Below are 144,179 nucleotides of genomic sequence, written 5' to 3'. Positions count from 1 at the left end.
ATAGCCTGTCATCCCCTGTCCCATTCACCCATATCCTCAGAGCCTTGTAACCACCCTTGATCAGCTCATGGTGTCCACTGGCAGTGTTGTTCATGCCTATGTGTGTGGGCAGCAAGCAGCAGTAATCTGAGAGCCAGGTAATCTGAGAGCTGGCAATCTCTGCAAAGTTCAGGATCCAGGCCCTGGACAAGCATCAAACCTCCTGAAACAGCAAGTCTGGCTGGAAGATGGGCCACTGTGTGAGGCTGTACAGGTATACCTCATTTTATTGCACTTCACTTTGTTGTTCTTCACAGATATTGCGTTTTTTACAAATTGAAGGTTTGTGGCAACCCTGCATCGAGCAAGCCCTGTCGGCGCCATTCTTCCAACAGCATGTGCTCACTTCGTGTCTCTGTTCCACATTTTGGTAATTCTTGCAAAATTTCAAACTTTTTCATTATTTTTATATCTGTTATGGTGATCTTTGATGTTACTATTGTAATAGTTTTGGGGTGCCGTGAACCGCACCCATATAAGACAGCGCACTTAATAAATGTCGCGTGTGTTCTGACTGCTCCACTGACCAACCGTTCCCCTGTCTCTCTCCCTCTCCTCAGGCCTCCCTGTTCCCTGAGACACAACAATACTGAAATTAGGGCAATTAGTAACCCTACAATGGCCTCTAAGTGTTCAAGTGAAAGGAAGAGTCACACGTCTCTCACTTTAAATCAAAAGCTAGAAATGATTAAGCTTAGTGAGGAAGGCATGTTGAAAGCTGAGATAGGCCTCTTGCGCCAAACAGTTAGCCAAGTTGCGGATGCAAAGGAAAAGTTCTCGAAGGAAATTGAAAGTGCTACTTCAAGTGAACACACAAATGATAAGAAAGCGAAACAGCCTTATTGCTGATATGGAGAAAGTTTTAGTGGTCTGGATAGAAGATCAAACCAGCCACAACGTTCCCTTAAGCCAAAGCCTAGTCCAGAGCAAGGCCCTAACTCTCCTCAATTCCATGAAGGCTGAGAGAGGTGAGGAAGCTGCAGAAGAAAAGTTTGAAGCTAGCAGAGGTTGGTTCATGAGGTTTAAGCAAAGAAGCTGTCTCCATAACATAAAAGTGCAAGGCAAAGCAGCAAGTGCTGATGTAGAGCTACAGCAAGTTATCGAGAAGATCTAGCTGAGATAGATAATTGATGAAGGTGGATACACTAAACAACAGATTTTCAATGTAGCTGAAACAGCCTTCTATTGGAAGAAGATGCCATCTAGGACTTTCATAGCTAGAGAGGAGAAGTCAATGCCTGGCTTCAAGGCTTCAAAGGGCAGGCTGACAGCAAGAGAACTAGAACTGACAGCAAGAGAACTAGAATTAGAAGTGGAGCTTGAAGATGTGACTGAATTGCTGCAATCTCATGATAAAACTTGAACGGATGAGGAGTTGCTTCTTATGGATGAGCAAAGAAAGTGGAGAGATGGAATCTACTTCTTGAGATGGAAGATGCTGTGAACTGGTGAAGATGCTGTGAACATTGTTGAAATGACAACAAAGGATTTAGAATATTACATAAACTTAGTTGATGCAGCGGTGGTGTTTAAGAGGATTGACTCCAATTTTGAAAGTTCCATTGGATAAAAATGCTCTCAAACAGCATCACATGCTACAGAGAAACCCTTTGTGAAAGGGTCAACCAAGGCGGCAAAATTCATTGCTGTCTTATTTTAAGAAATTGCCACAGCCACCCCAGCTTTCAGCAACCACCACCCTGATCAGTCATCAGCCATCAACATCAAGGCAAGACTCTCCATCAGCAAAAAGATTATGACACGCTGAAGGCTCAGATGATGGTTAGCATTTTTTAACAATAAAGTATTTTTTAATTAAGGTATGTATATATTTTTTTTAGACATAATGCTATTGCACACTTAATAGACTACAGTATAGTGTAAACATAACTTTTATATGCACTGGGAAACAAAAAAATTTGTGACTCGCTTTATTGCGATATTCACTTTATTGTGGTGGTCTGGAATCGAACCCGCAATATCTCTGAGGTATGCTTGTACCTACTCCTGCATGCCAAACACTTCTTACAGCCATTTTCTTACCTGTGCCCATTCTAAGCAAGCTAAACCAATAATTACCTTGATCTTAGTGAAAGTAAATCCATTTCCAACATCTAACCTCCTAACTCATTTTTTTCTTTGACTCTCCCCTAAAAGCAAGCCCATGTCACTCCAGTCTTCAAAAAGGGCAAGAAGCAGGACCCAGGAAACTACAGGCCAGTCATCCTCACCTCCATCCCTGGAAAGGTGATGCAGCAGCTCATCCTGGAGGCCATCTCCAAGCATGTGGAGGACAAGAAAGTGATCAGGAGTAGTCAGCATGGCTTCACCAAGGGGAAATCATGCTGAACCAATCTGATAGCCTTCTCTGATGGAATGACTGGCTGGGTAGATGAGGAGAGAGCAGTGGATGTTGTCTACCTTGACTTCAGCAAGGCTTTCGGCACTGTCTCCCATAACATCCTCATAGGCAAGTGCAGGAAGTGTGGGTTAGATGAGTGGACAGGGAGGTGGATTGAGAAGTGGCTGAATGGCAGAGCTCAGAGGGTTGTGATCAGCGGCAGACTCTAGTTGGAGGCTTGTAGCTAGCGGTGTCCCCCAGGGGTCAGTCCTGGGTCCAGTCTTGTTCAACTTCTTCATCAATGACCTGGATGAAGGGACGGTGCACCCTCAGCAAGTTTGCTGATGAGACAAAACTGGGAGGAGTGGCCAATACAGCAGAGGGCTGTGCTGCCATTCAGAGAGACCTGGACAGGCTGGAGAGGTGGACGGAGAGGAACCTCATGAAGTTCAACAAAGGCAAGTGCAAGGTCCTGCACCTAGGGAGGAATAACCCCATGCACCAGTACAGGTTGGGGGTTGACCTGCTGGAAAGCAGCTCTGCAGAGAAGGACCTGGGAGTGCTGGTGGACACCAAGTTCAGCATGAGGCAGCAAGGTGCCCTTGTGGCCAAGAAGGCCAATGGTATCCTGGGGTGCATCAGGAAGAGTGTTGCCAGCAGGTGGAGGGAGGTGATCCTGCCCCTCTGCTCAGCCCTGGTGAGGCCACATCTGGAGTCCTGTGTCCAGTTCTGGGCTCCCCAGTACAAGAGGGATGTGGCACTACTGGACCAAGTCCAGTGAAGGGCTACGAAGATGATTAGGGGACTGGAACATCTCTCTTATGAGGAAAGACTGAGAGAGCTTGGCCTGTTTAGCTTGGAGAAGAGAAGGCTGAGAGGAGATCTTATCAATGTGTACAAATATCTGAAGGGAGGGTGTCAAGAGGATGGAACCAGACTCTTCTCAGTGGTGCCCAGCAACAGGACGCGAGGCAAATGGGCACAACCTGAAACACAGACAGTTCCATCTGAATATGAGGAAAAACTTCTTCACTGTGAGGGTGACAGAGGACTGGAAGAGGTTGCCCAGAGAGGTTGTGGAGTCTCCATCCTTGGAGATATTCAAAAGCCATCTGAACACAGTCCTGTGCAACATGCTCTAGGTGACCCTGCTTGAGCAGGGGGGTTGAACTAGCTGATTTCTAAAGGACCCTTCCACCCTCAATCATTCTGTGATTCTGTGAAACATTAGTTATATGGCTGCTACTGGCCTATGAGGTACTGAGAAATAAGTGATCTCACAGTCAGCACTGAAGCCATGGGCCTGCTGCTGTTCTATCAGGTACTGAGACACAAACGACCTCACAATCTACATCGAAGTAATATGCCTGCTGCTGGCCTATCAGGTACTGCCTGAGAAGTGACCTCACAGGCACAACAGCTGCAATGTACCTGCAGCTGGCCTATGAGGTACTGAGGCAGAAGATACCACACAGGGCCTTTGCTGGGCCACCGTGCATCACTGATGTAGGGGGGGTCTAGTCTCAGAAACACTCTTATTGTGTGTTTCCAAAATCATCTAATTGTTTCCTTTATAAAAAACAAACTTTTCATCAGACTGATACATGTTTACATATCATACACACAGGTAGTGTTTTGATATCCCCATAACTGAGGAACTTTTGTTTTTTTACCCATCTGAAGGCCATCATTTTGTACATAGGTGTTCTAAAATATATTCAAAATGACGTTATGTGAAGGTGTCTCTTCCCAGTCGCAGTTTTGTAAAGCCACATTAAAGGCATATAATTTAAAAATATAATTTATCAAGGTACAAATTTTTATACTTAATTGAGTCATTCTTGCTTTTCATAGTACTCAAAATATTATATTGTTGAAGATAAACACTCACATTTACATGTTTTCTATGTTATATATACAGATGTTGCATCATATGCTGGTGATCTATTAATAATGATCACTATTCATAATAGGTAGTACGTTCACCCTCACCAAGGAGAACAGTTTCTCTTCTTTGGAGATGAAGACCCCTCTAAATTGGACTCCATCCATGCTTGTTATTTGTTGTTTTTAGCTCCTCGCTGTAACAGATGAACTTTATATATTAATTTAAATGAGCACTCATTACATTAATGCATAAGTTTTACCATGATCTCTCTTTCTCTTTATTTTATCTTTTCTTCACTCTAAAAAATGTTGTTGTTAGCACACCATTTAGAATCATGCACTTCTATATAACTGTTGGCTTTCAAAGTCAACTTTATCCCAAGTCAATTAGAATATTTTATCATTAATTATCCTCTCCTCAAACCTTCATATACACATGCTTAACCCATCATTTTTTCAACTTTTCAAGTATTAACAGCACTTGGTTAACATTCCTCCATTTCAATCCTTTCTTCTATTTTTTTGATACCCTTTCTAAATTTCTTTCAGGCATATACTCCCATACACTTACTTGAGAACACAGCACTGACTTTAACAATACTAGCATTAAGCACAAACTGCTTCTTTTATGTTGATATCTTTTGAATTTGCTCTGCTTGAACTTCTTGATCTAGCTGCTTTACCTCTGATAATGGACAAGTTTTCTTTTGCATAAGGCTCTTTTCTTTACTTCCAAACTTGTCTGGAAAGCATGTTAAGGGAGCCACAGAGAAGATGCCACTCTTCTCCTTGCTTCTCCACATGCAGTGTTCATACCATGCCTGGGATTCCTATTATCTTTCTTACACAGTGCTTCATGTCTGTAGCTCTTTCTCAGTCCCAATGCTGCACATCGTTGCTAGCAAATATAGCCCAGGGTGCTTATAGACTGCTGTAGTTAGGAAGTATCACAGCCTGGACTAGCTCCAGTATTTTAGCATTCCTTAAAGCCTTCTGCTCATTTCCCAAAACTGCCTCTGCTAGCTCTGCCCAAGGAGTGGTTGGTATCCCTGCCCAGTTTCCCTGCAGCTACCCAGGCACTCAGGGCAGCTTTAGCTGTGCAGCAGCAGCAGCGCATGCTAATGCAGTCTTTGTCCTCACAGCAGCATTGGCTTCTTCTGCTGGAAAATTCAACCTTCTCTTTTTTGTTTCTCTTGTAAAAGGTCATTCAGTACTTTATTCTTCTCCAGATTTTGCTCTGTCAGAATAGCACTCAATTTGCATCAGCCACAGCCTGCACCTGGAACCCAGACTTTACATGTTACATTGGTGATGTGGCACCTCCAGTATTATAAGGAGAGGGCAAGGGAAGTCTAAAATGTCTTCCCTAGTCTCTTCCTTCACCTGCAGCAATTTGGGGGGAGCAAAGGGTATAAGGGAGCACTAGGGTTAGTAGTATTCAGTGTTTTTCTAACTACCCCTTAAGATGCTTTACTTGATCTTTCAGTTTTCCCTGAGAGTCTCTCAAACTTCTAATTTGGAGTTCTGTTTTTCTTTTGGGAGCCTCCTTGTACCAATCAAAAAATGCATCCCACTGACATCGGAGTACCCTAGGTCCTCCAGACTCCAAGGTGCCCCTTAAGTGCACTATTTTGTCCAAGTTAAAGGTTCCTTCCTCAGGAAACTGCTCAAAGGGATCGTCCCTGGTCCAGAAATTCCATTTATGTAAATACCTGCAGGAGAGTAACACATATACATATATTGTCCGGTTCCCATTTTCACTCATTCAGGGAGATGAAGGAAAGACAGAAGAAACCTGTGCTGCCTGAGTATCAGCCCATGGTCTCCACCACTGAGGTGATTATCCAGCCTGGCAATAAAAGGACTCAGGATCACAATGTCTAACCCGAGCCCACTGTATCGGTCGAGTTCAGGGTCATTAACAATGGAATCCAAGGAGGCTCATGCTGAAACCAGAGACAGGGGAGGGAAGGGGATAACTGTCAGTCAAAGACTAAACCTCCATCACATGCCCTTGCATTCAACTTCCGCCAGTCAGAACTGCAACTCAGACTTTCCAGACCTACCTCTCCTAAATCAAACCAGAATCACCAGGATTACCAGAATTACAATTACCTTTCCCTCTTTTAGCTGGCAGTTAGGTTCTGGTCTGATCTGTATTCAAGGTTCAGATTCAGCAGTCCAAGCACACCACAGGAGCCCACAGATGACCCTCAGCTGAAGCTCCAGTAGGGATTTCAAAGGCCCCTCCCTCTCTGAGTGGCATTAAGGGGTTTTGGCCGGGAGCAGCCTATGGTCCTCCCAAGCGAAGCAGGATGTATGAATCTGAGTCACACCAACAAATTCTGTCATAGAATAACTGGAATACAGTTTAGTTTCAGGTCAGAGCAGAAGCAGTTTATTACTATAGCTATAGGGGATAACCCAGAGCAGCAGAGTGACAGCCTCTGCAGATAAGAACTCTGCCCTAATTAGACTGTTACAGAGTTAATATACCTTTGGACTGTATGACATGTCCTTCACAGGACTACAGGTGTGTGGATAAAAAGAAAAAGGGAGCAAATCACTTCAGGAGAGTAGGCTCCAACAATACAGATAGTTTCACAGACGATACATTCCTTCAAATAGTTGGAAACACAGACTTCAGCAAGGTCACTACAAAACCTTTTGCTAGATAGGCCTGCAAAGGCCTATGAGGTGTTAACTATTTTACTTCCACCCAGCACATGTCTTCAGGACAGTGTTATAAAAGCACAGCAGATTCAGAGGAAACTGTCCTGCCATCTTGGATATACTGGGAAGAAATAACCTTACAAAAAACTGAAAATGTCTTGTAAATTCACAAACACAAACACAGAGAGAATACAAAGGCTCAAGAAGAAAGCTAGGAATTTGTTCCACAGCGCCCTAGTCACAAATTTCACAAGATAACTACAGGCCAGCTTCTGTGCCCAATGCTCCTGCCTGCCCTTTCCTGGAAGGCAGATACTGAGATGCCCAGCACAGATGCTCACTGTGAGCTTGCTGGGAAATGTAAGCACTTTCCTTCAAATTATTGCCAGAGGAGGAAACCAGATTTTCACTGTCAACATGGTAGAGAGAGCACTACCATGCATGCAACTTTGGAGACCTTAGTTAAATTTAAAAACAGAAGCTGCTTCCAAAATCCTGCCCTGTCTGTTGAACCCTGCCTGTTTCCTTTGTAGTTGCCTTCAAGGTTCAAACAAAATGGCAGCCAGGCAAGTAAAAACAAAACAGGCAATCTAGGAGATGGGCACCACATTATCCATGTATCTTATGATTACTTCACTGAGCTTTAATGCTTGAAGAGGAGGTATTTTAAATTGCTGTGCTAATTCATGAAAATCTTGCCTTTTAAGACCAAGAAGCTAGCTTATCCTAGTTTCTCTCATACTCACATTATTAGTTAGCTTTTTTTTAAAAGGATACTTATTTTGGGGAGTAGAATATGGACTTTTGGGGCCCTTTTTTTCCTCTCTCTCTCTCCTCACACCTTAGGGTGAGATTTGTTCATTGATGACTGAAAATTACAGAGAAGTTTTCAATGCCCAGTTGCCACAGAGAGAAAAGGTTTTTGAGGACTTGCATTTAAATCTAGCTGCTAACCTTCTGGCATCAAAAACAAAAGCAGGTGAAGATATTCTCCAAAAACAAGTTTCCTAACTGCATTTGTAAACAAAAAAGTGATGCCTGGGAAGCCCAAACCTACGAGAAACCTGTAACAGCCCACCCATTCCTACACTGGGAACAGGTCAGGGCAGTGTCTCCCAGCGCAGCCACGGGCACCCCAGCACTGCCTGGCTCTAGCATGTCTTGCCCCATGGCGTAGGCTATGACAGGGGTTGAGCAGGGCCACAGCAACTCCCACCACAGGATCCCCCGGCCTCCCTCCACAGAGCCATCCCACAGGGACAGTGGTGTCAGGGCTGAAGCCAAGTGCCGTCAGGAAGGGGTCTTTGCCTATTTTTTGAGGCTGGTCACTGCTGGAAGCCCCTGTCTTGTCCTCAAGAAGATGTGCTGGGTCCCCCTCAGCGCCATGGCTCAGCCCAGCCCCGAGTGCATCACCATGGAGCAGATGCGCTGAGCTCCAGGCTCAGTCCCCAGTGCCGCACAGGGCAGCAGGAGGGCTGCCTGGCTCTCCCACAGGAGCAGGCACAGGCTGCCCTCTCAGCATCAAACATGAGGAGGTGAATCTGGGTGCAGAGGAGGGTGCTGCAGCCCCAGCCAGTAGGAGGCATCCCCTCCCAGTCCACAGCCCCATCCCCATCCCAGGAGAGGTCTCAGGGATTTTTTTTACACTCCTGATGGTCAGGGTCTCCGTGGTACATGCATGGCTGATGCTCTCCTTTCAAATCCAAACAGCCACCTTGGCACCAGGCACGTGGCAAGAGCACACTTAGGGTAGGGGCTCGCTGGATCAAAAAAGAAAGAGCTTTTCTTTCAGCAGGGCATCATGAGATGCTTTCTGACCTTCCTGGGGAACATCCTCTGGGATGCGTGACAGCTGTGTCTTGGCCAGCTGAAGGGGGACAGGCAAGTGGCATCCCAGCAGCGGCAGAGCAAAGCTCTGGTGCATCCAGGTGGATAAGAGCCTCATGCCAGAAGCACCCTTTGGCTCCTGACACTGGAGGCAATGGGGAAGGTGCCCCTGGGTCCCTGGCATAGGATCTGGGATCAGACTGTGGCACGGCCCTTGGGGACATGGGGCCTGTTTCAACCTCTCCAGCATACCCCTGCCCCTCCCACAAGGGCAAACCTTGCCAGGGAACACCAGCTGCAGTCATGGCAGCTCCACCATGCACATCCTGGTGTGTCTTGCAGGAACCACATTTGACCACCATGCAAAGCACCCCCATCCTTGGAACAAGCCCTGCTCTCTGCTAGAGGAAAACAACCAGATCTCTCCTGGCTCAAATCACCTTCATCTTGGTGAGTCCCAGCCTGTTGTGGGCTGTGGTACCCCACAGTGCCCCCTCCCTTATGCCAGCTCACTTGGTTTCCCACAGACTTTGGCTCATGCCTTTGCCTACAGGCAGCTTTGGGCATCCTGTGGCAACAACCCCCAGATATGCGTGTTCCTGTGAGCTAGGAGAAAAGGCTATTCTGTGCCCTTGTTCCTCCATCTTTGTGTTCCCACCATCACCTCTCTGCCTCAGTTTCCCCATCTTGGATACAGCACTGGCCACCAGCAGCTTGCAGACTATGTCGGAGGAGAGCCAAGCTCAAAGCTCTCCAACAAGCAAGCTTTGAGACAAAGGTGCTGGTCAAGGCCCAGGCCAGAGAGGGGCTCTATGGTTTGTCTCCAGGGAGGACACACCAGCAGGGTGGTGGTATCAGACAGGAGGCAGATGATGCAGTGGAATAGTATAAAGACAGGCTGGGAAAAGAGGCTCGTTCTGGAACTGTCACAGGCAGAAAAGATCATGCTCTGCCTAAGCACATGTGAGATGAGGGATGTGCTGCTAAATCCCAGTTGGAGCAGGATGTGAACTGGGAGTGGGGTGGGGAATGGGATTGGGGTGGGGACTTGGATGGAGACTGGGATGGGGTGGTTAGGGCAGCCTGAGAGCAGCAGTTGGGGGCAATTCCCAGCTGTTGCAGCTAGGGAGGCTGAGGTAGGGGCAGCCCCTGAGGGCAGGACAGGCTGCTTGCCTGGGGAGTCAGGGGAGGAGAGCCCAGGTGCACACAGTGCCATGTGGGGTGTTACTGCAAAACTGGGACCTCTGGAAACATGAAGCTATTCATAAAAGCCCTGAATCCCCACAGAGGAACCTGTGGGTATCATCTCAACACCACTGCATTTAAAGTGTAAATAACCTGGGTGCTATGATTGGAACAGAAAAAGGGGTGCAGTGAGTGCATTAATTATAATGCTTTAATTAGATGGTCACTCATGCAGTGATGGTAACAGCAAGGCCTTGGCTTGGCCTCTAAAGGGACTTGTCCCTTGGGGTACAAGCATGTTTCCTTCTGCCCATCACTTTGAGCATAATAAATCAGTGCAGGACATGCGCAGCCCTTGTTAGGGATCCTGGGGTGCTTTGGGGTCCTGCAAGCATCTGCCCCACAGAGCTGTTGTGAAGGTGCTAGAGATGGTTAAAGCCAACCCCAAAACCCCACCCCTAGGGCAGGGACACAGAGGAAGGCCCAGCCATACAAAGAGCCTCAGGGGGGCCTCCTAGGGAATTCAGATAAGCCCCATGCACTAATTAACTTAATTAAGAGCAACTGGAGGGTCACTACTACCACTTCTGATGGGACAAGAGTCAGGATAAATTAGCTACAGGAAATGAGGGGTGAATCTTTGCCTCCTACAACCCTTAAAAGGGAGATCAGAGCTTGTCATCTAAGGTTATGTGGGAGAGGGGGTGTAGACTGGAAAAGGTCATTTGCTCCCTGACAAAGGGGCCCTCAAATACAGCCCCTGGCTTTCACCCCATCTCTAAGGTGGGGAGTGACTGTGGTTGCTTGTTCAGCTGGAGGGTCTGTGCATGGGGATGTCAGAGGGTGGAAAATATAGGGTAGAAGAGCTTAGGAGGATGCAGAGACTATAGAAAGGGACTCAGAGGCTGTGTATTGGGTGTTTTTTCTTCCAGGACCCTTTCCTGGGGAAAAGTGCCATGAAAAGCTGGGTGGGAGGGTAAAAAGGGGTTAGAAGTAACTCAGCTCCAGCCAGGCTGGGAGATGGTGCCCTTGCCAGCCCTGGGCAGCACTGGCCATGCTCCCAGCAGGGGGCTTGCTGGCATAGTGGGAAACTGCTAGCTGTGGCCCCTGTCGCCCTGGGCTGTGTGGTGCTGCCCAGGGCCATCCCCACCTCTGCCCCATCCCTGAGAGGCTCCCAGCCCTGCTCTGCAGCCATCTGCCACCCATGACCCCTTCACACTTCCACAGTCCCCTCTCCTCATGGTCACCCCCTCGGATGTTCTGACTGCATCTTTCAAATGGGAGTCATCAGCACATTTGATTCATGTGCTTCTCCTTTCTTCTTCCATATAAACTACAGAAACATGAGATAATTTTCAAGGAAGGTGTTTTCATCTTTCTTCCCCTCTGAGAAGTCCCAGGGCACAGCTGGGTCCCCTGAAGAGCTTCTGCTCATGGTCATCCTGCCGTGGGTCACCCAGTGGGTCCTCACTGCCCCACTCCCACATACATCCTGACTCCACCTCCACTGCCAGGGAGCAGATCTCTTCATCAAGTTGAGCTGGTGGCTGGCAGAGCTGGCACAAGCTCCCTTTCATGCCTCACTTTCCCACGGTCTCTGTGCCACTCATCACTCCTGTCCTTGGGATCCTCTCTGGGGTCTGGGCTTGCTCTGTCAGAGCTGCACTAGGGTTTGTCCTGTCTCCCTGCTTGGAGTGGAGAGACCTGCCCTGCCTAGAGCTGGCTCAGCCCAGTCCTCCCCACAGCAATGACATTCCTGTGCACTTTTGACCATGAGCCCCTCTCATTTCAACCTCATAGACAGCGTGCGGGGCAGAGGCAGTGCTTGTTTTTCACTGGGGCTCAGATCTAGACTCTCCTCAGACTGCCTGGTGATGCTGACCCATTTCTTCCCCTTCTCTGCAAGTCTCCTCCACCCACTGAAGGCCTCTCTGCTGGCCACAGGCAGACAACCCCGTGCTCCCAGGCCCCTTCCATCTCTGTATGACACAGCTTTTCCTGTCTGACAAAACCACATCCCATCCCATGCTGAAAGCTCCAAAATGCCCCTAAATAATGCAGTGCCCTTGGTATGTCCAGGCTGGTTGGGGAAGCATGTTCAGAGGGGATTCATTAATCACTGTTTTGTTAAAGAGTCTCCCTCTGACTTCTCAAACCAACCCATTAAACCAGTCAATGAACCATCCCCACCCAGAGATTTTTGGTTGTCCCTCCTATCTGAACATAACTCAAACATGAAATCACAGGACTTGAGGTCTTGCTTTCCTCAGCAGTGTCACAGAAAGTTGTTTTTGTCTAATTTATCTAATTTCCTGGGCAAATTTCAGTTCCCCTAAAGCTCCCTAGAATCTTCTTTCAGGCTTGCACCTCTTCCCTGGAAAGCAGAAGTGGTTGGCCTGCTCTCTTACCTCTTCCACACATTGCTGCTGGATGTGACCCTGAAATATAACCACATCTTATGGAAATCCCCTTTCTCCTGAGAAATGGCTTCTTTGAAAATGTCTGAAATTTTTGGAAAAGCAGTTAAAGTGGGTGGCACGCACAGGATAAATTGCAGCATGGCCAGAGCCCAGACCACAGACACCAGGCAAGGCAGAACAACGCAGCACTGCAGAAGACCCCCTACACAGCCACCATGCTCAACATGAAGACAACCCTGGTGCTTGCACTGCTCTTTGTGCTCTCCCCACACCATGCAGCAGGTGAGGCATCTTGCTTGCTACCAGCAGGCTGCTCTCACTGGCCCCACTGCGGGTTGGGGGATCAGGGACCCTGGGGCTGCCACTGGGGATGTCCTATCGGGGAGGTCAGACAGAGAAACCTGAGCAGGGATGGTGCTGCTGCCAGGAAAAGCTCCTGGTTGGGGCAGGGATGAACATCCCTGGGGTGCAAGGAAGGAGGGAGATGACACCCTGGACTGGGTGGTCTTGGCAAAGCCAGCTCCAGGGCCAGTGGCCATGGGGGTAACTCACTGCTTCGGGCAGCATGGGGTGAGCTGTGCCCTCGCTGGACAGTGAGGTTCCTCTCTGGGGGAGACCTCACAGTTGCTACTGGGAAATGCTGCAGGAATAGGGGGAAGGAGACTTTGGCAGCTGTTTCCCAGAGCTCAGCTGGATGAGCAAGTGGTTTGCGGGGGCCTGCACTGGGGAGAGCATGTGGCTGACTGGCTACTGGGAGCCTACTAAAACATGTTGCAAGTTGTTCCCCAGCTTGGAAACCGCCATCCTCAGCCCTGGATGTGGCATCCCCACCACCACTGTGCAATTTGGCGGCTGCAGCACCCCTCACAAGAAGGACTATTGGGTGCTGGGCCAGGTCTGTTCACCTCCCCAGCTTTGCCAGTGTTTCCAAGTTTCTGCACTTGTCGCCAAGAAGGAAAATGATCCCCCACCATGGGTGTGCTGAGCTCTGAGTCTCTGGCCTGAGAGTCCCAATCCCTGTGGGTTTGTGTTGCCCCAAAGTAGTGCAAGGGAGCAGCTGAGAAACTCCACAGTGTCTGTGTTGAGTTATATATTCTATAGTGCAGTTGTCTGACAATGCAATCTGCCCAATGCTGCTAACAGTATTCACAGTTTCTCTCCTTTCCCTCTGCAGCGCTCTCCACACCCACTGAATGTTGCTTTGGTCATGCGCACAAACCTGTTCGTCTCACTAACCTGCAGAGTTTCTATGAGACTCCTAAAGACTGCTCCTTACCAGCAATTGTGTAAGTACACAGCACTCTTGCTGCTGGGATTTATCTCCTTCCTCAGTCAGAGCATTATGGTTGGGAACCAGAGCAGCTCTCACCCATCCCATCCTGCTCCAGAGACACCTCGGTGTGCTGAAAGATGGGGTCCAGCTGGGATCACATCCCTGGCTGTGGTAGGAGAGTAGCCCTGTGGAGTTAACAGTATGGAAAATATTAGACTTTCTCCCTTCTGCACAGCAGTGCTAATGCCAGCAGCCTGAAAAAACTCAGAAATGCAGTTTGCCCTGCACACGGAGGGCACTGCCTGCCAGAGGAGTTGTTGCTAAGCCGCTGTCCATGCTGGGGCTGCATACAGGTCTCCAAGGGAGGGGCAAAATGGTACACAAAGAGGGAAGGGCTCACAGTTCTTGTTACCACTGACTTTTCTCACCAAGCTCTTGCAATTCTTGCTGCAGGTTTGTGACTGTTAGTGGTGTCCAGGTCTGTGTTGACCCAGGGAAGCCCTGGGTGAAGAAAGCAATAAATAAACTTCGCAGAAAAAAATGAAACCCTCATTTTGCCTTTCACAGTCAGATTTACACATCCAGCCCTCCTGTCTCCAGATGGAGCGGACAGTTATTTAGTGCGCTTCAAAGGGTTGCATGGTGGAGGGCACAGTCGCTGCACACCAAGCCAGCCTGCCAATGCAATGGCACGGACTAGTCAGACACCGAATACCTCATGCTGTCACTGCCCTGCCAGGATGTGCCTGCTGGAGCAAATATGTGTAATAAAGATTAATTTCCATGCTGCCTGTGACCTGTTTCTTGTACCCCAGGGAGTTATTAACTGTGCAGGGCCTGACATCTGTGGAGGAGCAGTCGGATGCTGGTGCAGGAAATGCTGATCAGGGCAGGCTCCTCTCTACCAGCCTCCTGTTTCTCTGAGCTTTCCCCAGGCTGCCCATGTGTGTGGTCACAGCAAGTCGGTCAGCTTTTCAGACAGCTCCCTTGTGCATGGTCATACATCCATCCAGGGTCTATGAGAACAGACCTTCTTCCCTGCAGCCCTACCCAAGCTGCAGTTAGTTTTTGTCCCAGTTCTTCAGCCCAAGGAGCAGATCCTAAAAATCCGGAGAATGGTGTGACCAAAATGCCCATTTGGCACACACGTTTCCCCTGAGCTTGGAGCTAACCATGCCTCTTCACAGCATGCTTCATTGGAAAGGGGATAGTGGGGACCAGGCCTTAGCCCATGTGTTAGGCTACATCCCTCACAGCATACTCCCATCCCCATGGGCTTTGCAGGCACTCCAAAATAGGTGGTTGGGGAGTTCAGGGAGAATATACTGATCCGCGGAAGTCAGTAGTTCCCCCACTGCCTTGTTGGCCTCAAAATGCTGGTGGCCAGTGCAAAACAGATGGGGAAGATTGAAAGCACAATATCCATGATGCCAGGATGGTGAGGACACAACTCCCTTTTTGGCTGTGTTTTGCAGACATTGCGCAGACTGTGCAGATAATATGGGCACAAGAATAAGGTACCCTGGCTGCAGACCCTGTGCAGGACTGGGGAAGGGTTACAGCAACACAATTTCCCACCTATAAAACCAGACTGAGTATCCACAACATTATGTGAGAGCTGCAAAGCCTACATGGAAAAACCTCACAAATGTAAAGGCAAGAAACACAGTATGTGCTATGGACAGAGCAAATGTAAAACAGCATCAGTGTGTCAGGCCCACAATCTGAAAACCAGAAACAGGGAAAGGCTACGTTTTCAATGATATTGCATGTATGCAGGGAATGGGACATATCTAAAATTATGTCTTCACCCAAGAATTAGTAGCAGAAGCACCGTGAGATGAAGCAGTGGTGGGAAGGAAAGCTGAAGGGAAATGGGATTTTAGGGGACAAACACCTTATGGACTGTACTCAGCTGTTTATGGACATGAAGTTTCAGGGCTACACCTTCATAGCGTATAACATTAGAGACTATGATGGCTATTTTGTCACTAGCCAGCTTCTGAAAGAAAAAATGGACTTGCAATTAATTTTTCAAGGTGGTAAACTCATGGATAGACATCCCCAGTCTATGTCGCATAGACTCTTTACATGTTTTACTCAGGAAACTAAGCAACCTTCCCCAAGCACTGGGATTCAAGGGTTGCAAAAGTAGTTTTTCCCATTTTTTTAAACACCACTGAAAATCAAAAATATGTAGGCTCACTTCCACAACTGTAATATTACAGGTGGGCAACATGATTTCTGAGGAGAAAAATTTCTGCCATAGCACACAGCTAATTAGAAAATTTTTGACCTGCAAAAAGAGCTGTCACTATTGGCATCAAGATGGTAAAATGTTGGGGAAGGCTGGCAAACCACACAAGAAAAAGGTTTCTGAAATTAGACATCGCACCTTCTTTGACAAAGAGGGTGATGAAAATGTGAAGGAGGATTGCTCTGTAGATCCCTTTCAGTACACTGTGCTGGTGCCTGCCTTGCGATGTACCAATTTATGTTCCTTAAACCCAGTGCTGTAGCACTCCTCTCCCAGCATGGCTATCACAGGAGGAAAGAGATATTCAGCCCCCTCTACTTTTTCCACAGCTGTATTAAACACTACCATGAAAAACACTGGAATCATCTGGCTGGGACAACCAGGTACTTGTTTTACTGGACACAGAACAAGATGGCCAACCTAAAGGGAGTGGCCTTTAACATCAGATCAGTATGGGAGCATGATTGCATCACTATGATGAAATCGGACGGGGAGCACAGAGAGTTCTTAGCCAGGACCAAACCACCCATGCCACTGAACCCCAGAGGTGCTCTTCTCTGTGGCAGGACAAATGTCATCTGTCTGCATTACAAAGCAGCCCCTAATGAAAAGAAAATCATTACTATAATTTTACTAGACTCTGTCCCTTCATCAACAAAATGACATCCCCTTGGGCACCCCAATGTTATGCTTGAGAGTTTCAACACCCTGATGGCCTGTTTTGGGCTGAACAATGTAAAAGCGCAGCCACCTTGAGGGCTCTTTTTCCCTGGTACGCCCAGCGTTGGAAATGGCAAGCTACTGTTTCCCTTTACCATATATGTGCAGAAACCTACCAGGCGCAAGCACAGATGCTGACAAGAGTCAGGCATGTTGAACGATAGAAGCAGAAAGACAACATTGCTTTATGGCCTGATCATTTTAAGAAAAAAACAAAAACAAAAACAAATTACCAGACTTTCCAAATTCTCTGTGGGGTAAGCTGGCCAGAAACCCAGTCTTCCCAACACCACCATCATGAGCGACCCAGATGAACTGTACTACTCCCTCTTTTCTCCAGCATAGGGTGTGTGTTGTTGTTGATGCAGACACGGCCATTGTCTTGCAGCTTTACAAGCAGCTTTACAAGCAGCTTTACAATCTCTCAGATGCACTACAAGAGTGTTGCTTTTATCACAACACAGACCCCATGATGTTCATGAGTCACCAGGGCTGCAGGAATCCCCTTCCCCCTGCTTGGTGACTACTTTCAGGAGCTGACAGGCAAGGTGCTGCCAGACAGGAACATCACCAAGTTTGTGGCATCAGGACCCAAATCCTACAGATACCTGCAGTCTGGGGGGAAGTGTTGTTTAAAAGTTAAAGGCATCACTCTAAATGTAACCAACAGAGAAGAGATTGGTTTTGAAGTATTGAAGGACATTGTGGTAGGCTATGGTGTAAATTCTGATGGAGACACTCTTAGATTGTGATAGAGCAGCAGTCAATCATCAGGAATAAGAAGTGGCTGATAGAAACCAGGCCCTTCCAGAAGATGCAGATGGTGGGTCTATGACAAAAGGATACTGACTAAAAACATTAACAGTCTTCCCTATGGTTGTTGATCACAGGCACGCATAGGAAGCATCCCTTTTCTGCTATTGTGGCAGGGCCTAGCAACTGTGGGAAATGGTCTTTTATAAAAAGTGTTTTGGAGAACCCCACTGCCTGCTTTCTGCTATGCCTGGGAATATCCTGACATGTTACAGTTGTTTGCAACTGTGCATTGTCAGCTGCACCCTAAATATCTTATCAAATCTGTGCAGGAACTTACCTGAAAGTCTTAGTGATAACCACTTTCTTCTCTCTAATAATCGTATACGAGAGCCAGCCATGCCTGAGCTAAGAGCCTTCCCTGATTGTGAGGGACCTGGATAATGACATGCAAGCACTTTTGCTGGTGTCTGCTCACATTTGGACGGGGAAAACTGATGTTGGAGCTAACGAGACCTAAAAATTCCCGTGGACATCGTGTTTCCTGGCATCTCTCTTAGTACCACTGTTAGCCAGGCTCTTTTCCACGTGCCAGGATGGTTCTGCTGTTGTTACCCTGGGCAGCTGGCTGCAAACTGGCTATGGTCCAGTGTTGCTCTGCCTGCCCAACACCTAAATGGTCACACTGGAAAGAAACCAACCAGCCCAGCACCAGGCCAGCACACACAAAGAGGCAGTTGTAGCCAACTGGCCATAAGAGCAAAGAAATCATGAAAAGAGATGAAGAAAAGGCAACAAGGCAGCAGACTCCACAGGGAACAGTGTCTGAGGCCCTGGGCCTGCTGGACAGACACTGGGTTTCTTGATGCTCCTGGACAAAACAATGAGCAGGGCTCAGTGTAGTACTGCGAGCAGCTCCATGCACTCCTGCTCTACCATCCATGCTAATAATCTTCCTTTTGCCCCCCTGCTTGCTTGACATGCTGCCTGGAAAGCAGGACAGCCACACTCCAGCAGGGCTGGATGCAAGCCCATATCGTGGCACAGGCAAGCTGCCGCCTGCACATCTGAGCTGGCTCTCCCACGCATCTTCCCCAGCACAACTCCAGCTGCTTAAAGCAAGCAGAGATTCACAAAGCACACAGCTTCACACTAGCTCTTGCACATGGATGTGTATTTTAATAAAAATAATTCTGTCAATATACAGCAGAACGTTGATTTCTTTACCATATTTCCAGTAAATTTTAATATACTCAGTTCTCAGTCAAAATCCACCCTCCCCCCCCCTTTTGAAGTTTTCATGCGAAGCATTGGATAACTTAATTCACAAATACTAAGCTTAGACTGAACTAATGTGCACAATCTGTGTAATGTCCATTTAGCCAATGTTGTACCAAAGAGGAGAAACCCTCCTTGAAAGGCGATGAAAAGTCTGGAGCGGCAGAGGGAGAACTGCTCTGTCACAGCAGAACTGTGGCCATTTGTTCAGAGCTGACTGGAAACCTGAAAAGACCTCACACCCCATGCTCCAGCTGAGCGTTTCATACCTGAGTTTTGAGCAACCAGCAGAAGAGAGTTAACTGCACTGCAGGCAGGTCCTTGGGTTTGCGTGCAAGAGCTTCAAGTGCCAGCGGTCACCTCCCCTGTCTGGAGAGCCATGAAGAGCATGCACAGATAGGACTCAGAGAGAAATCCCAATCAAATGCCTGAGCAGAGTCCTTAGTCTGAAAGAGATGCGATGTTCCTATTTTTAAAAAACTCTGAAAAATCATCATTATCCCCAGAGCTGCTGCTGCTGCTTCTCCTTCTCAGAAGCAGTCTTTGAGAAGCCCAGCCCACAAAAGCCCCTTTGCCTCTTCCTGGTTGCAGCTAAAGCCCTCCCAGGGCAAGGGATCTGTATTTTAGAGCATGTGCCCAGACACATGTGAAGTGACCAGAGAAAAGGTGTCTCCCAGCCAGGGAGGTTTGCATGGCCACACCAGGAATGCTTCTGCAGTGATGGAAGTGTAAATCCCATAACGGACTCTGCTTGAGGTTAGCAGGAGGCAGTTACATCCACCTCTTGGAAATAAAACAGTTGGCAGGAAACTAAGGTGCATGTGTGTGTTCTTCAAGCCTGGATGTACTCCTGGCTTGCTGGGCTCTGCTGCAGCTAAAGGCGGCAGGCTCTAAGCTCTGTTCACGGGATGGAGGGAGAGGGACAGACACACCATGTTCACTCATCCATCATCCTCCATCTCTTGTTGCAGGGCAGGATGGTGGAGCACAGCTAGTGCTTCTTCTGGAAGAGGACTGAAGGCTCTCAACTGCTCCCTTTTCCTCCCCAAGACTGTTTTTAAAAAGCCCCAACACTTCCTCCAGCTCTTTGTCCTACCACAGCAGATGGGACATTGCTTACTCACAGCTTTTGGCTCAAAGTAAAAGCTGCTGGAATGCATTTTCTCTCTGCCACTCATTCTTCTGGGGCTGCAGTAGGGTCCCAGCAGCACACAGCACATGTCCTCCCACTATCCCTCAGCAGAAACATCTAGGGATAGAAGCGTACAGCTGGAGTCCCACCACCACCTTCCTACCTGCTCCCATCAGGATCCACTACTTCGGTTGCTCTAAGACAGGCTGCACGGTTTTAAGGAAGATGCCATTTCTGTGAAGGGGACACCAGGGCAGACCAGAGCCACCTTTTCTGGAATGTATTCTTTACCTTTCCCCATGCAAGGGCCCAACAATGCTGGGCAGTCTGTCCAGGCATCCTGCATACATGTGACTACACTGGAAAATAAAGGTGTGATCAGCTCCACATGTACTTGCTGCACCGCAGGACTGAAGCGTGATGGACCTCTCTGCCTGCTGACCTGCAGGCAGTTGAAGACTGCATGTTGCTGCTTCAGTTGAAAGAACTTCTTGATGCTGTTCTGTGCAATGTGTAACTTCATGGCATTTATGCACTGCTATATACCCTGGGTATCATGGTTAGCTTTCTCAATCAACTGCATGATGGCAGAGGGAACTCTGAAACTCCCATTTAGGCAACGTGCCGCATGAGTATTAAGAAAAACAGCTAACAAAGCACAGTAGCACCACAGCAATCCAACAAGGTTTGCTCTGCTGGGCAAAGACACAGTTCATTATGCCTGAAGCCTAAGGAGGAAAATGATAAATTTACTACCCAGAGCTAGTTAAACCAGTCTAGCTGTTCTAGTTATTCAAGAGAGTCTCAAGAACAAAGCTATTTAAAGAAAGGTAATGATGCCTTAATAAGACTAAGTGATAAATAAGGACATAGCTTGAGGACAAGTGGAGATGTGGCTGTAAAGAACCAGAAGGAACTGGAATAAGCAGGCAAATGGGGAAAACCTAGGTGTACACAACCACAATAAGGGAGATACTCCCAAAGGGGCCAATTCTTCATGCCAGGCACAACTGCATCGCCTGGTGTCCAAATCAGGTCAGCAGCAGCACAGAGATCACTAAGACAAGATCAGCACTTCTGGGCAACAGGAAGATAGAAATGGAAATAGGCTACAGCCCCAAATAACCACACATCATCCGTGTATCTGCAAGGAACCAGCTAGTGTTCTGGTAGACATGGGGGGATGGAGGGGAGCAAGAGGAGCCACTGGATGGCCATCTCCCACTAGCTGGATGCTACTTACCCAGTGCTGTTCATTCCCGAAGTCCCTCTCCATTTTGCTGGCCACATGCAAAGGCTCAGTTTCTAACCAGATTCCCAAAGAATGGCAGAAGTGCTGCAGCCAGCCCAGCTCCAGGCTGATGGGCTCCTGCACAATGATGAAAAGGAGAGGTGCTCTTGTGGGATCATCGCACATAGGTCTGTCCCTTTAAGCTGGTGCCACAGAACAAGCCCAGAAAAGCAGCTGGAACAAACGGAAGCATTTGCTCTATCCTCTAAGAACGTGCTGGTGGCACGAGCCACAGAGATGACCCTGGTGTCAGAGCAGCTCTAGAACAGTACCAAACACTGCAGATAACCACTTCTGGTGTTTACAATGGTGGGAGAACACTGGTGTTGTGGGAGGCAAAGGAGCAAGAAGGGAGACCTAGTAGTAATAATAATTTTTCCCAAAACATGCTGGCTCTGAGAACATATTGAAGGTTGCATGGGAAATAAGACTGCTGCCCTTCAAGCATACAGGAGAGCCTGATTCAGAGTACACTGAACCCTGTAAGTCTTGAAACACCTTTTGCTACACACTTGCTAGGAAAGGACCACAGCATAGCAAAGAGGAACTATCTGCAATGCTGAGTCCAGTACAAGAGTCAACAGTCCACAAACTGGAATGAATCCAGCAGAGGCCACTAAGGTGGTCAGGGGCTGGAGTGCAAGATGTATGAGGAGAGGCAGAGAGAACAGGGCTTGTTCAACCCAGAGAAGAGAAGGGGGGATCTAACTGCATATTCCACTTACCTAAAAGCAGAGGGAGGGTTAAAGCAGATGAAGCCAGACTGTTCTCAGAGGTGCCAATGAAAGAACAGGAGGCCATGGGCATAGTTTGCAACCAGGAAAATTCTGATTGGATAAGAGGAAAAAATTGTTCCCTATGACAGTGGTAGCACTGGGACAGGGCTCAGAGAGGTGGTGGCATCTCCATCTTTGAGATTTTCCAGACTCAACTGGACAAGCCCTGCACAACCCAGTCTAGCTTTGAAGCTAGGACCCTGCTCTGAGCAGATGGTTGGACTGGAGACCTCCAGAGGTCCCTTCCAACTAAATCTTTTAAGATTTAGTGAAGTATCATCCTTGGGGGACTTTCACAGAAGCTAGCAGGTCCCTATGGAGAAGGACAACAGTTGCTTCTGTTGCAGGATAAACACAGTTGCTGACCAGCAGCAATGAAAGGGATAGCTAGCTCTTGGGGCTCCAAGATGGAGGTCATGTGCTTCAACACCCTTGTATAACAACATTTATCAATACCAGCAGCTTAAGGAAGAGTGCAGATCCTGGAGAGAAGTTTTCAGACTTCATCCAATGGAGAAAGAGAGGCCCTTCAAGCAAAACTGATGCTTTTTCTCACCTGTACTCACTGCTCCTGAAGGATAAAATTCGCTCCTGGTAACCTCGAAGGAACAACAACAGACCAGGTCCTCCTTCCTTTTGGACACTGCCAAAACAGTCACCTCCCACACACTAAACCTGACAAGAGCTGCCCCATGCAGTCTTCTGCCTCACTTCTGCCACTTCCCATGGCACAAGGCACCACACAGAGCACCAGCTCCTCTAGCCCCACACCCAACTGATCTACACAGGCCCCTTTGCATCTAAAACACATTCAGTGTGGTGGTCAGCAATGCTGAAATGTCACCAAGAGTACTCACTCCATTTTAAGGGGTTTCAAGTGAAGCTCCTCAGCAGACCAAGTCAGTCAGCTGTGGGTGACAGTCGCTTGCACCATTATGCGTGCCTGGACATTCAGGACTTCTTGCCTGCAGATTAGCCAGCAGGCAGCCAGAGTGCAACAGCTGCCAAGGGCCATTCCTTACGCAGTGAAGGCAACAGCGGAAGAAGCAGCACCATTTTTGCTGTTCAGGCATATACTGCTGAAACACAGCCAGGAAGCTGAAGAGCATTCTGGCATGGCATTGCAAGTTCTACATTCTCCCAAGCTGCTTTCACCACATCCCTTCCTATTACTTTCCCGGTCTCTAGTGCAACAGGTACAATCCTCTCACTCTGCTCCTCAGTCCACATCTGCAGCTTCCTTGCTATTCCAGTTCTGGACAACCTCTGCCAATATTGCTCAATGCTTTCCTTTTCTGGGTCCCAGAAACACTTATCCCAGCTATTCCAATGCCTCCAATTCCTGAACCAATCCCTCATCCCACTCGAAAGTTCTCCAAAATGTTACTGTTCGTGTGGCTGCTCTCATTCACTGCTTGAAGGAACAATGCAAAGCCTTGTCCATATGGAGAAAAACCTGGTGATGTAATTCAGCTCCACAAAGCTGCCTCTGCAGAACCACTGAAGGACACTAACTAAGGCTTTAGGTCTGGAGTTCCCAATATACCATTCTCAAAGGGCCACTTAACAGTTAGGGTATGGGGCTGCAGAACAGAGCTCATGATATGCCAGGCTACAGATGACCACCCTTGAAAGCAGGTTTCCACCAGGTCCCTGTGACATCTTACCCTTCTGAAAGGCTGTCACTGCTACACAAAGCTCGAGGAAAGCAGGTGTAGTGGCAGGTGTCCAGAGTATACATCTGGGGGTTCTTGGCATTCTGTAGATTATAGCTCTGTAGTGATGACTCTGGACTCATCAGATGACAGCTGAGATCCTCTGAATGTGCAGACGATTACTCAGTCATGGCAGAGCTAGAAGATGTTTAGCTGTTACAGCTGTAGCAACTGGTTTGTTCTGGTAAGGACAGCCACAATTAGAAAGCCTCTTTTGGGACTGCATGACTAAAAAGGTTTCCTGGACTGTGAGTAGTCTGTGGCTGTTTTTTGGAAAACCCTCTTCTAGGATCTGAAACCAGCACAGCAGAACAACTTATGTGTCAGCCTCATGTGATGAAAGTCCCATATCCAAGACCACCAGCATTATATGCAGGGTCATAGCTGAGACCCTGTATCCCTCCACCACAAAAAGGGAAGCCAGCAGTTTCTACCAAAGACTATACAAACATGTACGTGGCTTTACCAAAGGGCTGTTAGAAGAAGTGATACTGTGAGGGGCTGCTCAGATAAAGCAGAGTCTCAGCCAGGCTGTTCTTAAGGCCTCTCTCATTTATTCATCTGCTTCTGAGCAAATCATGAGGCACTTGAAATAACAAACCCAAAATCAATTTTATAAAAGGAATTCTTTAACTGCATGAAGCCTCTGGTTAGGTCATGCTCATATTCAAAATTAAAGACCTTAATTCAGTTTAGTTTTGTTCATTTTTAAAGTGACTGCAACAAATCAAATTAAGTCTCAGCTGACATTGTAGTCAAACATAAAACACAAAAACCATCAAGCAGCAGCCAGGGACACTCAAGGACCACCAGGCTTTGAAAAATAATCTGGGAAGAACCAAGTGCAAAATCTCATCCAGGAATCAATGACAGGTTCAAGTCTATGCCTGCACATCCATGCCCACTGCAAACACATTTATCTTCCCCACACTGACTTACAAACACAGTAAAAAGCAGGAATATTTGTCAGGATCTAAGCACAACAACCAGAAACGACTAGTGAAGCTGCAAGAACACTTGAAATCAAAGAACAAACAAGGGGTACAGAACAGTGATGTCACAGTAGAAAAGCCTTGGCACTTCCCAAAAACCAGAATCAGGACTCCAGGTACAAGAGCCTGCGAGAAGCCCACAGTATTAATGTGTGTTGACTGCAGTACTCAGGCCAGTTAGGAAGCCAGTCAAGTAAGAAAGGAAAAACAAACCAACCTAGAGCTCTTGCTTTGAGTACAAGAAGTGAAGAGCATCACTGCTGTTTAGTTCAGAGGGATCTGCTGCCACTAAGTGGTGCATACTGTTAGTGGAAGAAAGTGATGCAGCCCTGCTAAGTGCAATCATTAAGATTGTGGCCTCTCAGCACTAACCTCAACACAACATCAAGATAGTGTTCCACCACAGCAACAGTCTCCACGAAAAGCCAGAGAGATCATCCCTTCACACGTTTCTTGGCACAAGAATAACCAGGTATCTAGGAGCATCTCCTGGTTCTTTGTAGCAAAGGGGAAACCAAAATGAAAACAATTGCTCTAAGACAGTCAGCACTGCTTTTCTGAGAGACCAAGGGGGCATAAGTATATGACACAGAACAGACTTGGCTTCAAGGAAGCACAAATTATCACAGAGTAGGAGCAAAAAAACCCCAAGGAAAACTCAAAAGAGATAAAGATGGTGTTGCTACAAAGATGAAAGAGAGATTTGACTGCAGGCAGACAGGAGCAAGTTAATGATGACCAACAGCACAGGAAGTAGCAAAATGTGAAAGGCAAAAGTCAGATACTAGAGCATTTCCAACCTAAGTACCCATAATCAGCCCATTAGTGTGCTCTAAGTCTTGTGCTGCGAAACACAGAGCTTACAGCAAGAATTCCCACCAGGGAAAGTTTACACACTGCCTCAGTTTCAGCAACAGCACTGGGAACACTATGGGAACTGGTTATACATTAGGCAGCAGTGACAGGCCCAGCAATAGAGGCTCCAGAAAGGATGCCTCTCCATCAAGTTAAAGTGCCTGTGCAGTTGTACCAAGATAAGGACTCCAGGTTTGGGTAACATCCGTCACTGGGCCAACTAGCAGAGTTGAAAATAAATAGAGGATCTTTCAGGCACATAAGCTCATCCCCAAAACTGAAACAAAAGCAGCAGATTGCAAGGTTAAATTCTGCTTAGTGTCATCCTCTACTTCTATCTGTGCCTAGAAGAAGGGTTTTGGTACTCAGAGTTGCATTCGTTTTTTTCAACTATACTAGCTGGTCTAATTAAAACATATCCTCCATTTACAAACCTCATGATCCCTGCTTCCTTAGACCATTCTGGCTCCAGCACTGCCTCTACACATTGTATACCTTCACCAAAAGGTAGCAACAGGCATTTCCCACCACCTCCAACACCATCCGCACATTCACAGCCATTTGCCTCCAGCACTGTCACAAACAGTCCACTTCTGCAGTGCAGGAGACAACTGCCCCCCTACTTTGCCTTTATTTCAAAACTTACGTTCCAGCTGCAAATGAAGTCTGCAAATGCAGAATATCTTTAAAGTTCTGGGCTACTGCAGAGAGGTATCCTGAAGCCTCCCCACACAGCTACAGCTCTTTGTTCCCACTGCTCATCGCACTTATCACAGAGAGGTATGGGACAAGCCACACATCACCAAGCTCATTTGCTGCTTGGAGCCTTAGCAGAGGCTAATCTTCATTTTGAGGGCAAACCTCAATACAATCTTTTTGCTTTATTTCCAAAAAATAAAGTCAAGAACAGCAGTAAAAAGACATGTTAGGTCTGAGCTCCCCTGGATCCTCCTCATAGCTACAGATGTAAAATTCCTTTGGTGCAGGAGTATGATTCCTCCTGTGCAGCCACACCCATTCTTAAGTCTCATAATGGTACATGCTGCAGGATGAGAAGTGTACAGTCCTGATACACAGCCTTACCAGTTTCAAGTACACTTATAAGCAGATGGTTTGAGTACAAAAAGCTTAGCAGCACTTTAATGAGTCCCTGGGCCTGATACATTCAACAGCAATGATGCATTAGTCTGTTGTACTTTGAGGTTACCCACCCACCCACACTTGCCGGTCACTTTTGGACTTGAAACTGAAACCATTACCTTAAGAATCCTTACAAAAACATTGCTGCTCCCTCCTGAATGGATCAGACCGTATGAAGCTAGTACTTACCCTCACCCACAGCCTGACCTTGGCATTTGCGACCTGCAAGGAAGAGCACAGTTCAGACTAGCCTTTTCAAGAGACTTCTATAATTTAGAGGTGCTCATTTAGGTCAGTGTTACATGGGGAACCAGCAAATACTATTATTGAGTCCTAGTGAGAGAGCCCTCCTACATAGAGGAGAAGGGTATTTGTGGCTTAACACAAAAACTGACAGCCCAGTCTGGCAGCACCCATGAATATTTCTTACAGGGTAACATGACCTGCTCCTACTAATACAGTGGCAGATGATCTTCAGTTAGTCAGTCCTGTCTTCCAGCTGCTGCGAGAGCTTGATCTATCTCCTTTTCAGGGCATGAGATGCTTTTAGTGTAGCCATTAACAAGGACTACATAGGCAATGTGAAGACTTCTCCTCTTCCCACTCACAAACACAAGGTTTGAGAGCCCAGTGCTCTTAGCGAGGCATGTACCATGAAAGACCAAGCTCCTCCAATTCCCATCATTAGCACATGACAGGACACAACTCACCAGGTCTCCCAGGGTGACGTATGATGTGTATGGCTGGAACCGGGGCTGTGGGCAATAAATACATCAATGACCTTGTGGAGGTGGAAGAGACCTTTTTAATAAACAGGAATCAAATAAAAAAAAAATCCCTCTGATCTGCCACTGTGAGAAGAGTTCAGGCAACTAATACAGAAGATGATGCTGTATGTGCACAGATGGAGGGAGGAGGGAAGAAAAGAACAAGCTGTCACCAGCTTGACGAGCTTCCTCAGTAAATCAGCAGAAACCAGCTCAGCAAAACTCTTTAGATAAAATACTGGTAGATCCATCATAAACAACTCAAATCAAAATAAAGAGAAATCCCTACGTCGGAAGGCGCTATATTAGAATAACCAGCGAAATACTGAATGCTGCTGGAGCCGCAGCAATAGCACGGAGACAGATAAAATCTGCCAGTCACTCCTGGGGTCAGGAATGGCCATGTAGTGAGGAAATAACTCAATCCTTTCACAGGCAGTGTGTGTGTGTGTGTGCACATGTGTGCGTGCTGGAGGGGGTGTTGGTGGCAGGGAGGTCAGGCTATAGACGAGATGGTGTTGTAGTGGCAGCAACGGAGGGTGAAGGGCAGCACTCAGGGATGTCAATTCCATCTTGCTCTGGTGGCTAGTGCAAATAGTCGTCTACTCTGGCAAAGGAGCAGGAGCCCAGGCCCACACGAGCCATGAGCCGCAAGCACTCCGAGGCCTGGCCCAGGGCAAGCATCAGCGGGGGCTGCTTTGGCAGGTTCTGAGATTCTGTGGGGGCAAAAAAAGAGATCTGTTTAGAAGAGGCACCTTGGCTGCATGGTTGCTCATTAGCACACAGGTTCCTCTATGTCCCACATGGGCACTAAGCAGAGCATCCCTCACAGGATGCACTGCTTCTGGAAGAAAGTCATTCCTGAGTAAGATTGGCTCACACTGCTGCTCCTCCACAAACCCCACACAGGGTTGCCCACCCAGGACATGTCCCACCTGGGGCCACAGCTCAACAGGGCCTTTGGAAAGAGTTGCTGTGGAGGCCAGAACAAGAAAAAAGGCAAGGCAGCTCCTCTGCCTCAGTGACTGAGAGAAAATCCTCCAAGTCTGAGAGTAGAGCATGGAGGAGGAAGTAAAGACAGGAGAAATTGGCCCCAAGTACTGAGGAAAAGGGTGCCTCTCCCTCTCGCACTTGCGCAGGTCTAGGCCATAGTCCAAGACCCAGAAAACTCACTGGTCACAGCTTCTTTTCAACTTCATGTTTTCTTCATATAGAGGGGGAATCCTCAGTTGAGCTAGTCAAGGCACCTTTCCTGTGACCTGTGTGACGAAGCACGTCCAGACACCACGTCCAGCCACCAGCCACCCTGCAGGACACCTGGCCATGCTGACCGTCAGGGAAAGGGACACTCCTCCCCAGATCGTATCATTTCTGCTCCTTTACTCATACAGAGCATGAGTCTTCACAGGTTTGCTCATCAAACTGTTCCTTCCCCCAGAGGACAATCTCTAATTCTCCTTCTTACACACTCAATATGAGGCACACAAACCCACGAAGAAAGATGTCATTCAAACATGGGTTTCTGAGACAGAGAAGCTGTCAAGTGGAGAGTGTATGGCCAGCCATGGATGGATTGAGCTAAACAGAGCTGGGGAATGTCCTGTGAAGTCACATGAGCAATGACATGATACGGGCAGGGTCTGAGGACAGGATCTAGGGGCCCGGCTAGAAAGAAACAATCCCTTTCTTGTAGCCTGGTGGCAGGTCATAATCTTATGATTAATACACTCATATTTCCACCAGCGGATTTTCTATAGCTGAAGATGGCAGGAGGGTCAGCAATGACATAGCAGCTCACTGATCGCAAGAATAAGACTTCTATTGGGGAAAGCTGCTGCTTTTAGTACACCAGGCTCAAAGTAGGAGAGTAATGACAAGAGTTGTTTGGTCAAGCAGCATGTTTGTCTAAGGAAAATGGAAGAGCAGGTATAAACAGCCAACTCTGACAATACAGAGGAGGGCAAAAGATTGCTCAAACCTGGATCCAACCATGGTCCATCTAGCTACACAAAGAACAAAGCTCATCAGAAAAAGAGGAGCTATCTCATTAGCTGAAGAAAACCACACTAAACACAGATTTCCACACAGAGCAGGGTCCTCTCAACACAGTTAAGACCAAAAGGGAAAGAGCAACATGGCTGGACCATCAACACAGCGCTGGTTCCAACATGGTACACCAGTAGCAAGGCTCTCTGGGCTCCAACAGGCATACCACATGATGGGAATATGCAGAGACTATGCTCGAAGGGAAGACAGACCCTACACAACACTTAATTCTGCATGTTCAGAAAGAGCTCAAAGTAACTGGAATTCACGGCCTTCTCTGCTTTAGGGCCAACACTACAGAAACCTGCTTCACTTACAAGCTGCTGCAGTGGAGCAACTGCATTCCTTACCAGAGAGCAGGAAGATGCCAGGACAGATCTCTCCCAACCCAAGCAACCTGGAAAGGGGCCTTGTTGATGCCAGCAAACTGATTCAGCTGGATTCAAAGCAAAAAGGAAGAGGAACAGAAAATGCATTGGGGAGATCTAGGCTTCTTCAGCAAACAGAGGATGAAACTGCTGAGGACAATCCTTGGAAGCAGCACTGAGGAAGACCCAAGGAAGGGAGCCAAAAGTAGATCAGATCAGGAGCATCCATTCTCTACAGGCTTCCCTCCAGCCTCTCTTCTCCTACATCACTGCCCTCCTGGCTGTTTCAGTCCCCAACAATTGAAAGAGAGGCAAAAGCTAAAGACAAATATTTCCAAAGTTTTTATAATACTCAAAGGCATGCCTGCCACAGGACAGCTTCTGAGAGCAGGTATGTCCAGTGGGTAGCACTCACATAGAAGCCAGATCTTACCCAATATAGCACTATTAAGAGCAGCACACACGGGTTCCCTCTGGATTGGGTCCAGCTGTTGACCAACAGGGCAGTTCCAAGGGTCAGAATAAGCTAACAAGCTAAATGCATCCTGTGAGAGAGAACAGAAAGGCACAGTAAGGTCACACATGATGGCAAACATGCAGAAAAAACACCAGGTCTGTCAGCTGGGGCACCTCCTGCAATCACCAAGGTGACAGGTGCCTACCTCCTGAAAAGAAATGGCCCTTTTCTTCTTGGCAGCAAGGGACCACACTGGGCCATCAAGAGAGTGGATTAAAGAGGGTGCCCTCTCCACCTGGCAGGGGAGCCAGAACGGGAAAGCAGGTAGAGTTTCACCTGGAGAGAAGAAGAGCATGCAGTTGCCCCAGGAAGGCAGGCAGGTACTGCACTTTCTCTCTCCTGCACTGAGAACTGGGTCTAGATGCTTCATGTTGACTCAGTTTTGACCTCTGATTCCCACACAGGCTCCTTCTTCCTCTCCAGGTGCAGAAGTGGAGGCCACCTAGAGCTCTGCAAGGGAAGCCACAACTCCAGTCCTGGCCCAGAGAACTGCTGTCATGCAGCATACAGCTCAGACTTACCTGAAGCATCTTTTTGTGCATTGTATTCTTCCCATATTCTCTGCAAAGCTGCTCGCTCAGCGTCTGCAGCTCCCGTCCAAACTGGATCATTCGTTCCGTGGCAGCATGGTTCCCTCCACAGAGCTGCCTCTGAGGGCAGTTGTCTTCTAGAGGAAAGACAGTAGAGAATTGTCTCTCGTTCCCCACCATTGCTCACACTGTGTCATGCTGCCCTGTTCTTAGGCATGAATTCCTCCCCCTTCAGGAGCAGATAGATGCTCCTTGGTCTAAATTTATGCAAGTGGAAGCTTTTTTTGAGTCATGCACCACAAGAGCCAGTAGGGTTTTTTTTATGGCATCTCTTTGGTACAGGGTAAAACTTGAACTCAGTTTGTTTAATGCTCAAGGACTGTCTACAAATCAAGTTGTCTGATAAAATTATGGAAGCTTGCTATTGTGGCTCTGTTACCCTTACATGTCTGTAATACAGCACACACAACACCGAAATCCCTGGTCTAACAAACCCTGGACTCAGAAAACTTTCAATCCTAGATACCAAGAACACCAGCTTCCCAGTATCGGGTGACCGCAGGACCCACTGGAAGTGGAGGAATTCCCAGTTTCAGAGGGAGTGCAGCTGAGGCATCCTCTCCCTCCCAGCTAAAGCACTCACAAGCAGGACAGTTGTAGCTGACTGTGAATGGACCATACTGTGTTGTGGACATTTTGCAACTGGGAATCAGACAGCCTTTCATAGCCTAATTCTTCTCCTCAGCTGGCAGAACTGCCAAGACTGCTTTGGGCTGGAATTCATGACCAGCACTAAACAAACCTTTGACTCCTGTCGCTTTCCCTGTTCCACAATATCACCAGAACTTCTCTGAGACTACAAAAAGACAAATCTAGTTTTAATTCCAAGACAGATTCATGTTCCCTGTGAATTAGAGATCTTGAGAACTTCATTCACCAGGGCTGGGAAAGAGACTGAAAGGGCATGTCTCTTTCCCACAATCCAATCACATCTTTAATTCTTGATACCAGCTCTTTCTATTACCCTCTATCCCTTCAACTTTCTGTGCAACTGGGCAATAGAGATCCTGCCTGTCAGGCCCTACCCATGCTGGATTCATCCGTCTGCAGGATCTCTTCATGTTTGTAGGTGCCATTCATTATCCTAGTGGATGAGTTTTCCAGGACTCCATTGGGGTAATGCTCAGCCTCCATTTCCATCTCACTGTCACTGAGGTAAAAGAAGGAAAGAAAGGCCAGATGACTAAATTAGAAAGGGAAGAAATGAAGAGCTCAGATGACAAATGATGCCCAGCAACAGCCAGTAAACCAGATTAGGTGCCAGTTAGATTACAGAGAACAAGATAGTCTAACTCAGTGTAGCAAAAATTGTTGCAGACTTCAGGAGGCAACTTATGAAACAAGTTTCTATTCTGAAAGTGCCTGTCATAATGACAGATGCAGAGTGCTTATAAACTTTCATTTCAGGAAGCAGTCATCTCTGGAGCAGTGAACAGCAGCCAGACAACAGATAACATACTAAACAAACAGGGGGAAAATCTTGGCTGAAGATACCATGATAAGCCATCAACCCTTACAAAAACTGCAACACAGAACACACAAGGACTCTAGGTTTAAATGTTCAAGACAGTAATCTGCATGAGATTGCTGATTAACTCAGAAAACTGAAATGATGAGATAACCTTGACGTGACTTGGGTACAACATTTCAAAAACACTCAGCATAAATCCAGCATTACCAAATGATTCTGGAAGGTGGTTGGTTGAGCCCAAACAAGTGTTTCTCACTCAGTTACATGCAGTATGCCTCTTGGGAGGTCAGGATAGAGACTAGAAACTCTCCTGCAAACTGTTCAGCACAGTACACAAAGGATAAATGCCAGCTGCAATTAGCAAGAGATCCTACTAATTACAAAGATTTCCTCTGCTCCAGTTGGCCCCCAGACAGCTCTGCAACAGCAACCTGGAAAGGGAGCCCAAAGGGAGCTCAGTTTTCACCACTGCTCCATATACTCCACACTCAGTAGATGCAGCAGTAATTATCCTCTGCTCTCCTTGGACTGCCTATGGCTTGTTGGAGAAGAGAGGCTTTCTAAGTCTGATCTGCTGTCACAAGTATGAAACAAATTACCATTGGTCCAGAAGCTCACCTCAAAGGAATTGAGCAACAAGTAGAGGTAGTCCAGGAAAAACACTCAGGAGGACAACTTTCAAACCCAATAATCATTTGGGCAGCTCCTTCACCTTCTAAAGGGCATGTGAGCTACACATCAGCAGTAATCCACCAGCTGTTGCAGCAGCAACAGAAACAGGCTCAACAGGAGACCTCCTGGGCAAACTATCATGTGGGGCACTGATGGCATCAGTTCAATATGACAGCTTGGTGTTTGAACCAAGACCATCCTATTATTCCTCATGAGATGAGCCTCCACAGCCCAAGCCAGAACAGGGAACAGAGACAGACTTGTCTCTGCTTGGAGTAGTGACCTTGTAGCTATGACGAGTTACTCTGTTGTTCAGAAAAGCAGGACATGCCCTGCTGGCTCTTCAAAAAGCAGACTGAGTTGTCTCCCACCATCTCACCCACCTCAGGCATCGACAAGGAAAATAAAAAAAATACCTGGTTTCTTGGTTAGTCGTACTACTGTGCTGCTGAGATTTGGTAGAATCTGTAGAATTGGATTCAGAGTAGTTCACAGATGAGGGGGAAGAGGAAGAGGAAGATGAAGACGACGAACTCAGTGCTGGGTATTTACTACGGCTCTGTTTGCTTTTTGTGGACATGACTCCATTGCTACAGGTTGGACTATCTGCTCCTAAAAGCCAAGAAGGAAGGGAAAAATGAGACCAGACTGACTATATCACTCTACTGTGAAGTCAGCAATTTAGCAAGAGAAGACAGCCCCAAAGGAAGGAAGCAAAGTAAGACTGCAAATCTTAAATTATGATTCACCCTTACTAAATTTAATGGGACTTACAGAAAACACATATTAATATGGAAAGAAACCCATAGTGCACCAGCAACATCTGAGCTTAAGTAAACATCAGAAATTGTCTGTAGATAAGAGATCAGCAGAACCAGCTCAGACAAACAGAGAAATCATTGCCGAAATATGAAGTGTGAATCTCATGTTTACAAACTCTTTTCTTCTCTCATAAACCCACGTTTTCCTCCATACAATGAAACTACAAAAGGAGAATACTGGGCCCCAAGAAGGACACTAAAGCAGAAGAACTTCCCAGGCCTTCCACAACTTACCTTACATTAGGGATACACTTGATTTACACAACACTCAGCAGTTAACAACAATTCTTTTAAAATCACAAGCTGACCCTCTTCGTTCAGGAGTAACAGATATCACTGAAAGGAGAGTCAGTCTTGAAATCTGATTTGATCCCATGTGCAAAATGTATCTATCAAGCTGTGGAACTCCCTGCCACAGGACACAAAATTAACTTTTGGTAGTTACTGCAAGTTTTGTATGGATTCAAAAATGACTAGCTAAATTTACATGGGCTATTAAATACCAAGACAACTGCAAATCACTAGGAGCTCAAAGAATATTTTGGAAAAAACATCACTAATGGCTTGCCCTGTTCCTTAGACAACCAATACTGAGTACAGGATACCGGACTAAATGATCCAACCTGGCACAGCTGTTCCTCCAGGACTGATAGTTTTAGATTCAAATTCATCAGCTGATCCCACAGTTATATTTATAGCTCAGGAATTTATTAATATTTTTAGCACTGTAAAACACACAACACATTCATACAACACAGGCCATTTTGTATATTTTAATGACAGAAGAAAACATGTAGCAGATTGTGCACAACAGCCCTGTTTAATCTTTGAAGCATTGACTGAAGAAAATATCACTATTTTGAAAGCACAAAGTTCTGACAGAGAGAGCTGTGGAAGTCTGTGTCCAGTTTATGAAGACAAACATACATGAATGCTGCCTTGCCTTTGCAGCTATTTTTAGGTAGGCATTTCTCAGTTGAAAACATATATTATCAAGAGGTTCTACAGACAGTTGCAGCTAGCACCATCTACGGACATTCTGACTACCTAGTCAAAGAAACGTAGCCATGGTTTCTGCAACATGATATAGGAAAATAAAGATACTGGCTTGGGAAGGTGACAGCTTGGAGGTACTCCAGTAATCATCTTCCTTTCCCTTAAATGTTTGTGTAGTTTGCATATCCAGAGCTTTTCACACACAGCAGCAGAAGTACAAGAAGAAAACATGCTCAGAAGACTGCAAGTAGCTAAAGGCTCAGTGAAGCCACTCAAAGTGTTTTCAGGGGCTCCCCAGGTCAGACTCCTTGGCCCACTCTGTCTTCAAAGCTTTAATCAGCAATTACCTAGGGAACATACTTTGCGTCTCCTTGTTCACCTTGCTCTTTCCACTTCAAATCCTAAAGTTTTATTCCCCAAATTGCAAAGAGTTGGTGTTTCAGAGATGGGTTTTGCAGGTACAGAACTGTTCCCTTTTCACATGTTCAGAGCTTATAAGATATGGCCCATGGGAGAAGGAGCTCTCATGCAAAACATCCCCCTCACATTTTTGCTAAGTGGGCCAGAACAGTGCATCTTTTGTTCAGACTGAGGAGGTGGTGGCAGTTCTGCAGACTGAGGGCCCCTACAGAAAAGTAATTCTCTCTTGCAGACCTCAAGGTACAGGAGATAGGCTTCTTTTTCCAGGCCTCTGATTACAGTTTGGTCTGTGAAACACTGAGTCACATGATGGCTGAACTAGAAGACGGCCTTTAGAAGCTTCTTTATTCTGAAAAAAAATCTGCTCTGCAGACAATTGGCTGTGGAAAGTAACTAATGCAAGACCAATTCCGTAACAGTGTAGACACACCTATGATAACAGTACATCTAAGCTGGTAATCAGAAAGGTAAGGAGCATTTCACAGCATAATGCACAAAAAGTAGCAGGTGATGTATACAGCAGCCTACCTTTAACATTTGCTCCTCTCACCAGGAGATAGAGGAAAAACACTTACCAGTACTATGAACATGTGAGTTGTTTGATCCATGTCTAGGACTTAAACTGGGGGACCCGGGGTAACTGTCCTGGGATCTGGGGCTGCGGGCACTGAAACAACGTACTTCACTGTCTGTCCCATTCACCATCTCCACAAACTGCCGACACCTGATTTCATAGGAAGGAAGAAAGGAAAAAGGGAGCGTGACAGCCAGGATGTTCTGCATTGATGTTTCCTTAGTTATTGCTTGCAGAAGTCGTATACACTGGATAGGAGTTAAATTTCTCGGCCTTGGAAAATGCCTTTGTATTGTGAGTGCTCTGACAACGCTGCAGTAGGAAGGAGTTCAGATATTCCCACTTAGATGCTAATGAATGCTGACACCCATACAGGGAACGACATGCAGCAACATCTTTTCAACCCCATGCTTACAGTAAATAGGTGAGTACTACGTGAGTAACTGAGTGTTCAATATCAGCAAAGACAGAGATCAGGACAGCGAATACATTTTGGGATCAACAGGGTGAGTGATGCAAGAACCATCTGTCATAATATTAGGGGTGAAACACTTCACAGATTCAGAACACAACACATTTTTTGCATGGTAAGACTGTCCCAAGGCTTCAATAATATTTCTGCAGTTAACCAAATGCTCCCAAGTCTCTACTGCTCCAAACCCAAGAGAATTCATGTGATGGTGAGCTGGGAGATGGGACTCATGATGGAGTGTGGAGTTTTCCTTGTCCCCAAAAGAAAGTTTATTTCCACTGTGCTAATAAGAAACTGCTCCTTCACAGTGTGCTTTCATCCCCACTGCCTTTGTAGGTACTCCAAAATTACACTGTGTTTTTTTTTTTCTGGGAGAAGATACTAAATCTGCCAACACAATAGTTCCCCCACTATCCCATCAACCTAGAAATGCTGATGGCCAATGGAAAATAGGGAGGAGTAAAAAACATAATATCCACAGTGACAGGACAGTGAAGGCAGGTTCCATTTAGCTTTATTGGGAACTGAGGTATACTCTGCCCTTACCCTGGCTCAGGAGGCTGGGAAGAGCCATTCTGTGGCTGGGAGAACTGGGACACACAAGCTGTTTTTCCCTTTAGTCTCTATTGCATATAGCCCTTTTCCATAAATTTGTCTTTCTAGGAACCTCCCCAGTGACCATCACATGCTCCAGTGTTGCAAGGTCTCCACAGGACAAACAAAGGCCATCTGTGAAGGTGCTTCTAAGCAGTCAGCAGGGCTAAAATTTCACCCACCTCTGCCTGACTCATGAGGCAAAGCTATACTGCGTCTAAGCAGTGCCAAAAGCACTATGCCTACATTGCTACAAGCTCTGTGCCAGGGAGTGAACCTGTGTCCTCTCCCACCTGCTTCCAAAGGGATCTCAAACAGCTTAAATTCAGACCATGGTTTGCAACCTGACTGGATGGCTGGGCAGCCTCTTACTCGTCTCCTCCAACTCCACATTTCAGCATAGGGAGTATAAGGCTATTCATACTTACTTTAACATGAAGAGCAGGTTGGGATTATGTTCTAGCAGGCCAGGATAGAGTTGTTGGGTGGTTTCTATAGCCTCTCCCACTCTGCCGGCTAATACTAGCTTCTGTATTCCTGAAAGCAAAAGGAAAGCTATTGACACACAAGACAGACCAACAAGAACAGCCAGAGCAGTTACAGAAAGAAGTTCCCACACAGCTCCCTGCTTACACCTTGCCAAGGGCTACGGAGAACTGAGTGACCTCCACATTTTGTTGACTATGGATTAAGAGGAGGAAAAACCTGTGAAAATGAGGGAGAATCTGTTAGTACTCTTATTGGATCTGGGGGCTTAAACCACAGCATGGGACTGCTTCCCCACTCTCCCTATCTCCAAGTAAAATTTAATTTTACCATCAAAACTGGGCTTCTGTAATTCCCATTGTGTTCCAACAGAAATAACTTGACCTGGCCAACAATGAAGATGTGGCACCTGTAAGCAAACTCCAGGAATCAGGTATTGGCTCAGTGAGAAACAGCTCAACAAGCTGTACATTTCTGGGAGATGCAGGGAGATAAGGCAGAAGCCATATAGCATCCTGTGCATTCATGTCCCAAGTGCATTCCTTTGATGGGACAGAAGACACACAAGTGCAAGACATGCAGTCACTGATCCCACCCCAGGGAAGCTGCTAATCTGCAAAGATTCACAGTTTATTGTTTTCTAAATGTAGTTAAATTAAAAATGTATTGCATTTCCCTTTCTGTTTATTTCAGGACTTCTTAAAAAAGCAGAGAGAAAGTTACAAATCCCCTGTGAACTGTTTTGCAAGCAGAGGCACAAGTAACAACAGGCTGCAACTTTCAAAGGTAGCGCAAACCATGATAAGTTGAAAACAGAGACCAGTAGACCTCATTACCAATCCCCAGTAACAATCTGAAATGACATGTCTTGGCTCCCATTTCTCAAGTTCTATTTGTTTGTTATCACCTCTTAAAGCTAAAATCAAAGATATGGCTCTTACACCAATGTGTATCGCATAGTATCCTTCATTCCATTCTCTGTTTCTTCTATTTAGTTAGGCATCAGTTTTCATGTCTTACTACTTTCGACAGCTCTCTTCTTTGCCTTGGTTGGCAACTTTCACAGATGTCTCTGCCTTTTATATTTTCCCTTCTGTTTTGCCATCTGTTTTCCTTTGCCCATTCCTCTCCATTTCCCTGTACTTTTATAACACCTTTTATTTAAAAGTCAAAAACTCAGAGATCTATCTTCACAGAATCACAGAATGGTTGAGGTTGGAAGGGACCTCTGGAGATCATCTAAGTTCAACTCCCCTGCTCAAGCAGGGTCACCTAGAGCACATTGCACAGGATCATGTCTAGGCAGGTTTTGAATATCTCCAGAGAAGGAGACTTCACAACCTCTCTGGGCAACCTCTTCCAGTCCTCTGTCACCCTCACAGTGAAGAAGTTTTTCCTCATATTCAGATGGAACTGTCTGTGTTTCAGGTCGTGCCCGTTGCCTCATGTCCTGTCGCTGGGCACCACTGAAAATAGCCTGGTTCCATCCTCTTGACACCCTCCCTTCAGATATTTGTACACATTGATAAGATCCCCTCTCAGTCTTCTCTTCTCTAGGCTAAACAGGCCCAGCTCTCTCAACCTTTCCTCATAGGAGAGATGCTCCAGTCCCCTAATCATCTTTGTAGCCCTCCGCTGGACTCTCTCCAGTAGTACCACATCCCTCTTGTACTGGGGAGCCCAGAACTGGACACAGGACTCCAGATGTGGCCTCACCAGGGCTGAGCAGAGGGGCAGGATCACCTCCCTCCACCTGCTGGCAACACTCTTCCTGATGCACCCCAGGATACCATTGGCCTTCTTGGCCACAAGGGCACCTTGCTGCCTCATGCTGAACTTGGTGTCCACCAGCACTCCCAGGTCCTTCTCTGCAGAGCTGCTTTCCAGCAGGTCAACCCCCAACCTGTACTGGTGCATGGGGTTATTCCTCCCTAGGTGCAGGACCTTGCACTCGCCTTTGTTGAACTTCATGAGGTTCCTCTCCGCCCACCTCTCCAGCCTGTGCAGGTCTCTCTGAATGGCAGCACAGCCTCTGGTGTATCGGCCACTCCTCCCAGTTTTGTCTCATCAGCAAACTTGCTGCGGGTGCATCGTCCCTTCATCCAGGTCATTGATGAAGAAGTTGAAAAAGGCTGGACCCAGTACTGACCCCTGGGGGACACCGCTAGCTACAGGCCTCCAACTAGACTCTGCGCCACTCATTGCAACCCTTTGAGCTCTGCCATTCAGCCACTTCTCAATCCACCTCACTGGCCACTCATCTAGCCCGCGATCATCTTACTTCCCTCCTGCCTGCCTTGTCTCCTGTCCTCAGACAAACAAGATTGCATTGTCTCACATGCTTCCTATAGGGCCTTGCCAATAAAGCCCACTTCAGTAAGAACACTGGTTGGGGTCAGGGCTGCATAATGCATGACCTGGAAAGCATAAAGCCCATCAACACCAACCATGCAATGGCACTAATAGGCAGCAGCTACAAGTTATTTTGGGTACTAAGCACAGGATTCTTTAAACCTGAATGCTGGCTGAGCCCATGTAATGTATGTAGCGACAGCTACAAAGGGACATGATACACCCAATACAAAACAACCACATGAGAAACTTTTCACAAAGGGAAGAGAAATGCATGGAGCAGGACACAGCCTGCATTCAACGGCCAGGAGAATGCAGAAAACAAACCAATATTCTGTGACTCTGCAGTTTAAGCCCATGAATAGAACGGGTTAAAAAAAAAAAAAAAGCACAGCACAAGAAAGCTGCAAGTCTTATTCTGGGGGAACCAAGAGCATTTACAGCCCTATAAACTGAGAGAAAAATCGCTTTTGAGGAAATAGCAGTACTCTGAAACACACTGAATGTGTTTCATCAGTTGATTCCATCAACTAGTGTGAGCTAAGCACTTTTGGTTATGAATTTGCACAACTCTCAATATGCAAAAAATTTACCTGAAGACAAAATGCGCAAAGCAAGTGGAAGACTCATTAACTCTGAGGGTTGTAGTGAAAATAGGCTGATATATTTGGATCTCTACAGTCATGCTAATGAAACTGTCCCTACTGCCAAAGATTGAACCAAAGAATCCAAATCCATAAGAATCTCTGGTGCACAGTAACATCAGTTCAGTTAAAGCCAAAGGTAACCAGTTCTATTCATCAGTTTGGCACTCCCTCCAAGAAAACACCTGTCCTGGTACCAGGTGTTTACCCTGAAGTGTGAAACTCCTGGACTCAAAGCTGAGAGGCACCATACCTCTTCCAGTTAGGGCAGGGGATATTCAGGTATTCATTTTCAACAGAACTGAGAAAAAATAACCAAGCTGATCAGACAGCTTAGTCTCCTCACATTGCCAGGCATGCAGGTCATTTCTCAGAGCAGATAAGGAAAAGAAACAAAGAGCAGCTCTTCAGGCAAAGGCAGAGAGGGCAGAGAAGACACAGTGATGATGATAAAAATGCTCAGAGGAGCGGTCCTCAAGCTCTATTGACCCACAGGCAACAACACTAAGTCAGAAGTGTGCCGTGGGCAGCTTCATACTTTACTCCTCTCCCAGTCACAGCTTTAACTTCTAGATCTCCTGTGGTTACAGCACTGCAGAGTCCTGAAGATAATGTGCAGCCAGCATGCCACACTTTGGGAACAGCTGCCCAAGAGACTTACTTTGTCTATTCTTTATTGAGGTCTGCTCTTCCTGGATTGTGGTGTCTGTTACTCTGGCAAAGGCAGCTGCCGTTGAACAGTACCCATGATGAACCAAATAGGAAGAAACCATACTAGAAAATAAGAAAATATGAACAGAAGAACAGACATTGGTAAAACACGGTAACCAGACTGGAGAAAAAAACACCAATATGATAAAAGTTGCAATTTCAGTGACCAAACTCTGCTTGGTTAGGACATAATCAGGGTTCTACTTCAGGGTCCAGACAGTGCTAATTTACAAGATGGGAAACTGAGGAGGATAAGCAAAAAAAAAAAAAATCCCCATAACATACAATACATAGACAACACAGACAGTATTTATTTAATTACTGCTGCCGAAGAGTTATTTGGAAGAGATCTGCACTGTGTTACTGCCAGCAACCTGTTAGCAACACAGATACAGCCACCTCCTCCTATACAAACAGGAAATCCAAAACTCAGAGAGGTTCACAGTTTTCAGATAGGTCTGAAAAAAGTTTTCTGGTCCTGAATTTCTGTTATCACTTGTTTTGTCAGCAATTATTTAATTGGTAATTGAATCTCCTTATGAATTCTACACATTCAGAGACACTTTCATCTGCTCATTTACAAGGAGAGGACTGTTAGCATTGCTTTTACAAACATGAACACATTTTTAAGTTGTGTTTCCATAAAATGTTAAGTGGGGGAAAAAAGGAAAAAGTACTATCAATGTCAGAAAACTAACACAATAAAATGTCTTTCTGAACAGCCAATTTCTGAAGTATTTAGTTCTGTGCCTTCTGAGGATATGTCAGGTAAATATTAATGCTAACTGGGTTTCAATGAAACCTGAAATCCCAGCATTTCAAAGCTTCTAGTGATGAATCCCAAAATAGGCTTCTAACAATGAAGCTGGTATTCATTTAATCCAGTCAGGATTCCAAAGGACTCCAAAAACATGTTAAGCTTGGTCATTTCCATACAGAAAAGAAGTATTTTAGGAGTTTGCAATAACTTCCAGGTGTCTAACACTAAGCAGGTTTCTAATTTTTAAAACTTGCCCAGGAATCACTGCAGAATTGCTTCTGATCACCGTCTGTACAAGACATGCCCTTTGCATGTCTTCTTGTTCCAAGATGCATGCACAAACAGATGTAGCACAGTTTAAACAGGCTTAATAGAACACATCTCACTGTCAAGCACAGCAACCAGGTGGCCCTGGTTCAGCTAGGCTGAAACGCTGAGCATACTGATCCAGGTTGGCAGGAACTGGCAGGAAAGGCCAACATGCATTTCAGTTTAACTCAGTAGCCAGAGTCAGAGACTCACTGCTGCATGGATTTAAACGCTCTACAAAGCCATGTGAAAACCGAGTTCCTCCCTGTGCTCCTTCTGTCCCTGGTATCACAGAAAAAGCCTCTGCGTTGGTACAGAGCAGTGTAATAAGCTGGTCACTAATAGTCAAGACTTTCAGCAATGACTTATCAGTTGGATTAGTCAACTACTTACTATAACAGAATGCTGTATACTCTCTATTCAATAGCATTTTTGCATCTGAGGATACCTCTCCTGAAGTTCTGGGGGAACATTATTGCTCTCCAATGTGGGCTACATGACATGTTCATGCAGACAACAAAACCTTCCAGAATCCCACATTCTCCTGTGATTTGTCTTTGGTCCCAGACAGTTAAACCTATCAATGACCAAAGAAATAGCTTTTATCATATGGGAGCCATGCTTGGAATATCCTGAGAGCAGAAGTGCCCAAATCACAGCAGCACCTATCTGTGCGCTGCATCTAGTGGTGCTTCTTTCAGCTGGAGTGGTCATGGTGGTGATAGAGGCCCATACTGTCTGTGGCTTTTCTTTTACAAAGCAAAATTGACTGCATACTTCTCTGTATAAATTAGGTACAGCTCTCCTCCTTCTGGCACACAATCATTTAGACTCTCAAATGAACAATGCTGAATCCTCCTGCATTACCAGAAATAGGGCTCCACGCAGTTCCTTCTCCCACAATCAACCCTACTAGCTGATCTCAAGTTTCAGACGACTCCTATTTGGATTCTTCATGGCAAGACCTAAAAAGATTAGAGATCCTACAAGATTATAACAACACACAAAGAAAACTAGTTGCCCATTTGTCTCCTTTTCAAGGTTTCAAGCACTTATTCAGCCTCTCTTGTGATGGCATATCTAGGAGCACAATACAGATCAAAAATTCTGCTACACTAATTCTTCTTCCTCTGTCCTCCAGAGAGGCACTCCCTATAGCAAGTTTTTCCTACAGACAGCTTCTCTAAGATTAAGCTTTTCAGGATTTGTCAGGGAGGAAAATCTTTGAAGGGAAGGTGAGTCTGGTCATGATGCTTAATTTCAGGGTTACAGAACAAGATGCAACCAATCCTACCAAAGCCGCAAGAAAGACAATATTGGCCCAAGAGCTCTTAAGATGAAACAGCTGGACTGCTAACATGGGGTATAAGCCCCATGTTAAAACTGCTTAAAACTGCCTAGGAAGAGGAGGAAGATGTAAAATGTGATGCTGATTTTTAAAAAGAATCCCAAAGGAGATACGAAGAGCTCTAGATCAGTGACCACAGCAACTCCACTAGGCACATCAGGAGAAACAATTCTGAAGAAAACAACGAGCAAACACAGGGATAAACTGGTCCTATTGCAGCCGAGGGTGAATTCTTGAAGGGAATCAGGAAACAGGTAGAACACAGATCTGGCTGGTGCAGACTACTTGGCTGTCCAAAGGTATTTCACAGAATCTTTCAGCAAAGGCTCTCAAAGAAACTATGCTACCATGTGATAAGAGAGAAGGTCCTAACACAGCTAAATATTCAGTTAAATAATAGAATGACAAAAAATGGTCAGTTTTACCAGGGGAAGGAAAACACTGGAGGAACACAGGAACCTGTGCTATTGACATATTCATAAAACAAAGCTAGACGGACTAGTGCTCTGACCCAGTACAGGTGGTTTTGTTCCAAAATGAAGGATGCGTACTTTTTTCTGAATTAGATGTCTTTTGTGCCCTAAGAACTTAGCGTTTAAGTGTTTCCTTTCAAATGAAGCTCTTCACTGTTTGTTTGTTTTGTTTTTTTTTTTTTTTTGGGGGGGGGAGGACTGGGAGAGAGGGGGAACTGCTAAGCAAGATTTCCAAAAGCGGATCCTTAAGTCTTTCCACAGCCTGTCAAGATGTTTTACAGAGAGTGAAAGGACCTCATACAGACAACAATTCAGTATGTCAGAACACTAAGACTCTAAGCACATCCATGCTGAGTCAGACCAAACATCCAGTTAGCCCAGTATCTTGTAACCATCCAACTGGCAAAAGCAAATGCCTAGAATAAAATAAAGGAACAAAGGCATGTATGAAATGATACTTCTCCACAAAAACCTTCCAGCTTCCCTGATTTGCCAGGGACTTTTTGTCCTAGAGGTGGTGTCTCTAGACATGGCAGCCCCTGATAGATTTTTCTTTTACTAATCTGTCCAGTCACTTTTTGAATTTGTGTAGCTTTCACAGTATTCTGTGGCAGAGAATCTTGCAGCTTTAAGTAATTGCTATATGAAAAAAAAAAATCCTTTCACTTATTCCGAACTTGCCACCTTGTTAACTTCATTTGATGCCCTTTAGTCCTTGCACTAGGAAAAACAGTATGGTTCCTTTGTCACCTTCTCCAGGTTATTCAAGATTTTTGACAGACTTCTGAATTACCCCTCAAAACCATCTCCTTCCAATGTTGAGGGACAGTATACTTGTCCTTTGCCTAATAGCCATTCCATACCTTTGCAAATCCTGTTTTTTTCCATGCTTTTTTCATTTCTACTAGATACTTTTGGAGATTAAAGAACCAAAACATCACACAGTATTCAAGTTAAGGGTATCCCACAGATTCACACAGTTACAAGATGGTTTTTGTCCTTTATTTTTCCCCTAATAAATCCTAGCATTCCATTTTTTCTGCTTGCTACCAAAAAACGAGCTGATATTTGAGTGCAATGATTCTTCATAACCCAAAGATCTCACTCCTGAAGGGTCATAAGTCAGTTCAAAACCCATCATCAGTCTATCTATAAAGTTACAACATATTCCACCCACATGCACTGATCTCCTTTCATCTGTGCTGAATCTCATCTACCATCTCACTGCCTGCTCACTCACCTTTGTAAGGTCATTCCCATAGTTTCTCTCCAACACCTTTCATTTTCCTACCCTCAGTATCTCGGTATCCTCAACAAACTGTGTCATTTCACTGTTCAACCCCTTCTCCAAGTCATCTCTGAATATGCTCAACAGCACAGACACTAGCACACATCTGAGCAGAACTCGGCCACCTCTTCCACTCTGAGAATCTCTCTTTCTCTCTCTCTCCTCTCTTTTAAACAACTCTTTATCCACATCAGGATAGTTCCCCCCAACCTCCACAGCAAGGGAACATCCTAAAAGCTTTTTGGACTTCCAAGACAAAGATGGCAGCCCAAGAACCATATCTACAGGCCTGCTGGCTCCCCTTCATAAAAGTCATGTCCTATTTCTTCATGTTCTCAGAACATCCACCCTCAGTAGTGTCCCTACAGATTTATCAAAGACAGACATTGAGGTTCTCTCAGCCCATTGCTCCCTGCTTCTCTCCTGAAACCCTTCATGAAACATGCCATCATGCATCACCTTCTCCTCCTCTTGGACAAAGGCACTCCGGAGAGAAATTTCATTCCACAGCCAGAAGCTCACCTGTTTTCTCCTTGAGTCCCACTAGGACTCTGGGTAAATACCAGCTGGTCCCAGAGCCCTTCCTCCTCTTCCTCTCACCTATTTCTTCCAGCACTTACTTGACAGACATTTCAATCCCAGACATATCCTCTGCCAAGTCCCTCACAAAGGGTGCCAGCATGACAACCTACCCTTTTTCTGCCACACCAAACACACAGGCAAAGAATTCATTTAGCTTCTCTGTTGTGGACTTACCTTCCCCAAGGGCCTCTTTTTATACTTCAGTTCTCTACTGGCCCTACATACTCTCTGGCAGGCCCCAAGCTCCTGATTTGCTTGAAAACAGGTATTAGTATTCGGTGTTCCTCAAAGTCTTTGTTGGCCAGCCTAATTATCTGCAAATGACTAATACAAGGCTGGCAGAAAACAAGAACGGTCACATGGATCCAATCTTCACTGCATCTAAGTCTCCTGGATGAGACAGTGACCAGTATCAGGTGTTTAGGGAAAGAATACAGTAAAAAGGGCAGAAAGTTATCTGTGGTAATTAAATAGCAGTAATCAGCAGTTCAGTGATTTGAGACAGAGTAATAGCTATAAATTTGGGTGTTTAAAATATAACTATGGAATAGCCTCCATGAATTAGTGTGAATGTTTCAATGTGTATCTTTTAAAATCCACTAGACCACTATAACTTCCTGCAGCAGAGAGTCCCACACTTTAATCATGTGCTTTGTGAAGAAGTATTTAATGCTGGAGTTTTTTTTAAGCCTGGAGGTGCTTGTTCTCTAATTCTTGTGTTTTGAGAAACAGTGAATAATCACTCTCTAGTCCCACTCTTCAGGGCATAATGACTGAAAGGCAACTACTGTCCATATCTCCCTCAATTACCTATTCCAAGCTGTGGAGCCTTATTCAACATTTTCTTTTTTCAGACAGAAGATACTCCTGACCTCTGATAACTCTCGTCTTGTCTGAACCTGCTATAGTTCCTCTCAATCCTTTTTGTAATGGGATGACCAGAGATGCATTCAGGATTCAGAAATATATAAAGTGCCACAATTGTGTTTTCAGTTTGGCTTGGTCTGGGAGCCTTTGATTTAGGCTATTCTTTGCTTTTTCATTTTTGTATCCAGCTAACTTACATCATAACTTTTTTCATACAATACAGAGTTTTTATGGTTTCCTCTCCACTCCCCCTTTCCCAGTGCATCATCTCAGACTGTGTGGTCTTCCATTCCTGCAAGCTTTTGTACAGTCATTGGCTGAAAACTTCTCCCATATCCTTTAAAATTTTAAATGGCAGTCATCTACACAGGAAAGAATTAAATAGCAAAACAGGGTAAAGCAATGCAATTTTTTGCTGTAAGAAACCCTAAATACACATGAAAAAAAGTATTTAAAGCCTAACAGAGCAAAAGAAGCTGAACAGCAATGCAATGACTTACTTCTGCAGCATGGCTTGCCACTCGCCTAGTCTGTCTCCTATGGGAAACCGCTTAATGGTGCTCTGAATCTTCGCTCGCCACTCCCTCATGTAGTCCTCAATGTCGAACACAAACGGCTGCTGCCCAAAGTTGGCATCGACTATCTCTCCTGGAGTCTGGAGACCCACTGTGGGGTAGAGATTTGACTGTGAAGAAACAAAAAGAAAGGAATTTATATTAAACCTCAGCTTTCTCTTTTTCTGGTTCCAGTTATGTGGTTTGGTAAGACAAAAGAGCTATTCTTTAAACTGAAATGTGATAGAAAAGAAGAGGCAACAGGCCCTTTACAGGTAAATCTCAGGGTAGGTACCCCATGACTGATCACGCAGTTATTAAAACTTACTGCATAAAATCAGAATACTGGGTTAAATCTCCCAGCATATTGTGATCTATGTCACAGCTGCTGCCTGTGGCATGTCCACTTTCTGGATTAGTTTCCTGCTATTTCTATAACAGTTCAAAAGCCAGTAAATAATAAAAATAACAAAAAAATTATGGGGTCATGATTTCAATCAGCAGGTCTAAGCCTTCTCCACTGCTTCAGCTGAGTTCTCCTACTCCTTGACAGGAAGCCGCTATCAGAATATTTTACATCTCTGATGAAAAAGGAATGGAGACTAGTGGAGCTGAAAGGTTAGGCCTTTGGTGATCCCAAGACAGCAAGTCATCCACATGAGAAACTCCACCACTGACAACTGAATTTCCTTTTCATTTAAGAACAAGCTTATGGATACAATTTGAAGGTCTGAGTCCCCTGAAACATGAGGAAAAGAGAAAGGTTATCAGTGTGAAAATACCTCCATAATTTTGCCAATAATTCAGCTTCCAAAGAAGATGATCTAACTGAAAACAGGCGGTCAAAATCTGCAGAGGTTCACTGAATTCAGACTATTTTAAGAACAAGCACATGGATACAAATTGAAGATTTGAGGCTTCCCTGCCCCCAGATGTGGGGGAAAGGGTACTAGAAAAGGTATAGCGTTGCCAGGTTCTCACTCTGGAAACGTCTTTTAACAGCATCTTCCAAAGTCACCTTACTTTTCTATAGCACACATGTTACTTTTCTGTTTGCAACACAAGTATACTTCACTAATCCTCTGATTCATAGCATCTGCTGATTGCCTGTGGGGCTCGAGAAGAAACCTCTCCCCTGCCACTCATGAATTATTTGGTGTTAGGTTTTTATATTTTGTTCTAAAGTAAGTACTGGAGACTGCTGCAGCTAGAAACAAGACACTGGGCAAGGCTCACCGATGAATCTAGTGAAATTAAAACTAGAAGATGCCTGTTGAGGTGTCCTGCTCATGGCTGAACCCATGTCAGATTTTGGATCAGTGGAAAAGTAGACCTCTCTCTCCAGGTCAGAACAGCAAGGACTTCTTGGGGTTAGACTGTCCTCCTAAAGAAAATCAGGATTCTCTTCTCCTCTATAGCAAGGGATATGGGCTTTCCTAAGATTATCTGGAAAGTTTTTTAACCACATTCTTCACCACTGCAGAGACCTGAGGCAATGTAATTGATCTCTGCTTGGGACATACCTTAGTTGTGGGTTTTACTTTTTACTAATGGTGTTAAGACTGTTATGAGGTGAAAATCAGCAGAATATTAATCACATTAGCAAGAATGGAGACAGAATGTCGAGGGAAATGATTATTCCTCTCTGCTTGGCACTTGTGTGACTTCATCTGAAATACTGTGTCCAGTTTTGCCCCTCCTGCTCCCTCTCCACAGCACAAGAAAGACATTCATAAACTGGGTGTGGTCCAGCAGAGGCCTACTAAGATGGTCAGAGGGTTGGAGCACATGGCATACAAGAAGAGACTGAGGGAATTGGATTTTAGCTTGGAGAAGAGAAGGCAAAATGAGAAATCTAACTGAAGTCTTCCACTACCAAGAGGGAGGTTATAAAAAGACAGAGACAGATTCTTCTCAGAGATGTTCAGTGAAAGGACAAGAGGCAAAGGGGACATGTTGCAATCAGAGAAATTCTGATGGGATGTTAGGAAGAAATTCATTGTGGGGACGGTTAAGGACTGGAACAGGTTCTCAGAGAGACTGTGGCATCTCTATCCTTGAAGATTTTCAAAACTCAGCTCAGTAAGGTCCTGAGCAAACTGCTCTAGCTTTGAAATTAGCCCCTCTCAGAGCAGTTGGTTAGACTACATGATCTCCAGAGATACCTTCCAGCCTAAATTCTTTGAGGATCCTACTATTTTGTGGGTTGTGGTCTGCAGTCCGACCAACTACCTGTTTGCAAATCTCTAGCAAGAATGTGACTGATGATCTGAGAATCAAGGGTTTGGAAAAAACAGTAATTATCTATAGGGTAATAAGATGGTAAAGAAATAGCCATGCATATTAGCCCAGATGAGATCTCTCTTTATTGTCACATCAGGGAGGAGCAAAGGAGTAACAGAAGCTCCAACAATAATGAGGATCTACTGCAGCAGTACAACTCTCTGACAATAAACAGGCTACCAAGACTTAGCGGAAACATTCTTCTCATTTTGGAAAAGGACAACTGCTAAGCAGTCCCTTCCAGCCCACTCTACTGGGATTGTATACAGATAGTCAGATACCACTTCACACTGGTTCACCTCTTCTTTCTTCTTCATCTTTAGAGGTGTGTGGCTGGTACTGTATACTTCTGGAATCTCAAGCATCAAAGTAAAAAATGAATCTAAAAATACAGGCTGGGAAATGACATCGTAGAACAGGATGACTACATTGCTACTGACTCAGCATACCTCTTGCTTTCACATTCTCAAACCCAGAAAGCCTGTGGGTTAGAGAGGTGTGTAAAGAAAACACGCATGATAAATGAGAGGTCACCAGAGGGTAATGTCATATCTAAAGTCAGGCTCTCTTTTCTTTCAAATCTAGGTGACATCAAGGAAATATCTCTAATGAGGGATCAGATCTTTTCCACAGTCCATACTTTAGATCTCTTAACTGTTTGGTATTATGAACACAGGAACTTCCAAAGCCATGAATCAGACCCCCAAAATGAGATGAGATGAGATGCTGGAAGACAAAACCCCAAGCCCCAAAGTATTGCCTGTTTTTCAGACACTTCTCGATCTGTTCATCTTTGAGAGGAAGATGCCTACCCCCAACTAGTCTCAACTCATCTCAGGGTTAGAATTCCATTTTACACACATGGCATGTGTCTTCTGCTTAGCAATGTCAGCAACTACACAAACCACCACCACCTTGCCAGATGCAGGGAGACACCATCCTAGAGCCTGCTAGCTGATGCTTCTCCTGTCAAGTTCCTCAGACACACTTTCCCAGTGACTTTTGAACCTCTTCCCTGTGATGTTGATGACCCATTCCTCACATCCCCCTAGTTCCTTTTGACTTTTTTTTAACTGCCTCCTCCTTTTTTGTCCCTGCAGTCCCAGTCTGGGCTCTTCCACATTCCCCTTTTTTAGATTTCCTACTCTCCTCACATACTTGTTTCAGCAGACTGCCAGGCAGGATAAACCTGAAATGGGCTTGCAGAAATGAGTGAGGTAGATAGGCTTAAGTGTTGATTTAAATTGATAAAAGAGGGGAAAACTCTCTTTGTGGGATATTCACTTCTATCTGCAAGTAGTTATTTTCATATTAACTTCAGGCTGCGCTAAGCCAAAATGCAATCTTTTTCATCAACGTAAATAAATTCATATAAATGTAAACATTCTTCAGAGGGAACTGAAACAGAGAACAAGCTGAAGCAAGTATGCTTCACTGAGTGTCAAAATTATCATACGGAAATGTCAGAAATGTAGTTTTCAATCTACAGTATCCATTTCAACTTCCTATTATTTCAAATATTGCAAAATACTGTTTTCATCACTTGCCTCTGGAAGCAAAAGTTTGCAACATGCACTTCAAGGAGACAATTTCTAGGCTGGCAACATGTTGAAGGGTCAAATTAATTCCTTCTGTAATCTCACTGATGTCAACAGAATCACTCTAGAAGTTAATTAAGCTTGAAAGCTGGAAAAGCAATGGCGTTTATTGCCCAGTTTTCTCAATGATGTGTGCTAGCAGTCAGCTCCAACATTGCATAGGTTGTAACTTAAGAAAAAGCTTTCAATCTACAGCTCCTCTCACAAAGATTTCAGTAATTAGGTATGTAATAGAGAGAATACCAATAAAATGCATGTTGGGCAGCTCAAATCAGAGAACCTCAAGGTCAGTCAGGTAAGACCACCGTTTCCATTCCCATTTGCAGTTAAATTTTAGACTGCATTTATATCTTCTGTATGGCATTTGTTTTCTCTTCTTTACCTTGAAATGAATTGATATTGTGTTTCAGTCCAAATCACAATGCTATAACAAATCAGAAGTATTACTTACAAGTTATATCAACTTCAAATTCCCTACTACACCAAGACTTCTACGATCTATGACTACAGTCTTTATAATTAAACCAAAAGTCTAACTTGAGTTTGAGGTCCCCTCTCTCAAAAAAGAGTAGTGTCCTTAACTGTCTGGAAGAAAAACCAAGAAGCCACAAATGGAGGAAGTGAGTGACACAGGAGTCTACAAGATTGAGGGAAGAAGGAAATAATTCAAAGGAAGGATATCTGAAAAGGAAGATGAGAATGACAGAAGTTAGGGGCAGGCATCCTTAGGATGAAGCTGATAGCAGAGCAATTGAGCCACTTGGAGAGGACTATCTCAAATTCGCAATGAGGCAGTAGTCTCCTGCAATTGCTGGCATCCACAGTTAGGGGGTGAAATGACTCAGCTAAGTCTCTCTTGCCCTCTTCCTCGAGACCAATTATCTCATGGTGGATAATTCTCCATAGTAGGAAGACCTATTCTCCTTTCTGGCTCAGAAAAAAAGCATTATGGATTAGTTGCTGCTCTAAAAGCCAGAAGCAGAATTCCACAGAAAAAAATAAGCCAACACTAGCTGGAAAAAGACAAATAGATACCATTTAACCACTGGAAACTGTGCCTCTATGTATTTGAATAGTTGATCCAACACCTGACAAGATCTTCCTCCTGCTTAACATTAAAACAAAATCTCATCTCCGCAGGACACATGCATGAACAGGCGTCATACCCTGGCAAGGATTATCTGGTGAGATCTAGAAACAGAAGGATATGGGGAGCCCTGGGCTCAGAAGGGCTTAGAATTCAATCTCAGCAGCACTGCCGGACCTTGCTACTATAACAGCCCTTCCGCATGTTCTGTTCCCGTGCATCTTCCTCAAACGTTTATCACCTATTTATAACAGAGACTTAACATTGCGGTGAACAGCCTACTTCTGGACAGCACTAACTTCTGGATCAAAAAGATGCAAGTCAGGCTAGGGCAGATATTTCAGTGTGCCAAATCTGTACTGCCAAGCACTACAGCAATACTTCAGCTGTAAGTGACAAGACTGTAACTTACACTTTAGCTGTAAGTGACAGTATCTCTGTTTTAGTTTATCTGACAGCTACTTTTGATTGACAAGAGACTAAATAGTAATGACCTATCTATTGCAACATGAAGACTGCTCTCATCTCAGAAAGAGGAGCAGTCTAGCTAAATGAGAAGACAAAATGGTGAAAAAATTAGAAGGAAGATGGTAAAATAGATTATCTGAGCTGAAAGCCTTGTAACTCTTACTTTAATCGGTATCCAGAGTGAAAACAAAGAGCAACTAAAAGAAGGGGTATAGCACAGAAATCTCATCTTGCTACCAGATGCAAGGCTGCCACAAGACTTTCCACCAAAAGGTTCACACTGATGAATAGATAAAATATTCTTCTACTTTAATAACCTTCATTTGGACCAAGTGAATAAAATGTGAAATAACCCACACAAAGAGAACATTGGATGCAATATTAAAAACTGACAAGGATGTTTTCCATTGGATTTATAAGAACCATAATGGTCTGAGAGTCATAGCTTCCGGAGACACTGAGAGGACTTGCCTTGGAGCCAGAGACCAAGACTGTTTGCCAGGAAGTACCTGTTTCATCAGCTTTAACACTTTAAATACATTCTGTCCTTTCCGCAATATCAGAGCAGCAGTTGTTTCAGGTACAGCCTATGATCTGTGAAATGAACAGTTCCACATTGCTTGAACTCTAAAGCAACACTCAAAAGTAGGAGAGATCTCACTGCACACATGTATTTGTAAGTATCAGTGTACATCTCCCGAGAGAAGGCAAATTAAATACTTTAATTCCACTGTTGCTGGAGCTGGGAAAGCCTCTCTGGCCTTCTGAGCAGCATAAGATATGTTTCATCTGCTCTTAATGAAACCACTCTGTCGACATGTCACTGAGAAAAGTTCCTTTCCTTCTGTGAACCTGGTGTGCAAGCATAGCCCTGCAAGACAAGTAGCATGTCTGAACTACACAGGGATGGCTACACTGCTAAATAAAATGTGTCAGAAAATGACTGCTAGCCCTATAGGCAAATAATGCATATTGTTTTATGTCCACACTACACAGAACTCGGTTGGGGTCTTCTCTGGATCCCATATTGTGCCTCTGGCACCTGCAGATGTAATTATTATTGTGCATGTGTTTTGCTCAGTTCAAGTGCCGAAAACAATGTGAAGACTATGTTGCAGCCCACCAAAATACTGCTTTCCTTGAATGAAAGAGCGTATCTCAGAATCAGGCAGGAAGGGACTTATGCGGGTCATCTAGTCCAACATTCCACTCAAACCATGGCTAAATACATCAGATTGCTCAAGGCCAATTAGATCAGCTTCCTCGGGTATGTGTTGCATGCCGAGGGAATGGCACAGAGAATGGGACTTTGAGAATAAAAAGCCTGCCGGATACTGTTGGAGGACAGCATAGGATGGAGCAAAGCAAACCTGGTGTAGTCTCGTACAGTCTTTTGGTAATGGCTCCTTGAATGAACAACTCCAGAACTTCCACTTTCAAAGAGCCACTTGGAGCTAGAGAGTGAGAGCAGTGTGGATGTTCAGGGTTCAGCGCTCATGTGTGCTCCCTGGCTCTCTTTCATTTAACAGTGTAGATATATCAGTAAAAATGAGCAATATCCACTCAGTTCTGAAAAATATCTTAACTGTGACACTGCCAAACAATTAGTGCAGGATGTGTAACGCATTGATTACTTCAGCCACAGCACCAGAGGAGCTGAGGATGACAAATGTGACACAAGTCCTTTAAAAGATTCCTGATAGAGCCAAGGAACTACAGAGAAGGCAATCTCCTTTCACAGTGGATATACTGGTAGAATCTGTATTAAAACACTGAAATAGCAAGTGCATGGGAAAACGTACTGCTGAAAGGTCAGTATGGATCTTAAAGATTTAAGTAATTTCTAAAAAATTTCAGTTCTTCGAAAAGGACCCAATAACATGCACCCAAGGGCAACCCACTTGATAAGAGTGTACCTGAATTTTCAAAATGCTTTTGCTAAGGGTGCTTACCAATAGCTTTTTAAAGAAACTAATTGGGCAGGGGATAAGAAGAAAGAATTTCCCCAATAATTTCCTATAAGTAGGAAATAATAGGAATAAAGGGTAGCAATTAATGGACAATTTTCCCAAAGGAGGAAAACTACCAGGAAAACTACCACTATTTGTTACTGCTCAGGAAACAGCGTGAAAGTTACTATGGACAAACTCTGTAAAAGCTTCAGCTCATTGTCCAATGAGAATAAAAGGGGCTCGTTAGTCACCATTGGGAAAGGAACAGAACACAAAATGTAAATAATCAGCATGCCTATGCATAAAAAACAGCAAGCCCAAATATCCAGCCATGAGCACAACTCTGGTCACCCCTAATTCAGAGAGGCTACATTCAAACTAGTAGGGGTCAAGAGAAGGGTATCAGAGACGATCAGAAGTTACAGGAAAGGCTTCTCTCTACAAAGGCAAACTAAATAACTGGAACTCCTTCAGGACAGACACCAAGTGAGGTATGGCAGAGATCTGTAAAGCCATAAATCACATTGGGAAAGTGAACAGGGAGTGCTATTCATTATTTCTCACAACACACAAACTACAGGCAACAAATAAAATTTTTCACAGAGGTGTAAAACAAAGAAAAGCAAGTATTTTTCCACACAACACAGAAGTCAGCCATGAAACTTGATCCCTGTGGAGGACAAAAGCATAAATCAGTTATGAAGACTAAGAAGCTCTGCAGAGGAAATTAATTTAGTGTTCTTAAATACAAAGACAGGAATGCAGCCTGGGGGCCAAGAAGTTCTATGTGTCACTGCAAGAGAAATGGACTCAGTGGATTGCTAAATGCTTAAACTGTTTTTATCTTCTTTTTCTGAACACCTGCTCCTGTTATAGACAGGATCCTTGGTCTAGGCAGACCTTTGGTCTGAAAAAGAACAACCTTTTTTTTTTTCCACAACCCACTGGCTACCACTGAGAAAGCTGTGCTTTTGTAAGAACCAACTGCATGTTATTGCTTGGTATAATCTCAGCTGGTTTAACTGCATTCAAGAGCAATTCAGTATAGTGGCTGGTGAATCAGAGGAAAAACCATCAACCCTGAATGGATGCTGAATACATTCCTGTAGCAATTCCATGAGCTGGTTACTGATCATGGCTGGAGGCTTGTCAAAAACCATTGCAATGAGCATGCAGGCCATGGCCTGCTGACCCCAAACTTCTTTCACAGAAATACCCTTCCCTAACCACCATGTTGGAAAAGGAAGGACTCCATTGCTGTAAGATTTGGACGAGAAAGGAAGAAGTAGACAATAATATCTTAGGCATTTTTGTGCTTTCTGCTGACAGGACATGAGCAGCTACTCAAGTGTTTTTGCATATGCTGAATCTCAAGTGAACGGCGTACTGTGTTCCCCACAGTCAAAGTTGCATTTGGAAGACAGTGACCTGTAATGAAGTGTGAATCCGTGCTTTAATTCCAGGAGAAGGTGCTATATATTCCTACTGGTGGTGAGCGAGGACAGGAGGCCTGTGAGCAGCCTGCACACCTAGCTGTAGAATTACGAAGTTTCAGAAAAGGGAGCACTTTCATCCATATCATTCATTAATGTGTGTTACCATTTTAACAGGGCATCAGACAAAATATATCGCACCCCCAAACTCTTCCCCCTCCCTTCTATTTGCATCCTTAGTTAAAATACTGAAAATAGGTGTACTTACAGGGAGGTCTGTAAAGGCTATACCTGTGGGGGGAAAAATATTAGAATTAAAAAGACAAAGGATTTTTTCCCTACTTGGCTACATCCTTAACATGCTACAAAAAGTTAGTACATTTCACTAAATCAGCTCTGACCCTGCATTTCACCACCTCTCATATTTAGAAGCAACTTCCCTCCCCAACCTTCTCCTCTGCAATCTGGAAAAAAGATTCATGGAAAAGCCTGAATTTCTCAGACATCTCTCCCAATAGCTTGAGCTTCCAAAAAGCAGCTCCTCTTTTCTTTGCTTCTCCGTCTCTTACTATGAAGTCAATTTTCAAGACTCACTTTGGTTTTAGAAAGAGAGATACTATAATGTTGCTTTGGTTTGGTCTACAGCTACTTCTTCTTACCAGCCAGAGATAGGTATGAACATTAAATGTTTTGCATTACTGCTGGGGAATGGCCTTGCAACAGGCCCAAGCTGCATCCTGGAACACCTTCTGAGAAATAATGTGCAAAGAACAGCTTCATCCTCAATTATGCTCTTACAAATATAAAAGATGGGAAAAAGTGTATGGTTTCCCTTTTTACTTCCATTTGACACAGCAGAAAAGAGATATCAGTTAAGTAGAGGCAGATGCCTAAAGCTGCTAAAAGATTTGCAGCCAGAGGTACTGGAAAACACTCACAGCTACAAACATAACGAGGCTACCACTGGGAGTTTGCAGAGCTCCTACACGAGCCTGAGGGTACAGATTTGCAATACTTTCCATCTGATTTAGATGTGAGCTACCACTTAAAAGGATGGTGCCTTTCCTCCCTCTCCCATGGTGTGTGCCCTGCCATCCACCTTATGTTAAATTCAGCAGTTGGGCAGCAGTATGGCGAGACAAATCAGCCACCTTGCACCAAGGCAACCCCAAGCAAATATACCAGAAATAACAGCTGCTTTCAGCAAGATCTATTGCCACTGGACTAAATGCTACTGCTGAGAGGACAGAGAGACCCAACAGTTAATATTAAGAAAGAATGGGTCACTGGCTGAGGTTGGGGTGTGTCAGATGGCTACACAGTAATGTAATCTACCTTGCTGTAAAGGCATAAAATGGCAGGGATCCCCAAAGGTCAGTAACACACACCTGCAGCCACTGAGTAACACCACCATCTTTGAGTCACTCTCATGGACAGCACAGGGGAAACTGTTGCAATGCACTCTTCACCTTACCAGGTTGAGCTTAATTAATGTTTTAAACTAATGTTTTAGAAACCACAGTCCCCCACACATGCTCCTATCAATTCCTCCTGCCCCAGTCAGGGGAAGGCTGGTATCCACACCAGTATAACCAGTTCTGACATACATCCCATCTCGCAGTCACACAGGAATTCATTTTGTGTCACAGTGAGATGCACTGTAGCCTGCACAGAAGCAAGAGCATACCACCCCCTGTTTTTAATTTTAAGACTATTTATGTTGAGCACTGTTCAGCCAGAAACCAAGAGTTGCAACATAACATTACCACAGCAGCCTGAAATGGTAGTTTAAATTAATTTTTAGGAGTCAAAGTAGGAAACAAATAATCAATATTTGAAACAGAACAGAATTAAGATCAAATGCTCAGAAAAAATCCTGGACTGTGACTCAATAGTCAATAAGGGTTAGTTAACATAATGACAGTTCAGAGCTTGTCTGTTGAATACCCTCTCTACAACCCAAACAAAAAATTTAGGATCAACATACAAGTGATGTTGAATATATGATTGAGAAAAATATTTGGTAACCATTTCTCTCATCCAATCACATTGTTTTGTCTGCTCACTTATCCTTCTGTACACTGTGTGTGTCCTCCCCCAAACTTGATTTTCACAGCTATCCCCCCACCACAGGCATAAGCTTCACAGTTGTTTCATTCAGCTGGATGAAAGTGTGTTTCTATCCTTAAAACAGGCTAATCTCCTTGATTCTGCAGTCTACCGGTGTCCTCTGCCCCCAGCAACCCTCAGAGTTAAAGGTGGCCCAGCTTTCCCAAGAAAACTTCTGTAGCTGTACATCTGGAGCTGCATCAAGTGTATGGGCAAACATACAGTTTTCAAGTGGACTGTAAGATGGGTGGAAAATTGGCTGGACTGCCAGGATCAAAAGGTTGTAATCAGCAGCACAAAGTCCAACTGGTGTCCCTCAGGGATCAATACTAAGGCCACTACTGTTTTACATGTTTATTAACAACCTGGACAATGGCACACAGTGCACTCTCAGGAAGTTCACAGATGATACCAACTGGGAGAGTGGTCACTATGCTGGAAGGCAGGGCTGCTATTCAGAAAGGCCTTGATGGGCTGGAGAAATGACCCAGCACAAACCTCATGAAGCTCAACAAAAGCAATTAAAAAGTCCTTCCTCCGGATTGGAATATTCCCACAAAAACAGGACAAAAACAAGACAGGCTGGGGCTGAATGGACAGAAAGCAGATCTGCAGAAAAAGACATGGGTCCCACTGCACAAGTTGAACAGGAGTCAGCAACACGCCCTGGCAGTGAAACAGGCCAATGACATCCTGGGCTGTATTAGCAAGAGTGTAGCAAGCAGGCTGAGGGAAGGGATTAGTTCCCCTGTTTAGCACTTATGAGTCTATACCTGGAGTACCATGCTCAGTTTTGGGCTCCCCAATACAAGAAAGACAGTGACAGGCAAGTCCAGCAGAGGCCACCAAGACAGTCAGGAGGCTCAAGTCACATGATACATGAGGAAAGGCTGAAGGAAATGGGTCTGTTCAGTCTTAAGAACAGAAGGTAAAGGGGGGATCTTATTGCTGCCTAGAACTACCTAATGGGAGGGTACAGGAAATACAGAGTCAGACTTTTCTCAGAGGTGCCTGGTGACAGGAGACAGGAGGAAATAGTTGCAACAAGGGAAATTCTTATTAGATATCAGGAAAAAAAATTCAACATGAGGGTAGTCAGACATTGAAATGGGACCAGAGAGACTGTGGGATCTCCATTCCTGAAGACAGTAAAAACCTGAGAAGCTTCTGAATAACCTAATCTAGTTGGCACTGCTTTCAGTAAGGGGTTAGATGGATGACCTCCAGAAATCCTTTCCAAACTAAATTATTACATGATTCTTTAAATAAACTTTCCACACTACCTTTAAATTAAGGGATTTATATGTTTTGTTCCCTCTATTCCATAACTAAGACCAATAAATGCTTTATTCAGTGTACAGATCTAGAAATCTGCTGCACAAATATGTCTGCTTAGAGAGAGTTCATCCAGAATCTGCACCTCTACATACCTGCATCCAACAAAGTCAACAGCAGAAAGCAAAAGAATCACAGCTTTAACTAGTTAGCTGAATTTGAATGGAATTGAATTTAAACTGCACTCTGTTTCTGCAACACTTCCAAAGCTCAGATTCAATTTAAAGTAACAAACTTCAGGAATTTAAAGACTAAAGAACTGGACAGCTCAAGAGCTCAGGAAGCAAGAGCGAGGGTGTACAAAGTGCATCTCCTGCAAGTCCATGACGTTAATCTGATCAGCGTAATAGTGATAAAAAAGCATTAACTTTACATGAAGGTTCAGTGCTAGGAGACAGTGTGACCAGGCACTGAGTTCCCAGGAGGACAAACTTAACAAAGACTGCCCATTCCCTTCTCCACACACCCCAAGGCAGGTTGTTCCAGGACAGATATGGACCTAATCTGGGGGAGGGGAATGAGCAAAGCTATATATATCCCTCGTCCCACCACTTCCACCTACCATCTAATCAAAGGACCTTCACCAATCCATGACTACCAAACACCTGCATGCATCCCTGTGCATAAAAGCTTGGGGATCTTCCAGCCAATTCTAGCCTCCACCCAGCAACAATCATCCTGTCTGCCTCACAGTTGGCCATTTTCTCCACAGTATGTTTCAGAATTAAATTTGCACCAGACAACATGCACCTGGGTGATCGGCCACAACATAACATTCCACTTGGTATATAACAGGGTACTCCTCTGGCTTCTGTTTAGGTAACCATTGTACAGGGAACCCAAAAGCAGTGCTGATGGTTTGCAATAAGCAACAATACATTCATCAAGATGGGCATCTTAAAGAGTAGACTGGGATATGTCAACCCATGAAATACTTGAATACTTCTACAATTTGCTGCTGAGGAGAAGCACTATTAAACATACACATCCCTACACACTCCTGGAAACATTACCATCCAATCAAGCCACTTGGTAAAACTGTTCTTACAGAGGAATTAGGCTGCAGCCAAGTTTGATATTTTCCATTCATTTTAAATTTAGTTCATCCATAAAGTCTTGTTTTAAACCTCCCAATGCTCTTGCTTTCTGTAAGCCATGTTGGAGGACACTCAACTTGTTAAACCTGAGCAAAGCTGGAAAGCACATTTGTGAGCCTCTATGACAAACAGATTTCTTCATTTTCCCCAACATTCCTGTTAGTCTCTAAACTGGTTGCAGAATGAATATTTTACTTTACAGGTTAACTTGGTCTTTCCAAGTACCTGCACTAGAAATCACACAGACTACATGAAGTTGTCTATGCCAGGACTTCAGAGCCTTGCATGCTGTTTTTACAGACCTGCTGGTCCATAGTTCAGCAGGATCTACTCTCAAAGTTTGAGAACTGAAACACTCACACAGCAGTCCTTCAGCAAACTCATCCACTTAACCAGAAACCGGTAGCAGTCACATTCTCTTATCATCTCCTACTTCCCAGACTCTGCTTAATAGCTGGAGCACCAACATTTCTTACATTTCTCCCCGTCTCTCTTAATTCACACTCTAGCAACATCTCATCATTTTTTTTCTGGCCATGACTCTGCTTAGAACTCGTCAAAAGTGTTTCATCAGCAGCCAAAAGAAGATATTCAAGACATTTCACAGAACAGAGAGTTAAGACTATGTAAGATGTTAAAACAAACAGTTTCCCTGTGACATCTACAAACAAAGTTCAAGACCTAGCTCCAACCAGAACATCCAAAGTTTGCAATGGCCAGGCCAACAGTTCTTATATGGTGCTCCTGATAGATCTGATTAAATGGAAAAATATGGAGACAATGGAAGGTCATAGTTAAGAAACAGGAGAAAACTGCAAAGGAAACAAAGGAGGGGAGAGTCTAAACAACAGATGAAGAGGAGAGAAAGAAAAAGCTGAAGAGAGAATACCATCCTGCCCTATTCTTTAGGGAAAGAGTAAAGCTACAGCATCTCCCTTAAAAGTAAGACACATTCAAATGCCCAGAGGCAGGGCACCAAAACCCTGCTTTCAAACTAACTGGCATCACAAAGGGGCTTATTAACCTCATAAATATTTTTGATACGTATAGCAAAATTACACAATGACCTCTTTTCCTGAGAGGAGATATATACAGCTTCAGTGGCTAAAGATTTTGTGTCAGGGAACACCAAGGAAAAGCACATTCATCCCCTTTCTGACAAATCTTGGGTTTACACAACACAGAAATGAGATACTCAGTTTAGTGTTAAGCATCATGAAATGTTCAAGATCTTCATGAAGATATTTCTACCAGTGCACAAAGGGTCTTGACTTCCAAGTAAATCACTGCTCCTACCTCCTTCTGGTTTTGGATCCTCTGCTGACACGTGTCTCACCTCCCCCCTCACATTTACTCTGTTCGGTGACAATGAGAAGCTGTGCCACAGCCACGCGACTGGTATCTGTGGTTATGCAGTGCTCAGATAGGCTCTCCTCAGCATTGAACGAGAAGCACTTCTTCTCTTGAACCCTGTGTTTCTCTATTAGTGGCAAAAATAGACACTCCTGGCCCTTAACAACAGTCTTTCTGGCTGAAGTTTTAATTTTGATTTTGTAAGAAGACAGTAAAATGTTCCAGCAGCTGTTGCGGGGATCAGCACAGCAATGATTGACAGCCTGCTACTCCCCAGTACTTCGATTACACTCTCTTCTACACACATCATCCCTCCTGAGCATAATCATGGTCCCACTACAGCTGAAGGAAGAGCTGGTAAATGAATGAGCGAGTTGTGAAAGTTCAGGAGCCTCTCCCACCTATAATTTTCTCATACATATCATGTCTCATACCACTACATCTGAAAAGTCCAAGAGGAGGATACCCAGGAGACAATGACTCCAATAATCCACTGTTGTTCTGTAGGCAGAATGTAATTTAATTCCCTTTCTTTCCTACTCCTTCCCACAGCTGGGGTAAGCTGCCCTCCATGGGATCATTCAGTGTCAGATTAGAAAACACAAGCTTTCCACCAAAGAAAACTATCTTTGAAAGAAAAGGAGCACTAAAAATCAAGAAAGGAAGACTAAGCAATTTCACTGTGGCAAACACCTCCAAATGTCCTGAACAAAACAAAATGCTGAGCAGAACCTGAGGCAAAGAATCAGGAGGCTGTAGTAATGAAAAATGATACAAAAGTCACTAAACTGTTCTCTTTGTTTGGCTACATCTGCCCAGACAACATGGCTTTAATACGGCTTACATGGCTGTAACAACAGCATGGATTAAAGTAAACCAAGTGTCAGCATTCCCAGAGAATTTCAGCTGACATCCTCTCTACTCTGCAAACTTCTGGCAACTAAAAAGGTGTTAAATTTCAAATGAACAAATTGTATGCATTAAATAGAAGACCTGGTTTCTTCCTGGCTAGTGTGCTTTCATTGTGGAGGAAAGGAACAGCACTGTCAGGCTAAAAACCCGTGAAGCTGGAAAACCACCCACTCAAACAAAGGAAAACAGCCAAAGTAAGTGGCACAACACAAACCACTATACACACTCAAAATCAAGGACAGTAACTAAAAGGAGAGATTTTGTGAAATCTCTTCAACTATTTCAGCATCTTAAACACTGCTGCATGGTGAACTTGTCTCACTCCTAAGCAACAGCTCCTGTTCTACTTCACCAGTTGTTGCTTTCACACCTCTGCTGGTCTTCCCAGCACAGGACTGATGAGGTCAATGCCCACAGATTATGAGTTAAACGTAAAATAATCCAGCTATTAGAATCTGGGCAATTCACTAATACATGGACTACAAATGATTTCTCACCCTTTGTGATTGGTCTTGCCAGCTGATAAGCCAGAAGTTCGCATCAAGAGTCCCCTAGCATCACACCTGGTCTGGCTGACAAATAATTATAACTTCAGAAAAGAAGCCAGACCAGATTCCTAAAGAAACATTCTCAATTCTGAGTAACTCCCCAGGCAGCTTCTAATGAGGGTTCCATTTATAATATCAGAATGTTAAAAACAAATCTCAAAGGATGCTTGAATTTTTTTTTTTTCCATTTGGGGCTTGAGACCTCTTGACCTGTCGCAAAGCATTAGAACTATTTGCTGAATTCACTATTACCAAATCAACACTGAAAGTTTCTGGGAACTCATGTGCCTCATTTCTAGCCAACAATCTCCTCACCTATTAACAAATGGTGACTATGAAATCAGAGGAAAACTGAAAACCAATCTCCAAAGAAATTCTGTCTGCATGAGCTTGAGGCCTTTTTGCATCTGCCTCAAAAGGAGGAGTCTTCTTGAGATATGAGGGGAAAAAAGCTCTCCATCTTAGATCCATGTCTCCGATATACCTGCAACATAGCTTGCTCCTTCTCCCGCCAAGAGCTCACTAAAACTTATGCACTATCCAGGCTGCACACACACTGCTCTCCAGTCCCACTCCTTCCTTCTGCCCAGTCAGTCACCCAAAACAACTCTTTTTCTGATAAAGGTTTTGAATGTGGTATTTTTCTACCAGCTTCTTCACCTTGAATTCAATCAAGTAGAACTGATGCAGCAAGGAGAAGCAAAGGAAAGGAATGCTTTCCCCCTGCCAAACCAAATGAATTCCCGCTCAGAAAGCGAGATCATCTTATCAAAATACACTGCAGTGACAAAACAAATGACTGGAAATTAACCCGTTGGGGGGGGGGAGGGGGAGAGGGTCATCCACAAAGGAAAGACATTTTAAATACAAATGGCTACAACTTACTATTTTAGACAAATCAGATACAATGGATGCCTGGAAAACATCTGTGAGATATTCATTTGGGCAAAATCTGAAATTCCTTAACTTCAGGGGAAATACTGAAATGGCTGTGGAATGAACCAAATTATATATCAGTGCTTCAGATTAGCTTCAGTATAAGACATCTTATACTGAATTAATGTCTAGCTTTGAGACTACTTGGACCAATGAGCTCAAAGATAGACAAGTCCCTTTAAAAAGTGAAAAGCCACTGAATGACACAGTGGCTTTGTAGTTAGTTCTAACTAAACTTCCCACTTCTGTATTTCCTTGCTGCCAGCCATTAACTGTATTATCCAACCGAGCTGCACCGGTTGTGCAGTAGCAGAAGAAAGGAGCAGAAGCTGGGAATGCAATCCTAACCTCCTTCAAGAAATTGAGCAGTATAGAAGTCACTTTACATGCTAGAAGTATTCATGTCTTGGAGGCACCTTACAACTCCTGACTTTTGCTGAGTGTTCTTTTCTCTTCCTTTTCTTAAATCTTACTCACAAATGTGGGACAACAGCTAAAACCCATGTAAAGTAGTAGAGTAAACGGCAGGGAGAGCAGGGCAGGAGCACCTTTCTCCTGAGAACACCCTTCTCTGCTTACCTAAACTGTGGCCATTTTTCGTGTAGAAGCAGGTATTGTTGATAAGGTTGACGCAGCAGCCAATAACATCTCCAGTTGTGAATGTAGGACCATAGGGCTGTCCTGTCCCCGAAGAACAGAAGGAGTGCCCATCATCACCATGATACCCATACGAATGTTTATCCCACCCTGCAGAAAGAAAAAAGAACAGGTCAACAATGAAGCTAGTTTAGAAAAATGACAGCTCTCAGGACACAACTTTCTGGTAGGAAATTTGAGATTTTGATTACCACCCCCAATTCATTCTGAGTTGAAACAGAGATTAAAAATCTTAATTTTCATAGACCAATAATTGAAAACTGAAACTAATTTTCATCAATCATAACACATCATTGATGTTTCAACCTCATTTACCATTTATCAAAAATAATAAAAAGAATAAATTGCCAAAAAGTCATTTTGATAAGATAAAGATTTCTTGTTTTAAAAAATGTCAAAATCGTTTTTCTGATTCATCTTGCATGGGGTGAAACAAACTCTTCTTTGCAAAACGTTTGTGTTTCCCACTAACAGAATTTTCCAGCAAAACCATTTAATAAAACAATTCTCAGCCAACTGCAGCTGTGCCTGCAAGCACTGTTCACAGGCATAACAGAAAGGTTAGGGGTAATTTTTGCATTCGCAGATTCTTATTTCCCTTCTAACAGTTTATAAAGATTTCTGTGTCTCCTTTGGGCAACAACAGCACCCTTTCTGTAGATAGCTTAAAACGTAACTCTTAATGGTCAATTGGAACTTTTCACAATACACCAATATCTTTATTTCTTTTGTCAGTAACACTGGGTATGGGGTTAAAGTTGGGATCAGTGATTGCTCCCTGCCTTCTTGCTCTCATCTACATCTTACAGTAATTCCATTATTCTGAGTTCCATATTTTGTTCTATTCTATCTCAATTCTATTCCAAATTCTTTTGTGAGTTTCTTCTATGCAAGTATAACTGCTAACCATTGCAAAGAAGAGCTATTAATCCATCCACTAAAAGCTGAAGTCTTCTTCAGGTTGTACAGTGGTCTTCTCTTTTCAGGACTCTGTTTCATTTTCCTCCTGCAGATGAGAGAAAGCACAATGCCTCCCAGCACTGTGGGCCACAGCGTGATTCTGTGAATGCCACTTAAATCCCTTAACCCATGCCTGCCAAGTTCAGTTCCCATAACTGCTCAAGATGGCTTATACTTTCTTCTCTTAGGAGACCAGCTAAGGCAGGTAGGGAGTCATGAGAAACAGTTCTGTTCTCACACAGTTTAAGAAGGCATAACACACCCTGTCTTACAGGAAGACTTCAAGAGCAATCAGGATCTTGTACAGCTCTTTGGAGGAAGGCACTCTGCACAGCCACTAAGCAGTTTCTCATGGATCTTTCTCTCCTGACTTGCTTTGCTGAATGAAACAACCTTGACACTCTCACTCACTCTTTTCTCCAGCATATTTCCAAGCAAAAGCTATACCCCCCCAAAAAATTCCCCTTCAAGGGGTCTTGCAGTCTAGCAGTATGGAGGTCTCTGTTCTCTTCTGCCACACTCCCGATGCCTGTTTCATGGAAGGAGAAGACTCCTTTCACAGGGCTGGGAGGCTGTACAGATGCCAACTACACAGCCATCTCCAGACTTGCCTGAAATCTCAAAGGGCAAAGCTTTGAGAGCAACCTCAGAAAGTAAGGGCAGAAGAAGGCTGAGCATTCCTACAAACTACACAATCAAAACCATGTTTGGTAGAGAGAGGAACTGGTATTGAAAAGCTTGAGATGGACAGACACAACATACTAACAATCACCTTCACTGTAAACAGATCAGGCTGGATCCTTGGGCAGACCGTGCCAAACAGAAGCAGAAGCCAAAGAAGGTGTTTTGACCACCTACAGTTAAATGTGGAGCAATAGTTTTGGTAAAGGGACTACAAAAGAAATGGAAGAACCATCAGAGTAGATGGGTTAAAAAGTAGAACATGTGCATCCTGCAATAAGGCAAAAAAAGATTTAATACACTGCAAACCACAGAGAGGAGAAGCCACCTGTGAAGATGGGCTGGAGCACTTTTGTGACCTATGATTTTCATACAAAACATGAGGGCACTGCAAATTTAATCCCCCTGAATGGTGAGCAGCTACATGGGCTTAGGAATGCTTGCCATCAGAGCACACACATGCTCACTGCTTCTCAGAAAAGCAGGAGACATTCAGTGCACACCCAAGACCCTCTGCTTATTGCACCACACCACATGAATGCCAACAGCAAAGTCATGGATTAGAGCAAGACTGAATTATGCCATAGTCCCAAGATTTTGAATCTCAGAGTTTGGGGTGAAAGGTGTGAAGGGCTCTTAGGGAAGCAAAATCTATAAATGGCGAATAATTTCCTCCAGTAAATCCAATGCCTCTACAGTAACAGACTTAGATGTCCCAACAGTCAGCTCCCTCTTGCTAGCGCCAGCTCCAAACAAGCACCAGTCCTGTTTCATATCTTCATAAAGCCTGGAAGAATGGCACAGACAGCACTCTCAGCAAGCTCAAAAATGATGCCAAATTGGGTTGCCAAAAACAAAGGAGGAAGTGATAAGGACCCTAGAGTCTGTTGTCAAGCTTTCACTAAGACTATTTAGTGAAATATTAAGTTTTTAGCACTATGGTTCCCTTCTACTGTCTCTTTATTTTCTCTGCTGTTGGTCTGTGAAAGGCTGCTATCACTACTCTATTATTTTAGTCTCCCCAAACACAGACCTGTTACATGTGTATAAATAAACTTCTTCAGTGAAGCTGTTTGGGAACTTTAGATGATAACTCTTATCAGTTTATCACCTAAGCTAGTTAATAATACAGTCCAAATACAAACTTTTAACTCTTCTGCATACAAAACATTCCTGGCATCACAAACCTTCCATTTAATAGTAACTTTGCATCACTTACATCTAAGTAGTTAAATGCTTACATATCCATGTATACCCATGAGGTCAGGCTAACATGAGAAATGCAACAGGGTGCCCAATTGTGAGAACAATTTTGCAATACATTTTTGCCAGTGAAGACACTACAATTTTTAAATAAAAGAGACTTTGTTGCTCCATTACCAACAAATCACTACACTGAATAATTAAAACTCCTCCTGCTCCTGCACAGTTGTGTTTCATAAAATCACTACCTACTGTACCACCAAAGGTAGATAAATTCCAGTGAGAAGTTACTGAACAACGGATCTGAGGACAGCATCAGGCATGGTATGTACTGCAACAGCACCCGGGAACAGCTTGATCTGAAGAAGATTTCTCCACTGACAACAACTGATACTATCAGTTAAGGAAATTTCACTCATCCAGCACTTTACTAATGATATACAGAGTTAATTTTACCAACTCAAATGTTGTGTAGTGCTGAATCTGGTTCCTGACACAATGCTAAGTGAATTAAATCTATGTCATCAGCTTTATCAAATCACCACGGTCATCTTAAAAAAACAAGCCAGGTTTGTTCAAGAGAACTTACTGTACTTTCCATAAACACAAGCTGAGTGACATTAATTATATGCCTAACCTTTAGTTATTTATTAAGGAAATAATGTATCAGTATTTCTGAAATTCTGCCCAGGATAAATGTCAGGGTAATGACATACACATCATTCCAGCACTGGCAAACTTCAGCCAGTCTTCTGGAATTTCCCAGTATTCCAAACCAAAAGTAACAACCAGCATTTCTGATACTTCTAGGTGAAAGTTATCTGGGCCTGTTGATTTAAATGACGTATCTCTATCAGAAGTTGTTTGGCATCATCTCTGATTACCAGAGGGAATAGCTCAACACATGCATTTTACAAATACATCCTTGTACTTCTCAAAAGGAAAAAATACTTGTTCAACACAAACTTTTCTGCATCATTAATAACTTACTATCGCCACCTAGTAACAGGTCTATGTTATTACAACCTTTTCGTTGATTCGAACTATATTACTCACACTTCCAGTTCCTCAATAGCTTTCCTTTACAAAAGCCAGTACTGTTTTAATATGGGCTGAATCAAACTTCCCAAATGCCTCCCCCAAACCTAAGTATGCAGATTTCCTGGACTGTTTAACCTTTCTACCACCTTTACTGAACTACTTCCAGAAGCTACTGTTAAGACCCGGAAGGCAGAGATGAGATTTCATCTGCGTGTTCTTAAAGAGTTGCCATACCGGACCAGATACAGGGTCAATCTAGACAAGTATCTTGTTCAACCAGGAGATGCCTACAAGAAAGCATAAGAATAGGATGTGCATATATCATGATCTTCCTGAATACCGTTACCACTTTCCAACCACCTGCAGCATACAGATACACTAACCCAGATGGAGATTTGATGTATTTTGTAACCCCCAAAAGATTTTCTTTCCATGAAATTCTCCCATCCTCCCTTGAGCATACATGAACACTCACCATCCACAGTATCTTGCAACAAGGACCTTCTCAGCTTAATTGCAAACTGTGTGAAAAACCTCTCTCTTACTATTTTTATTTGATATCCTCTAGTTCTTGCACTGGAGAAGTTGGCAAACTATGTGTTAACTCTCTCCAAAACATACATAGCTATAAAGACCTCTATAAAATCCTCCATAATGAACCTTTTCCCAGACAGATGAGTACTGGCTTATTTAGCTGTTCCTGTGTTTCTGATCTTTTCTGAACCTTTTCCAGATTTAACGCATTGCGTTTGAGATTGGAGATGAAGGTGCACCACAAAGGAAGGAGGCTACAGTTGTTCTCTGTTCTTTTCCCTAGACCTCTGCCGTTCATCCTAGCATTTTCCCCCTTATCATTCTTTCTACCACCAAACTGATGTTTTCATGAAGCTATTATAACCCAAAGATCTCACTCTCGACGGGTCATAGTCGGTTCAAAACCCATCATCAGTCTATCTGTAAAGTTACAACGCATTCCACCCACATGCACTGATCTCCTTTCATCTGTGCTGAATCTCATCTGTCATCTCACTGCCTGCTCACTCACCTTTGGAAGATCATTCCCATAGTTCCTCTCCAACATCTTTCACTTTGCTACCTTCAGTAGCTCAGTATCCTCAACAGACTCTACAGGCCCTACAAACTTTCTGGCAGGCCCCCAGCTCCTGATTTGCTTGAAAACAGATATTAGCATTTTCAATAGCTTCTGTTAGGTGTTCTTCAAAGTCTTTCTTCACCAGCTTTACTGCAATTTTACATCCAACCTGATAGAGTTCATGACCCTTTCTACTTTCTGCATTAGGACATCACTTCAGCTTTTTGATGGATGGCTTCTTATTTTAAATACACATCTTTACTCCACTTGTTCAGCCACAATGGCATTCTTTTGCCCTTTCTCATGTCTTTTTTGATATATGACATACACTTGCGTTATGCTTTCAGTGTGGGATCTTTAAGTTGCCTGTAAGGATTTAATTCCCTCCGATGTCGCTTTTAGTTCCTTTTTAAATCACTTTCTCTATTGTACATAATTTCCTGTTTTGAACTGGAGGCAACCTTTACCCTCATTGACTTTTCATGCTCTAGAGAGGGTGTTGAATCGAACTGCATCACAACAAAAATTGCATAGTGGTTATTCAGTTGTAAAATTATGATCAAGTACTTAAAGTTGGCATAATTTCTGGCTGGCAGTTTTGAATTTAGCCACTTCATGCCTTTGAAAGGCTGTTAGTTACTATCCAGGCAACTGGAAGTTGCCTGGATAAAGTTCATGGTACTTTCACAGTCAAAAGGATGCAAATGTCCAAAGGATGCCTCACTAAGCGGGGCACGTGTGTCTTTGCCAACAGGCTGGCCAACCTGGTAAGGAGGGCTTTAAACTAGGAAAGATGGGGGAAGGGGAGAGTTTATAGTGACAGGGTAGTTGGCAAAACACGGTTCAAGTTGGGATGCCTCCAGCAGGTGCATGCAGCCAGGGAAGTGCGCACGGGACATGGCTATGGAGGATCCTCTTGTACCCCTCCTGGGAAACCTGCATTCTTGATCACCTCTCTGAAGTGCCTGTACACCAATGCACACAGCATGGGGAATAAACAGGAAGAACTAGAAATCTGTGTGCGGTCGCAGGGCCACGATCTCATTGCAATTACACAGACATGGTGGGATAGCTCACATGACTGGAATGCTGTCATGGATGGCTATGTGCTTTTTAGGAAAGACAGGCCAGGAAAGCGAGGTGGTGGAGTTGCTCTTTATGTGAGAGAGCAACTGGAATGTATTGAGCTCTGCCTAGGGGTGGATGAAGAGCAAGCTGAGAGCTTATGGGTAAGGATTAAAGGGCAGGCCAGCATGGGTAACACTGTTGTGGGTGTTTACTACAGGCCGCCTGATCAGGAAGAGGAAGTCAGTGAGGCCTTGTGCAGACAGCTGGAAGTAGCCTCACAATCCCAGGCCCTGGTTCTCATGGGGGACTTCAACCACCCCGATATCTGCAGGAAAGACAGCACAGCTAGGCACAAACAGTCCAGGAGGTTCCTGCGGAGCACTGGTGACAACTTCTTGACACAGGTGGTGCAGGAGCCAACAAGGAGAGGTGTGCTGCTGGACCTGGTACTAACAAACAAAGAAGGACTGGTGGAAGATGTGAAGGTCGGGGGCAGCCTTGGCTGCAGTGACCATGAGATGGTGGAGTTCAGGATCCTGCGAGGAGGCAGCAGGGCACTAAGTAGGATTGCAACCCTGGACTTCAGGAGAGCAAACTTTGGACTCTTCAGCGACTTACTTGGAGGAATCCCATGGGTTAGGGCCCTAGAAGGAAGGGGCATTCAAGAGAGCTGGTTAATCTTCAAGCATCACTTCCTCCAAGCTCAAGAGCGGTGCATCCCTATGAGTAGGAAGTCAAGCAAAGGGGGCAGGAGACCTGCATGGATGAGCAAGGAGCTCCTGGCAAAACTCAACCAGAAGAAGGAAGTCTACAGAAAGTGGAAAGGGGGACAGGCCACTTGGGAGGACTATAGGCACGTTGTCAGAGTATGCAGAGATGCGACGAGGAAGGCTAAGGCCCGTTTGGAATTAAATCTGGCAAGGGATGTCAAGGACAACAAGAAGGGCTTCTTCAAATACATCAGTGGCAAAAGGAAGACTAGGGAAAATGTGGGCCCATTGCTGAATGGGGTGGGTGCCCTGGTGACGAAGGATGCAGAGAAGGCAGAGTTACTGAATGCCGCCTTTGCTTCAGTCTTTACTGCTCAGGACAGCCCTCAGGAATCCCAGACCCTGGAGACAAGAGAGAAAATCTGGAGAAAGGAAGACTTTCCCTTGGACGAGGAGGATCGGGTTAGAGATCATTTAGGCAAACTTGACATGCACAAATCCATGGGCCCTGATAGGATGCACCCATGAGTGCTGAGGGATCTGGCAGATGTTATTGCTAGGCCACTCTCCATCATCTTTGAAAGGTCATGGAGAACAGGAGAGGCGCCTGAAGACCAGAAGAAAGCCAATGTCACCCCAGTCTTCAAGAAGGGCAAGAAGGAGGACCCAGGGAACTACAGGCCAGTCAGCCTCACCTCCATCCCTGCAAAGGTGATGCAGCAGCTCATCCTGGAGGCCATCTCCAAGCATGTGGAGGACAAGAAGGTGATCAGGAGTAGTCAGCATGGCTTCACCAAGGGGAAATCATGCTGAACCAATCTGATAGCCTTCTCTGATGGAATGACTGGCTGGGTAGACAAGGGGAGAGCAGTGGATGTTGTCTACCTAGACTTCAGCAAGGCTTTTGACACTGTCTCCCATAACATCCTCATAGACAAGCTCAGGAAGTGTGGGTTAGATGAGTGGACAGGGAGGTGGATTGAGAACTGGCTGAATGGCAGAGCTCAGAGAGTTGTGATCAGCGGCACAGAGTCTAGTTGGAGGCCTGTAGCTAGTGGTGTCCCCCAGGGGTCAGTCCTGGGTCCAGTCTTGTTCAACTTCTTCATCAATGACCTGGATGAAGGCACAGAGTGCACCCTCAGCAAGTTTGCTGATGAGACAAAACTGGGAGGAGTGGCCAATACACCAGAGGGCTGTGCTGCCATTCAGAGAGACCTGGGCAGGCTGGAGAGGTGGGCAGAGAGGAACCTCATGAAGTTCAACAAAGGCGAGTGCAAGGTCCTGCACCTAGGGAGGAATAACCCCATGCACCAGTACAGGTTGGGGGTTGACCTGCTGGAAAGCAGCTCTGCAGAGAAGGACCTGGGAGTGCTGGTGGACACCAAGTTCAGCATGAGGCAGCAAGGTGCCCTTGTGGCCAAGAAGGCCAATGGTATCCTGGGCTGCATCAGGAAGAGTGTTGCCAGCAGGTGGAGGGAGGTGATCCTGCCCCTCTGCTCAGCCCTGGTGAGGCCACATCTGGAGTCCTGTGTCCAGTTCTGGGCTCCCCAGTACAAGAGGGATGTGGCACTACTGGACCAAGTCCAGTGAAGGGCTACGAAGATGATTAGGGGACTGGAACATCTCTCTTATGAGGAAAGACTGAGAGAGCCGGGCCTGTTTAGCCTGGACAAGAGAAGGCCGAGAGGGGATCATCTTAATGCATACAAATATCTGAAGGGAGGGTGTCAAGAGGATGGAGCCAGACTCTTTTCAGTGGTGCCCAGCAACAGGACAAGAGGCAACGGGCACGACCTGAAACACAGGCAGTTCCATCTGAACATGAGAAAAAACTTCTTCACTGTGAGGGTGACAGAGGACTGGAAGAGGTTGCCCAGAGAGGTTGTGAAGTCTCCTTCTCTGGAGATATTCAAAACCTGCCTAGACGTGATCCTGTGCAATGTGCTCTAGGTGACCCTGCTTGAGCAGGGGGGTTGGACTAGATGATCTCCAGAGGTCCCTTCCAACCTCAGCCATTCTGTGATTCTGTGTGAAATGCCTGTGTTGATGCAATTATACTAATATAGTTTTTTTGTGTAGGTTCAGCTTAATGCCATGCTGGGCAAAGGGAAATGGAAAGTTTGTGCAAATTTGAGACAGAAGGTGTAAGAGCAAGAAATTGTCTTCTCAGCAGGAGAAATCTACATTTGGCACATGCATCACTTATGTGTTTTTTTCACAACCTTTCATTCCAACACTAGTAAACAACACAACCCCTGTTCATGCAGAAGTTAATGAATAAGCAAGCTGTTGCTATTCTGTGAAGCAGTTCCTTCTAGAGAAAACATATGGAATGGTCTAATTTTCCTGATAAAAAAACACCTCAAGTTTCACATATCAAAGGGATACCAAACCGAAGCAGCATTCTTACCTGACATGTAGCAGACAGGCTTTTGCCCAGCAGTATCTGTGCTAACTCCCAGAGCTCGCTGTTGATTTACCTTGCATGTGTAGAACACCACCCTTTACAGTAGGATTCAAAATCAGAGACTCTTCTATCAGCATCAGCCTATCATTGTCAAAACCAAGATTTGCTATTCTGGAACCACATGCCTTCTACAGAGCACCAGAAAACAGATGGGACAGATGTTCTACGCAAAGTCATAGCTGTCTGGTAAATAACACACTGCTTCCTTTTTCAAAACATCAGCTGTTTCTCAGACAAAGAAAGAAGCATCTATAGGCTGAGATTGCTTATGTAAGACTCCATCTGGACAGATTTGGCTAGCACAGTCCATCCTGATCTAGTGAGATATGGGCAGCCACTGCTAAGAAAACCTTGGGAGTACCCATGCATGAACGGTTTCCGACTGGTAGCTCATTCCAACACGATTGTGGGGTTTACATAACAACCATTTCAGTCCTGTGCTAATAGGTGACATCTAGAACAGGAGACACTTCAGATCTACGCATACTTGAAAAGGTTGAAAAATTCTCAAGTGCAAATGCAGATTCCTTAAGAAATTTCAGAAATTGGGGCAACTGTACAGGGTAGAGGAAGACACTTATTTTTTTTCTAAAAAGTAGACCACGGACTGCCAAGGGTCTATAGACTACAGGTTAAAATCTAGTGAGCTAGTATGTTTGGAAGGTTGGAGAGTTCAGTAAGCACAGTTCTCTCATTCTCTCCTTTTTCTTCCCCATCTTCTCCTCAAAAGCATAAAATCATTTTAAAGAGGGGAGAAGGAGAAAGGTAGAGAATAGAAAGAATTTGGCCATCTAGCATATGACAGTGGTCAAAGCAGAATCTAAACATCTGGCCTCCTAAGGCTCCTGTTTCAACCATGGCTCATTTTGAAGACAAATTTACTTAGAACTTGCAAATATACAGGCAGAACTACTCTGCAGGTAGGAACAGTATGAAGACCTCAGCAGCTAGCGAACAGAAAGAGGTTAAAATGCCATCACTTTGAATTGAACACATCAACACCCAAACCCAAAATACCTGTATAGAAAAAATAGTATTTATTAATAGTCACACACACACACAAAAGAGTAGCTCAGACTGTGCAATCAATAAGTAGCAAGAGTGTGGGAAGAAAGAAAAGAGGAAAAAATACCTAAGGCTTAGAAAGACATTTTTAAACACTCGGCACCAAACTGAAGTTCTGTTTGGCCTGCTAACATCAGCAAAAAAAAAAAACAGATACACTGGTCCTCTTGACAGACTATCTTGATCCCAACATGAACTAAGAAAATGGATAACAGCAAGTTCCATTGCTGCTGTTCGATAAACAGGCTGGAATAGTGCACTGCCCAATCACATAGCAAAAAAGATTTGAGTTACTTCTAGACAGTTATAGGATCAACTCATAAATGCCCACTGCTAAATAAGCAGGATTGCATGATGCTGATATTTTGTTAGAATAGAGGTTAGATGAAATGTACTACCTAGTATCACAAACTACTCTACATCCATCCCCATTCAGTCATATATTGTCCACTCAATGCCAACCCTCTTTTACTCTTGACTTTTTGGGCAGATCCTATGATGGGCCCAACTTTCGTTTCTGAGGTCAGCCTCTGCCTCAAAAAGCAGCTACTGGAAAGCAGTACTATTGGGCTGGGACACCATTTGTATCTTAGCATTGTGGAAATAGCATGTCATTTAAACTTTCCATTCAAGCAGTGCCAGTAACATGCACAGAACATCTTCTAGTAAGCACCGTGTAAAACTGGCATCACTGCTACACCACATCTAGGAACACTGGGAACTAAATTTGCTGCTCAACACTGAAATCATGTAGCATCAGGCCATATACAACACAGAAGAAATGCAATTCAGGATGACTCCTCGATGGAAATTGCCAAGATTAACACTTTTATTGATGCCTCTGCTGTCCTGCTGCTCTTTCTGCAGAGAGTGCGAGTTCATGAAAAGAATGCAAACTGGTGAGAGTGCATCATGGTTCAAACATGCTAGAATTACCAGTGGGCACAGCAAAACTGGGAAGTCAACATTCATGGAGATCTGTGCTGAGCACTCCTCTTATTTATCATGCCAAAGGACAGACTTGCAAGGCCGAGGAAGCTCGAAAAAGATGGTTGCTCCAGTAAGTTAGAGGCTGAGACCTCAGACTCTGACTGCTCTGCCACTCCTCAGGGTTAAAAAGATGGCAGACACTTACCCAAGTTGGGACTTTACCATTGACACATGGAGACTTCCCTACCTATGTTCATTTCAAGGGAGAAACATTCCACTATGGCTTAGGCTATACATTCAAGTTAATCTGTACCTGGTGCACAAGCTGCTGCAAAGGGCAAGGCCTTTTTTCACAAAATAAATTCACTGGCAACCTGACCTCCAATCAGGAAAATCTGAAACATCTTCTAAAGAGGCAAGTGATGTTGGTGTTTGGCCACAGAGATGGAAGTTCCTCAGAAAGAATCTCAAGTGTGATTTGTAAATTGGGGTATTGTCTCCCTGTTGTATCCTGAGTAACATCTGTGAAAGATGAGGCCAAGAGGCAGGCACAGTACAGGATCAGTAAGTCCAAGGGGAATCACTGTGGTACCTTCAGTCATCAGAGTTTGGAGGCCCATTCTTCAGGATAGGCCCTGGTGACTGCTCTACAGAGAACCTTTAAAGTGTTGGCATCTCTCCAGATTTTGCCTGTACCTAGTTTTTTCTCTTTTGTATATAGGACAGGCAAAGAAATACTTTTCATTTTTTCCCCACACCTGTTCTTGTCCAGCATTTGCTTGCAGCCTTCCTCCTCCCATTCCTCCAACCTGCAAGTCTAGCTTCCTGCAGCTGGCAGGGCAAGTAGTAAGTACAACCACCAGCTGAAGAGGGACAATAACTTGCGCAAACACATTGAAATAAACCAACCAAAATAATTTTAATAGGATTTATTGAATCCAAAGTACAGCAGAAACAGATATACCAACAGTGTACAGACTGCTTGTACAGTACTTAAGGGAATGAGATATTGAGGCTGAAGCCAGTTACAGAGCCCACAGTCACTGCTGGACCACATTCTGACTGGAGGCAGGGTGATTTCCATGCATTGCACTGTGCAGCCTGCCATTGCTTGACCAACTCAGGGGCTTTGGCAGCAGCAGAGCATGACATCAGTGGAGGAGAAGGTACATTAAGCAGAGGCTGAATAGATGAATAGGGTGCAGGAAGCAGGAAATTGCACATATAAAGGGACTGCCACAGGCAAACCGTGTGGGGAAGAAGGCTCCTGCAGTATCCTGATATTGACTGCATGTGTTCTCAAAACCTCAGACTTCTCCTGGTGTGCAACCCCACCGAAATTTAAGGGTGTGTAAGCTAGTACTGGCCCTGCTCCAAGGCTTCTGAAGAACACTCCATCCTTCGCAAGACAATCTACACTTGCCTCTCAGACTATGATGTGGATTCTTCTCAACTTCCAAGTTTTCACCACCATGCATACACCATATTCTCATCTGTGGTATCTGTTTGTTTCTATGCTCTCTGGGATAACGTGCGAGTACCAAGACTGAGTGGGGTAACAGAGCTTTATCTGGTCCTTTCCACTGTTAGATAGATAAGGTACCACTTCTTTGTGCTAAAGGGACCTCCTCTGTACAGATCCACTAGGGTCATTATGGGTCTTTTTTGCATGGCTGAGAACAGGATGTTGCTGCTCAGAGTTGCTTCTACAGTATCCTGGGCAAAGCAGTCCCAATAGGGACTGGTGTCTGAGAGGATAAGAAAATAAGAATAAAGGTGGGGCAGAAACAGTTGATTACAGAGGAGGCAGAAGGCCCCTCTACTGACAGCTCAACCATCTTGCAGAGTACTTGGCCCTGCCAGTGGTTTAACATGCCTTTGGTGTATGTCAATCCAGGACAGTAAAAGCATACTCTTGCCCCTAGCAAAGGGAAGGCTGAGCACATCCATGTGGTCCTACAGCTTTAGAAGCTAAATGCCTGTTGCCCCAGGAAGCATCTGGGGATGCTGCAACATCTTAGCTGTAGTTCAGTTTTATAGCCTTTCTGTCATACCATATGAAGCTGCACAGAAGTCAGATGCTTGGGTGAGAGCAAGGGTATAGCCTTGTTTTTTCAATCCAGTCATGCTTCATAGTCAAATCAACTAGTGTAGCTCAGCCTACAAAAACTGATGCTCACTGGCCCCAGCAATATACGCTATAGATTTGGGGAGGCAGGAATAGGGGAGGCATGGTCCTGGTCTGGAACAGCTGTCAATAGGCTTACATAGGAGGAGGTACAGTCACAACACCAGCTGCAGGACAGCAATAGGACCAGGGAGCAGCATGCTTAGCATTTTGCAGCACCTTCCTGGCAGAACCTCAAGGGCCTGGACATCTGCCCAGAAAATGTTTAGGGGGGGGGGGGGGGGGGAACCACCATCCCTCAAACCCACTTATCTAAGAGCACTAGGAAATTAAGATGTCCTGACTAGTAACACCCTAACTTTTTATCCAGGAACCTTCTTTATCATAACAGCTTCCACTTCTTCTGCAAGGTGGCAAAATGACTTCAAATGCAGCAAAGGCCCAAGCGCTGCACTGCGGGATCAACGTGTATACAGAAAACAAAACCACTTCATGCCACTGAGGACAAACTTCTCAAAGCAGAGACTGGACATGTTCAGGTCCCACAGTTCTTGTAGTACTGCACTGGACCATGTGCAAGGTAATGGTGCAGTGTACCACACCACTACACACATTTCCAATGAGGGAGTGCTGCACAGTGGCCTCCATCCCACCCTCATTCCCAGCAGATCTAGCACTTCCATCCAAGCCCAGTTTGGACCTTATGGAGCAACAACAGATTATGCTCAAGAACACTCAGGAGCCTTGGTAGGCCTGGCTGCAGGCCTGGCTCAAAGATTATTCCTAACTTTTTATAAAGTACTTTCAGTTGCAACTGCTAAAGAGACAAGGCTCAGACCAAATACTCATGGCAGAAAGACTAACTGTGGCAAACATCCAAAGAAAGAAAATGAAACCACAACATCTATCTTCCATTAATAGAAGGCAGCAACACAAAGACACAGTGACCCAAAGATCAAAAGGAGCGTTAGAAAGACAAGTGAAAAGGCCTGCAGGAGTTTGATAGATCCAGCAGAATGTGAGTGCTAATAAGCATTCCCTGATCCATCACAAAGTCTATCAGCATAAAGTAACACTGCAAAATTTCCTTTTAATGATACTGATTGACATGGCGATTTTAGATGAGATCAACAGCTCCTCCTGTTTGACTGCTACTAAGTATTAAGTAGGCTTCAAAACAACATTAAACCACAGTCAACGTTTATTTAGACAAAATGACACTACCCACTGATTCATAAAGAGAAAAAACAAAACCAGAAGGCTCTGGATGGCTGCAGTATGGGCAATAAAACCACATCAACAAGAATGGTCTGTTCCACCTGCCCCAGAAATTTGGTAATGAAGCCATTTGATTATCATTACTTAGCATGCAGCTCACCACAGAATGCAGTAATCAAGATAAAATCCTACTTCCTTAAATGACTAAAGACAGCAAGTGCTCCTAACTTACAAGCTTGATGTGTCAGAGAACTGCAACATATTGAAAATCTTCTGCCAGAGTCAGAACATGATTCAGTCTTTATGCAGAAGGGATTGAGCCATATTACAAGCCATTTGTAGGTTTGTAAAGAACACAACATGATTAAAGCACAACTACAAAACAGGTGGGTTCTATCAACAAAGGGCAACATTCAACAACTGTCTAGCATGATCGGGTCGCCACTGTACTATTACATCTATTATATTCCCTGACACGCCATATTAGGGGGGCGCAGAAAACAATGTAGGGCAGAGACGAAAGAAAATGCCAGAGTAGGAGTTTTTCCATTTATCTATTAAGCAACAGGGGCAAAAACCAAAAAATGGATACAACAGCCTTTATCATATACACAGGCCTCAAATATTATCATATTAAATAACTCACATTTGCATTTTTATGCCAACTTTTAGCTGATGAGCAAGAAGACTTTTATAAAATATTAAGATACCTTCCGAAAAAGCTTGCAAGGTAACTGGCTAAAGCCATTTTACAGAGACACTGAGGCAGTGCAGTTAAAAGATTCAGCCAAAGCCAATGTTGGAGCTTATTACAGAATCCAGGGGCCTTGTACCTGGCTACTGTTAAAAACATACCTTAAAAAAGGTATTTAACGAGGCAAGAAAAATACAAAAATATATGTATATATACACAAGGCATTACTGGGAGATATATCTTCCAGAAAAAGCACGTGGTAATGTTAAGAGATTGAAAAAAGGCCTCTCAGCTGTGCCTAAGATTATCTGGCTGGTCCATAATCTGTGCTATATATGGAGAGGACACTTCGGGATGTTACTAAAGACCACATCACAACCCCAACTATTCTATGCCATCTCAACTCAACTTTGGAAAGTTTATTTTCACATGGCACAAAACTAATACAACCTGATGGATAACAGAAAGCTCTATGTAGAGTAAGGATCAAACGTACCTGTAACATATGCCCACTTCTGGGAACATGTTACACCAGGGAAAACACTGCAGACAAAGTCTCTACAAAGAGCCAACCCATGTCTGTAGGAGTTACGACACAATAAAAAGCTAACAAAGCTGAAGGCAAGCCAACGTCTACAAAGCATCTTTAGTCTGTTTATCCCTCAGCTCTAAATTCAAAAGGGCTAATTAGACAAGGGCATAGCACTAAACCTGTGCTGGATCTTTGCATCTGCACTGCACTGGAGCTAGTAAGACCTTCAACAAATCAGGCCATGAAAAAGTGCAGGACAGCCATATTCCCCTGGCCCTGGACAAGAGCCAGCTCAGGCGGTGAGCTCCCTGCTGAACTGAATATAACAAGGAAGATCCAAGCTGGACACTTACAGAGGCAACACGCTGCCTCTGCATCATCCTTCTCAGAACACCCTGCAGTTCCCACATTACCCATGTGTTTCCATTTTCCAGGGTATCCAGGTAACCCACTACCCCAACTAAGAACTAGGTGACCACATTTAATAAGAATCACCTCTTACTCATCTGCATTAACTCCCGAGCATTTAATGGCCAGTGGAAACACTTTGATTAGTCTTCCAAATCCTGGATTACTGCCCTGAAACACTGATCCATGTTTCTGTTCAACTAGAATGATGTGTCTAAACACCTTCTCAAATATTTGATGAAGTATGGTTACTCAAAGCTCTGCTTTCATTCTGCTGCCTCTCATTCAAAACTGAAATCTGTGTGCCCAAAAGTTAGTCTAATTAAAAGGAAAAAAAAACCCAGCTCCCTAAAGACCTGACCAAATAGCTGACAGCAATTGTTCTGACTGCAGACAAGGCAATCAGTACAAGCAAATGTGTGAACTAAAGTGGGCCTGATGGGGAAAAAGGGAATAACTTTTACTTTACACAACCCTAATTTTCACATAAATAGCTGCAAATAAAACATGAGATTAAATTTAGCCTAAATTCAGAAGGTTATTTACTTCAATTCTGAGGTTCAGGAGTTGTTTTTGTTACTCTCCAGCTTTGAACACAGCTGATAGTGTCAGGTCTAACTGCATTTGAGATCAAGTCACAAAGGGCGGACTTGATCATCACTGCTACTGTGGCTCTCAACAGCGAGTGTCATGCAGTGTTCTAAGATATCTGTCCAATTCCTCCATGCCATGCTGACTTGCACCATATCAGCTCTTAGCAGAAAACTCCTGTTTTAAAATGTGTCCCACCTAAACAAGTCATATCCAGCTGCGTACAAGATAACCTGATTATGGGAGACACACCTCATGAGTGGAGCACAAGACTACATGGGGACGGTGGATTAGGCTGCTGCTGTATATGGCAGCCAAGAGGCAACAGAAATAAATTGCACACATTTTCTTTTTATATACACAAATGTAACTGCCAGTTCGGCATAGAGGCTAGCAACTTTGAGACTGCACTTTTGAAAATCCACTGTGGAAGAAAAACTTCATCTGAACTACATGGAAAGCAGAAGTCTAATCTCCTCGAATTCAAGAGGAAAGACTTCTTATTTTGCTGACTTTCAACAAGGTTATAACAATTGTATGAATCTCTGAGCAACAGGACACAGATTCTACGTACCATACTTCAGCACCAACTCCAAACACCAGATATTGTTGGGAAGAAAAAAGGGAATAGTACACAAACTGGCATACAAATTCGGATATTTCTTGTAATTCCTGCACAACATACATGTAGTAAAAGTTGGTTAAAAATCTATCTAACAAAGATGGATTAAAGGACTGGAGTATCTAAGAGAGGCTGAGAAACTGGGATTCCTCAGCCTAGAGAGGAAACTGATTGGGGGGAATCTTATCAACACATATAAACAGCTACTGGAAGGGTACAAAGAAGAAAGACACAGACTCTTCTCAGTGGTGCCCAGTGACAGGACAACAGGAAATGGGCACAAATTGAACACAGGAAATTCCACCTCCTCTCCCCTCCACTTTCTGCTTAAGCCTAAGAGATTGTCAAAGCCTGGCAAGGATTTTTCTTTGCTCTTCTTTGTAGCATGGGATGAGCCCCTTCCTGGACTTGCTCTGAATTTTAATCTTTTCTTTTACTATAGGGAGTAAGATATTGGTGTCTGTGATGCATCCAGTGGCAACAGTTCTGAAAAGATCAACAAGAGTTGTCACAAATCAAGAAAATATGATGAATAGGGACAGAGTGAAGAGCCAGAGATGTTTGGTCTAGAGAGAAAACCACAAAGCAATGATAAAAGTCTTCATGTATAAAGCTACAAAGAGGAAAGAAATTAATTATTCTCCATCTCCATGTGGCTAGAGAATAATACGCTTAAACTATAAGGGAGATTTAGGTTAGTCATCAGGAAAAGCTTTCCAACACAAAGACAGTGTTGGAAGAAGTTGCCAGGAAAGTAATAAAAGACTGGCTTAGACACACACCTGTCAGGCAGGTCTGATGTATAATTGAACTAGCTTCAGATCAGAAGATTCTCTGAGGTCCCATCTTTTATAAATACTGTATTTACCATTAAGACTAAATCCTTTTGCACAGGCCCTTAGTTTGTCATTGGAGTCACAGAAAGTGTTTTTATGACCCACAGTATATAGAAATAGAAAATAGAAAAGATGTTCTTTAGACACATTTGAATTAGAGAGATCTCATGGCAATCACAGAAATAATTTGGCTGGAAGGAACCTCTGGAGGTGTGTCGCAAAACTTCTTCCTCAGAGAGAGCTAACATTAAAGTTTGATCAGGTTGCTCATGGCTATGTCCTACTGAGGTTTGAAAATGTCTAAGGATGGAGACTCCACAGCCGTTCTAGCAACCTGCCCCCAACCCTGATGAGGAATAATACTTTCCTTATGTCCCATCACAATTCCCTTTATTTCAGCTTGTGTCATTGCCTCTCCTCCTTTCATTGTGCACTTCTGAGAAGAGTCTGGTTCTGTGTAAGCTCCCTTTAGATTGTAGAAGACTGCTACTAGATCCCTCCTCAGCTGCTTCTTCTCCAGGTTGAACAGGCCCAGGTCCCATAGTTTCTCATAGGTTCCTACAATACCAACATCTGTTCAGCCTCTCCCTTCTCCAGTCCCCTTGCAGAGGAAGCACACCTGCCTGAAAAGTGCTTGCAAAAACCCCTGGGGGGAGACCAATATCCCTTTCCTCAGGTAAAGTTAAAAGACTACAACATATTCCTCAATAGCTTTGCTCCCCTGTTGCATCCCCTCTGATACCTTGCAAGACAAGCTGAAAAGAAATAAAGTCTTACCCAGAAACGCCAACAGCTACCTATCAACAAGAGAGAAATGCAAAAGAAAGGAAGGCATCTGCAAACAAAGCTAAAATGGAAAACCCACTCACCTTCTTGGTGCCCACTCACCTTCTTGGAGGAGAGAGATTTAATTCCCAGTGAATTCATCAAGGAGATACAATTCCCAGTGCTCCTTTTTACATAATCTACAAGTCTATAGAAACACATCATTCACAAAGACCCTTTGCTGACCAAAGACATAGGACAGTCGGACAAACTGTTCCTGTTCTTGGTGATCTGGTTTAAGGAATTACAGTCCCACAAACCAAAGCCCAATATGTGGTAGGTTTCTGTATACCAAATTCCAATGTTTTATCTGACTACATACTAATTCAAGGCTATAAAACATTCTTGAATTTGAAAGCTTGTTCTTCTAATAGGGCATCTGAAACAGGCAAACAGTGAATAAGCCGAGCAATCCCTTTTAATTTTAAAAGCAAGGTAAAAAATAATCAAACACAAAGTTCTGTAAAGCAAACAATGACTAGTGAAAGAAAACTGGAACTCCCTTTAACACGTGCAATGCTGCATAGCAAGGCAAGTCAGTTATTAGCCAGAGGGTATTTAAAGTCTCTAAAGTGATTTGCCAGATCCTATCTCTGCTGTTTCAGAAACTGTAGCGGGGTGCCTAAGGGTACAGTTTCACAACATCTTAGGCTGAATTAAGACTTGACTGCTACTGTAGAGAATCAGTCCTCCTTCCTTCTCAGCATGGCTACACATTCCTGCTGGGTTAACCTCAGAGAGATAAAACAAGTGAAATGTCATCTTGCAACAGCACAATGGACTTGGACCAAGGCAGAACATGATGTGCAGAGGAGAATCATCTCCAGTATGCACATCTCATACATATTAAAGATGGGAACACCTCCTTTCTTCTCCACTTTCTGAAGGTTAGATGAGACCTGTTCAGTTGGGCTCAGAAAAATCTCACTGACTGAGGGCTAGATCCAAAAATGGACTTATCTGATGTGATGCTCAGGATGCCTTGTTTCATGAACTGTGAAAGAACTAGCCTGCTAGAGCTTCAACACAGTAGAAAAGCCATCAGGTTCCTGCCAGGTCTGTAAGCTAGACTGGCTTGGCAAAGGATATGACAAGTGCCAGAGCTAGGAGCTTGCACAAGGAAAGAAGAGCAACTGTGCAGCTGTGCTTGAGGGTAGGGAAGGGAGAGTTACATTCCTTTGATGACAGTGAGTTAGATCAGCTCAGCTGTAACATGTAATTTCATCTTCAGACACCAAGATGCTGAGCACACATGAAAAAAGCTGTATTTGGGGGAAAAAAGTAAGCAGACGTTTCAATGAAAGCCACTAGTTTAAAGCAGGACATTTATTACTAAGTATTATAAATGTCTTTAAAAAAAAAAAAAACAAAAAAAACACACATACATCAGGGTCACAAACATCAGCACTTCAATAAAAATTCCACAATAATTTCAGGCTTGCTGACTGAGTTTCAAAGCACAGCTTACAGGAAACCTTTGAGTACAGCAGGGACAGGACACTTTCCTTTTAAAAGCAGTACCTGTTTCCATTGCAGAGATGGATAGTTTAAGGAAATGCTTAAGGCTGCCCCATCCACACTTCCAGCTTTCAGAGAAAGCTCAACACTTACCCCATCAGCAATGAGCTGGGTTAAAGCCAAGATGAATTTGGCATAAAGCAGAAAACTTGACTTGAAACTGGATATGGCCAGAGTGTTTGTTCTCAGGAAACAAACAAACAAAAAGTTTGAAACAGAACCCAGCCACAAGATTCTTCTTTGAATTAGGGCTGAGAGGATGCCAAAGATCCTCACTGAGAGTGCGAATGAGAAAGGGACCAACTTCCATATCAGGCTTTGGCCACCTGAAGCATTACTTGTAGTGGTCACATGCTGCCCTGCCAGGATACCTAGCAAAAAATAATCTGTTAAAGCAGAACTGACTTAGAATGGGTTTTAACAGGACAAACCTGACAGTATTTCAGGTCACAAAAAGTTAAAATTACACCTAGACACAAAGCCAAGTCAAGTCTCTAAGCATATCATTCTCCAAATCAAACCCATTCTCCAAAAGCCAGAAAGACAATTACTGATCTGTAATACAGAACCATGAAGTTCATTTTACACAGATCATGTCAGATTGAGCTAATTATGTCCACAGAATCTCAGAATTACATATATATATATAAAATGTGTGTGTGTGTGTGTGTATATATATATATATATATATATATATATAATGTGTTATATTCTTCTAGCATAAGCATAGTCCAACTAGCAGTCTACAGGCCACACACAAGACACTCCCATCCATCTTTCCCTCGCACAACCTGGAGAGCAATTTTCTGGACAGAACATTCTTCCTCAATAGCCAGATAACTCCTCTTCCACATGGCCAGGCACTTAGACCCTGGGAAGAACAGATGAGGTTATACTCCTGCTTCAACTTACACATGCACACAACCCTCTTCAGAGTACAAACCTGTCAAATTGGTTGGGAGGACTGGGGATGCAAGGCAGGGGGGTAGATGAGGATGGAAGAAAAGAGTCTGAAAACTGAGACTTCTACAGCTGCTGACACTGGATCATCCTGATCTAGGAATTCCAAACCTTTTTGCAACCAAGTATCACCTGAGAAAACTGGCAGTGCTCTGTACCTCTCCTTCTGCGATCTAGTTCTGAGTGGATAAAGACTTGCAACCCTAGCTTTCCCTCCGATGTGTACATGTACTAGTTCTGATGCAAATTATTAGCAAATATAGTTCGCAGTAAGAGACAAATTCTTTAAATATGGGTGTCACTGAAACTGTTCCCCTAAAACCAGACTATTATAGAATCACAGAATAACTAAGAAGGGAAGGGATCTCCAAAGGTCATCTAGTCCAATGCCTGCTCAAAGCAGGTCTAATTAGATCAGGTTGGTCAGGACCATGCCCAGTTGAGTCCAGAACACCTTCAAGGATGGAGATTCCACAACTTCTTTGGTTATGTCAAAACCAACAGAATTTCAGAAACACATCTATAGCAGAGCTGTAGCATCACATATTTTGCTACCAGAATAGTCAGGGATTTTGGCTCACATGTTAAGACTTTTGCAATAGGAGGTCTTAAGAAAAAAAAAATAAAAAGTCTTTGTAATGATCATGTTCCACTCTCTGAATATGCAAATTTCCAATGAAGAGAAAGCAAAATCCTGACTGAGAAGTGAATTCACTAGTATCTTACTGCAGCTCCTACTGAAGGTTTCCCTTATGTTAGGGCCTTCACAGGACATTCTCCTTTGGAGGTACCAAGAGGTGTAATATGGCTTGAACACACATTTCAGCTTTAAAATAGTTCCACCAAAAGTAAATCAGTCTCAATACAAAGAAAACACTGGGAACCAGCTGTCACTCATTCAGGCATTTAAAGAACCTTTAACTTCCTACCAAATGCAGAAAATTTCTAGTTTTAAACCCACCAGAAAGAATTCCTGATATAGAAGTCACTATGGTGACACAAATCTAGACCCAAATTAACACTATCCAATTTATTAACTAAAAATTATAACGAAAGATTGCAAATTATTTTTAAAAAGAAGCTACTTAACCAACTTAGAGGTTAAGCTACAAACAAGTATTTCCAAAAGTGGAGGCAACACATTAAGTGGAAATACCACTCTATCACATATTTCCAGTTTTCAGAGGAGGAAAGAAAGAAGAGAGGAGAGAGACTATGACAGGCCACTTTTCCTGCCATTTTAAGATTCCTTCATATAAATTGGTCAAATGGGATTACATATTAAATGTCAAAATGCTTTGTTGCTTATTTTTCAGACACGAGAAGTTTGTATGTCTGAAAGCTCATTATCGTCTTAACCTTTGTCCGTTTGCTTAATATTAATTTCTGTTATCTGCTAAAATCATCATGGCTACATTAACAATACTAGCATAACTCATTTTAATATTATACTCAAGTCTGAAACTCCCAGATGTTAGACCTTTATACTCATGGCATTTTATTAATAAAAACAAACATTCTTTAATTCAGATGTACAAATTAAAATCTTTATTTCAAATGAGCATTTAACACAGACTGGAAGCTGAAACAAGTCTTAACAGTAACTTACCAGGAAGTCTGTTCATGTTGACCCCTTGAGCAGAAAGTCCTATTCCCATGTACCTTCAAGAAAACAAACAATATATCAGTCAAGCACAGAATGGCCAAGCCACAAGATTTCCTGCAGCAGAAATACAGGTGGAAAAAAAATGGAAACTATTCAATGTAGGAACACAGAAGTCACTAAAGATTTTCCATTGCATTTTTTTCTTGAATCAAAGACAAAATGTTAATCTGGCCTAGTGACTGAGAGCTTTCTGCTCTACAAATACAACTGTTCTTTAGTTCATAATTGGTAAGGAAAGAGAAAGGACCTGAAAATAATCAGCAATTAAATGCCTGTTTTCATATATCAGAAAAACATAAGTATCTATAGGTGATTAACAAAAGAGTAAACAAAATACATCAAAACAGATATCGCTCATGAGAAAAAAGGTCCATATAGCCTTGTACATTGTCTCCAGAAGTTGCCAGCCATGGATGCACAGGATGGCACAAACACATAATTATACTTCCCAAGAACATTCTTTCACTCTCCAACAGATATTATATAGAATTTCCTAAGCAAAAGGTGGTCTTTTTGCATTTAATAACGCAAATAGATTTTTTCCTCCATTAATCCGATCAGTTGCTTTCTGAACCTTTGCAAACTTTTTGAACAGGCAATATCCTGCAGCAGTGAGTTCCAGTTTCATTATTGTCAGTTGCCAATTTCCTTCAGTACTTGCAGTTCCTGAATTAGAAGAGACAGGAATAGTAGTTCTCTGTAAACCTCCCCAAGGACACTCAGGATCTTGAAGTCCTCATTCATGTCCCACTCCCCAATGGTCTCTTCTTGAGGTTGAATACTCCTAGTCTATTCAGTTGTTCCTCATAAGGAAGCCAATCCGTACTTCTAACCATTCTTGCTACACTTGTAGTGCTTCTGTATCTTTTTTGATAAGTGTGGGAAAAACAAAACTGCAAACAGCATTCACACCACTAGCATACCATGACTACAGTAGACAACAGTATAACAATGTTCTCCATCTTGTTCTCTATTCCTCCTCTTCTAATCTCTAGCATTCCATTTATTTTTTGACTGTGGATGTGCACTGAGGTGATTTTTCCATGGAACTATCAATCGTAACCCAGAGATCTTGCCCCTGCAATCCAAGAGGCAGCTCAGAGACCATTTCTTGCATCAAGTTGGCATTGTTTATTCTGCCCCTACATGAATCATTCTACAGCTATCCAGTCTGAAATGCATCCTCCATTTTATTGCCCAGTCACTCAGTACTATAAGATCATTCTACAGTTCTTCATAGTTGGCCCTTGTTTTTACAGCCTTGGTTAGCTTAGTATCATCAGCAAAAGTTATCATCTCACTATTAACTTCACTTTCACGTCATTTATTATTGTAGTGAACAGCAGAAGCTTATCACACATCCCTCCAGGAATCCACCGGTGAACAGCTTTGGCCACAAGGAGGAGAGGGGGCATGACACAACACCCCAGGGCCATTCATTTCTCTGCCCTGTTTCCTACCTGTTAACTAATCTTTTTACCAATCATTTAACCACACAAGTACCTTCTCTTTATCCCAAGTTTCCTTAGCCCCCTTAAGAATTGTTGAGTATGGACCTTGTCAAATAGCTTTTGCAAATCCAAGCAGACTAAATCTCACTTACATGTGCATTCAACAGGACTGTAAGTCATGGCCTCTCTCTGCAAAGGCTCTTCTTCCACACTACACAATATATATGCACATACCCATTTTGTTCGTTCTGTTTCTCTTAGCTTGCTTGGTCCGTAGTTCTCTTTATATCCTCTAGAACCAGAGTAACTGGTGCGGTGTTTAGCTTGCTTTCAACTAAATTCCACATTTTTAGGTTGCTCCTCTTTTTGAAATTCAGCAAAACTACAGTTAACGGGGGGGGGGGGGGGGGGGGGGCGTTCTTTTTCGTGCAAAGATTTAAATCCAAATACACTACAGCCAGTGTTCTACTGTTCTTTCACAGTATCATTTCTCCTCTTGTGGCTTCGCTGACTACCTCCTCCAGAAAACATTAACCATGTCTAAAACTGTTATTTCAGAACTGTGCCCCAAAATTACATTTCCCCAAGCTATGTGGGTTAAAACTCCTATAGCAACCGTGCTTCCCATCCTTGAGGCCCTCTGACTTCCCTCTGTGTCTCAATCATTGTCACCACCCCAATCAAGCAGGCTGGAAATGGTAATAAACTTTGTTTTTCCTGTTTACACAGGAATTTTAATCCATGGAGATATATGACATATGTTTACCAGATTTGATTCCAAAATCTCTTTAATATATAGCATCACATCTTTACAATCACAGCCAACTTTCTCCTTCCTGGATACTTCACATCTTGGTAATACAACCTTCCTGATTTTAAACATTTGAAACATAGTTCTATAATGCTTTAAATGAAGCAAGTCCCTTCTTTGAACACACACAATTTCAAAAGCATCCCAGCTCGCAGAGAATCTGAATCCCTCTTCCTCAGTCTATTTCCTCAAAAACATGTTAAAAATGTTCCTCCCCACCTCTCTTTCTGGTACTGTGGGAAGTACAAAGGGAGGAAAAAAAACCCTGCAACTGCTACAGCAGAGGTCCTGGTTTTCAGCTTCCTATTTAACAGTTTAAGTTTTGCACACAGAACCTTTTTCCTGCTCTTCCCTATGTTTTCAGTACCACGTGGACCACAGCTCATGCTCAGCACTTCTTACAATATTCAGATGTCAACTTTGCACCTACCAGGCAAGTCATGATGCCCTTCTCCTGCTGCTGTTCTCTTTTAGCTTGCCCCTGGCCTCTAAGGGTTATCTTCAGTGGAAAATGATACATTGTTGTCTTCTGACAGGGAAAACCTATTGCTGGAATCATAGCTCTCTTCACCAGCTTAGTGTTCTCCTGCCAGAAGATTAGGGCCGTTCAAGTTTAAAGCTTCCTGGGGTGAACTCTGACAACTGGGCTAGGCCAGTCTAACGTTCAGCTACAACTAAGGGCCAGTCCAGGTTCTTCTGCTCTCACCATATGTTAATTATGTAATTAGACAAGCACCAGAAAAGTGTCAGTGTTTGATAAATGCGACAGTAAGAAGACCACTGAACTTAGAAAAACTCCAAAAGGGACTTTGGCAGCAGCTATTTCAAGACCAGAAGATTTGAACCTCTCGTGGCATTTGGGGCAAACAAGTTTATCTTAGAACCTCGCCAGTCGCAGAGGACAGATTTCAGGACATTTGGTTGGATCTCCTATTTCTTGCTTAGAAAGATAAAGTAACTAAGGAGATTCATGAGCATTTACAAGATACCTAGGATATACATTATCACCTAGCAAATCTTACGTGCTCCACATCAGTGCTAAAAGCCTACAGCCTCTCTACAAAAAGAAGAGCTCAAGGCACTATGCTTGTTGAGACAGAACGTGAGACACTCCAATAAAACAGAGCTTGGACACAGCACCTGCAGAAACGCAAATAAATGCCCTGTTTTATTTTGCACTGCCCCGAGTTCTAGGACACTGGCACCAAACACCTACTTCCTAGAGTAGTGGCCCTAAGTTTTTAGATCTGACTGTCCCCACTCCCAAGATAATCCTCATCTTGCTTAGTCATGATGAAAGGAGCTCAAGGACACCCCCTTCTCTACCACAGACTAAACAAGCTCCACCAACACAAACAGGGATCATTTCACCTGCACTAAGGGAACTATCAGCCAAAGGACACCTGGCATCTGTATGTGCTCCCTGAAGTAAAGATTAAAGGCTGCCACGATTCATCCTAAAAAGAGACATCTCAGAGGTTTAGGCTGCCATGTGCCCTAGAGCAGACAGGCAAGATGTAACAAAAGAGTGAAGTGGGAAGGATTTATTCAAAATTAAGTCCTGCCTAGCCTACAATATGTCTTGAGGTAGAAAGCTCAAAGATAAATACCAGCACTGTTCCAAAAGATTTGTGAACTGGGCAGAAATATGGCAGGAATTTGGGGGTTTCATCCCAAAACATTAATTTTCAAAAAACTATAGGGATGAAAGAACTGTTCTCCTGACTCTGTAACCCAGTAAAAGCAGAAAACCTGTTTCACCTGAGGAGGGATGTGATCACTTTTAGCACCTTTATTCCAGAGTCCAAATGGGAGGACATTCTTTGGTCTTTGGCCTATAAAGTCCAGACGTTTCCTTTGAAATGCATCTGAACTGTGATGTGACAGTGCCATGGCAACTGATAGCTAAGACAACGGCATCTAGTCACTATTCTGATCTTACATATGAGTGAAAGTGTTCAGCTTTTTTATGAATTGAGATCACTTGCCAGCCTCCAATTCTCTGTTATGACAGAAAATATGAGCTGCAAAACACTCTTATCCAAGGTGAGAGTAGGACCCTCCAACACCCTCACTATCATGAGAAGACGAGAAGAACGTGAAGCAATGTAGGCAGATTACCACTTCTGAAGCCCAGACATGTTTTGATAAGGGCCTTCACCATAACATCTTAAAGAAATTGTCTTGGGATAAAAAGAAAGATTAGTAACTGGTTAAACAGTAAAAGACCAAGTGTAAGAAAAATGTTTGTAGGAACGCAGATATGAGGTAAAGACATCACATCACAGGCTCAGAGCAAATACCTGTGACTCAGGTAAGCCAACAAGATTAAAAAAAAAAAAAAAAAAAAAGACCAACACGATTAAACAGTATGATAAAAGGAGAATTACCCAACCAAACACATCCTCATTTGCATTAATACGAGTGCAGCCAGCAGGTCAAAGGAAGGGATTTTTACATTATGCCCTCTATTCAGCACTTGTGAGTCTACACCTGGAGTACCATGTTCAGTTTTGGGCTCTGCAGTACAAGAAAGACGGTGACAAACTGGAGTGAATCCAGTAGAGGCCACCAAGACAGTCAGGAGGCTTGAGCCATGGCTCAAGTATGAGCATAGGCTGAGGGAAATGGGTTTGTTCAGACTTAAGAACAAAAGGCAAAGGGCAGATTCTATTGCTGTCTACAACTACCTAATGGGAGGGTACAGGGATGATGGAACTAGACTTCTCAGACAGGCACACTAAAAGGATAACCAACAACAGACACAAGTTGTAACAAAGAAAATGCCACTTACGCATTATGAAAAAAATTTTCACCATGAGGGTGATCAAACATAGGAACGGTGGCCCAGAGAAACTACTGAATCTCCATCCTCAGAGATGCACAAAACTTGACTGGACATTGCCCTGAGCAGTTCGACCTAACTTTGAAGTTGGCCCAGCTTTGAGTGGTGAGTTGGACTGGATGACCTCCAGAGATCTTTTCCAACCTAAATTATTCAACGATTTTTTTGACTCCAAGGCCATTTGGTTTACAGCCAATGAACTCTTGGGTAGCAGTGCATAATGCAGACTGTGACATGAGAGGCACATATACCCCAAGCTATCCAACCAGCTGACCCCAGCTTTCTCCCTAGTCATCAAAGAAAATGGATCATCCAGGAAAAGCTGGTCCATGAAGAATTCACAGAATACCCCTGAATTCACAAACAAAAAATACCAAAATGTCTGCTATCTGGCACGCAGCAGAGAGTTCTTTAGCCGTTTGACTGAAGGTCTCCTGAACGTAGTGCCCACTAGAGTAAGAGCAAGGAAGAAGGTTCTGCTCTGATATAGAGATCTCTAGGATGAAGCAGACTAACAGAAAGCATGTGATCTGATTCTTCTGGATCCCTTAATAAAAATAAAAATAAAAACACTTTTTCCACTGGAATCAAGACTTTTTAAACAAACATTACACCCACAGTTAATAGCTCAGCTACTTCATTCTTTAGAACTCTTGAATGAAGATCAGATGACCCTAATGATTTGTCCCATTTTAGTGATAAATAATGTTGCTGTATCAATCCTTCAACAGGAGCCAGATATTCTTTTAAAAACAAAGTTGGGAGCCTCTGAACATTCTTCCACAATGAGCACATTTGCAAAATAATTTGTTTTTCAACCATGACCCTACCTTTTCTGAGCTCTTCATAAAACATTTCCTTAATAACCTCTTGCCCTTGCAGACTTTTTGGCTTGCTTTCCACCCCTGATGTTTTGGGAGGGAAAAATATTCTTCTTTGATATTTTAGACCTTAGGCCAAACATTCCTAAGTCTTTTTGCTCAGCTTTAATGTGCTTTTACACTTAACTTGACAAAATTTGTTCTTTCCATTTTTCTCACCTAATAAAACTTTTGCTTTTGGAGGGCGCATCCCTATCCTCTCTTACTCTAGTGTCCAATTATGTCAGCTGTTGAGTCTTTTTAATAGTTCATATGCATTTGCTCTAATCCTCCAATATCATGTCTCTTTAAACTATCTCCATACCACCTGAAAGCATTTTACCTTTCTGATTGCATCTTTTAATTAGCTTTTTTAACAAGCTTCCTCAATCTATATAGCTCTTTTTTTTTGTTTTTTTTTTTTTGTAGTGATTCTTGGAGGATTTTAAACATATACTTATGGTCAGAGCTGCAGAACAACTTATAAACAAGAGTATTTTTGAAGCACATCTCTTGCACTGTTCAGAGCATGAGTCAGAAGTTACATTCCCTCTCATGAGTTCCCCGACTAGTGTCTCTGAAGCAGTCATTTATGGTGTTTAAAAATTTAGTCTCAGTATCATGCTCTGACATGACATAAACACAATCTATAAAGGACAAACTAAATTTTAAGGGTGTGTTTATAATCTGCCAGGCATGATATGGAAGATTTTTCCCTATATCTCCAGGGTGCACTCTAGCTCTTCCTCAACACCTTCTTAGAGCATTTGCAATTCTCATTTCTATTCCTACCAAGCCTGAAACACTCTGCTGCTTAAGAGTTTTCCTTGCTACACACTGTTTTTTGCTGTTTTGATCTCTTTTCAACCGTGTCTGCTAGTAGTGAGGACTACAGTCCACTGTTAGAACTACATTCCAGGTCTACATTGCATCAGAGAGCAGTGAGAAGTGCCACCTCTTCCAGTTGTTCAACCCTCAGATGAATTGTGATCCAGAGTTCAAGGTCCCTAATTGTTTGAACATACAATAAAGGCACCCACTAAGCCTGGACCAGTAATACCAGAGCACTGGGACCTGGCTTTGGTAGTCTTGGAGACACTTAATACAGAACTCTTATAGAGCAGACCACTCAATTACTGTGGCAAAATGATCCCCACTACCTTCACCAAATCACATTAGCAAGTCCAAGATTTCCTGGATTTGCTGGTTGCAGCCAAATTTTGCTCGATGAGCAGGGCATGCCTCTCAGTGTAGGGAACATTTCTTGTGTCCTGATCTACCTGGCTGAGCTGAAGCTGAAACATCTTAAAACTGTGCTCACTTTGTCTCCTCGAGCGCAGCTTTGTCATGTGTTGATGTCAGCTTCTTTAGTTTCAGCATCATACAGCCCAGCTCCCTTGGCATAGGGCCATTTGTCAATTCTGCCTTCTTACTGCCTGAGGGTGCTTTTCTGTTCCTCTGTCTCTATTCCTGTTGCTGTTGACATTGTTGACATTAGCACACCTGGAATTTAACAGAGAGAGTGGACACCACTTGTGCACACATCCTTGGCACCTAGCTTCATCAGCATCATGGCTGCAGCACTTTGATGGGGTCCCTTCTGTCTCAACCCCTCGATGCACAATGACACAACGCAGTCATTGCAGTGTATTGGTCACCATTCTGGTGACCCCACTGAGCAAACTGTTGGAAATTATAACAAATAACATAATTACTGGATACAGATTAAATAGATCATCTCCCACCTCAGATTATCCTGGTTAATTTTATTATTTTCTATGCAAAGATCCACCCTCCCTTTTTTCTGTACTACAGCAAGTCCCATTCACATAACCAAGAGCAAAAACACATATAATAGTATTTTTCCTTTTCTGGACACCTTTAAATTAGGGTTGTAAGCTTGTATTTTTACAGAAAGCAAGTACTACAAATCCAGAATCTCTAAATTAAGATTACATGTTAGTCTAGATAATACAACACTATTAAATGTGTTACTGCAAAAAATGAAAATGACCACAAGCCTCTCCAGTTCACATAATTTTGCTCTTCAGCTTCTGCTTCCACTTAACGTTTAAGACAAACTTTAAAACAGTAGCATGATGACTGCAGAGCTATGCACTGAATTTGCAGACAACCTGAAACAAAATACATGTCTCTCACTATGCTGGATATCAACTCCACAGCCTACAGCTTATATCCAAAACTTTACATTGTCACTTACTTGATTGCTGGTTATTATTTCTGAAGATGCCAGCAAGTTTGTTTTTGCCATGTACTATCAATTAATGTATAGTATATATAAACCTGCACAAAGTTTGTATGCCTACACCATTATGGTTTTGGAGGTTTCAGGTGTGGACAGACTCCATGTGGAGTATTCTTTAACTGGAGTCAATTTTTGAGGAATTCAAGGAACCTCCTGGAAGGGGAAGCACAGCTGCTGAAGCACTGATACAGCAGTACAAGAGAAATGTAAGAAACATTAGCACCTAATTTCAAACAGCAAAAAAAACTTATACATAAAAGCTTTGGGGTACATTATGTTTAAGTCCATGATCCATCGCATATAATAATATACCTTAAAGGCCAGGCACAAGAGAGCTCATGAAAATATCCTTTCAGCAGTGAACACTGAATGTCTGGAAGAACCCTATCCACATGATTCAATAATGCTGCACCACAGTAGATCAATTCTAAGTAGTCACAGCAGAAAAACACACAAAAATACACCCAAACACATGACAGTGATTCAGTCAGAACAGTCTTGTCTCCACTTATCTGCAACCTACACAGTTACCATAGCACCAAATTTTTTTCAGACTTCTGTTGTACCCCAGCCCTGCCCAGAGCATACTGGTTGCTTTTTAAATTTTAACAGGCTAAATCAGCCATACTTAACACCAGTTAACATCAACTTAGAAGGCTATACTTTGCCCCTTTTCTTGATGCACTGGCTCTCCTTGACCACAGCAGGTGACTGAAGAACCTTACTAACAAGTTAGAGTTCCAGAAGATGCTGGCACCACACACGCTTCTGCACAACACATGACCAGCAGGACTGCCAGCATTTTCCCCTGTGTCTTCCAGCACTTTGAGCATGGCAAGAGTAAGTGCAAAGAGACAAAGCTTTTTGGTGGGGACCCAGAAGGCAATCCCCTCCCAGTCTCCCCATTCTCCGAGTACTTCAGCAGCAAACATCAGCACATCTGCTACTCCAGCAGGATGACATCTAACTAGAACAGCGTTAGCTTCTGGCTCCGAATAGAACTTGTAGTGGATTTAGCAGTGCAGACATTTTCAATGTTGCAATTTAAATTGGTATTAAAAAAAAAAAAAAAATCAATTTTTACCTCTGCCAATAAAAGAGTTCCCCTGGAAAAGAGAGAGAAAGACTGAAAATGATGACTGTGCATCTAAATTAATGCTTTAAGTCCTACTGATGAAAGAAAAAAAAAAATCAAGCTGACTTGATGTAGTACTCACTCAGCCAAGAAGCACTATACATTTGTCACTGGTCAGAAATTATCCAAAAAGCCACAAGGAAAGTTATTTCACAGGAGTGACATTTGAGTAACTTAAAGCTTCTCTTAAAGAGGCTGTTTTAAGTGCTATATAGTCACAGAAGTAGAGAAGTTCATTGATGGCTGCAATTGGTTTCTTTGCATTTCAACAAAAGGAAATTCTGTATTTGGGCATACCAGCTCAATTAAGAATTTTAGTAGTTGATCATACCATATTAATCTTCTTAAATGATTTAGATGAAAAGGTTTAACTTTTTGACATGTAGACTTTGGGTTATCTTGGACTGATATATCAGTACAACACTTATCTGGAGAATTTTCCTATACCTTAAGATTTACTCTGCACTGGGAAGGCTTGTAGACAAAAGTTATCTTTTAGCCAGCAAGCTGGACACATCCTTTAGACACAAACTGACCAACTCTGACCCCTTGCACAAACACACCTCAATGAGAAGTCTTCATCTGACACACAATCAATATCTATAGGCCAGGCATCACTGTAGGACTCCCACTGACACATACAATGTCCACAGCTGTAACTCCTAACATACAGACCCACCATAATGACATTTCAGCATCACTTCAGTGATCCCATCATGTCATCGATTCACAACTGAAGAGCTACACAGTAGGTCACATAGCTTATCTGATTGCTCCTAATCAGGTATAAACAAGCCTTATGATAACATCTGGAAGACTTCAGAGAACAGGATGCTAGAGTTTCCAGATCCCAAAGGCTAGATTACAAAAAATAATAATAATAAATAAAATAAAATAAAAAAATTCACATGGTTAAGATTTACCCAGATCTGAATCCCAATCTTTTATTCTCCACCCCTCAAACTCCTACTTCAAGCCTCTAACTCCCTAGACCAGAAAGTCAAACTCCTGCCTTTACTATTTGCTGTAAAAACCAACTTTGCATACCCATTACAGAAGCTGCATTGACTGCTGGATGGATGTTTACCTGCTGCACTCACAGTTTCTTCCTGTTTGGTTCTACTTGTCCTGACATTCACACCAGCTAGTGGCCAGAGAATGGGAAAGGCTTAGTTAGACTCAGGATCTACTATTTACACTTACCTGTAGCAGGACTGCTCTTTCCCATTCCAGAACTCCACATGCTGCATAAAGCTAGTCAAATGAATCCAGGGATCCAGTGACCAACAGTGCCTGACATGTGGACCTCAAGATGGCAGAGAGGTGGCAACCTTTTCTGGGGCTTTGCCCTCAGAGGTATCCCCCAAGAAAGCACAGATCAAAGCTGCATATGGCATCACAGCTCCTTCCTATCACACCACCCACCTTACCCATCTGACACATCAGAAAAAAGACATCCAGAATGAACTGAGAACTAGAGATGCTGCCAAGCAACACTTTGGAGTATGGCTGAGATGCAAGAAGCTTGCATGTTCTCTGCCAGAGGTGCACAGTTATAATGGTCTTTGTAAATAACTGCACTCAAGATTTGTCAAGTTCTAGGTCCTTTTGTTTGTTTTTTTAACTTATAAGATATGCATACATTGCTGAGCATGCAGTTTCCCCTTCCCACTGGCTTTTGAAGCGTTTGTCCAAGGTATAAATAGGATGAGCTGATTTTCAGTTCCCAATACCAGGTTTAAGGCTGTAAGCCTGCCTTAAAGATCTCACAGTCCAAACCATATGGATTCTTGAGAAGTCAGAGGAAAAACACCCAGAAGGGAAATCCATCCATGTGACAAGCAATCCTCAGAGTCAAAAGAACAAACGTAATGCTCAGAGAGCCTGCCAAACAGTCAGTGTAAGAAAAGTTTTTTGGCTAGTCTAGAGCTACTTTATGCAAGTAACCCACAGAAATACTTGGGAGCTCAGCACAAAAGTTGAAAACAGACCGGCCTGACAGCAAGTAGCTAACACAGAAATTCTACCACTTCCATCTACCCTGCTTCTCAAGTGCAGGAATAAAGTACTTACTAGGCAGTGGGAAGAAAGAAAGGACAGAGGAAAACATAGCAACAGCAACAGAACTTGCATATACCCATATTTGATATCCTTCAGTATTAAGGTTCCTGGAGCAAAAATCATCTCCCTGAGTGGCTGGAAAGCACCCAGCACTTAGAAGGCATTGCCATATGCAAAATAAATAAGAGTGGAGCAGAAGGAGGGAGAAAGCAGTTACTCCATAGCCATAACAGGACCAGAGCAGTACACTATATACAAAGAAGGAAGCATTTCTTTACCCAAAAAGCTGTAGACTTTCTCTAAGGATCTTAAAAACAGCATTTGTCTCAAATGCTAGTGCTGACAATTAGCAAAGCAGAGGCGTTCTCATGAAAAGAGAGGGACCAATTTGCCTTCTTTATTTCTTAATCTGTTGAAAGGTATCGAGTCAGGATGGTGAAATGACCCAAGTCTCTCCTCTTCCAAGTGCCTGTGAAGCTTACCTAGTAGGTAGACAAGATTCATCCTATCCGAAAGATGGGGAAATGAAGGCAGAAAAACACACAGCATAACCATAACACGTTGGTTACCAGCTAATTGTCACAAGCCTAGAATTCTTCTTTACTATGCCAGTTACACACTGAGAAAGTAGCCTCTCCTAGAACATGCTTTAGTACACATACTTAGATAGACTCTGGCCCCAAAGTTAAGAGTGGTTAAAAAAACAGAGCCATTAAATAACTTGTTCGGTAGGCCATTACTTCTAGTAAAGCAGCATTTCCTCCATCAGTTAGTGAACTAACAATATCACTACTACATGATAGAAATTCCTGGGATTGGTATATTATTACATGGGCCAGTCAAGACTAAGTGACTCAGCTGAGTGACGAGTTAAACAAGGGATGTTTTTCTCATCCAGAAATGGGTTTGTGATTCAAAGGTTTACTGCATCCTGCAATCATTTTTATTCCTTCATAAAAGATAACCACATCTATCTGGTAGAAATCCGGTCCTGCCAGCTATCTTGCACCCCACTCTTTCAGCACATGCACAGTTAAGCCTAAAATAAGCCAAATTACTAAATTAGAGATTAATAATACATCCCATCACACTGATAGCATTTCAGAGGCTTTTGCAGTTTCTTTTGCAAAGCTTTAAACTGTTATTCTTGTTGTCCAAGGTGGACCCAGAACTCATGCCATGCTTAAAGAGTGGAAAGAAATGACAAGCCATATAAACTTAATATCTGAAACTTCATATTCTTCCAGCTGCGATGGGGGGAGGGGGGGGAATGTTATTTCAATACACTGAAAACCAAGTCTAGCTTTACACCTGTTAAAAAATTACCCACTGTACATAAAATACCAGATTCCAACTCTCCAACTCCTCAGTCGAACAACAAATATTTTGAAACTATATCACACTGGAATATAATGAATTTCTAACATGGAAGGAGTACTGTTTTCATATGTGGATATTGTGCTGTTCTGTAACAATGCTTCAGAAATAGCACTGACTGGCTCCAGAAAGAATCCCAATTCCCCAAGCAGAGGTCAGTAAAAACAAATAATGCAAGATTGAAAAGAAACAGATAAAGGCAGAAAATAAAATTCTTAACAGCTTATTAAAAACAAGTATCCTGAGGCATAGAGGAGTCCACTGCACATTAGCCTGAAGAGCAGTGGAGAAGTTCTGAAAAAACAAATGAGCAGTGGAGAAGGTGAGCGATCAGAACAAAATTAGAGTCAGTAACATGGTAACAGAACACATTATCTCAGCCCATTCACGAGTAAAGGCTGCCAAAACTACAGACAGAAGAATAAAAACTTTTTCCCTGGACCAAGGCATCAGATTCCTAGCTCCCTCAAAATTTTAGAATCATGTTTAGAATCATGTCATAAAAACAGACTACCATAAAATGAGAACTGGTGTCTGTCAGCCATAGGGAAGGTCAAATCTGTCCCTTCTCTGGAGGAGTTATCTTCAGGAACAGAAACAACTGATGAGATATATTAACAATATATTTAGGAATATGGAAAGACAGAAGATAAAGATCAGAGATGACTACTTAACTTCAGCACCATTTAAGAAAGAAAAGGCATAATACAAGCCTATCGAGGCTGAAATCACTCTGTTGGGATCTGCCCAGAATGACTCCACCATAAACACTGTCACATCCAAAATGATCCCAAACACTGCAATGTACAGTGGTCAAGACCAACTGCCTTGCAAATGTATCTGAAGCTAAGGTGTCCTGCTAAGCTAGTTTTCTAGCTTTAGACTTCCAGTTCCGACAGCTGACTTCTCATCTAAGTCAGCTGGTATTCAATAAAGTTCACATAAACCACATCAGTGGCAATGGTGAATTCAGTTTGGGAACAGCATAAAGCGTCACTGATGTTAATTCACTGATTATTCGTTCTGCTTGCACCCAGTTGAACAAGTAGGATTTTTGTTCAGTTTGTCCTGCTGATTAACTAAGCATACTTCCAAACACACAGTTCAGCATTGCTGAAATTTTTTATCTCATATATTAAGGAAGTTAAACAGGATTCCATGACCATATGGATTTAGAGTGCATGACTGCCAGTTTAAGCAACATGACATTTTTCCTGGAATAAACAAAGTCTACAAAATAATAAAGAAAGATACTAGAGATACAGCAAATATCTAACAGAAAGATATCTTTGAACCTATGAAAGGAGGATTTACTTGCTAACACAGGATTTCATGAAATCTTGGAGAAAATGAAGTCTCTTCAATAGATACCTGTTTGTAAGAAGCATTTTTTAATTGTGTGGAAAATGCATTACACATAAATTAACAAACAGAAAATGGCAATGGATATACTTATGAAATATGAATACTTTAACACAGAGACAAATACCCAGAGAGAGAGCTAGGGAGGGCACTGAGAGATTAATGCACACTGAATTCACAAATCTTTATGTGTTGACATCTCCACAATAAGGAATCAAGGCTAAAAGTAGAAAACATCAATACTAAGAACTTGTTCACAAGAAGAAAGATTGTATCTCTAGTAGCGTGCAAATACAGATCTAGCATTATACCACAGGCACATTGTAAAACTCGTTCCTAGAAAAGCATTTAAGAAAATTAATCTGACCATAGAGTCACTACAATACAGTTAACACAATTAAACTTTATGGGCTGAAGTTATATTCCAGCTTCATAGTAAATAATAATTTCTTTTGCAGTTCATCAGCCCGAGCTTCATAAATGAAGGAAAAATTCTATTAAAAAAATTATGCACCTTGTACAATTTAATTACTAAACAGAAAATTGCTTAGTTACATAATCCTAGAACATTTAAAAAATTAGTTCCTATTAGTCTATAATTTGATTTATTCATTATAAAAATATTCTGAAGAATCAAAGCATAATAATGTTTTACAAATATCCTAGAAATGTTCAATTTATTCTACTAGAATTTACTTTTGACTAATTCTTACCTTTTCTATAGCAGATATTTAGAAACAGAAGGGGGAAGACACTTTTCCTAAAACTTTCTTTTTTTACTGTACAGAATCTCACAACTCTAACCGGACAGAGGAAAAAAAAACAACAGGAAGAAAGAAGCACCCAAGTGCAGTGAAAAAGACACATATAGTAAAGAGAAAATCAGAAGTGATGAACAAGAATTAAGGGAGAAAGAAGATGATACCTCCTAGGTGTCTCACCAGTGGCCCATCACCATCACTAATTCCATTTAATTTCCTTATTTCACAGATTGCTTTAATGGGAAATTGATATTCTACCATCACAATGGATGGGCCCAAAATACTTCTATGAAGTGCAGAGTTTAAGCTTCTACTTCATTGTTTGTTTTTTAATAAAATGAAAACACAGCTATCAAGTGCAAATCAGATACTCCCATCTCACAATTTGCCTTAAATTTAAAAAAACTGCTTTCAGTCTTACCCCAGTTTACAAGAGCTTAGCTGAGCAACAACATAAAAAAACCCATCTAACATGATGCCATCAACTGGTGTGAAATCTCCAAAGAAAATGAGAGTGTCTGTGCACTTAGGAACACCAAAGGATTAGAAGAAAGAACAGAGCTCAGCCAGCCAGTAGATGAGCAAGCAAGACTTGCTTGGGCAAGACTGTAAACATGAACAAGGTGAGAACTATTCATTCAGTCCAGTTGGGCGGGATTTATTTATGAGTTGGCTTATTTACATGAATGTCTGAGGCAAGGCTGAATTCAAGTAAACAGATACACCCGCAAACAGAAGAACAATGCTTACCAGCTGGTTCTGGATTCTAGGAAATGAGGTGGGAAAAAACAAAAAGGGGAGGAAACCAGTTATTTACAAGTTTATCAGACAGAAACAAGGGCTCACTCAGCACAAGTAGATGCTAGAAACCCTCAGCTGCCACACACAATTCCTTAGTCTACACTACAGCCACAGCCAGACTCACATTACGAGGTGTCTGCAGTATAACCAGCTGATGGATGGACAAAGACAACCATGCCATTAAAGCCACTGACGTCAGAGAGGACACGACAGGCCTACCAGCATCTGGAAACCATTAGAGCACACTAGCAAAAGGCTTTTCAAAGAGTCATCGCATTCACCATATGCTGAAGAGAAATGGAAAGCTGACGAACAGAAATGTAAGCAAGGGAGAAAGCAGTAGACTACTTAGTACTAATGTAAAGCCTGCTAAACAACCAGTACATCTGATTTTTCTTTTTTAGTCAGGGAAAAACTGAGCTATTTTTAAGCCTGGGATATGTACTTGGCCTAATATGATGAAAATTCTTGTGTAAGAAAGTAAAAAAAAAGATTTTAAATAACCTGGTGGAGACTAAGCTATATTAGCTCTTAGGCCTCTTTCCTCAATGCATTCTTCACTCCCTCTATCAGAAAAATGCCTGTGATCTAAGCTATCACTGACTGACGTCTCTGGACAGCAGACTGAAACACAGTCCAAGCTGGTGCTGAAAGAAGGATACCAAGGCTCACTATTGCCCATGTCTTCCAACTCTCCCTCTTCTGTTCCCCCTTTTGGCCTTTCACTTAATGCACAGAAAATACTGTATCAAGGAACTGATGCAGCTGAAAATCAATCCAGCAAAAAGACAGTTAACTTGATCCAGATCACTACACAGTAACTAGTGCTGGCAGAAAGGAAAAAGGGGGGAAAAAAAATCATGGCAGGAAAAAGAGCTAGACTGATTCTTTCAGCAGCAGCCTACCAGAGATCAGCTTGAAGTTCTCAAGAAACTGCCTCACTCTAGAAGCAGAGGGCTGTGCCACAAAGCACCTCCTCTGCCCACAGTCATGCTTGCTCTTTTGCACACAATTGCCTACATCTAAAGCCACTGTGGACACACAGCAGGCCTCTATCATTCCAGGAAAGATCAGACTTATTACAAAACTCCAGCACCCCAAAGTCTCTGCAAGTAAGCTCCTCTCCAAAACCAAATAACTACCAGAAAACACAGCTGTTAACAGCAAACTGCTATCACAAAGGCAATTCACAAGCTGCTTGACTGCCTTTTTTCCAGGAACAGCTCAGAAACAAACAGAGAGAAGGCTGCAAGCCAGATGACTTTTGCTAGAATTAGGAATCTACTCACAATCAACATCTCTGGGGAGTCCTCCTCAGTCACACTGCATCACAGCTCACCATGTGAGTGGGGGAAGTGGAACAGGTCAAGAAAAAGAAAGGGCAGTCAGGAGCAGGCACTGTCACCCATAAGACAAGACAGTTCACCTTGCCCCACAAGAAAGAGGATGACAAAGATGAACCATCCTCCTGAGTCACAACAGCATGCAGGTTGTGGGTTGGCTGCCCTACTCTGATGAGTCTTCCAGACATTGTTCCTGTTTACCAAGTGGAGATCATCTAATTGGGAAACGGAAGCTTTAAGATGAGCTGACAAGTCAAGAGCAAACACAAACAGAAACACAGATTTTACATATTAACATATGTACGTGTGTGTGTGTGTGTGTGTATACACATATATATAGTGGATAAAAGCCCAGTGTGTGTGTGTGTGTGTGTGTGTACATATATAGTTAAAAAAATTGAGGTTGAACTGTTATAAAGACTACTGTGATAAAAGCATGAGTTATTTGTGGCAACTCAGGAACATTAGGGTCATGTACGTTTCTGCCAGTCTGTTTATCTGAGCAATGCTGGAATCAAGCCATTCACAGAACCATAGAAAGGTTTAGGCTGGAAGGGACCTGGAGAGGTCACTTACTTCAACCTCCTGCCCAAGAATAACTTTGGAAGTTATATCAGGCGGCTTGGGGCCTTGTCCAGACAAATTTGAAGATGGAGATGCCACCACAGCCTCGCCAGGCAACCTCTTCCAGTGCTTAACCATTTTCATAGGGAAAATATTTTCCTTATGTCCAGCTGGCATTTCCCTTGCTGCAACTTGTAACCATTGCCTCTTGTCCTTTTGTTCTGACAGTACTCAGGAGAGACACACAATGGCACAGGAAATTAAGTCCCCAGCCAGTCTTAAAGAGTGTACTTCAACAACAGTTTGAACTGAACTAAATGAGAGTTACTGCAATCTTATTCACCGCTCTCCCAGCTCAGCCTCTCCCTTTATCGACTTTCCTTCAACCTCATACTCAGCCAATTCTGGGAGTAGAGTCCTGAAAAGTAGTCTTCATTAAAAAAAAAAAAAAAAAAAAAAAGGCAAGCAATTACTGACATAGTGACATCAATAGATTAAATCTTTAAACATTATCATTGTTTTCATGTGGCCAGTTTTCAGCCAGTTACCTCCTTGAACTAGCTCACCATAGGACTGGATAATAACAGATGGCCAGCGTGAGGAAAGGTGCGGAAACACAAGGCAAAGGGAAGGACAGAATCCCACAGCCTTGACTAGTATCACCCTAAACTGTTGTGGAACTGCTCCCTGTGTGTTTCCAGCAGTCAAGGAGGTAAAAAGAGGGCTGTGGTGCTAGTTGCAGGAACTGTAAACTAAATTCTGTTCTAACGCCAGGGACCATCTCCCCAAAGACTAAGTAGTAAAATCATCAGATCAGTCTACTGTCAGATCTGATTTGTTATGTGAAGGACATAGCCCTCTTTTCAATGCAATTTTTTAAATGGTAGCCTAGCAGCTGCCCCCCTCCCAGGAAAAAAAAAAAAAAAAGTAGATAAACATGACCTCTTATCAGTAAAGAATGAAACAACCAGAATGGGAAATGACTAGTGTTCAGCTAAAAACAAATCTCAATCATCTTTTTTTAATGGTGGTTATATCTCAGTGTGTGAACAGTGAGGATCCAAAGCTAAGAAAAGCTAATAACCTTAAAGACTTCTAAAGTACAGTACACCAATGGATCCCTAGACGATGCTCTTTGCATAATGTACTTTGCTTTGAAACGTTAGCCAGAAAACTAAGCTAGTTTTTACCAGTGCCCAGGCAGAAAAGTCTAGAAACAGTAAAGAGCAAGTTGTCATAAACTATTTAATATGTCTCCAGGACAAAAGCACCTTTACAGAGCAGGTGTATTACAGGGCAGGGCAGGGCAGGGCAGAAAGACAATGCAAAAGTGGAAGCTGTTCTGCCAGATACAGGTGCAGTGCCACAGTGATCTAAGGCGACCTGTGCCCATGCTGCTGCAGTCCCTCTCTCTTCCCTTGTGTTGGCACTGGCAATCCAGAATTGCAAGTGTCTGACAGTCAATTCAAGATCCCTCTCTTATCAGATCGTGTCATACAAAGGCAATGTCTCTTGTCAGGCTGCAAAATTAATCATATGAGCTTCAGAATGGTATTCTTATATCCCTAGTAAAAGACACTTGGAGCTTCTATCCCATTTCTTACCTCCAACATCAGTTTGTGTGGTATGTCAGCAACTGTCAGCACATAACTTGGGTATACAGTGCTAGACTATAACAGATTTATTAGCACAGAAAGGTATCTATCTTGCATGCTGAGTAAAATCAATCAGAACTCCTTATGGCGCATTTCCCGAAATTCATTCCACCAAAGTATTTTTCAGGTAAGTCTTGTTTTGAAACCTGATCACTCACGTTTTAAACCTAAATTTGAAAAGCTATCACAAAATTCAGAAAGAGTAAACAGAATCCCATGATCTTTACCTCACCACTCCATGCAGCACAAAAAATGACAACCTACAAAACAGGAACTTTATACCCGAAGTACCCACCCTGAAAATGAGCTCACAAAGGTTTCTCTTCCCCTCCCCCTGCTAAAGGGCTTCCAAGACTTTCTAGGGACATGCTTAACCATGTTGGGCGCTTGAAAAATCCTTTCCATTCCCTCCAATCCCTTCTTCAAATTCTGGCATTTTATTTCTTTAAACTGAAGCCACCATGGTGTAACAAACACTGAAGAGCTTCACAACAAGCAAGATGTCTCTGTCCCAGTGCACGATTACAACATATTGAGCCCCAAAAGGGCAGACTGAAAAAAAATAAATAAATAAAAAACAAACTATTAAAGATGAGACCAAGTACATTCTAAGTGACAGACAGGCAGTAGCTATAAAGCCACAATTACAGAACCCAAGTACTGCAACGCCTAAGACAAAAATCTGAGCACTCTCTGTGTAGTTCTGTGTTTCTCTCTACCAGCAAAAGAAAAGTCAGGTACAAGAATGGTTGAGACAGAGGAGCTCTCCAAAGGTTTGCCACTGCACTGATTCTTACAATGCCACCAGATCATAGCTACCAAGTTTTCATGATTATATTACCATAAGGTTAATACACATGGTTCCATATCTTCCAAAATATTCCTGGAAAGTAACTGTAATTACAGAATACAATAAAAAAGGATTGTTGAGACAGAAAACACTGATTTTGGGAGACAAGTGGCAAATTCCATTATCTCCCCATAAAATTGATGTAGACCACAGTAAGGATTCAACGCTGCTCAGTGACCTTTGCTAATGTGATTTCTTTAGAAAACTATCTTGAAGTGCATGGTAAATGATTTTAATTTCAGCAGTTACATAAACCAATCAAGCATGGGGTTTCAAAACAGACAAACAGTTAATCACAAAGTCAGTGAACTGAAAGAATACAGATAAGTCTTTTCCCTGCATTTGTAAAGTGTTCAGCCCAGCATCCACCTCTGGACAGATGAAAGTTTATGCCTAGTAAGTATTACAAAGACAATGCAACACAATTCAAGACCCTTAGCAAGTCCCTTCTCAAACAGGCCACTTCTCAACTTAACAACAACAGCAAGAAATTTCAATAATTAGAAATTATATCTGTAATCCGGTTTCTACTGGGAATTTTTGCTGCCCTTTCTACAGGCCCCTAAATTGCCCAGAATTCAACTTGTTTCCTGAGAGGACTGGATTATTGAATTATACTCAGTACCTTCTCTTATGCTGCTTTCCTTTCTGTATGGTTCTGTGATATTCATCCTTTAGCAAAGGAAAAAAACAAAAAAACACATGCACACACAGCTGGTTGGTATCTTTTTCATGGTTAAAAATTTATCTATACAAGCAGCAGAAGCCCAAATCTTGTTGGTAATACCCCTTCATTATTTTCCCAAGTTTCCCAGCATCCTGAGTAGGATATAAAGAAACTCCACATACATCCTGGTCCAGTTATACTTTGGAATAGAATGCCTAATACAGTCACTGCAAGACTGGATGAGATCCAAAATTCACTGCCAGTACAGTTCACTGAGGAGTCTCTCAACAGAGTAAGGCTGTTCCCATGTTGCTTCTAATGCTACTGACAGGATTTGCTGCTTTTGCAGTTCTTCCAGATGCTACTGCTCTTAGTATAGACCAATATGGCAAATGCAGTCTCAAAGTCAGCCTAAAATATTAAATACTGCCACAAAAACAATGATCGGGTTTCGAAAAACATTCTCATATCTAGCATTCTGTCACCAATACAGTCTCCCAAGCTTGCACAATTGTTATCTGCCATAATACTCTGTGGTGCAATCAACCCTTAGAAAATGACTCCAAGTCCAAATTCAGGTCCTGGACAAGAGATGACAGACGCTTCAGCCTATATTCACAAATACCTCATATCTCTTTCTTTGAATACCTCCTTCATTCTCTCCTGTCTATATAAATGCTAAATCCAATGTCTATCCACATTTCAGTAGAAATGCGTCCGTGAAAACAGTTTGAGTTACAATGTGTACATCCCACACTGCAGGAGAAAACAAAAAAGCAACAATTCCTCCATCTGTCATGAATCTATCTGGGCTAGGTTCCTAGGTCATCTCTGTGACACCATATTACTTCGTTTCCAGTTTCAGCAATCTGAGTGACCAGACCTAGTTAGCAAGAAAAAAAAAAAAAACACTGTAACTTAAATTGTACTAGAGACCTAAAATTTCTTAAATTGTTGTAATTGCCCATATCAAACAGCACACAAAGAAACTGCATAACTGTCTCTGATTCCAGAGCATTCTACCACCTTCACGTCTATCAACCAAAAAAATACAACCTTCCAATGATGTACCTGCCTGTTATAACCAACAGCCATATGACTTCTAACCCTTCCAGAAAGCAGGTCTGAGAACAGCAGAGTTGCTAAATACACGTCCCTAAAAGTGACGTGTATTTCGAATCAATTGGAATAACATACTTACCCATCTCTACCTTTACTGACAATCTTCACTTCAAAGTAATAAATGCCACAAGCTGCAGGTATGGGGTGTGTAGCCCTGACTGAGGCAGCATCCTTGTGATTTTTACCATGACCTAAGAGAGAACAGAAATTTAAGTACTTATGGGATCTGAGGTCTCTTACATTTTTTTCTAAAACACCACTATCTGAATGCAGCAGGGATCCATTTCTGCATATATTTAAAAATTAAAAACTGATTTTTCAAAGAAATAAAATATACAATCTTGCACTGCCGTCATGTACAATTCCTGCACTACGAGCACCATAGTTTTTTCTTTGTTTCCACTCAAAAAGTAGTGAGATACTACCTCACCCCCTTCCCACATACGTAGTTTAAAAACCAATGTACACAAACAGAAAACAAACAGATTACACAAGACGGGAATTACATCAGTATTTATCAATCAGGCAGGAAAAGGTACGATCAGTTTTTTGTGGGGGGTTGGGAGAACTGCCTCCAATAGCAAGAAAGAAAAACATCAGTGTGATTCCCCAAGTCTGAAAATATCTATTTTGTATAAATTCATGTAGCAAAAGCCACAGTTATACAATGTGTCCACCACATCCGCCCCCTTGGCTAGATTTTAAGTGGGATGACAGAATAAATAGAAAATCCAGCTACACAGATGGGCCCATGCCCCGTCTAGTGATACTACAAAGTAATATATGGCACAACACACGGTCAGGAGAAAAGCCCTCAGCTCAAGGGCACATCAGTCTCCCAGCCCCAGAAAAGACTCGGTCCGGGGTTAAACCCGGCCACAGCACCACCGCCGAGCTGCTCACCCCCTGGCCGCGGCAGAAGCCTCGTGGCCCCTCCGCCCCACTCCGCTCCCCGGCCGTGGCGCCCCTGCCCCTGGGGGAGGCCCAGGACTACGGGCAGCCAGAGCCGTGGCCACGGGCAGCCCGAACTGTTGGCACGGCCTGTCGCCCCGCTGCCCCGGCGGAGCGGCGGGGCCGAGGGCGGCGGCGGGGCCGCGCTCCAGGCCGAACCCGGCCCGCCGCCCCAGCCCGGCACCTTTGTAGTGGACGCGCAGGTTGCCCTGCGAGAGGCCGATGTAGTTGTACTTGTCCTTGGGGCTCCAGGACCGCGGCAGCGGCGTCTCCTCCTGATTGACGGCGGGGTAAAGGCGGCGGAGGCGTTGGCTCAGCTCCTGCTCCTCGGGCGGGCACGACAACCCCGAGGCCCCCCCGTGCAAGCTCCCCGCGCCCGCATCCGCCATCTTGGATTCGCTTTGTGTCACCGGGCGGGGAGCGAGGCCCGGCTCCGGCCGCCAGCCAATAGCGTGCGAGAGCGGCCACAATGGGGCCGCGCTGCCCGACGGGAAGCGGAGTCCTTTCCTCTCTCGCCTGTCTGCCGCTCGCTGCTCGTTGGGACTACAAGACCCTAAAGGTCCCGCGTCCCAGGCCCCGCCATACCTCTCCGCGCGCTGCAGCCTGGGAAAAGAGGCCTCTTTTGCCGGGCGCGCGTGAGGGTAGTAGTGTCTAGGACTTTTACTCCCAGAATGCCCTGCGGTGGCGCGGCCGCGAGGGCCCGTCGAGCGCCTACCGGCGTCCCGCGGTCGCCTCCGCGCACGGGCTGGTAGCAGCCGCCCCGCCAAGAGGGCAGCAGCGCTGTTATGACGGCCTCGTGCTGGACCCGACCTCTCCGCAGAGCCCTCTTCTCTCTGGGCTCTGGCCCGGGCCGTGCCGGGACTGCTGCGGCTCGCGGCCGCACCAGTGCGTCAGGCGTTGCCGAGGCAGCTATGGCAGCGCGCGGGGGCGTCCTGAGGGCGCCGGGCGCGTCTCCATGGCGACGACGTGTAAACAATGCACCCGGTGCAAGCTATGGCGGGGCGCCGCGCTCCGCCGGGCGGGTAAGGGCCGGGCCGGGCCGGGCCGGGCCGGGCGGGCGGGCGAGCGAGCGATCAGACAGGCAGGGTAGCAGATGCCGGCGTCTGCCCTCTCCTCGACGAGAGACCAGCAGAGCTCTTCTCCTTCCCCGGAGCCGTGGTACTTCCCTTCCCTGTAACGCGTACAGGAGCAGAGTCTGGGGCAACCCGCGGGTGCTACAGGGGCGGCTTCTGCACCACTCCGTCTGTGTAAAATGAGCGTGAAGTTAGACCATAGGCGGGATGAATTCATTTGTCCACGCTAACGGTTCAGCGAGTGTAAGTGAACAGTGAAGAAGATTTGCAAAAATTGCTCTTAGGACTTCAGGATATAGCATCTTTCTAGCAAGGGCCACATAGACAATAAAAGAAGGAACTTCTTGAGTGACTGCTTTAGTATTTACTTTGCAAGCATTACTGTTCATAGTTAACTAAAAAGCTCAATTTTTTTGGAAAATAATGCCTCTTTCTCACAGTTGTTTTCTATACTGTACCATCTAGTGAGAGCCAGTGCTTTACCTAAACATCTGCCTCTACTGTTAATACCATGTTCCAGTTCATTTCGGTATTTGAGAATAGCTATGGAAGCAAAGAGGTCTCCTTTGTTTTCCTTTTCTGAAAGATTATGCTGGTCTTCAAGCATGTGGTTCTTTGTTCTGCAGACTACCCTTTGCCTACCTTCTGAGAGTGCCTGGGAGCAGCCAGAACAGCACTGCTCCAGAAAGGAGGGTGAGCCAGGTGCCCAAGGTGACTACAGCACAGGCAGGGCCCACACCGACCAGGGTGGGGCCCCACAGCACCCAGAGTAGGATGCTGACAGCAGGATCCTTCTGTAGTCCCAGATGAAGCAAAGCGATGAAGCAGGTTCAAGGTCCAGCCAGCAAGTCCAGTCAAGAACAGCAGGAGAGTGGGTCAGAGACCGGCTGGAGATGAGATTATAGCACAGGTCCAAGGTGCATCCAGCAGACAGGGCTGAAGACAAGTACAACTATAGCGCAGTACAAGCAAGGACTGAAGGCCCAGGCTTGAGCTTAAATAGAGCTCCTGGACCAACAGGCAGAGGATGTGTGAGTGGTGGTCCCAGGGGAGGCTGATTAGGGTAATTAAGGCCTACTGGTGCATTGGATGCCCTGACAGCAGCCTGGACAGCCTCAAAAGGAAAGTTCTGAACTGTTCTTGGCCAAGCCTACTTTTCTCTGTATGTCGTGAGCCTCCTCCTGGCAGAGGGAAGCGAAGGCTTATTTTATACACACAGGTGGATCTTTGGATATCAGATTCAGATAATGCAGGTAGTCCAAGAGCATGCTATCTCTGCCTTTTCTATTTAAGGGCTCCACTATGAACAGTGGTATGGGCACTGTGTCTTATCCAATGAGCAAGTTTTTCTTGCTTTAATTTTACTAACTTTCACAATGCTGAAAAAGTCTTCATTTCCAAATCCAGACAGTCTGTAGCACAGTCCAAGTAACAATCAATGTCACTCATGGGAGAAGACCTATGCCCTTCTCTTTTTCACTTTGTTAAGGTAGGCTTCTTAAAAATATTCATAGCACCTGAGAACAGGCATCTTTCCATATCCAAACATGGGCCATCTCATAGTCTGAGGACCCTACTTTTGTCAGGAAAGTGAAAACCTGTCATATTCCTGGCTGGTAACACACTGCCTGCTCTCCTGACTGATGTGGCTGTTTGGACTGCCATTGTCTTAAGATCCCATCCTGCAAGAGAAAAGCAAGCATATGCTCTCAGGTGATTAGTGGACTCAGCAGTTCCAAAAGTGAATAGGAGGGTGCTCAGTACTTTGAGTATAAAACTGTTAATGAGTTTAGCTGCAGATATAAAATAATATCTGTTATTACATGAGTTATTACATGCTTAATGGTCTGTTATATATTGGAGATTTTCAAAAGATTGTGCAGTTCTGTAAACTGTTGGCCACTTCATACTCATCCTGCTCCTTGGCCCAGAGCATCCCTGGATATTGTTTACTAGTGGAGTCTGATCTTCTCAGGCATGGCTCACAGTTGCCCCTGCTTTCCAGTGCCTCCTTATGGCTGGGCATGTAGCACGAGCTTCCACTACTTCCTCATGCTTGTGAAGTTGTGCCATGAAAGCATGTTGGGCCAGGTACACTACTCTCATAAGAATGGTGTTCTCTGTTTGTTTTGTTGTGTTTCATTATCACTACTTTCATTATCAGTATGCACTGAAAAGATGAGCTTGGGTTAGTTTTGTGCTGGGCTGATGATTTAACCAGCTTATTAAGAGGTCCTATGAGCACTGGCAGTAGCACAAGATACACTGCAGGAGAATACATCTAGAAGGAAGAGATTGGATAGGAGAACAGGACTTTTCAAGAGTGGTAAGCTGTTAAGATCAGCTCGCTGTGTCTCGGGGAATCTCACCCAAAGGCTGTGGTTCCTTGGGCAACTGAGCTGACGTGACTGCTTGGGGTTTCTCTGCCCTTTCTATTGCTGGTTACAGAATCCTTCCCCTCCTTCATCAACTTGTGATCCTCAAGTCCTTCTGTGAGCCACCTCCACTGAGGGGTGAACTTGCATGTTATGTCTTAAGCCATTCTAACTTGGTAACTGCAGAAAGTGATTTAGGTTAGTTTATCTTTGGATTAGCATAGTAAAACAACTCAGAGCAGTGTTCAGCATGTGCTAGAGCTAACACTACATAGGCATTGGGAGCCTGTTGTGATGCAGAGAGGAGCAGGACTTCCCCTTTCAGCAGTGCTGGGCTGTTACACTGGCTTACCACATTTCACAGAGCTACAACCTGGGGCTGCCATTTTATGAACTAGGATGAGTGATCCAACAGTTCACCAGATATGTTCTCACACCCTGACTCTGTGCTGGCACTTGTTAGACTCCTTTGAAAGCTAGTTCAGCTCACCCCCCACACACCTCCCTCCAAAAGCAGATAGCTGGTGAGTTAGATCTGCTTAAGCTCTAACATCTGACTCCCACCCAAGCATGAAACCACACTGGCGGTTGAAGCCAGTTCTTAGGATGTCAAACAATGTCTGATCATGCTGTGCTGATGTACAATAAAGTAACTCTGCAAATTCATTTTGATCTCTGGATATTGCATTGCTTTACCATATCATGGCAACCCTAATGTTCCACCAAAATACACATGCAATCATATGTTTACTTCCTAAAAGCCCTATTCTCCTATACATATCAGTTTCTAATCTAGGAAAGAGAGCTCCAGGTTATATCTGTTGGCTGTATGTGTTCCACATTTTGCTAGTTTCTCTGGTTGTTGGTCCATCTGTCCTGTGGCACTACTGCCACCCCAGAGAGCTAGCTTTGCAGGCACTTTGGGGACCCCAAATCCCAATTCTTAATTTATGGGCTGCAGTCAGCTTCTCCAGCTCCATTTCTAACCTTAACTCTTCAGAAGACCAATTCGTTCAGGCTTGCCCAGCTGCAGAGTGCATCTTGGCAATGGATTAAGCAAATGATTACTTTTATTGGGACAGTGAGGAAAGTACCAAACATTGCACCAGTTATGAAATAGCAAATACTAGAGTTCAGCAGTACTACAGCCTGATCCAAATAATCTAAACCACAGATCTTTTTATTCAGTCAGTCCCTCCATATATGTTATCGTGTTGGCTATTTTCATCTGTCCAGCACTTCATAATTGGCTGTTTATTTTAGGTGTATATTAAGCAGATTCTCAGTCTTCAGACATGAGTAGAACCATGTATTTAGTTAATTCTGTGTATTTTGAAAAGTGCCTTTCTTGCCATTGCACAGGACTTCTCTTGTATCTTCCTCTGAGACTCCAAATTGCCAAACACATATCGACAGACTGAAATACATCCTTTCCAAGAAACAGAAGACTCCGGTGAGTTGAAGTATTCCAATGAAACATCCAGACTTTAGCTAACTTAGTGAACATTGATGTCTTGCTGAAAGCTCAGGGATCATTCCAAACTATTAGGAAGTCAAGCAAGTTCTAGTAATTTTAATCTTTTTTATGAAGAGAGACAAAAGCTGATTGTTGCTGCAAACTCTTGCATTTCATATCCAGATGTCACTTTTGTGAATTAATTACAGAATTTTTAAGTATGGAGTATAGGGGAAAGGCATATAAACGTTGTTCTTGGCTGCAACTTCTTGAGTGGGCATACATGCCAAATACTAAAGCCAGAATTTGACCCATATATTTAAAAAGCAGACCTGAAACTACATGCTATTTAATCGTAGGCCAGGAGCTTCCTACAGAACATCTGCTCCCTAGTATTTATCAGTCTTAGTAAATAAAGTAAACTAGTATGCTGAAAAAACTATATCCAAATTATGAGAAATCAAATTCCAGGAACATATATACCAATAACCTAATTAGAGGTTTAGGGCTGTAAAAGTCATATATTATTTATTTTGGGTGGTTTTTTTCATTAGTATTTTGGTTGTACTCCAGGAATGTGCCACTTCTGCAATGAGCTGTATGTGCTACATTAGTACAAGAAATTAAAGTAGTATTTTGTCCCTAGAACTGGGACATTCACTAAGCACTTTCCTCACTGTACAAAAGATTTTCAAGTCTCAATAAATTGGAATCCTACTGTTTCTCCAATATAATCTCCCTGCTTCTTACTGCCATTAGACCATTTAAACTACTGACGTTTTACATTTAACTATTTCAAGGCTTGACAGGCCTTAAAGCTGGGTTTTGAAAGTAAAACATCTGGAGTCAAAGAGCCCATATTTAATTTTTTGTAAAGTTCACACTTAACAGGAAGCAATTTGTATTGGATAATCCCATATTGATTATATAGTTGTAATAATGAAGACAAAGTAGAGCGATCCAGCATAGCTAATTTACCCCCCCACCAATTATACTGAGAAAGTTCCAAAGAGGAAATTAGTTAATAGACTCAAAGTTAATATGAGGATTCTGCTTTCAGAAGAACTTATAATTTCTGAAGGAAAATTAATTCATCTATCATTTTCTTTTTACTGTTCATCAGAGCTTGTCTTCATTACAGTTCTACACTTATGCAATTCAGGTGTTTTGTGTAGGTTCACCAACCTGTGTTTAAAACTACGTAAGTTAACATAGCCAAATGTGTCCCCACTATGGGATAGCCTGTGGACACATACCCTAGAGCAAAAATACCCAGTGGAAACAAGACCTAAGTCAAACCTCCTATTCTGTTTTTCATATAAATTAAAACAAGTTGCTGATCTGTTGATTCGATGCTTTATTTTTCAATGGTCCCAGTATAGTCCAAGGAACTATTCTTCATCCAAAGATGTGAACACTTTCTCGCAATCATGTAGTCTAGGCAGCATGAACAATAGCTACCAGGGGATTGTTTAGAGGTGCACCCGTTTAATGAATTATGTTAGTTTGTGAAGATTGTTTCTTCAAAGGACAAAAAAGCTCAACGAGTTTTCAGGTGTGGTCAGTCCTGGCTGAGAAGAGTTTCAGGGTATGACCCTTTTCATTGTGTTTCACTGTAGGCTTAGAAAGTTGTATTAACTCAGCGTTGTGAGGCATCACCTGGGCTATTTCCATGTTGTTTGGGTTCTTTGCTGTGGATTAGGACCTAATCCATCTTTAGATACAGCACACAGACTCTTTTTTTTTTTTCCAGCCTTTCCAGCTTTCTACTAGAGGCCGCTGGTCCACATGGCCTGCATTTGCATCAGGGCAGACAGTCCTACAAAATCATAAACCGTGCTGTGTCCCAAAGGAGAGAAAGTCCATGTAAGCACAGCCTGTATTAACAGTTAAGTCACCAGGATAACTGGAAGCAGTTTTTGAAAACCAAGAGTTACAGAGCAGAATCTCTTCCAGCATTGTTAGTGAGAACACTGATGTTGGGTTGTCTCATAAAACTTCAGCCTAACAGAAAAGACGTTGTTGGTTCTGACTAGCAACTCTACAGGAGACATCAAATATATGTAACAGTGAGTCACGCTTACTAAAAATGTTACCATAAAATATTATTTTTTGATGATTCATTGATGTACATTATGTATGACCTTGTCAGGGCCCTGAGTGAGCCAACAGGCTCTGTGAGCTCTTTTCCCACCCTAGGCTGCCTGTGCTCAAGACCAGTTCTGTTATGGCCCAACTGTGTAACCTGGGATCAGGTGCTGTAAAAGCTTTGCGAAAAAACTTATTGGGGCCTCCTTCTCTTCATTCAGGCCCTCAGCCTTGGTCCCTGCCTGAGCTATGTTGCAGCCATGCCTGTGCCCACCTTGTACCTTGCTGATCCTGGCCTGCTGACTGGATGTCCCAGCTTTGCCTCAGACCTTCCTCATCACTACAGACTCACCTGATGATCACTGGAATATGGGTGACCCTGGCCACGTTTGGGGACCTACTCTGCTATTCTTGTTGGGGTCCTGTGGGATTGTACCCTATAGGGACATTATTGCCCCTACTTGCCTTGCTGTCATCCTGGGGTCCCTGCTCCCCTTCCCTTGTGGCTGGCACAGTCTGCTGCTCTCCAACAATTAGCTCTGACAAGGACCAAGGTTGAGGGTCTGAGCTTAAATGCAGTCCCCAGGCAAAGGGGTGGAGGCTCACAGTGAGCTTTTCGCAGCTCTGTGTCACACCTTAGCTGTTTCCCAGCAGTCTGATTTCAGGTTACAGCTGTGCTATCACAGAGCTGGCCTTGAACCCAGGCACCCAAATGCCCAGGGGTAGGGGAAGAGATTGCAGAGCCTGTTGGTCCACTCACAGCCATGACAGACCTGCAGGACACAGAGTTGTGGGTGATGTGATAATAAGGATACTTTGGGCTTTTTAGTTTTAATTCTATCTGGTTTTAATGTATGAAGTATTCATGATGAGATCCAACAAAGGGACACTTGGTCTAGAACCTCAGGAAATAGAATATTCTATCAGTGCTCTTTACAAGTAACAAATGTTCTCCTTGACTCATTTCAAATAATGCAATTAGCATTTATCCTTTTCTGATACAGAACCCACTCATCTGTTTTTATAGCAAAAAGTATTGGGGGAATGCATGCTGTTCTTAAACTGAAGAATAATAATAGCAGGTTGTCTAGAATAGCCCCTGTACCATCAAGCCATTTCAATCCTCTATTGTATACTTTATGATTTTCTCTTGCATGAAAGAAATATATATTATGGTTAAAAAAAAAGTCCACTCTGAAGTAATGGGCAGTAGGGAGAGAACCAAGATACCTGAGCTAATTGATTGTAAGTCCATACTTGTGTCCCTTCTTTTCCTATGTCTCTACAGCAATAAACAAGCTCTTCTTACCATTCCAAAGCCACAATACTTGGAGCAACTGGAGTCTTACTTAAGGAAAGAGCTGCAGTCTCTTGACCTGACTAAAAAGAATTCCCAGGAACTGAAGTTACAGGTCTGATACAAAGTTCTGTTGACTTGAAACTACATGCTGACATGGATTTCTTATTTTAATTGATCATTCAAAAGAAAAAGTAGATGAGAAGTGTAGACTCCCATAGGTAAGGTAGTATTGGATAAGAAATGATTTTGCACATGGCTTTAGAGAACTTGCACAGAAAAGAAGTTATTTATGTGTTGGGTTGTTTTTACTGCATATCTTCTATAGCCATTTCCATTTTCAAATCATCAAAGTTTTCAAAAAGACATAGTAACCTAAAGTGGATTTGAAACAGATTTGAAACAGAATTTAAATTCCTGAGGATTCCTACTTAAATCCATAAAGCAGCAAATGCATAGGTTCCCAGATTTTAGTTGCAAAATCTCCCTTGTTTCTGAAGTTACATTTCTGCATGTGACAAGGAGGGGCTTTCTAATCTAGCTCTTGCCTAAGTCTAGTCAGGATTCTCAGAATTAGCAGTTTCTCCAGGGTCTGATCCTGAGGGCTAGTTCTGAGCACTTGAGAACACATGAGCTGGAGACACTGAAAACCACCACTTTAACTGAAAACAGAAAGTAGGAGTGGGTACTCCTCTTTTTGTAATATTGTGCAATTAGAGCATTTACCTAGGGTGTGGAAGCTTGGATTCAATTTCCTCCGAATGAGTTAATTCAAAACTCTCATTCCCAGAGGAATCCTGTAGTGATGAGGAGAGAAAGTGGTGGATGGAAGAGAATGGAGGGAAACGAGGAAAATGACTAACAGCAAGAGAACACAGAGGTTTCATAAATGTTTTTGTGCTTTAAAATATTTTTGACTTACATGACCTGTTTAATTGTATTTAATAGTTAGGTACACTCAGTTACTGAGAACACTGTTATTGCTAATGAAGTCTTCGTGTGGACCAGATACAACGTGGCAGTTTGGCTGTCCTCTCTGAACAAGTTTTACCCTGCTGAGAAGGATAGACTAAAAGAATTACAAAACAGTTGAGGTTGGAAGAGACCTTTAGAGATCATCTAATCCAACCCCCCTGCTCAAGCAGGGTCACTTAGAGCACGTTGCACAGGATCACGTCCAGGCAGGTTTTGAATATCTCCAGAGAAGGAGACTCCACAACCTCGCTGGGCAATCTGTTCCAGTCCTCTGTCACCCTCACAGTGAAGAAGTTTTTCCTCATATTCAGATGGAACTTCCTGTGTTTCAGGTTGTGCCCATTTGCCTCTTGTCCTGTCACTGGGCACCACTGAAAAGAATCTGACTCCATCCTCTTGACACCCTCCCTTCAGATATTTGTATACATTGATAAGATCCTCTCTCAGTCTTCTCTTCTCCAAGCTAAACAGGCCCAGCTCTGTCAGCCTTTCCTCATAGAAGAGATGCTCCAGTCCCCTAATCATCTTTGTAGCCCTCCGCTGGACTCTCTCCAGTAGTGCTATGTCTCTCTTGTACTGGGGAGCCCAGAACTGGACGCAGGACTCCAGATGTGGCCTCACCAGGGCTGAGTAGAGGGGGAGGATCCCCTCCCTCGAGCTGCTGGCAAGGCTCTTCCTGATGCACCGCAGGATACCATTGGCCTTCTTGGCCACAAGGGCACACTGCTGGCTCATGGTCAAATTGTTGTCCATCAGGACCCCCAGGTCGTTCTCCACAGAGCTGCTTTCCAGCAGGTCATCCCCCAGCCCATACTGGTGCATCCACACACAGAGTGAACGATTATCTCTGCCCTGCAGAGCCTGTCATTTAACTAGACAAAATAGGCAACAGAAGCAATGTGATCTCATTGTACATCTTTAAAATCATCCATCTTGCAACTTGAGCTCTTGTCAACTCCATTTGATCACTATCATTTTTCTCTGTGGAGCTGTGCCCTGACAGACTTGATTAAAGCTTTCCTTAGGCACCACAGCATGATGGAGAGCAAATAGGAAGATTTTAGTGGGCCAATCAACAGTGGAGATATAACTCCATTGTCATATGACATATTTGGGATCTTGGACAGAATAGCAGTACTTTTATTTATCCTCACTGTCATTAGATAGCATTTGTGTTGGACAAAACAGCTATCCCTAAATTCTGAAAAATGTGACACTGAATGTTTTTTTCAAGCTTTCTCTTTCTTCTCTTAGCCCTACAGAGAGATCTTTGAATTCTTCATAGACAACTTCAAGACCTACAAGCCCTTGCTGTCAGCTATAAAGAATGAATATGAAGTTACTTTAGGTAAGCTCTGGGACTCTGATCCATGGGGAAAAAAACACTGTGATAGAAAAGTGTTCTTACGCAGCTGATGAGTTTTACTGGACATATACAAAATGAACAGTCTAAATAGATGTCAGTATGCAAACTGAGTAAACTGAATGTTCTAGATACCTTTGTATCTAGTATGAACTCCTAAGTCTGTCTTTCTGATCCACTAGCTCTGTTTCCCTCATACCTGAACTGAAGTCTTTCATCTTCAGCACATACACAGTTCAGGCAAGAGCAGTGTCTCAAGGTTTGTCTGGGACAATCACATTCATAGTGGCATGTATCATACTAATATGTTTGGAGGCACTTGCATTAGTAACTTTAGGCTTGAATTACTCCTGAAGCAAGGCAGGGCAGAACTGAACTGGCTGTTCCCAAGCCATTCTTAGTGTGCTTTAAACTTTGCTTGGCATTTAGATGCCAGAGTGATACCAATACTTTGTAAACAATCATAGTTGGATAGAAATAGACTGTAACCAGCAGTTCATTTCACATTAGACTCTGTGCAGCTGTCAAAAGTCAATAGATTTCTTTTGGGGCAGTGTCTTAAAGGATACGTATTGTTTATCCCAGTACGGATTTCCTGAACTAGCTAATCATAGTCCCTCATTATGGACAAAAGTCTTTCTTTGAACAGCATACTTCTACCTGGGTCAATGAGTCAATTTTAATCACTACATAAAAACATTTTTTTAAAACAGTTTCCTTTTAGAACTCTTTCGTACACATTTCTTCACTTCAGGTTTCAGAGCGACTACTGATTTCCATGCTATAGCCTGGCCTACATTGTACTGCTTTCTAAAGTACCTTGTATTTACCTTGTAAATATTGACTCCTCTCTATTGCTTGGATGTGACCAACTGGCCGTTATCTTTCTATAAGTGATTTAGCAGCTGTGTCTCACTCAGTCTTTTATGGTGCAGTCATATATCCTGTCCTAGCTTAACCTATATGCCATTTAAGGTGCTTACTACCACTGCACCTACTGCCAGAGGGAATTCTCCCCCTAAATCTGCTGGCATAACTGCATGTTTCCAATTACTTCAGAACAACCTGGTTTAGAAAAACTGTTATTAACAGTTGACCTAAAACTGTACTGCTTAAGCTGTGTATTTAGCTGCACTTGATCATTTTGGCAGAACAAAGTTTGGGAGTAGCTAGCATAAGCACTGTTGAGCACACAGACCAGAGAGGGCAGCACCCTCCAATGGGAGCTGTGATGTGCAGTCAGCACTGGCTGCTTACAACTGTTTGTCTTCTGCCAGAACTAGATATATGACTGCAAGCATAGCTCTTCTGGGTAGCAAGCTTGTGCTGGGTCAGCACTGGGGCTTTATGGCATTGTTTCTGAAGTAAATCCACGTGAATGTGAAGATATTGCACAGAATTTGGAAAATAGCACTGTGGAAAAGAGAGCCATCCAATCCCTACAGCTGTTAAGTTGATCTGAGATACAGGTTATGTTGCTGGGAGCTCCTTTAAGACAAAGCTCAGGATAGATCTTCACTTCACAGTGATGTTATCCACAACTGAGTACATTTCTTGAATAAAATATTCAGGTTGCTATGTCCTATGTTGCTATGTCCTGTGTTGCTATGTGGGGCTTCACACTCTCTGCTTTGTGGTGCTAATGTTTCTGGGTACATCCAGCAATTCTGTATATGCAATGAACTGCACCACAGCCTGAATTCTTTCCAAATGGGAGAATGGCTGTCCTTTCATGGTGTGGGAGAGTTATGAGAGGTCATCAGAGAGTCAGTGTTCTCAAATGGCGCTGGCCAGTGTCCACACTACAAAGTAATTGCTTTGGCAGTCAACTAGTTGTGCTCAGTCTATAACTTCTCACACTAGACAGCTGCAATTAAAAACAGTATTACACTTAAAGAGGTTTGCTCGTGGTCAGGATTCAGTTGTGGAAACACTTAAATTACACCTCAAAAAATTTGTTGAAGTTTTAACATGGTGTTCTAGGCCTGCACTGAGCAGCCAAACAGCAGAGTGGCAGAATCCATATGCTAATGTTCTAATCTTTGCCATCTTTGGGGGAGCTGTCCCAGTGTAAGTATCGCAGTGAAAGAGTTTTGCAAAACCTTTGGTACAGTTACAATGTAGGGAGGAGGAAATTCACACCCAAGTATAATGAGAACAGTAGTTCCTGTTCTTATATCACTGTATGAGTTTTATGTTCTGAAGTGCAAAATCCATTGCATAATGTTGGTACACAAATACTAATACCAAGTTTTATTGAGAAGGAAAAAAACCCTAAATCAGATTATTCAGCATCCACCAGCGTTTCTATCCTGCTGTTCAGAAGAGGGAGTAGATGCATTATTCAGCAATCAAAATTCTTGATGCAGCCTTATTTGAATCACAATGTTTCCTGTCTTTGATCATTTTATTTTCTTGGTGGAATTCTATCTAGTCATATAAACAAACCTCCACACCAAGGAAATAGTATCTGATGAAATCCTACCATGTAATCATAGCTAGGATTCTGGACCCAAGTCAAGTACAGTCAGTCTTCTCAGTTAAGTATCTTTAAGAAAAACTTTAAGTCAAAGGGGTAATAGCTGAGAGTGAAAAGCACAAATTACAGCAGAGAAAGCCAAGAAGAACCCTTGATTTTTTTACTAGATGCATTGAAGAGAAAAGTAAGAAGAGCATAAATAGATGAGCTAAGGTCAAAAGTCCTTACGTAATAATCCTTCGTACACATTCGTACATGTGGCTGGATAAACAACAGAATATAATCCCTAAAAATACAGCTCCCACTCCTTAGGCATTCACCAGGACAAGTAGTAAATGCTCCATGCTCACTCCTACTTCCAGCCAACCCTGTTTGGGGTTGAATATCCAACAACTCTGCTGAATAAAATTCAGGCTTGATCATTCATTTTGAGAACCTACCTCTGCTTTCTTTAGCTCATCAGAAGGAGATGATCCGTGCTCTAGAGCCCCTGAAGGCTATGGACACAACTGTGTCTGAGGAGTACACCCAGCAGATACTGGCACTGCAGGAAAAGGAGAGAGCTGAAATAAATATGTTAAAGCAAGAGAAACAACATTTGTTAAAGTTCATTGACAACATGAAGGAAGAGAAGAATTCTCTTGAGATTCAGGTAAATTGAACCATGATGAATCAAACATTTCCTGATTTCAGTTAGGTGTATTTTACACATCTGATCTCTCAATTCCTGGTCTTTCATCCTCTGGTGCCAGCAGAAGTTTTGGAGCAGGCACTGAACATCTGGCATGCTAGGCCTGGCATTGATGCTGGATCTCAGCCAACTCTAGAGAATATCCCATTCCTTCAAAATAGCCTATAGTGCTGTTGTCAGAATTTTTCACTTGCATCTGTTGTCCCATCCGACTCTTGCAGAGTCACATTTAAAGTGGGGAGGAAAGAAATATCTTTCTGGTACTAATGCTGGATTTTTTTAATAGCTGATGCCTTAAGTTGCTGAGAGCAGAATTTCAGTAATAGCTGAGGGAGATAATACATTAGCAGAAGGTCAGTGAGACAGTCTCTGAGAAATACAATTGACCATATGGCTCCACAGTTATCACAGGAGTTCTTACTTTCACTCCACTCACTCCTTTGCTTTTAAGTTCTTACCTAAAAGCGAATGTACTCTTACACAACATTGTACCCTTACACATCTTTAAATCTGTATCATTCACTTTACTGCAAATGGAGCTGCATTATATCTATAGGCAAGACTAGTTCAGTCTTTCCAATTTGAATTTTCAGTTTGTACAGTTCTCAAACAACTTCAGCTACTCGGGCTGAAATGATGCTACTATTAGGGAGCAACAAGAGCAGTGCTGCCTTATGAGGTAGAGCGAGCCAAGACCTGAGAGTAACTGCAGCACAGTCTCACAGCACCCAAGCAAGTGCTGATGACCATGTCCTGGGCTATGGGCAGAGGGTGTACAGGTGGAGGAGGAGATGAGGCTGGTCAGGACAATTAAGGACAATTAGTACTCTCAGGGCCCTGACAGCTACTATAGCTAATTCAGAAGTATCATAGAAATGCTGGTTGGATGGAACACCTGGAATGTCCAGCCCAACCTCCCACATGATGCAGTACTATCACCTACAGGTGACCTGCTTCAGGTCAGCCATGAGCCTCTGAGGATGGTGATCCCTGCCTGGGCAGCCCATCCCAGAGTTGTGCCACCCTCCTGGTGGAAAATGCTTAAATATCCTGAGCACCAGGAAGAGACAGAGAGTCTTTGTCAAACACAGCAATTCTGCTGTAGTCACAGGTGTGATAACAGCATGAGGATTCCTACCTGAATTTATTTTCATCTACTAGTTTAATTACTTTATAGTGGTAAAGATGAAGAAAAACAAGCTTCAGCATAGACTATATAGGCTCCTTATTCATACAGCTAGCACTTGTTGAACCTTAGAGGTTTTGATTTCACTAGCTAAATCAAAGTGCTCATAAATATACCTTCCATTTGCAGTCCTAGATGTACACCCAGTTTCTCCTCTTGTTGATATTCACAGGCCTTCCTGCTGCATGCAACCACACAGAACCTTCTCTTATAAGCAAGAAATTAGAATTATCCCAATTTAAACACTAGGCAACTGAGAAGCTGTGCAAAGTTTTGTTTTCCTTAACTGAGAATAGAGCCTAGAAGCCAAATTTTAGCCTGGGCTATTTAAATTTTGTAGTCTGGGAGCTGAAGGAGGTTGGGAAGAATAATTCTGCTAAAAGTAGTATTCCATTTTTGAGGCAACACTCAAATATTCTATCTGTGTCACAGTTAGATGTTCGAATATTCCTTGGAAGGATCCATCCAAGCTGCCGACTTGTTTGTTGGTGGCAGTGCTATGATGATCTAAAGACATAGGCAAAATAGCATTGCTCCAGACAGCTTGTGTCTTTATGAGACAAACACATTTTTCATCTTCCATAAGAAAATAATAAGAATTCTCTGAGGTAACAGTTGTCTTCCGAGCAGTAAGAAAAAGAGTATCTTGATTCATTCCCTGTATAGCAGATGAGGCAGGCATCAGCAGTGACAGGATGTGATCAAGTAATGAAAAGCACATCATGGGAATGAACTAAGGTTTTACACATAATACCAGTTTTTAGAGTTCCAGATTTCTGTTTGTTTTACTTTGCCACTAAATAATTTTAAATACAATTAAAATTTTAAGTTACAACAAATATTGAAAAATACAACACAAAGACAATCCTGTGTTGCTATCCAAGATAATTCTCTGTCACCAGTTCCAGTGGAGTAAAGTGGTAAGAGAAGCAGCTTTTTTCTCTCCTGTGTCACCAACAACAGGGTAGAATATGTTGCTGGAAGGTTTTCTAGATATGAGCTTACAACAGAGAAATGGTGAAACTCCGGACTGTATATAATTAACTCTCTAGAAGACTAAACACTCAAATGGAGCTCCCTTCGACACACTCACTCCTGAGTTTGAACACTTCTGTCATATTCCTACCCAACCCATCCTTTTCTACAGTGTTATCTCTTGCCCACTCTCCTGCTTCAGTGCTTTCCACTTTGTTTCCCTTATACCATTCTCCACTCTTCAGTTTCTGCTCTAGTCTCATCAAGCTAGTCCAAGAGTTCCCACTGATGCTGTGCTCCTGATCAGTTCAAGCCTCTGTTTCCTGCAGGTGGAGCATCTGCAAAAGAGCTTGGCTGAGGAGTACATTCGCTATCTCAATGAGTACCATGCCCGCAAACTGCTTCTAGCAAACATGAATGAAATGCACAATGAACAGTTGGGCCTGACACTTCACCAAGTCCAAGGTAGAGAAAGTGGATCTCTGAAGGAACCCATCCTGCCCGAAGACCCAGATAAAGACCTATGTGTGCAGCATTGCAGGAAAAAAATAAGAATATCTCTGAAATATCTTCAGAGATGCTTTGAATCTTAAAAGAAATTAGACAAATTCATGGACAAAAAGTGCCTAAATATTTTCTAAAGGGAAGAGGCGGGAATGTACCTACTAATAGTCTGGTCTGATTCAGTAAGTCATTGCTTGTATTCTTGTACTCTCTTGCTTAGCACAACAGCTAAGATGAAGGCAGGAGCTGCCTGATGCAAAAGGTTCTTATGTTTTTTGACTCCAGTGCCAGCTGTCAGCACTTGAGAGTCTTACTCAGCCACAGCCAGCAGTTTTGTGCCTGTCCACAAGGATGGACAATCTGCTGAGATTCAGGTGTCACAAATATCTGCATTTAAGGAATTTACTGGCATTTGTGGCATGCGGGTTACTCATGGTGGTGGGGGGCCTTTCAGTAAATGGCCTCTCTTGATCCACAGTCTGGGTTCAGGCACCCACCATGCTTCTGCTCTGCACTTACTAGCTGTACCCATTGCATAAGGGCTCACCCCTCCTTTGCTCCTTTCTATTAATCAAAATGAAGATTGGGCCTTTGAAGATGTATGTATGCATGGGAGAGGAGGCAATGGGTGTGAATGTGCCACTGCAATATAATTCAGGACTTGCAGTATGCCTGTTCAACTCCTGCAGTCACTTTGTAGCTTATATGATCTAAGACTATAATAAATGATTTAGAAAACTACATATGTAATTTTACTGTCATGACCTTTCATCAATGACTGTTGTTTAAAGATGTCAAGAGTGAAGATGTGGTGAAGTTAACTTTGGCATTAAAGATAGCTCAGCAGGACCTCACAAAAGCCCAGGTGGAACTAAACAGAATGATAGCAGACTATGGAGATGTTGTGCCCAGGAGAGATTTTGAATCACTGGAGAAAAAATATTCTGATTTACTTCAGGAGGTGAGCATGAGCTCCTAATTTTAATGCTATACCACATAAATGCAAACATAATGTGATGCTTCAGTATTCAGGTTGGGATAAGGACTCAGTAAACCCAGAACTCCCATACTGGCATTTCTTTGTTCCTTTTTACATGAAAGAAATGAAAAGCCACTGTGTGGAGTCTTCTAAACTCCAAAAGTTCCCAAATTTTTGGAATCACAGACTACTTGAACACTCAAAATTAGTATACCATCACAAATACTTATCATTGGTTTTAATTGAAATAACACCATACAAGCAATATTGGCCCACAAACCACCAACAGCCCACAGATTACAGCTTCGGAATTACTGTTCTAAGTCATCATATAAGTAATTCAATGAACTAGGTGCATCTCGCATACATCACACAGTTTTCTCCAAACTGTGGCTAACTGAAAACAACACTGAGCTGGGCTACTAGTGCATATCTACCTATATGGGTTTTTTGCCTTTTCCGGTACTAAATGGCTTCTTTAGCCAACCAGCAACTCCAGGTTCATCAACTCAGCACAAGCTTAGAGGGATGATCAATGCGTTTTCCCGCTGTGATAAAACTGGACTAGGTTCCCTATGTTGTATCTGTTTGCTGCCTTTTCAGAATAAACATTTGATGCCTGGCTTATGCTGGAGATGCACAGGAACAATGGCATGTCACATGCAGGACAGCAAAGGGATATCACACACCAGCAACTAGGATGGGGTCTGATTCCAACCTGCCCAGCAGTGGCAGAGCACCAGCAGTCACATGACCTGGTCTCTAGAAGGGGGATGAGAAAGAGAACGCACTGAATCCCATCATGTAGTGCACAATTGTGATGGATGTGAACCTCCAGTGCAGCAAAAAAGTGCCATTTGTCTTTGTGCTTCAGAAAGATTGTAGCGGTTTGTTTAAGATACATTTGGATCATCAGCAGCTTCATTCTAGCCCTGACCATTAGCACAACTTGATCCAGTGTGCATGTCCCTACATCATGGCATATAGATGCAAGCACAGTCCTCAAATCCCAGATTAGAGCTGTGTTTACCTCTGGATCATGATGTATCTTTGTGCTGGTAGCAAAGATAAATCATATGAAAAAGAAATACTTTCTAAGTAAAGAACAGTCAAACTGAAGGGGATGAGTATAAAAATTCCTAGAAACCTATGTATGTTTCTCCAGCTACTTCCTATTGGATTAAGATCTGTTTTTTAAACACAAAAAACGCATGTAAAAGTGTCATTGACGTGTTTTATCAGAAGTTTTTGTAAATGGTAACAGTAAAAATTATTAAATAATTTACTTTTTCTTCCCATCTAAAGGCAATAGCCAGGGACAGCTCTCCATAAGTCCTTGGACTACATTGACTGCTCACCTGGGCTGTCTGACAACAGAAAAATTCTGTATTACTGTAATGAGTTTACTATCATCCTGCTTTCTGTATGCTTTAGATGAAGACCCAGCAGAAAGATTTTGATCAGCTCCATATGGAATATGACATGCTGCTAGAAATCCACAGAGAGACTGCAGAAGAGCGAAACAATGTTTTCATTGAACTCCAAGAAGTTCAGCGCAGTTGCACACCCCGGCCAAACTGGGCAAAGTGTTCAGGTGCCACCTTTCTTTAATAGTGATTTGCTTGGGACACCTCATCTTTAAACACTCCGCTGTTGTGCATTTCTTACCTGGAACATCCCATTTTCTCCCAGGCTTTTAGGGAAGAAGTGGTCTCTGAGAGATAGGAGCTTTCAGTGTATACTGTTTTGCCTTATACATCTTAGGAGATGAACTACATGTCTAGAGATCTGCATTTGTTGTAAAGCTCCTAATGAATTCACACAAAACCGCTATGCATGGGCATGATCTCTTTTTCTAGCAGCTCAGTGTCTTTCTGCTCTTGCAGAAGTGATTCCTGGTGGAGCTGACCGGTGGAGCTCTCTGGTTGAGGGGAAAACCAGTGATCAGCTAGTGGATATGCTTCTGGAAGAAATAGGAACAGGAGTACTGAAAGAGAGACATGTCTTCCTTGGATGGGTATGTGCAAGCTTTCTTCTCTGCTCGTTTTCATTAAGATTAATTGCCTATTAGCAGGATGGGAGAATGTGTTGCTTCATGGCTGGACTTGGTGTCTTCAATGTTCACCTTCCCATTAGTATAATCAATGAAAACTTTAAGCTAGGGAAACTCAAGTGCTATAGAGGAGCAGAAACTAAGAATGAGCATACCTGAAGATACAGCTGAAGCAGCCTCGCTTCACAATGATATTACATGAGTCATCAGACATGCAAGTAATACTAGTAGGCTAGAGTCCCTTACTAATGCTTCACGATATGGCAGAGTCATTTTAACACCTTGCTGCTGCTGAAAGATCTTGTCCTTCTCCCCCTGCTCCCAACCATGTTCTCTCTGCTATACATGGTTCTGGCTCTGCTGCCAGGGAAGTAGACTCTACTTGTAGATCCAGCAAAGCAGTATTCATTTTTTCCCAGGTTAGTTTTTTGATTTAGTGAATGAAACTGCTTAGAGTAAGTAGCAAGAGTAGGGAATGACTCCTTTTGATGGCATCAGGGAGTTAATTCAGCTCACACTGCCCAATTGCATTCCACCTCAGCATGCAGGAGGATCAGGAAATGATACAGGAACCATGAAATGTTTCAAGGGTTCTTCACATGATACCAAACATGACTGAATCCAAACTTCTTTTCTCATGGACAGAGTAGCATTTCCTTGCTCCTTCCAACCTCTCTTCCTCAGTCTTTTCAGAAGCTTAAACTGTTTGCCCTGCCATTATTGGATCTTCTGAAGGACTATCTTTTTTCTTCCATTTTTGCTGGGCAGAGCATCACCCACAGTCCCATTTTGTCTAAGGACAAGGTCTAGTAGCTCACTGCCACTGAGAGAAGGACCCACCCCCTTCCCCTCCACAGCTAGAGTTCCAGCCCTTCCTCACACCTCCTCCAGTGCTCCTCTGATCACCAGTACATCTATTCAACTCATCAGACAAAAAAGAAAACACTTCTGTTTTTCTATGTTTCCTGGAGCTGTAGCAAGCTGAGTTGGAGGGCAGGGTGGCGGGGAGCAGGGCCTTTCATCTCAGCAAGAGCAAGCCAAGCAGTAGTATGTCTTCATGTTATGCTTCAGCTTGCAGGACTTGCATCAGAACTGTTCAATACACTAAAACAAGGTGCATCTTCATATGCTTCAGTAGAGGTCCTGGCACAGACCTCAAACATTGCTATGTTTGGCTCCCAATAGATTAGATTCATTGTACATACTCCTCATCTGAAAGGGCTCCATGTACTGTACAACACAGAGGGCTTTAAGCCTAGTTCCACTGTAATAAAAATGTTAGTGATTGCAGATATATTACACTAGTGACCAAAAGTGCTAACAGCTGCCTGGACACAACAGGACACAACCAAAATGTCACTAATGACAGAAGGTTTGAGTAGTGTTACTGTGGGGAATGAGCAATCTGATAAAGTGGGCCCCAACTTAAGCAGGTCCATGCAGGAGCAGTTGAGACACACTGCAGAGATGTTAGCAGGTGTCTGTCTTATAGTGCTGGGAATGAGACCCACACAAAAGACTCTTTTTATGGCTTTAGATGCTAAGGACATGGCTTTGGTGTTGCATCGCTGCCAGTGAGGTGAATGCCTTATCTATATCTCTGCTTCTTTTTCATTGCTTAGGGCAAAGGTGACAACGTTCCTGTGTACCTGAGGTATGAAGGTGAAGTCAGGAATAAAAAGCTGAGTAAGAAGGATGTAGTGACTATCCTAAAGGATGTCTGGAGAGAGAAAATTGCACTAGAACAGCAGGTTTGTTTTACTTTCCTTTTCTGCAAACAGCATTTGCTATGACAGTCAGCCCAGATGGAATAGTTTGGACAGATAGGGTCTCACCCATGTCCCACCTAGTGCTTCACCTGGATTCAGCCACATAAAACATTATAAGAACAAATGGCCTGAGCTGGCAATAACCCTGTGTCTGCCACAGCTCCCCAGGGAATTGATTTATGAGTTACAACAGCACCACGTGGATAGCCAGAGTAGCTCCATCCCAGTTCTAAGGGATTTCTTCTCCAGCTTCTGCTCCAGGGATAGCTGAGCGTTTATGGAGTAGCTGCTGCCCAGACACAACTGCAACTTGGGAGGCATTCAGGAAACCAATATTAGTGCTGGTTTCTTTGATGCACAAGGCTGTAAACTGCAGTGGTCCAACAGCTGTTGCAAGAGCAGTAGGGCTGTCCCTGAAGAAAGCTCCACAAGTCAGGAAGCCCAAGGGAGGAAGCAGTACAGTCACCCTGAGGTAAGTCAGCTATGCTCATGACTCTAAGTCCTTAGCTACACCTGACTGCTACTGTTCTGGGCTGTGATGGTGCCCTGTAGACCAGGACACCACTGTGACTATGCAGGTCTCTGCTCTTAAGTAAGAGAAAACTTGGAGACCAAGTCAAAGCATGTCCAAGGTTTCTTGCTGGATTGATTTTAACCCAGGTCAGGTTCCCTGCACAGTCAACTATTAAGCTCCGTAGAATTTGTGCCAATGCAAGAGAGGAATAGGTGGCATGCAGGACAAATGAGTGGCCAGGGACAGAAAAATCACTTAGATTGATAAAGGAATTAGTGTAAAAGTGCTTGGCCTTGTTACAAAAAAAAAAAAAACAGGGTTCCCCTTCTTTGTCCAGGGTGGGTTGGGAGTGAGAACTGGAGGCCGAAGGGGTGAGATGTGTGTTCTCTGCCAAGGCAGACATTATGGGTTGCCTGTCTGGGTAGATGCAAGACTCAGCAACAGAATAAAAGTGGCCATTTAACTTTTCCCGTGTTAGAGATAAGTATATCATCTCCCCAGATCTTTGGCAAGCCTATTTACTGCACCTCAGTCATATGAGAGCAACCTTCAGAGAGGCAGCGTTATGATACGGATTTCTTCTCTTGAGCTAGGAGCCTAAAAACATCTCTGAGATCACCCGTAAACACCTTAATGTTTTCTATGGCAGCTGTCTTTTTACTTTTAGCTCAGTTTCCTGGGGAAATAAGGTTGATGCACTCACTGTTCGGCTCTAATTTTCACCAATAACTGCTTCCCGTTCTGAACCCATGAGCTCAAATCAGCTAAATCTGACAGGGGGGGTAGTGCCTCAAAGGTGGTAAGTTCCTATAAATTTTACAAAAATAGGCAGGAGAAGAGCAACTTTGTCAGTGGTCTCAGCAACAGAAGAGCTTCAGCATGAACTTACCTGTTTGTAGAGAACAAATATGCAGTCAGCACTAGCACTGTGTTAGCAGAGATCCCAGTAAGACACACATCCATTTGAAAACAGCTGCAATCAGCCTGTCAGATTTGATTAAATTCTGCTGCATATGGGAGTTACTCACTTGTTATCCACAGACAGGGAAGCGATCCAGTCTTCCTGAGTTCTTTCTCAGCTACCTCCAGAAGAAGTATGGAGATGCTGCTGCCATGGAATGGTCTTACACCTTGTATGAGAACATGCGACTCTATCAATCAAACCATGTCATGAGTTCATTCTATGACATACTTACTGGGAAGGTAGGCAACCCCCCAACGCAGGGCCACACTTCTGCCCAGACATCTCTCTTGTGACAGACAGAAGGCAGGGGAAGTGTTCCTCTGCAAAGTAGCTGCACCTCCCATTCCCACACCCTGGAACCTGCACCTCCGGTGAGAGCAGAAGTAAACACAGAGACATACTAGAGACGAGAATCAGGTACATGCAAGACATAGCAGGGCTATTGCTACTTCCAGTAGAGCTCCTAGAAGACCCCATTTCTTTGAGATGCTTTCATCACATCATATCTGCCCTCTCCAGGGAGAAGTTTGTGTTTGCAGCATTTATATACATTCCTGTTTTTCTCAGTAGGCCTTTCCTTAAACCACTCATGATTTGTCCTTATGCAGTCTATGTGAAGATCAAGGCACTGTCTCTGAAATGCAGCATTGTGCAGGCCCTGGCAGCCTCACTCCCTACCTCCCAGTTCTTTTGGTGCTGGAGAGCTCTAGCTCACCACATCTCTCCATCATGCAGACATGTAGCCCTGTATTCTCTTCTGGTGCTGCAGCTGCTTCTCCCATCATGTGGAAACCTTATACTGGCCCTACTTACATCTTGCTTGAAAGTGGAGGAGTGTCAGGGATACTGTGGAGCCATCAGGCAGAGGGGCTGCTATCATTCTGGGGGACCCAGAGTGCCATCTGAGAGTTTAAGAGCTGCTCTGAGAGAGGTTTAAGAGCTCATTCCTGAGGCAAGCCTCTGCCCCAGGCCCCTGACACATCTGCAGAGCCATTCTAGCTGTCTGCCTCAGAGCTCCTGCATGTGGTGACACATGGAACAAGTTTTTCAACAAGAAACTATTGCAAACAGCTGCCCTGCAAGCCACTGTGTTGCTTGCTTCATTATTTGTAAATAACTACAAGCAGCTCAGGTAAAAGTTGATGTAAGAGGGGGCATAGTCCTTTTGCATTTTTGTTGCCCTCCTGAGGGTAGTCCAAGGGATAACAGATGGGGTGTTTACTGACCTGTGAACCTTCCCTATTTCACAGGTGGGTGAAGAACGGTACCATGGCCAGAATCAGCTGATTTCCAATCTGCAAAAGGAGTTGGCTGCCTGCGATAGCTCAAACACCGGATCCCTGACCAGCGAGCAGTTCAGGCAAGAGGCCAACTGTTGCCCACTGAGCTCTGCCCGTTTGTGGCACACATTGGATGTTTTGATATGCTGAGTCTGTCTGCCTTGCTCACCTGCCAGCACAGCCAGGGGAGCATTCTCTCTTTCAGAGTTAAATTTCTGTGAGGCCAGCCATACACAGCTGGCTCCTCTAACTGAGGAGATATGGGACCCCTATGTGGTGCTCCCATGAGCTCCTGATAGGATATAAAGCATTTCTGTGAATTCTGCTACCGATGCAAGATTTGTCAGTCCTCTCCCAGTTAATCAATCATCAGCTGTGCTTTCATGTGCGATATTCAATGATAGCTAAATACAGCATTTTGGGGGCCATGGTGCAGAAGAGATGCAGCCATTTCCAGCCCTTCAGCTGGGAACACATCACTGGTACAGACATGCTAGCCAATTTGGTCTAGGCTGCCAGGTAATCAATACTCACAGTTGCATTGAGATTTTTCCCAAATGGTTCAGCATTCAACATGCGCCTGAGGCCTGAGCTCTGGTGAAACCTTTCCCGTTTTGGTATTTGGTGGGTGCACGCACTTCTTGAAATGCTTTTCCCCATGAAAGCAATGACTTTTTGAAGATTTGACCCTTGGAATACAGGCACACGTGTGACCTCTGGTAGCCTAAAACACTGCCAGCCATACTGGCATGCATTATCTGTGCATACAGTAACAGCACACACACCTATGTCTGTGCTTCCTGTCTCCATACAGCATGGCTCTGAGGGAAGTTTTTCCCCTGAAAAAGAATGATTCAATCCAAGAACTAGTTGATGCAAGCAGATACAAGCTAGACAGTGCTGAAGACCTCATCAGCTACAGATCCTTATTCAATGAAGTAAGTTGTTATTTCTTAAATTTTCCTTTTGACTCAGACAGTAAGCAAATAGATTCCAAGCTTATCAGATTAACATATCTGCAGCCCCCACCACAGGCTCTAATATTTGAAGGCCATCTGCAGACAATGGCAAAGCAAGCTTGTTCCTTTTTGGTGATAGGAAAAGTTTTTCCATATTCCTTCTCTTTATTTGAACTTTACACTGGAAAAAAAAAATCACAAGCATCTCTCCAAAGGCAAAAGGCTTGCATGGACTATTGATGCATTTGCATTTTATTTTTGCTCCTGTATTTCAGCACCTTGACTCCAAATTTGGACTCAAAGTTAAATAAATATCTACCCTGTCCTAGCATTATCACTAAACTGAATTATTTAGAAGGCTTAGGGAAGCATGGCTGCTGTATGAGTGACAATGCAGCAGGGGCAACTGACAGTTGTGATGGTTTACCCTCTTTCTCCTCTGTGGACATGGGAGGTGATGCTTTTCACTGCTCTAGGACAGGCAGTGTTTGGGGAAAGTCTGCTGAAATGAGCTGTGTATTCAGTGCTGTGGCCAAAGGAGCAATGTGCTTTATTCTACAGAACTCTTACCACATTAAAGGGAATTTCTTTCCAGGGGAAGGCAGAGAGGATGTTCCCCCCCCCAGTCCAAGACAGCAAGAGACTTCCTTTCTAGGATGGCTCAGTTATTTGAATATACGTTGGGGAATGTCTCCTACCCAGATTGGGTGGAACATGAAATTCTGTGCTAATGTGCCTGTAACCACTTTCAGGATGAAGAGGGGAATGCTGAACCTTTCATTACAATGATTAGGAACCAGTATGAAAGCGAGAAGCATGAGTATCTGAGAGAGCTGAAGAGCAAGCTGGGAGATTTGATGTAAGTATGAAGGAAAAGGGCTGAACCCCCATTACACAAAAGCTGACTCAAAGGACTTACAGTCCACAGACAATCTGTACAAGCATGTACAAGCAGCAGGATCACACTGGACCTTCTGCTCAGTCAAAATATTGAGCCTTCCTGTGTTTTAGCAGTTAAGTGGCATTTCCATCTTTCCTCAGCCTAGCTCAGTCCTTTAGGGCCTGCTCCAAGTCTCTGTGAGGGACATTACAGAATCACAGAATGGTTGAGATTGGAAGGGACCCCTGGAGAGCTAACACTTGCACAGGCACCGGGGATCACTGGAGGTTACTGTAACTCATCCACAGTGCTGGAAAGCTGCACCAGACTCACACAGACCTGCTGCATCACATCTCCTTCAGTGACCTCTGACAGCACCCCCATCCAGAGACTAGCTCCCCCCTTCGGAGATCCCTGGATCTGAGGGACTGCAGCTATTACCACAGTACATATATATTCTGTTATTTTACTAACCTGAAAAAGGAGATAGCCTCTAATGTAACCCAAATGCCTTACTTTCCCAGGTAGGCAACTAACACACTTAGGCCTCTGCTTCTCTGGTCACCAGCAGGATACACCAACCCAGCAGGAGAATAGGTCCTTGAGAGCATTGGTAGTGCATTGGTAGAACATCAGCAACAAACTCCTGCTGCCCCAGATGTACCTGGTGGTAGGGATGGAGACCTTCTCCTTGGCTTGCTTTGATTTCCTTAACACAATGTAGATCTGGGACATGGCTGAGAAGTCACACAGTGATCAGACTTCCCACACTGACCCCAACCACACAGCAGGGAGTGTGAGAGTTGCACTCATCAGCACAGGCAGCTAGAACTGTCGGAAGTTGCACCCAGCACAGTCACAGGGCAAACTGTTTTTTTGAGCTCTTACTATTGTTTTATATTCAAAGTGCAGTAGCACAAGCTATTTTAAGACCCTACTTTCAACAGCTTAAACTTTGTGAAAATACATATTGGGGATGATTTCCCAGGGTGATTGGGGGGGGGAGGGGAACACCCTACATCACATGTCTGCCAATGATGATGATTTCTGGAATATTTCAGCCAGAGCATTGTTAGACATACCAAAAAAAAAAGAAAACAGAAAAGCTAAAACAAAAGATGTAAACCATGTTAAATTTCTGCAGCTTCCTTTAGAAACTCTCCTGACTATAGCTAAAATCATGTGTCTGTTATGGTACACTTCTTACCATTCCTCCTTCTAAAGGAATCTACTGAAAAAAATGACAGCTCTCAAATCCTTAGAGACCCTGGTCTAGAGCCTCAGATTAATCTCAGTTTTAAACTCTGCTGCCTGTAGTAAACACTGATGCTAATGACTTGGGCCTTAGGCTTTTACAGAGAAATGGCATATTTTCTTTTCACCGCTCATGTTCCAGCTCAGGGGTGAGTTGTGCTTTTCTCTCTGTCATCCTTCTAACCTTACCGTGCGCACACATTGTACCTGAACTTGCATTGCTCCTGTGCCTGCAGGGACCCCAAAGAGATGCCCAAGCAGTGCAGAGGATGAGTCCCCTCAGAACAACACTAGCATGGAGGGTAGCAAGAAAGGATCAAGATAAAGATCCTGGAAGCTGTCAGGGGTCTGCGACTAGGTTAAGCATCTAAGGCTGACTTGGGCATACTGCTGAAGACAGAATTGGGCAAGGGGAACAGTGGGCAGAGACAGAGCGGCTGACCTAAGAACCAGGGAAGCAGAGGGAAACTGATAAGAGAGGGTAGATGGGCCCAACACCTTGAGACCAGGCAAGAAGCCTGTGGAAAGGCAGTAGGCTGAGGCCCCAGCAGAGGCCAAGAACAGAGATGCGGGAGCACTGGGAACCAGTACGGAAGGGGAGCAAATGGGTGGAAAGAGCAAGCAATGCTGGGACTGCCTGGGCAAGCAGGAGCATTTGAGGGCATAGGCTGGACGTGCTGACTAGAAGCCAGTGATGACTGTGAAAACAGACTGGGGAGAGCAGTGGGGAGCCAGGGAGAACAAAAGAACATTTACTAAGGAGTGGGAATGGCAGCACAAGACCAGGCCTGGAGGAGTCAAAACAGGAACTGCAGTGCAGAAGGGTGACTAGGACTTGCTGAGGAAACCAAGATCAGGGTGAGAAAATTAGCAAGCAGAGAGTGAACAGGATCGCTGAGCTGAGCTGGAGAGGAGGAGCCCAAGGCAAAGGAGAGTCAGGACAGGGAGAGGCAGTAAAGGACATGGCAGGCAGTGAGTAGAGAAGCTTGGCTGTACTAATAGTCCCCTCCAGTACCTGAAGTCTCACATCTCACCATTCTTTGACTCTCCAAAACCATCAGTAAAATCCTCCATATCCTCAGAGACTGTGTCCTAGCCACCCCCCCGTCACTCCACATTAATTACCCCATTCACCCAAGCAGCAAAAGCTTATGTGCTGCCTCTAAAGATTAAACAGTGATCCAAAGCAGGTCAGCCTGTGACCTTGTAGATTAAGAGTCTGGTCTTCAGGTTTTATTGCAGTGGGAGGGTGTTATCCTAAATATTTACACAAAAACTTCACTAAAGAAAAGTATTAAGGTTGCTAAGTCAAGTATTCACAAGACCTCATTTCAGTCACTGTACAGAACAGAATTGGTTCTGAGGACCAGGGAGAGTGAAAAGTACTGAGGACTGCAAGCTTAGAGATGAATAGACAGATAATTCCACCTTAAAATAAGATGCAGCTACTGCATAGAAAAGAAGTCTTGTGCCAGGCACCGAGCAATGAGGATGACACTGCAGATGGGCTAGATGCCCATGAAGCAAGACTGTGGGCACAGAACTAACAAGGGAAAAAATAATTATGTAATGAAGGATATCATAATGCACAACAGAGTCAAAATAAGGATTTCCCAGGTTATCTGGCATTTCATAGCTTCTGTTCACTTTGAAATCTGAGTGCTTAACAGATTTTATTACATGTATATTTAAAAAAACAAAGGGATACTAGTGCAGGCAGAGGTACTAGTACTGAAAGACATTTCTGCTCTGCATTTCAAGCAATGTGGATTCTCACTGTTGGGCAAATGCATAAATATTCCTTTCATATAACATAGCATGGCAGTGACTGAGTTGTTTTTGAACAGAGAGGTGAACGCAGATGATCTGAGGACAGCCTTCTGCGCAGTTGATCCCGATATTGATGATCAGACATTAGATATCTACATTGGCCTGGCTTATCAGGTCGGAAAAGAACAGACAGATCAAGATGTCCTGCCTGTGGAAACTGCACTTGAGAGACTGCTGGCTGGAGATGTAAGACGAGTGGGGCCCTCACCCAAAGAGGAAAGCAAGACAGACTGTGAGGAAGGCGAGTAAGGAGACTTCTAGTATTATGAATAAGAGACTGTTTGAACAAAGCTATGAGTCAGACCTACTGAACTAAATACCTCTTTCCATGTACATATAGACCCACCTAGTAACTAACAGCTGAGAGGATAGGCTGGTTTGAACTATCAGAAGCACTTTTCAGCTCAAGCAGCAAAGCAGTTCAGTGCAGTTGTGTGACCCATGTAGAGTCATTTCAGCTCAGCAAGACTTGCATATGTCAGGCTGACTGCTCCCCAAACAGAGGATTAACATCCTCACAGCACTGGGGCACCCCAGCAAATTGGGCTCTCTGCTTGGTAACAAAATGACTATGCTCCAACAGTCATTACTTGGACCTGGGAGTCACCACCAAACTCAAGGCTGCAGTGTGGTTGCTTTAGCCCTTTTGCGAAGTAGGCCTTATGGTTCATTGACTCAGAGAAGAAAGGCAGGATTTCACAAGATACATTTGCAAAATAAGGTGCCATCCTCAAAGTTAGGTAAGTGTGCAAGTGAAAGAATTCAAACTATGCCAGGTTTGCTAGCATGTCTTTCCCCAAGAAGACATTTATCCCAGTGTAGTGGCTGTTGTCCAGCATAGTCACTTTGAAAGAAATTCAAGTGCTGCCCCAGGAATAAGTTTAATCAAGCTCTGAGCGGCAAAAATAATCCAAACATAGAAACACTGAAATCTGTTCCTTGCTTCAGGGAAGAGACCACATGTGTTTTGGTAACTGCCCTTCCAACCACAGGCATCAACTGGTCTTTCCTATTCCTTAGTGACTTCTCTATCTATAGCCCTCTCCAGGAAGGGGAATAAGGGTTCCTAAAGCAACCCACCCCCCCCCATAGGAAAGCAGGTCTGCTATGGTTATACCTGAATTCTTGAGCAAGTGGAGCAAACAAATTCAAGAACCAATTACCCAAATTGTTCCTTTTCTCACAACATGGATTGAAAAGTAGAAAGGGGAAAGCTGTGAAATCAGCTGCCTTTTGGGAAGATGCCTTCCCAAAATAACAAAGCACTAGTTTTGTGAGCATTTGCAAGGAGGTTCCTGCAAAAACCCTGATGTCATTTGTGAGGTGGAAAGACATCATAGCCTGTGTGAGAGTAAGTACCACCAAGTGTATGAGGCCCCTGGGACTTCTGCCTTGAATACTGAATGTGGTGCCACACATCTCCAGCACAAACAAGTTGCAAAATACCAGGAAAGGAGCTGTAAGTGGATTAAGAAAGGAGAAGTATCATATAGCTAGAAACCAAATGCCGTAACTGCACACATCTCTAGGAGTGGTCCAAAACAAGCAGTAGTAATATAGTAAAATTGAGTTTATCTAAAAAGAGCAAGAAACTTGAATACAGAGAAAGTGTTTGGCAGATGAACATTACATTGCAAAGCTCTTCAAGAAGGCACCTAAAGGGGAGGCTAGAGACAGCACTGGGCTACAGAAGCAGGAATCATCTGTTTTGATTTGTTTCACCCTGAGGATTTTAGGTTCCAAAAGATTAACTGCTGTTCACAGTGCCAAGTATTTCTTTCTTTTGCTCTTTAAATTACATTGTTAGGATTTGAAAGATGGCAATTTCCATAAAAATTCTGAATTTAGTTAACCCTGACTTTACTGCAATTAGAAGCTGAACACTTCTCAATAGAAGAGAAGGAACAGATAAGGACTCTTCCCTCTCCCTCTTACATTCCCAGGCATCTAAGCACTATCATCTAGTCCCTTCAACTGGAAGTTGTTCAGGTCAAGAACATAACAGTTAGTGTGTCCTAGCAGCAGGACTGAATGAGGAGTCAACAAAATAAAACATCATAAAACGTCAGCTTCCTGTGAGGTTCTCTCCATTATCTTTAAATGCTCTTAGGAGAACAGGGGGGTTACTGTGTTTCAGCAACATAAAGAAAAGAAGATGGAAACTTCATTACTATTTCAGATCAAAATTTTCAAACTCTGGCATGCAAAGCCTCGAGGTCTTATTAGAAATGTCTTGTAGAGGCAGAAAATGTATTTTTAAAAGTACAAGTTTCGCAGTATGCCTCAAAACAACAAAGCTGCTTCCTTTTGAATATTGCAAAAAATCTCCATTGTTGTAATAATGAAATTATCTTTTTTTCCCCCTTAATGTGAAAATGACTGATGTGCCTGACCTGTGTGTTGGTACTGCCTGCCAGAAAGACCGCAACCATACAGGTCTTCATTTCCTTTAGTGTTGGGCAAAACCTGTTTAACTTGCAAGTGTTGCTGCCAAGAGCTACCAAGGTTGGGTTGTATTTCTTGGAGTCCTTATTAACTGTAGCATTTGGAGTCCCAGCTCTAGAAACTTGGGAAACTAAAATACACTGTCAGTAAGCGACACTTCTTCATGGTCTAAAAAAAGGAAAAAAATTCTGCAATGCTGGAAAAGCAAAGGCTGCTGCTCCACTCTTTCAGCCTGGACATTGGGCACTGGTAATTTTCCCAATATAATTTATACGTAACTTCAATCACTTCAACAGAAGGGTCCTAAAATATTTCAGAGCATGCCCACTGCAATCAGCAGTTTCAGTTGAGCCCAGGAGTGCTGTTACTTCTTCCTCAAGCCACCAGACTCACACAACTTAATCCCCAGCCAAGGACCAATACTTGCGAATGGAATTTAGGAACAGGCTCATTAGGGGGAGAAACAAATAGAGACCAGCAGGCATCCTGTGTGGCCAATCTGGTGTAACCAGACTGCCTGCACAAGTGAAATCAAAGCAGAGTCTGCGCAGACTGCACCACTCTGGCAACATCAGAAGAGCCACCAGTGTGATGACATTTGTGCTGAGCTTTGGTTTATCCCAACTGGAAGTGCTAACTATCTTCAGCCCCACTCTGTCCTACCTAAGGAGTTCTGCAAAGCAGCAGTCTTCAGCTATCCCTTTCTCACTGACATCTGGAAAGTAATTAATCAATTTAAATACTAAAAGCTTGAGCTTTTCATCTCCAAGACAGAGAAACTAAAAAAAAAAATCTTAATAATTTTTCCCCAAAGAAAATAAATACTCGGTTTAGGAATCTTACCTTGGGTATTACAGACTAGCTAAACACAGGGAAACCATGCCAGCATGTCAGTCAGACCTCCTGGGAAGACACTGAAGACTGTACTCAGTGAAAAAGTTTGTGTAAAGTCAGTGAAAAGTGCAAGAGTTTGACATCCATCTTTATCACCTCATACAGCTTTCAGAGAGGTCATTGTTTCCCAGCTTGTGAATTGTTTTAGAAAGTCACTGTTGTTCTTTGCACCTCACAAATCCTTGGATGTGGCTGGCCTCATTCATGGTGTGGTTTAGGTTGACCATATGCAATAAAATCCCCCACAAGGATTTCATTCTTGTTGTCTCCTCCCCACATGAAGGACACAAGGGTTTTATTTTCTCCTGTTTGACAACCTTCATTAGTGAACATGATGCTGATATCCCCTCTGTGTAGTAATCAACTGATTTTATAAAATCCCTAGTAGAAAAGCTTAGTGGTGCTCTGGTTCATGCTAGGAGGGTAACAGTAGAAACCACATGGGTGGGCTGTCAAACATGCAGAGGATTTATTTTCACTTGCTAGTTACTTACAGTGTCACTGCATAGATCAGAAGATACCTGGGGGCTCTGCTGCTACTTAGGATCATGAAACAGGCAGCCAGCACACAATGCTACTGTGATACATGGAGTGGGCTAACTTCTGCAGAGCAATGTGCAGATGCAGCTCTCAGAGTTAGACCTTGCTTCACAGACCAGTGTCTGGCACTGTTTTCCTTCTTGAGGACATTGCCTGACTGGATTAATGATTTTCCAGATACATTTTTGTATATATACAAACTCAGTTTAAACCTTGAGGGTTGGAGCGCCATCATTTCTGAGCCAGAAGGGAGT

The 144,179-nt window shown here is 43.5% G+C and overlaps 2 protein-coding genes across 3 annotated transcripts; one reads left to right on the top strand and one right to left on the bottom strand.

Moving 5' to 3' along the window:
* Positions 1 to 27,336: 27,336 nt before the first annotated feature.
* RANBP10 (RAN binding protein 10) lies at positions 27,337 to 111,502 on the bottom strand. 2 transcript variants are annotated; one of them, XM_067302819.1, is made up of 14 exons: positions 111,287 to 111,502; positions 110,231 to 110,342; positions 88,164 to 88,216; positions 64,927 to 65,094; positions 56,326 to 56,348; positions 47,183 to 47,367; positions 41,006 to 41,118; positions 37,291 to 37,399; positions 35,798 to 35,946; positions 33,402 to 33,597; positions 31,868 to 31,992; positions 30,774 to 30,919; positions 30,169 to 30,280; positions 27,337 to 28,037 (listed from the first exon to the last, which is right to left on the bottom strand). In XM_067302819.1, the coding sequence occupies exons 1-14, from the start codon at positions 111,489 to 111,491 to the stop codon at positions 27,907 to 27,909; spliced, it is 1,827 nt and encodes a 608-aa protein (XP_067158920.1). In that variant the 5' UTR covers positions 111,492 to 111,502; the 3' UTR covers positions 27,337 to 27,906. The 2 variants fall into 2 exon arrangements, with proteins under 2 accessions (XP_067158920.1, XP_067158921.1); XM_067302820.1 differs by having other exon boundaries at positions 30,774 to 30,916.
* Positions 111,503 to 112,994: 1,492 nt separating this feature from the next.
* On the top strand, positions 112,995 to 141,092 carry TSNAXIP1 (translin associated factor X interacting protein 1). Its single transcript, XM_067302846.1, has 16 exons — positions 112,995 to 113,050; positions 115,913 to 116,003; positions 117,760 to 117,872; positions 119,383 to 119,506; positions 121,621 to 121,714; positions 124,664 to 124,860; positions 127,390 to 127,525; positions 128,356 to 128,525; positions 129,978 to 130,137; positions 130,430 to 130,560; positions 132,219 to 132,347; positions 133,921 to 134,082; positions 135,094 to 135,203; positions 135,938 to 136,061; positions 136,835 to 136,941; positions 140,064 to 141,092. Exons 1-16 carry the CDS (start codon positions 112,995 to 112,997, stop codon positions 140,293 to 140,295), a joined length of 2,136 nt encoding a protein of 711 aa, XP_067158947.1. The 3' UTR covers positions 140,296 to 141,092.
* Positions 141,093 to 144,179: the final 3,087 nt, after the last annotated feature.

Source organism: Apteryx mantelli, chromosome 10 (genome assembly GCF_036417845.1).
Source record: "Apteryx mantelli isolate bAptMan1 chromosome 10, bAptMan1.hap1, whole genome shotgun sequence".
Taxonomy (NCBI): Eukaryota; Metazoa; Chordata; class Aves; order Apterygiformes; family Apterygidae; genus Apteryx; species Apteryx mantelli.
Note: the sequence above shows the minus strand (reverse complement) of the source record. Positions and strands in the feature narration are given on the sequence as shown.

Excerpts from the sequence above, each read along its gene's own strand:
- RANBP10 (XM_067302819.1), bottom strand. The coding sequence starts at position 111,491 with ATGGCGGATGCGGGCGCGGGGAGCTTGCACGGGGGGGCCTCGGGGTTG. Across the intron at positions 110,343-111,286 it reads CCTGCGCGTCCACTACAAAG|GTCATGGTAAAAATCACAAG; the intron begins GTGCCGGGCTGG and ends GTTCTCTCTTAG. Across the intron at positions 30,281-30,773 it reads TGCACAAAAAGATGCTTCAG|GATGCATTTAGCTTGTTAGC; the intron begins GTAAGTCTGAGC and ends TCTCTCTCACAG.
- TSNAXIP1 (XM_067302846.1), top strand. The coding sequence starts at position 112,995 with ATGAAGCAGGTTCAAGGTCCAGCCAGCAAGTCCAGTCAAGAACAGCAG. Across the intron at positions 121,715-124,663 it reads TGAATATGAAGTTACTTTAG|CTCATCAGAAGGAGATGATC; the intron begins GTAAGCTCTGGG and ends TGCTTTCTTTAG. Across the intron at positions 136,062-136,834 it reads ACAGATCCTTATTCAATGAA|GATGAAGAGGGGAATGCTGA; the intron begins GTAAGTTGTTAT and ends AACCACTTTCAG.